At 43.6% G+C, this 121,896-nt stretch overlaps 1 long non-coding RNA gene across 2 annotated transcripts; it reads left to right on the forward strand.

The window, feature by feature from the left end:
- Positions 1-25,934: 25,934 nt before the first annotated feature.
- Positions 25,935-121,221, forward strand: LOC309367565. Of its 2 annotated transcripts, none has more exons than XR_014167219.1 (3): positions 25,935-26,601; positions 68,864-68,932; positions 119,967-121,221. It is a non-coding gene; the product is annotated as an uncharacterized lncRNA (long non-coding RNA). The 2 variants fall into 2 exon arrangements; XR_014167220.1 differs by lacking the exon at positions 25,935-26,601 and adding an exon at positions 27,998-28,068.
- The last annotated feature ends 675 nt before the right edge of the window (positions 121,222-121,896 follow it).

Genomic DNA, 121,896 nt, shown 5'->3' on the forward strand with positions numbered 1-121,896 from the left:
ACAGATAATCTCTCCACCCTTATTCCAACTCTGGCAAAGAGTGGTTTGCAGGCATTGCTTTCCTTTGCTGAAAAACCACAAAACCTTTGTTAATAGGTTGCAGGCAGCTAGATGGCTCCATTCCCCGGTAATTGCATCATTCTCCATATTGGTGGAGACCTATTCAGGAAAGAGCGTTTAACTACACTTCTGCCAGAACCAGTGCAGAACCACATTCACTAGAAGGCTGAGGAAGCCGCAGAGAGGAGCTGCAGCAAAACTGAGTTAGTGCTCTGGTTCGCAAAAAGCTGCAAGGGTTATAAATTGGTGGAGGTGGTGGGGAATTTCTTGTGTTTCTGCAGCAATATTTCTTTGCAACATGTACTTTTTAATATTACTTATTACTATGTACTTATTTATTATTATATGTACCGTTGTTTGGTCCCTGCTCCTGCCAACCTAGCATGAAGTGCAAATAGATAAATAGGTACCGTTCCATCGGGAACGTAAACAGCGTTTCCGCGCACTGCTCTGGTTCACCAGAAGCGGCTTAGTCATGCTGGCCACATGACCCGGAAAAACTGTCTGCAGACAAACACCGGCTCCCTCAGCCAGTAAAGCGAGATGAGCGCTGCAACCCCAGAGTTGTCCGCGACTGGACCTAACGGTCAGGGGTCCCTTTACCTTTATGTACTTATTAATACATATTTATGTTAAAATATCTTCCCATTAATGGTAACAGCCTCAAGCATTGTTTGATCCTGATTGTCTGATCACAGACATATTTAGGGGAGCCTTTGTTTGTGGTCCTCCGTAATTGAAATGCAAGGCTCATATCCACAGGAGCCCTGTGTTTTAAAATTGGGCCCTCAGTTTTATTTCTTTATTATATTCATATCCCACCTTTTCCCCCAAGGAGCTCATGGCTCTCCCCATCCTCATTTAATCCCCACAACAACCCTGTGAAGTAGGTTAGGCTGAGAGTTAGTGACTGTCCCAAGGTCACCCAGTGAGCTTCATGGCCGAGTGGGGATTTGAACCCTGGTCTGTCTGGGTTCCAATACAACACTCTAACCACTACACCACACTGGATCTCTTTGGAGAATACCCTTCCAGTTGAGGTCAGAGAGACACTTGCTCTCCCCCCCTTGAACTTCTGATGGCTACTGATTTTTCATTTTTATTCCAGCAGGCGTTTTAGCTGAATTCTGACTGTATACTTTCTTTTTTAAAATATTTTTTTTATTAGCTTTTCAAAATTTACATTTTTTTAAACAACCATCAGAACATATACCTCATATCCATTGACATCTACCCTTCCATGGCGTTCTTTTCTTACCTTATAAAGCTGCTGTACTACTTATATTTTACCCACTGTGTACGTTAATTATAAATTATTAAACCACCTCTTCTCATCTGCTGCTATATTTCAAATTCTGCATACGTTTTAACATAACATCAAGGTATTAAGACTTTCCAAAAGCATCTGTCCATTTCAGTGATGGGAACATAGCAATTAAGGCTGAGAGATGAGATATGGAAGAGAGATTCTTTTCTTTTTTAAGGGTGACGGCAATAGCAGCAAACACTGCTGTGGTGGGTGCACTTTCCTCACACCTGTGATTCACCTGGGTGGTCTAGAGTTGTAAAAATATAACAGCCTGCTGGATCAGGCCAGTGGCCCATCTAGTCCAACATCCTGTTCTCACAGTAGCCAATAGATGCCTTAAACGGCTCAGGACTGCAATACCTCAAGGGCTGCCCCTATCCATATGAACCTACCTGGACCCTGACATCATCCTCTGAGGCCCTCCTTTGTGTACCTCTTCCACGAGAGGTCCAGAGGGTGGCAACACGAGAACGGGTCTTCTCTGCAGTGGCTCCCCACTTGTGGTATTCTCTCCCCAAGGAAGTTCGGCTGGTGCCTTCATTATACATCTTTAGGCACCAGGCAAAAACATTCCTTTTCAACCAGGCCTTTGGTTGATCTGATTGACATCCTGTGCTCTTTTAAACGAGGGAATTATTGGTTTGCTGTTGTTCTTATTTTTTTAAAGTATCTGTCCTGTAATTTTACATCTAACCTATGAGGAGTCTATTAGCTTATGATCGAAACTATGGTCTGTAAAGCCTCCTCGACTGGTCTTTCACCATCCTTTTTACATTATCTGAACTATGATAAATCCCTGAGGCAGATGTTATGGGATATTTCACGCAGTGATCTTTGCTCTAGATCCTATGTAACCTGTGGACCGTTTGCATCTGGAATCCACCATGGCCATGATTTCCAGTTACCATCATATTTCATGAATCTGTCTGTACAATAGTTAGCTATTGTCGATTATTCACCAGAGCTAGACTAAATGCATTTCCAGCAGAAGTACTAAACGGCAGACTGTCTGGTATTCCCTATCAGAACAGGCTCTGCTCATGCTCTCAGGGTGTCGACTCTGTGAAGCATATCCTACTACACTGTGAGCAGTTCAAACAAGCCAGGGATCAATTAATTAAACCCCCTTAACTGGAAAATACGAAACCTTCCACCTTAAGTACCTCCTTGGAGGTACGTCAAATGATACTACTCTGGCTGTGGCTAAGTTCTTCTTAGAAGTATTAAAAAACAGAAACTTACATGCTCTGGATAAAACATAGCAACCACCTTGGAACCCTTTCCCTGCATTTCTGCTCTATTTTGCTTTTGAAAATGTTTTTTGTGGGTCTTTGGACTCAAATAAAGAATGTGAGTGTGTTCTTCCTTTTCCTATGTATTTCGTGGTTTTTCTATTGTCATTTTATGTTATAGACCGCCCTGAGATCTGCAGATGAAGGGTAGTATAAAATAAATAAAATAAAAATCAGAGCGAGCCAGGCAAACACACTCCAGAAGGAAGCAAAGCAGAGCTGGTGAGGATGTGTCCTTGGGAGTATTGAGGACCAGAGGCCTAGAGGGCCAAATTTGGTTTCCAGGTATGAAACTCCCTACTCCATTGCCCCTACTCATTCTGACCCAAGGCAGCCTCTACCTGCCTGTCTGGCTGGCAATTTCCTCCTCAGTCTCAGTTTTGTCCTTGTAGAATTCAGCAAAAAAGAAGAGGATGGGGGCGGACGGGACTAAATAGTTGGCTTTGGCCATCATCGACTCTAGCTCCACCTGCTGTTGGCCTCCGCACCTTCCACCCACCCAGCACCACCTACTACTGCCTGAGACAGTTTAGCATGCACTCCTAAAATTCACTTTGTTTTGTGTGGGTGTGCACAGAGGAATATTTTCCCCTTGTCTTGTCACTGTAGGAGTTTACATTATTGAAAAAATAATAATCAGGATTCTCCAATATAACATCTCTGCAACTTTGGAAATGTGAATATTTGCAGAGTTGGTTCTCTTTATTTTACACAAACATAACACCAAAACTCTCAACAGCTTTTAAGAATTCCCCTAGTTAACCAACTTGGCATATAGTGAGGTTATCTGGGGTCCTCTCTGTCTGGGTGTCTTTTCTAACTAACAGCACATTTGTAGTTAAACAAGTGCAGCCCTTGGACTGCAGTCATTTTGATTTATAGCAGCAGGGATAAAACGAGAAGAGTACAGACGTCAGCGGCGCTTCTGCTGATCTGGCAACAGAGACTTCCTAATGTACAAATGATGTCTTTCACCACACAGCTCCCTCTCTTTTACTAACTCAGGGCAGGGAACGTGCTGTTATTGAGTGCAAAGTGCAGGATGTGCAGTGCGAACACTGGATTTTCTTCAGGCTGCAGAATCCCAATGATGCATAACTGATCAGGCGCTCACACGCCCCTTTAAAATCTCATTTTTAATTTCTGCATGGTAACCTGAAAGGAGAGGTGAGCAAGAAACAGCTAATGGGATGTTTGAAGAAGTGCCTGAGGAATGGTTTACCTGTGAGACACACACACCCTGTGGGCACCAGCAGAAGAAAAATCCTTACTGAGAACTGGTAATGTGCTCCAGTCTCAAAGCCGAGAAATCACCACTAGGTCTGTGTTGTTAGGTGCTTGTTAAAAGATCTATTGCTCTTATTGAAAGAGGATCAGACTAGCTGTGATGGCTCCACTCCTGGAGGAAGTATGCTTCTGTATACTAGCTTCTGGGAATCACAAGGGGTGGGGTTGGGAAGGAGTGCTGCTGCAATCGGGTCCTGCTTGTGGGCTTCTCATAGGCATCTGGTTGTCCGTTGTCTTCTTATGATCTTGCAACATAACCATATATAACCATATATGGCTTAGTCAGTGTGGTGCAGTGGTTAAGAGTGGTAGACTTGTAATCTGGGGAACCAGGTTCGCTTCCTCGCTCCTCCACATGCAGCTGCTGGGTGATCTTGGGCTAGTCACACTTCTCTGAAGTCTCTCAGCCTCACTCACCTCACAGAGTGTTTGTTGTGGGGGAGGAAGAGAAAGGAGAATGTTAGCCACTTTGAGATTCCTTTGGGTAGTGATAATGTGGGATATCAAATCCAAACTCTTCTTAGTCCTAGGCTATCTGAAGGACCATCTTCTCCCATATGAACCTGTCAAGCTCTGAGATTTTGGGGAGATACCCTTCTCTCAGTCCGTATCGTCCTCAAAGGCATGTTTGGTGGGGACACAGGAAAAGGGCTTTGTGGTGGCCACTCCCACACCATGGAACTCCCTCCCCCAAAAGGCTAGACTGGCTCCAGCTTAATGTCCTTCCACTGGCAAGTGAAGACTGTTTTATTTCGGCAGCCTTTCAGGAATGGAGTGTTTTCAAAGGAAGAGCTGTTAATAGAGCAGTGCTGGTTTTTCTAAAACTAGATTTGTTGTCTAGATTTTCAATCATTTTCAATTTAATATTTATTCAATAAATTAATATTTATTCAATGATTCAGGATGAAGCTGTAAGAGAAATCAGAAACCGCAGAGAAAGAAAACAACGGAAAGTTTCTAGCCGACCTTTCTTTGGATACAATGTCTAAGTAATGCACATAAAACAGCAGCATCCCTTACATCCAGAGTTGCATGAGATGCTTTTGTAGCCTCAAGAAAGCTAGTAGCGATCTTCAGGAGATGCATGCAATGAATGAATAAACAGATAAACTCATGCCAAAGTGTCTTTTTCCATGGTTGAGGTAACACAGAGAGAGAGGCTGCTGTTTTTTTTCTGAAAGAGGCTAACCTTGGCCTCTCAGAGAAGTGGTTTGACAGGACCAGCAATGAGGCTACCTGCTGCTGTCGGCCAGGTCTCAATCTCAAGCACTAACATCAGCCTCCTTTAACTGGAGACTTGTAGCTTTGCACTCCAACAGCACCAAACAGCCTGCTCATACGCCATCTATGGCCTCTGATCTGACCTCCCTGGGAAAGTATGGGAGTTGGATTGTTATTGAATTCTCCAGGCTGAAGATTTGAGCTCTCCATTTGTGTTATTTGGTGGCCTTGGCTACAGAGCCGGATGTCTGGGCTCCACCTTCAGGGGGAATTCTGAGTTTCTTCCCCTCCACCTCTCTTGGAGCCAATCTCTGAGACCCATGTCAGCCTCAATGTGGCCCACATCAGTAGAGATTCCTACCATATATGAGTCTCTGCCTAGCACTAGTAATAGCCAATAGGGTTGGTTTTGTGGTAGTCCAGAAATTACACTGAAATCAAGTGTTTCAATAGAGATGAACAGCACTATTGTATGCATGTCTACTCAGGAGCAAGTGCCACAGTTCACAGGGCTTATTTCTAGGTAAGTGCACATAGGGTTGCATTCTAAATGAATTGTCTGATCTGAATGTGAGCTTGCGTCTTACAGGTAACTTTGATTTTCATTGCTCCTCCCATTAATGTTTCTGGCCGTGCCAGTCAAGGGCTTATGGCCCTCAGAAGGCTGACCAGGAGGGAATGTGGCCCTTGTGCAGAAAAAGGTTCCCCAACTCTGGTTTAAGGGATCAGATGATTTTCAGCACAGTCTTTGCAGCCAGTATATGGGCATCATATTCAAGATTGCTCTTCACACTGCTCACAGAGGCAGCATTGTGGAACATTTGTAGGTTCACCACAACCAGCTACCATTACTGAACCTGGAGGAATCCAAGCTACTTGTTCTCTGCAAAGCTCCAAGCCAGAATAAGGCAGTAGTTGTCAAATTTTGGCCAAAAGAGATCCACTGCCGTGCTGCCTTTTTTAGGTTAGTGGTAGCTCCAGTCCCCAAGTTGATCAGGACATATACAGATTGCAAGATCTTTTGAGACTTGGTGATGTTTTGTACATGTGAATTTCAAAGTGGCTCTTCCTTCAACCATTTTGCGATGCAGATGGGAAATTCATTGTCCACTATGCTATTTTGCATGACAAAGGCCCTCATTCTTCCCTACAGACCCTCTTGGGTATTAAAATTGGAAGAGGGGGCATCTTGGTCATTCTGTTACCCTCGGAGGTTTGGCCTTTGTGGCAGACTGGGAGATAGACAGCATTATTGATGGCAGCATCTAAGCTATGGAATTCACTTTCCACAGGGATGTACCTTGTATAGCCTTCATCATGTGCTGAACACGTATCTCTTTATCCTGCCTTTTAGGTCATACACACCCCCATACCCTATTCTTCTGATTGTGAATTGTTTAGCTGATTTAAACATTGCATCTTTATATTGTAACACACCCTGGGATCATATGGTGAAGAGCAGGTAAGAAATCCAATCGAGCAATAATGATAAGGCCTCTCCTCCACTTGTTGTTGTGCTGCAATAACAATGGTTCATGCAGTGAGATGGGGCAATATGAAAAACTCTTTAGAGCTAAGAAAAGTCTAAAGCAACACACAGCCCTCACTTCATGTTCCCATTTGCAAACCACCACCTGGGTAGCAGGTCCATGATGCAGAAGGAGATATTCTACAACTCCATCTTTATGTCCACTGTTTGTCTCGCACTGATCATCTCCTAAATGGCTACATTCATTTGGAAACAGGAAGTCCCAGTTGGGACTCCTTGCCAAACTCTTCATAAAATCCTAGCTGCAGTGTGGAGATACACTTCCATTTGAATTACATGGGTGATCCACCACCCATGTCACAAGAAGTGCATGTGTGTTGGAACTATCTTTATGGGGGTGAAACAGGGGAAAAACAGCAGGGGGCAGAGATCGGAACCATGTGGGCATCAGACCATTGCTAAGAATAAGCCTCCCTGGCAACAGACGCCCTGCCCTGTAAGCTATCATTGCCACATGACATGGCCGTGCCACTCCCTTGTCTAAGCAGCACCATGACGGGGTTTCTTGTTTACTCTGCTGGGTACAGTGGACTCATACTGGCAGAAGCAGCTCTCCTGGAGGGGTGGAGCCACTATGCTAACTTCCCAACAGGTTGGTTACTGCTAATTGCTTGGAAGGAGAGGGGCGAGGCAGTGGGGAGGGAGGCGTGATGCAAACACAATGGCAGAGCCAATCTGGCACTCCTGCTGGTGCATTTGCACCATGCTGCCCTCCCCACCTTCTTACCCCTCCCAGTAAGCAACAGCAACCCAACCTGGCAGAAAGCTATGGTAGCTGGGCTGCCCCATCCAATGAGCTGCTTCTGCCTACTGGGCTTTAGAATCTATTCTCATTAGCTAGTCACCCACGTGAGCAATATGAACATTCATTTTTCTGCATTTGCTGTAATGGAATTGGGGTACAGGCAACTCCCCATTTATGCACATTCAAGGCACATGCAACCTTACATGTGTGCATTGCTGCAAACCTGGAATTGGCACGAAAATGGCAAAAATGGTGTGAAAACAGCATCTAGCAACCCCACAAGCCTTTGCACCAACCTTTGAGGCCTGTGGAGAGTTGAAGTTTGGGCAAGGAAGTTGGAGGGAGCCATTGGGGTATTTGCAGGCTTTTTTATGGTGTTCCCAATATACATGCTTTCATTTCCAAGGCCTTGGAGCATAACCCCTGCATAAATGGGGAGTTGCCTGTATTTCTGCACTGGCCCAAGGAAGGCTCTCCAAATTACGGTAACTTAACTGTGGCAGTCATGCTAGCACTATAATGTCCACTCCTCCCCACCCTGTGCCTGCAAGTAAACCTGGATTCATCACAAAAGGTAATGTTATTTCTGGAGGCCTTTGCACCACAAAGATTGTTCTAATGTTTCTGATTTCTGATGTTTCAATCTATGTTGTAAATTCTGTATGTGGTTTTGTTCTTGCAAGCTGCTTTGAGACATACAGTGAAAAGTGGGTTATAAATCCAATAAATTAATTACACAAACAAACAAACAAATAAACAAATAATTAAATAAATTAGTATGTGTCACATCAGTGCAATTCTGATGTGGATCCAAAATCCCAGTTTTCAGAAGCTGCTGGTGTGGTGGAATGGAGTCACCCTTGTGACAGAGGCATAGAGGCAGCTGACCTGTATGAGGCAGGATGGCAATGAAATTATGGCTGGGCAGATTCAGCAGCTGCTGTGCCAGATTTGCTGCACTGGTGTACCTGCATCGCCCTGGCCTCATCGCATTGCCACCAGAGGTGGATTTAGGGGAGTGTGCCACTGGGCACGGAGCCTTGGGGGTGCTGCAGGTGCTGCCACAACTATGATTTAGAATGGAGCATGAGAGATGGGTTGGGGCATCGAGTTGCAGCGACCTGGGTGTTGGGAGCTCAGCTTCACCCTGCCCAAAATGGCTCCTCCTGAAAATCTGCCCCCAATGCAGACACATCCTTAGCCCCGGGTTCCAGTAAACTCAAACAGAACTGGGGACTCTTAAACCCTTCCATTGGCCTTGAAGGCTGCTGCAGGAACAGTGCAAATATACAACAGGCAGCCATGCTCAAACTTGCCTATAGCTTTCCTTTTGTTGTTGTTGATGATGATTATCTAAATCTACTTAGTTGCTTGAAGAATGTGACAATGGGGAGCATGGGAGACAATTCCTAGGGGCCGAGGGGTATTTGCCCCCAATAAAATATTGAGGGAGTTGTCCCCCTGTTGATGGGAACTGCCATTCAAATAGTCTGCGTGCACCGCATCATGTGATCGATTATGCGGGACGAGGCTTACTTGCGTCCCCCCCCCCCCGATTTTATTCAAGTTGGTACCCCTGATGGGGAGTTTGATGGTGGGGCAAAGGGATTCTGGCACCAGCCTTCTTGAAGCCGAGATTGTGCTTATTCCTATTAGCTTGCCCCGTGGGGCTTTGTTCCTGAGCGAGCAGGAGGAGAAATCGAGCCAGAAGCCTTTACAAAAAAGCGAGGAGGGGGGTAAATCAAGAGAGTTTCGCCGCAGTCCTCTCTGCCCGTGTATTTTTATCCTGCATAAATATAGACATACAGAGTCGCCGTGTGGTATGGCAGGCACCAAGAGAACACAAGAAACGTTCTCTCACTCTCTCTCTCTTTCCAGAATCTACCCAGAAATACAGAGTTAAAGAGAGCGGGGGCGGTGGTGCGGGGGGTGAAAAGAAAGGAGAAAGGGGATCATCGTTGATTCTCAACGTGCCAGCAGCAACAGCAGCAGCAAGTTGCCCTAATGGTTTGATTTATAAGCAGGATAATAAAAATCCCATTAGGCTTCTCATTGAGAAAAAACACAGAAGAAAGCAGCAGGGGGAGGAGGGAGAAAGCCCGCACGTGTGTCACTGAGGCAAGCATTGACGCAGGCAGCGCTGACGTCAGCAGCCTCAGCAGCAGGGACAGGACTGGGTGAATGGAACACGAGCGCGCGAGGGGAGGCGGGGGCAGGCGCCTCTCCATTCACTCCCGCAGCCAGAGCCGCTGCGCCTCCCCTCCCCCAGCCCCGACCAGGCGCGCAGCCTACGAGCCCCGCAGCCTGCATCAAGGGGCCAGGCACGGAGAGCAGGGCCGGGCCGGCTGCTCCCAATCTGTCCCTGGGGTGCGTGGGTGGGGGAGAGGCTTGGGCAGGGAGGGGAGGGGTGTCCTGGGTCCTGGAGACAGCAGAGTCCCGGGAAGAGGGATCCAAAGGAAGGGTGGGGTGCAGATAGCAGGCTACAGGGGAGGCCAGGCTGGGCTTGGATGAGCGAAGGCAGCAGGCTTGGTTCACTTGGTGAGGCGGGAGGCATCTCAGCCAGTAGAGCATGAGACTCTTAATCTCAGGGTTGTGGGTTCGAGCCCTGCATTAGACAAAAGATTCCTGCATACTTCTTCTTCTTCTTTGGCAATTACTCGTAGCGAGTAAGATTGTCTTCCATAAACACAGTTTTAACAGTGAGTCTGTAAGTGACTGTGGAAGCCAATTCTGGATGCACACATCCTTCCACGGTGGGGGCATTGGTTTCCGGGCGGGAGTTGATCATGCTGTGGATTTGCCAAGTGTGCCTTCCTCTTAGCACGTTTCCCCCTTGTGTCCTGCGTTCAAGTGTCTTCAAAGCCCATGACACCTTTGGTAAAGGCTGTTCTCCAACTAGAGCACTTGCAGGCCAGTGTTTCCCAGTTGTCAGTGTTTATATTACATTTTTTTAGATCTGCCTTGAAACAGTCTTTAAACCTCTTTTGTTGACCACCAGCATTACGCTTTCCATTTTTAAGTTGGGAATAGAGTGGTTGCTTTGGAAGACGATCATCAGGCATCCGCACAACATGACCAGTCCAACGAACTTGATGTTGAAGAACCATTGCTTCAACACTGGTAATTTTTGCTTCTTCCAGTACACTGATATTAGTTCGCCTGTCTTCTCAAGTGATGTGTAAAAATTTTCGGAGACACCGTTGATGGAATCTTTCGAGGAGTTGGAGATGGTGTTTATAAGTGGTCCATGTTTCACAAGCATATAGTAAGGTTGGTAGTACAATAGCTTTGTAAATAAGCATTTTGGTTTCCCTGCGAATGTCCCTGCGAATGGACATGGGACATTCTTGCATAGCAGGGGGTTGGACTAGATGACCCTTGGGTTCCCTTCCAGCTCTACAATTCTATGAACTGCCGTTGGGCATCCAACCACCAAGGGCCTAAAACTAAAGCAGGACCACCCCAGTCCTGAAAGCCAGTGTGGTGTAATGGTTGGGCTAGGAGCTGGGAGACTATGATTTAAATTGCCACTTGGCCTCAGAGCTCAGTTGATGACTTTGGAATGGTCACCCCCTCTCAGCTTTATTTACCTCACATGGCTGTTGTAGGGATTAAGTGAAGGGGAAGAACCATGCTCCTTGGAGAAAATGGGGGGATATAAATGCAGTAGACCAGTGGTTTCCAGCTGGTGGTCTGCAGACCTCAGGAGGTCTGCGTAACCCACCAAGGGGTCTCTGGCACCATTCACATAACAAAAACTACCATAGATCATATATCAGAATTTTCAAAAGTAGGAGGTCCATGGTTTGGCTTTTGAAAAACAGAGTCTGCAGTACTTAGCTAACTGGGAACCACTGCAATAGATAAAAGGCATAGCCACATCTACTCTCCTCATAAGTTCAGATGGGAACATGCCGGTGTTTTCAGATAAGGCAGCAGCTCTTCTTTTGGCATTTTCAGATTCTGCAGTCTCAATGTTAAAAGCTACACTGGCCAGAATGAACAACTGATTTATGAATTCTTTCCCCTCCCCCACTGCCTATCCTGCAGTGACACCATTCCGATTGTTTCCCCAAAGGGGCCTTGGAGTATTTCATGCACAATTTGATTTGCGTGTGGTACATGTGCATTGGAATGGAACAGAATGAGGATGAGAAGGGAAGTGGAATCTAGGTTCACCCTGGTGTAGGTTAGCATTCTCACCACAGATAATTTACAAATCTGGGTGCCCAGGAACATCCCTATGCACACCACAACAAATTGCCAGAGAGAGGTTCAAAGGAACTTTTAATAAAAGGTAAAGGTAAAGGGATCCCTGACCATTAGGTCCAGTCGTAGCTGATTCTGGGGTTTCGGTGCTCATCTCGCTTTACTGGCCGAGGGAGCTGGCATACAGCTTCCGGGTCATGTGGCCAGCATGACTAAGCCGCTTCTGGCGAACCAGAGCAGTGCATGGAAATGCCGTTTACCTTCCCGCCGGAGCGGTACCTATTTATCTACTTGCACTTTGACGTGCTTTTGAACTGCTAGGTTGGCAGGAGCAGGGACCGAGCAATGGGAGCTCACCCTGTCATGGGGATTTGAACCGCCAACCTTTTGATCAGCAAGTCCTAGGCTCTGTGGTTTAACTATGCAACTTTTAATAGTCGCATAGAAATAAGTCTCTAATATGTTCTATCAATTGGGCTCTAATATGAATGGAAAACCCACCTTGGTGAGAAGGCCCATTCATTTTCTCTTCGGCACACTTTTCCACATGAATAGCATGCATACAGTAGTGTGCTGCAGATGAAGAACAAAAACAAGCAAGGGAAGCCTATGATGACAGAGTATTATGCAACTCTGGCCATGGGAGTACCTGGGGGGACAGGGGGACAGCTGCCCCTCCCCAGATCAAGTAAATAAATAAAAATACTTATCTAACTGAGGTTCTGCCCCCCCAAAGCCTGCCCACCTCCACCAATCCTGGCTATGCCCCCAGGAAAAAGATGGGACGCTATGAGTGCAGAGTGTGAATTCCTATGGTGTCAGTTTCACTTCAGAAACAAGCCAGGTAACAGAACAGAACAGAATGTGGTATGTTGATGGTTGTTAAGTAACACTTATTTGGTTGCACATTGTTATTGTTTACTGTTCTTTCATGTTTTTGTGAATGAAGATATATTGATTCAACTACAGTAATGTGTCGTGTCAGTAAAAGTCCTGCGCAAGAACTTCCACTTGTGCAACAGAGTTTCCTCCCTTCTCCTTCCCCCATGGCCCTGAAACTGTCATGGGGGGGGGAGGGGTTGAGGGTTGCAAGAACACCCAGAACAGCAAATTCCATCTGGTGAGCCAAATTCCGTGTGCTGGTGGAACAATCACAACACTGAATTCCACACACACACCTTATGAATAGCAAAGAACAAACAAAAAAGAAGTGAAAAGAACAACAAGAAGCCAGGTAACTCCCAAACTCTGGGAAGATATCCATATAAGAAGAATTTCGGAAGCATCTGGGGCGCACGGGGTGGTGGTGGTGGTGAGATCCTATCGCAAGGATCTAAGAAAAGCCCTGCTGGGTTAGGCCAAAGGCTCATATAGTCCAGCATCCTGTTCTCACAGTGACCTACCAGATGCCTATGGGAAACTTCTGAGTGCTCTGTATTATCTGATTTCCTCAACGTAACTCTTGGCATAAGAGACAAACAATTCCCTAGCTTAAACATATGAAGTCAATGGGAACTTGGGCCGTGGAGCTGCCTTTTAAATAATCCACTAATGCCTCACTTCCTACTCAGGACTTTTAAATACCCAAATGATTTTTGTCATGTGTGCTGTGCTCACTAAGGGATGTTGTTCTCCATGAGGATTAACTTTCTGAATATAAAATTCTCCTCTCACTTCTCAGGACATGAATGGAAATTTACTGGGGCTGGGGTGGCCAAGTGAAACCTTGCCCTTGAATAGTTGTGTAGAAGAGGGAATTTCTGCTCTTCTGCAGAACTATTAAACGTCCAGCAAACCTGGCCTCTATCTCACCTGGCCTCCCTAGGGAAGGTGTGCTTATACATGCTTATAAACATGGGATCCAGTGATGCTGAATTTAATCCTGTATCATGCCTCACGCTGATTGATCTCTGGATTGTTCATGTTCCTTTTTCTGCTGTGTTCATATCCTGCTTGCAGGCTTCCCATAGGTATCTGACAGGCCAGTGTGAGAACAGCTTGCTGGACTAGATGGGCTCTTATGTTCTAATGTATTTGAGATGCTCTATGTGGTGAGCATAGGAAGCTGCCTTATACCAAAACAGACAATTGATACCTTTAGCTCAGTATGTGCTGCCTATAGAAACTGGCAGCGACTCTCCAGGGTTTCAGACAGGTAACCTTCCCAGCATACCTGGGGATTCTGGGGATCTGGGACCTCTTACAGGAAACACACATACTGTGGTACCTTGGTTCTCAAATGCCTTGGTACTCAAACAACTTGGAACCCAAACACAGCAAGCCGGGAAGTTAGTGTTCCGGTTTGTGAACTTTTACCAGAAGCCGAATGCACTCCGTTTTGATTTTTTAGCTTCTGATTTGAGTGCCACACTTCCATTTTGAGTGTTATGTTGAGGTCCATTGAAGTGAAGGCACAAGACTGGGGGTTGATCATCAGGTGAGCTGCGCACAGGTGAGCTGCATGCAAGCTGCTGGCTAGCCCTGTGGAGCCTCCTTTTATTGAGACAAATATGCAAACCAGGCAAATACATTTTGGGCTGTGACCTTTACACATCTTTGGTTCTGAGATCGTGGGGTGGTACAAAGTTATTTTGGCACCTGTTTCCACTGTGTCATTTCCCCCTTGCACAGTGTATGACGAAGGAGACAAAAGGTCTCAGGGACAAAGGTTACAGACAGGACACCGCAGACTGCTGAGACCGCAAAAGGTCAGACAGAGGGAACAATGTTCAGACAGCTGTGACTTGTCGGGGGGGGGGGATGTGCCCTGCACCCCAGGGTCACGCGTGCAGGCAGACTCCGGACCCCACTGCCCACTCCATGATATCCCTACAGTCCATCTGTTTTGCTATTTATTTTGCATTTTTGTTTTTGCAGCTTTTTTGTTTTGTTTTTGTGACTGTGTGGAACCCAGCTCAGCTACTGATGGATTGGTTGTGTGACTGCAGTACATTGTTTATTGCTTTCATTTTATGGATCAATGGTCTCGTTAGATAGTAAAATTCATGTTAAACTGCTGTTTTAGGGGTTGTTTTTAAAAGTCTGGAACAGATTAATCCATTTTGCATTACTTTCTTTGGGAAAGCGCACCTTGGTTTTGGAATGCTTTGGTTTTGGAACGGACTTCTGGAATGAATTAAGTTTGAGAACCAAGGTACAACTGTACTCTACCTGTAAGCAATAGCCATTTTCTAAAAAGAAAAAAAGGGGGGGGAGAACTCAGTGTGGTCTCAGCCCAAGGAAGTCTCTCCCACCACCTAGTACCTAAAATGCTTTTAATTATGGGTTTTCAATCCAGGACTTTCCACATGGAAAGCTTGTGCTCTACCTTGAGCTGTGGCGTCTCCTCTGGCGTTTGATCTGTGATGGTGCATTCACCTGAGGAAGTGGGTCCCTGGTGCTGCGGCCACCCAATGAAAGGATGTGTGAATCAGCCCTAGAGAATGTCCAACCATCGTATATCAGGCTGATTCTGATGTCATACCATTGCTCCAGTTAATGAAAAGGAATAATGGAAATGAACTACTTTTGATCACAACTAACTTTCAATGGCAATGTATTGTTCCCTTTGTGCATCAGTCAAAATCATTGTGCTTGAGAAATCTGGTCTATAGATTCACAGCGCAGCATCTAAAATTGGCACCTCTTTTGCATTTGAGTTGCAGTCGCGCACAAAACAAACTGACATTTAAAAAATAATAGTAATGAAGGTAACCATTGTTGCATAATTATGGCTAGCTGTTTTGACAAGACACATGGCAGATTGTGGTGACAATAAATGTTGGCTACATCCGAACAATTTCTCCATCCTGCCCTCTCCAAATACCTTGCATTCTTTTGTGGATGAGGAAACACGTTTGTCAAAGAAACTGATATTGTAAGCCAAAAGAAACTTCAAATGACACATCTCTAGATTATTGGCACGAATTCTTCCTCTATTCCATTTTTTGTGAGGAATTTTAATTTAATTACAGGACTTGTTCCAGGCTGGTATGTCATTACCTTTCCTTTACTAGAAACCCAGGAACACAGTTTGGTTTCCAAAATAGGCCCTGAAAGAGTTCCCTGGAATTGTTAAGCTGCATGCTTCTCTAGAATGTGCAGGGAGGCCTGTGCAGACAACCTTTTTCTAGAATAATGAATGTGTATTCTGGCCCAGAGGTGCTGTCAGGGCAAGACTTCAGGGCAGACGTCTTGAGCAACACTCAAGAGAATAAGCAAAAGGGCGCCGAAAACAAAACAAAGCTGGCTTCCTACATTTTGAAGTAAGTGAAGTCTTTTATTTAAATATCTTATTTTGATATTTATAAACTGCACTTTCATGCTACAGTACAACAAGGCGGTGTACACCATACAAAATTACAATAACAAATTTTTTTTAAAAAAAGCATCATTAAAAGCAACAGGAAAACATCAGTAAATGAAATAAGTTCATATTCCAAAGACCTGTTTGAATAGTGCCATGTTTAGCAGGCATTTAATAGCAGAGGCAGGCCCCAAGTCACCCAGTGGGCTTCATGGCTGAGTGGAGCTTTTAGTCCAAAGCTCTAACCACTACACCACATTGCTTTTCATTCCTTGCAGGACAAGGAGCTTCCACAGTCCTTGTGTTGCTTTGCAAGCTGGGTCAGGGCAAAATGGGTACATAAACTAATTGTGGAAATGCAGCAAACAAATATGTAGAGGTGGTTTTATGGTAGCACGGCCAATTCGGCCTCACCGGGTGCTGCGCTGAGGGGGTGCCACAACAATGCTGTAGAACAGAGCATGAGAGATGCCCTTTCCCAAATTTAGTGTCACACAGGGCACTACTGAAATTGGAGAGCCCAAATCAAATCAAAACTTTATTAGCAAAGCCAACAGGCCACAGCTATACAAGAGTTAAAAGTGAAAATAGGGATAAAAGGAAGAAAAGAACAAGCAAAAGGAGGTCCGTCAGATGAACAAGTCTGTCACTCAGATGGTGGCCCTCAATTTCGCAGCTCTCTCGATGTACCTCGCGACCTTCTCTGTTATCTGACTATCCGTATCAGATAATAGAAAATATAGTGTAATGTCTGGTGAACGGCCGGGGTTGGAGAGAATGAGTGGAGTAATAATCTCATTCCTTAGGTCTTTGTAAAGGGGGCAAGATAGAAGGACGTGGGACACTGTTTCCGTGTTACCATCTCCACATGGGCAAAGTCGTTTTTCAAATGGAGTCTTTTGGTAACGACCTTCGAGTACAGCAGAGGGAAGAACATCCCATCTAGCCAATGTAAAGGCACGTCTGTATTTTGGGATGGTTAGTTTAAACAAATATGAAGCTGGAGAGTCAAAATGAGAAGGGGGAAAGTAGGTATACCATGGGCACCGTTTCTTTAAGATAGTCAGGTTGTTTTGTCGTTCAATGTCTTTCAGGCGCTGGCCTATTAGACTCTTTGCTTTAATGAGGCCCATTGATAGTAGGGACTGTGAATGCAGACCGCAAGTAAGGAGTTTTTGATGCACAGTTTTGAACCATTTGCTTTTGTGAGGGTCTTGCATTACTAGAGGCAGTAGACCAGGTGGATTCAGATTAAGATGAAGCCAATAGTTGAATGTTCTCTGCCAGGTCCGAGTTTCCACAGATGGAAGGCAGGCCTCGAGTCGTAATGCTGCGTTTGGAACGCAGGAGGGGACGCCGAATATCTGCCTTAGAAATTTAGACTGAGCAGTTTCAAGACTGGAGCAGTGGTTCCCCGTCCAGATTTGTGCCCCGTACAGTAACTGCGCCAGAGGTTTTGCTTGAAAAACTTCAAGGGCTGCTGGGATGTATCTGCCCCCCTTCGTGTAAAAGAAGCGGGACAGCATCTTGATACTTTGAGCTGCTTTTTCTTTGGCACATTTTTGATGGACATCCCAGGACCCGGTCGACTGGAAAACGATACCCAGATATTTGAAGGCTTTAACCTGTTCAATTGTCTGGTTATCCATCCTCCAGCTGTACTGTCTGTGTTTCCTTGCAAAAACCATAATTTTGGTTTTCTGATAGTTTATTGCAAGTTGCTCTCTCCTACAGTATGCTGAAAATTCACCTATGAGCCTATTTAAGCCTATTCTTGTTCGAGATAGGAGCCCAAAGTCAGCCACTGCAAATATGTGGCCACAGTCACAAGAAACATAAGGTATGGGCTATGTATTAAGGTTAGCACCACAATAATGATAAATGAGGTGAAATGTAATGAAAATGTATGGAAACAAACTGAACTGAACTTCCTTTGGCTACAAAGTCCCAGTGGCTTTCACCAGCAGATGCAGGAAGTGGAGGAAAATGCCTTCTGGACATCATTTCCCAAGGTTATACTCCTAATTTAAAATTTAGAGCACACATTTTCATGCTGTGAAGACTTAGCTTTAGAGAAGGGGTAAGGGACCTCTGGGCCTCCAGCAGATGCTGGGCCCCCATCATCCATGCTGGCCAGGCCTCATGAGAATGGTAATTAGCAATATCTGGACGTTCTCCCTCCTCCTTTTGTAGAGAGTGTGAGAGAGTAAGAACAACCTGCCCTTAGAGAAGCCCACCAGCATGGTTGAATTTCTGCATGATTCATTCTTCTGGGCATGGTTCCCTTGAGGGCAGGCAATTGTGCTCGCCTCCTGCATGAGGAGTGATTGACTGGCCTAATCACACCCAATACAGAGACATAGAAGAATCACCCACCTCCAATGAAAGCAGACTGGAAAGAGGCCAGATGTGGTGGGTGGCCTCCTCTGGAAGTGGGGGGGGGGAGAAGAGAATTAGAGACTCATGGGAATCTTTAATTATTGGATTACTTTCTCACAGCACACAATTGGGGAATCCCTGTTCTAGGAAGAGGCATCAAGTAGCAAGGATGATTTAATGCTGCCGTTGTAGACTGAAGCTGTACCATGCATGGCAGTTTGCTTGGCTGCCACCAGCCGAAGAATCAGCAGGTGGAATGCAGGTGCACTGGTGGCACCCGAGAAGGGAAAGAAGAGGCAGGCAGGCAGGCAGGCAACCACCACACACACACACACACACAAACAAACACACACACAAACACAGATGGGCCCCTCTTATTAATTGAGGGAAACTACATGCAAGTGGCTAACAGAATCATAGCTTGGAAATTAAAATCAAGCTGCAACCCTAAGGGTGCTTACACACCCTTCAAAATCAACGGAGCTTCATTCAGAGAGAGACTTTAAAAAATGTGATCATTAATGTGAAATCAGCCACTATTTCTCTTTCAGAAATCTGACTTGTGGACCAAAGCTGCCTCCTGCAAGCACTTTGCCCCTTCCGTGCCTCTTACCGTATTTTTTGCTCTATAAGACTCACTTTTTCCCTCCTAAAAAGTAAGGGGAAATGTGCGTGCGTCTTATGGAGCGAATGCAGGCTGCACAGCTATCCCAGAAGCCACAACAGCAAGAGGGATCGCTGCTTTCGCTGCACAGCGATCCCTCTTGTTGTTCTGGCTTCTGAGATTCAGAATATTTTTTTTCTTGTTTTCCTCCTCCAAAAACTAGGTGCGTCTTATGGTCTGGTGCATCTTATAGAGCAAAAAAACCGGCATATTTTTTTTTCTTGGTGCTGCTGCTTCCTAGGGGTCAGACATATTGATTCAGCTTGCCCGAAATGAGCAAAAAACAATTTCATTAGAAAGCATCCTTAGTTGTTTAGATCTGGGATCTTAATATTTGGGTGAAGGAGACTACAGTGGCACCTCAGGTTATGTACCGTCCTCCTTACGAATGCTTCAGGTAATGAGCTCCGCTAACCCTGAAGTAAGTGCTCCTGGTAGCTGCACATCTTTGCCCTGGGATGTGAGCAGAGGTCGTGTGCTGGTGGTGCAGCAGCAGCAGGAGGCCCCATTAGCGAAAGCGCTTCTCAGGTTAAGAACAGTTTTGGGTTAAGAACGTACCTCTGGAACGAATTAAGTTCGTCACTGGAGGTACCACTGTATAACATCACATGGTAGTATATCATCTTTCAGTCTTAAGCTCTTGTGTCTGAACGTTTGCCTCATCTGCCCCTGGGCAGAATGTTTTCTTATGTGTCTCTGCACTGTCTTAAATTGAGAACAGGGATTGCCAGGCACTGCTGTTTGTCTCTCTTGTCTGGTTTTTAAATCTTATGCCCTTTAAAGCATGGTGCAGTCAGTCCTGCCGAGCCAGTAAATAACGTCATGAAGTGCTCTTTGTAAGTCAGACTGACACCAGCTCCTTTGATTTAAAATAAAGTGTTCGCAAATTGAGGTGCGTTTATAGAAGGGCCTTGTGATGAGACAAGAACTAGAAGTCAAAAAACTAAGGAATACCCTGGTTGATTCATGATATTAATAGCAATCACAGCCTTGGTATGAATTTTGCAAAGCCTTCAACTTCATGCCACAGGGTCTGGAGTAACAATTTGGGGCCTGATTCTGAATCCATTAAGAGGCTCTCTTTATACCTGGCTTGTGGAACATCCCCCAACCACACCACCATCCCTGGGGACAGATCTGGCCTGTGATCTACCGTATTTTTCTGTCTATAAGATGCCCCATGTATAAGACGCCCCCTATATTTTGGGAGGAGGTGTATCCGTGTATAAGATGCCCCCTAATTTTTGACATTATTTTTTAGGGGGGAAACCTACACGGAAAAATACGGTAATTTTATCTTGCTCTTAGTATCTGGAGTAGATATGTGCATGATAATAGATGGTATTCTAGTAACAAGTTGTGTCAATGCATTGATTTCCACTTGCCCAGCAGAAGACTTTCCTTCTCCTTTCCTCACTCATACTTCATACCCCCTTCCCAAATCTGCTCCAGAGGGTTGGGGGAACCCCTAGAACAGATTCAAGGGGTGCACACGGGAAGCAGAGGGAGAGACATCCCATTACACAACAAAAGACAAGCTAGTTAAAGCATCAATGCCACACTGGTTAATAGATATAGGACACAATATAGACCTAAGCCTCTGGGAGAAACTCTGGAGAAGAGATTTGAAACTTACCGTGTGTTATTCTCTGAAAGAGAACTATTTGAAAACGATTCATAGATGGCATTTAACTCTTTGTAGGTTGTCTAAGATGTGTAAAGCTGAATCAGATATGTGTTGGAAATGTAAAGAAATGGGAGGAACTTTTTTCATATGTGGTGGGCATGTAGAAAGGTAAAATAATAGCGGGAAATGATTTATGATGAGTTGAAAAAAATATGTTTTAATCTACCCTCCAAAAAAACCCAGAGTCCTTTTTGTTGGGAATAACCCAGACAGAAATTCACAGGTGCCAGAAAAGTTTACTTATGTAGGCAACAACAGTGACCCATGTTCTATTAGCCCCCAAATGGAAAGTGAGCGAGATCCCATGTAAAGAGATGTTAGAATATGCAGAACTTGAAGTTTTAACACACAGAATAAGAGAGTAAGAAGAACATATATTTAAAGGAGAGTGTAAAATATTTAGCGAATATATGGAAAATAATTGTACACAGCTGAAAACGCTGGCAGCATTAAGATAAATTCAACAGAGCAAACAATATTTGAATGATATAAAAGTGGGAAATTGATTTGAATGGTTATACAGTAGTAAAATATGCAGGAATGTCTGGTATGTACCGGTAATTTGAACCATGGAAGGAGAAGAAGGATATTTAGGATAGGATACGATATTTTAAAGTTTGTAAAATGTTTATTTTGAAATGTAAAAAACTGAAAATTCAATAATTTTTTTTTTATAAAAAAAAGAAAAGAAATTGCAATGGTTTTTTTTAAAAAAACAACAACCCCAGAAGGGGAACACTTTAACCTTCCCAGACACATTGTAACTAACCTTAAGGTGACCACACTGTAACAAAGAGAAGGGAAAGAGAGACTGGAATGTGATATGGTTGAATTACAATATATCAAGAGCCTCAGTGCTCTCAGTTGTGCAATGAATCAGCACAATGGATTTTTATCACACTACATGTATTACTTGGCCTCCTGTACCAGGATGTCTTGGTTACTGACAAAATTGTTTAGTGTGTGTGTGTGTGAATGACCACCATTAAATATGTAATTATCATCCTCTGTACTTTTCTGCATTTCGTTTCTTTCTGATTTCACTGTTTACAATCCCCAGGCCCAAAACTTAGGGTGACACTTCATGCACTTGTTGAAATGGTCTGTAGCCCTAGAAAGTTTGTGCCATAATAAATGTGTTAAGATTTCAAGGTGTTACAAGACTCTTTGTTGTTTGTGTTTCAATAGACTAACACACCTTCCTGTCTGGAGACTATCTCAGTTGAGCATAAGCTATACATGAGCCAGCAGTACAATGCAGCTGCTAAGAAAGTAATATTGAGCTCAGCCTGACAGGATGGAATCCTGACACTATGAATCTATCAAGGCTCTAGATCAATGTCTACATCTTTTGATTCCTGCTATGCTTGTTTGGGTGGCCTTTGTATAAAGAAACTGCAAGTTTAATTACAAGGCTTGCTTGGAGTACAGTACTCTTAAGGGAACTCAACATGTACGAAGCCCAAGACAAGGGCCCAAAGCCCTTGAGAAAAAAGTTAAGCTCTGTACTACACAGGGCACACTGCTCCACTTCTTTCTATTGAGTGGGCTTAGAATACATTGGGTGTATGCTTTATTAATTTGTTTTCTTGGGTTCCTGTACTTATGTTGTTATACAGTGGTAGCTTGGTTCTTGAACTTAATCCATTCTGGGAGTCCGTTCGACTCCCGAAACCAACTGAAAACCAAGAAGCGTCTTCTGATTTGCTGCAGGAGCTTCCTGCACTCAGTCGGAAGCCACGGAAGCCATGTCGGGCAATCGGCTTCCAAAAAATGTTTGCCAACTGGAACACTTAATTCTGGGTTTGTGGCATTCTGGAGCCGATTTGTTTGACAACTAAGCCATTTGTGACCCAGGGTACCACTGTACTATACTTTAGGAAGGCATTGTATAAATCACTTGGGACCAATTTCCTCCTGGTTTCTCCCATCTCTGCATTACACAAACTCCTGTCCTTATTTAAACCTCCACTTCCCCCCTCTCAGTGTCCCTCCGTTCTCACTCACTTGCACTGGCCATTGCTGTTGTACAACCTGCCTTCACTGCCCACTGGGGGCTGCATGATAATATGAGAGAGAGAGAGAGAGAGAGAGAGAGAGAGAGAGAGAGAGAGAGAGAGGGGAAGGATAACAATGCTATCACTTTATGGCACAGAAAGAGGGTGAGGGTATATGTCTTGGGTGCAGGTGGCAGGTAAATGGATCTACAGTTCTGGAATGTAGTTACACATTTGATCCAGGATTCTGCAGTCTGCTGGAGGGCTTTCTTTCTTCCATGACCCAGACGCTGTGGAGGGAAGATGGTTTTGCCTGGGATCCATGAAGAAGCTATCCATGAAGAAGCTACCCTAATACAGAGTCAAGATCAGATCAAACCTATCCATTCTGAAGGAAATCAGCCCTGAGTGCTCACTGGAAGGACAGATCGTGAAGCTGAGGCTCCAATACTTTGGCCACCTCATGAGAAGAGAAGACTCCCTGGAAAAGACCCTGATGTTGGGAAAGATGGAGGGCACAAGGAGAAGGGGACGACAGAAGACGAGATGGTTGGACAGTGTTCTCGAAGCTACCAGCATGAGTTTGACCAAACTGCGGGAGGCAGTGGAAGACAGAAGTGCCTGGTGTGCTCTGGTCCATGGGGTCACGAAGAGTTGGACACAACTTAATGACTAAACAACAACAACAATACAGAGTCAAACCATCTAGCTTAGTATTGCTGACATTGATTGTCTGCTGCTCTCATGGGTTTAAGACAGGGGACAAAGCTCTACCTGGGGATTCCAGGGATTGAAACTGGGGCCTTCAGATATCTAAAGGACTGACACTGGATGATGGAACAAGCTGGTTTTCTCTTGCTTTGGAGGGGTAGGACTCAAACCAATGGCTTCAAGTAACAAGAAATGAGATTCTGACTAAACATCAGGAAGAACTTTCTGACAGTAAGATCTGTTCCACGGCGGAACGGACTTCCTCAGGAGGTGGTGGACTCTCCTTCCTTGGAGTTTTTTAAGCAGAGGTTGGATGGCCATCTGTCAGGGATGCTTTAGTTGAGATTATTGTATTGCACGTGGTTGGACTAGATCAGTGTTTCCCAACCGGTGTTCCGCGGCACACTACTGTGCCGTCAGACATTGGCTGGTGTGCCGTGGGAGGGAGGCGGGCGAGTCGGGCGGTGAGAGGCGGCGGCGGCGAGGATCCGCGTCGAGCCGGGGGCGGCTCCGCGGTGGTGGTGCCGAGCGGCGGGGCAGCGCGTGCAAAAGGGAGGAGCGCGAGACAGCGGAGGAGGAGGAGGCCGGCATGTCCGGGCAGCAGCAGCAACAACAGCAGCAGCAACTCCCGGCGACGGCTCCTCAAGCCCCGCCGCCGCCCCCTCCTCCGCCCGCTATCGCCGCCACCACCACAACAGCCGCCGCCGCCTCAGTTGCCGCCGTCCCTCAGTCCCTCGCTCTGTTGCCTCCTCCCACCCCCAAAGCTTGGAGGTTCCCCGGCAAGGGGGAGGGAAAAAACTTTCACTTTCGTGCGTCCCTCCCGGCGTGACGCTGCGCGCTGACGTCACGGGGCGGGGCTTTAATGGTGGTGTGCCGTGAGATTTTTTTTCAGTAAACAGGTGTGCCGTTGCCCAAAAAAGTTTGGGAAACACTGGACTAGATGACTCTCGGGGTCCCTTCCAACTCTACAATTATGTGATATAGAGGCAAGTGCAGGTAGCTTTATCTTTCTGGTCTCCAACCCGACACTTGACTTTGGCTGAAATCCTTCCTATGCCTACTTCCCTGGACATAAGTCCCATCGAACTTAATGGAGCTTCCTCCTGGGTAGACATGTCCAGGGTCGCACTCTTAAAGCGTGAACACGGCTGATACGTGTGTGTTCCTCCCAAGCTCCTAGACTTTATGGACCCTCGCCTGCCACGGACGCATTCCGCAACAGAATGCCATGCTTTTTCCGGATTTTAAGGAGCGGGGGCGGAGGAGCGATTCCCGAGAGTGGCCCCGCTTGGGGGGCGGGGGAGGGAGTGCTCTGCAGTGGAGAACGCGTGTCTGCTTGCGTGCGTGTTTTGATTCCGCGACGTGCAATGGGAGCGCTGGGCAGCGCTGATGCGGCCGGGCTTGCTCCTATCCTGGAGCAGCGTGCTGTTGGCAGGCAGTTTCTTTGGGTTATTGAACATCTTTCCAAGCTGTGGTGGGTTTTTTTTTAGAGCAGGAGAGCAGCGGCGGCGGCGCGTGAGAGAGCGCGAGTTTGTACTTTAGCTGGGAATGACGAAGGACCTGGTGAGGGGGTGGGGCGGCCGGGGGTGGAGGTTACCTTTCTGGTTCCCCTCTTCTTGGCTGAGATGGCATTTGGTGGGGGCACGTTTGTATTCTTTATTTCTGCAGTGCGTCCAGGGATGTGGATTTAGAATTGCGATGCCTTTTAAAGTGCACATACACGTACGCTAACACAGAGTAACGGAAGCGTCTCCACCTGCGTCACACACCTGTGAAGCTTCGCCACGTTCCTTCTCACCATGCTGCAGCAGCAGATCCATAGCCAGAAACGGGGCCATTGGTAGCCAGGAATGGCTCTTTATAACAAAGAAAGCTGCCATATACTTAGTCAGATCCTTGGCCCATCTAGCCTACTATTGCCCACACTGCCTGGCAAGTGACTCACCGGGATTTCAGGCAGGGGACCTTCTAAACCAAACCCGAGGATCGAACCCAAGACCTTCTGAGCTACTTACACCCCTTCCCCTCATTTAGCTGATCACAATATGGGGCGCGGGGGGGGGGAGTTGGGGATCGCTGCTGCGCCGTTCCTCCTGGCAAACTACGTGGCGTAGATTCAGTAGGGACCAGCTTCCTTGATGGGCAAAAGCTTCACCTGTTGGATTTCTAGTCTCTTGAGCTCTTGGGAACAGAAGGGCTAAATTTTAATATTGGGGGAAATCTCCCTCTCTCTCAGCTCGGAAAGAGAAAGAAAGGGCGCTCTGGGCGTCGGATCACTTTCAGCCTCTCTTCATTTCGGCCTCATCAGGTTCAAGTTCTCAGCCGGCTGTGGGTCTCTCGTAAGGAATCGTGTGTTTTTGTGGCTCCACAGAAGCGTCGGCGACTGCAGAGATCCCTCCCTCCTTCTCTCTCTCTCTCTCTCCCCCCCCCCCCGCTCCCCCAACTCCAAGCCTTTTCCAAACTGTTTTACGTTTGTTTTAGGAAGGGTGTGAGCTCTGCTGCAAATCATCTCGGCTTCCAAGTCTCTTGCTGAAAGGGTGCAGGTTGCTTACGCCCGAGCGCCCCTTATCATTTCAATAAATGCCAATTGCAGCCTTGGCGCTGTTATAGCAATGGAGCTACAGACGTCATTGCCTCCTCTTGGACGTGAGATGCGGCCAACCCCTCAGCCCCCTTCTCGCGCTCAAGAAAAACTCTGCAACTTCCAGCCAGGCGCGCAGTCTTTTGCCTAGAGCTCCTGGGCACCAGCAGCCCGCTAACAGAGGGACCGAAGAGGGATCAGCCAGCCCAGTTCTTTCGCTCTCTCTCTCTTCGAGGAGAAAAAGAATAATCATGAACTCTGTCGATTTGGGGGTGGCTGCCTTGCAAAAGGGCTTTGCAGAAGCTTCGGGGCTACAGATGGAGAGGGAACCAAGCAGCCAACATGTCTTAAAGCAAGACTTGTCGAGCGCGGGGTTCCCTTCTTGGGGCGTCCAGGTTCCCTTGGGGCACCTGCTGCTCTTACTGTCTGCACCAGCAAAAGCTGGGAATTGGGGTGGGGTGGGGGACCTTAACTTCCAGCCACTTCTGTGGCGAGTCCTCCCCGATTTCGTCTCTCTTTTGCCTTCCGGACTGAACCCCTTTCTTTCCAACTTGCCCCAGAGGGCGAAACAACCGAGATCAAGCTCGCTGCGTAGTTTTGGAGGGTAAGTGTCCGTGAAGAGCGGGGGCGGGGGGGGGGGGAGGCGGCGTGGAGAACGCAGCAACCTCGGAGGGCAGAGCAGGTGGTAGAAAAGCCGCAAAGGCTGGCGGGGTGGGGAGAAAGAGACAGAGAGAAAGAAAAAGTGTGGCAGGTTCTGCCAAAGCAGCGCGTGCGTTTTTTGCATCGAGGCAGCCTGGAGTGGAAAGGGTTACAGAGGCATTTGGGGCAGGTGCGGGTGGGGGGGGGGAGAGAGCGGGACAGGACGCAGATCCTGTCCGACTGCTGGGATTCCACCTTCCGTAATCGGGGAGCGCGCGTGCTTAAGAGTCGAGTTGCGCGTGAACTCCTGGTGGCCAGCTGCGAAGCGCCGGCTGCCCGCAACGATTCCTTAAGAGTCCGGCGCAACTTCCTTCGAGGGGACTGGCTCTCTCCTAGGCAGCGTGCTTCGGCGCTAGCAAGCCGAAGGGATCCGGGATCGGAGCTGGGTGGAGCGAGCAGGCTCCTTCCACGCGCCCTGCGCCCGATCCGGCTTTCCTGCTCAATTCCCCCCCTTCCTCCGGCTGGAAGGATCATCTGGTCCCTCTTCGCCCCCTGTCGTGAATTTCATCCGCTAGGACTCGCGCTCCGCGCACCCCACGCCGCTTCCCAAAGCAAAGCGCCCCCCCTGCAGGCGACTCGGGCCCCTTGCAGCCCTGTGAGGCTCAGGCTAATAACTCCTCCTCTTCCTCGCTCTCTGCAAGTCCTCCTCACCTTCATTGAGGTTCATTTAGAAACATTTCGCGCTGCACCCCGTCTCTAATATATATATATATATATATATATATATATATATATATATATATATATATATATATGGAAGTCCTTCTAAATATATAAATGTACATTTATATATTTAGAAGGACTTCCCTATTACTGTTACGCAGCGTCCCTTAATTTCCAACACCCCCCCTTCCATGATCAGTTGGCCACTTTCTGAATTCCGCACCTCTACTTACTAGTTTCCCGAAAAAGGCTATAATAATAATAATAATAATAATAATAATAATAATAATAATAATAATAATAATAATGGTGGTCCGGAGGGGGGTGGGGAGCAGATCCCATAACCAAGCAACCCTCTTTCGACGTGGGGCTGCGCGGATGGGCTTGTGATTTGTAGAATTGCTCTACTTAGACCCTGCCTCCTCCTTGCTCTCCAGCCACTCTAAAGTCTCTCCCCCTTTTTAAGCAGCGATTCCTTTCCATCCGCGGCGGTGTGTGTTACGCGCGCGTGTGTCTCGCTTTCTCCCTCCCGATCTCCCTGGAGAGAGAGAGAGAGAGAGAGAGAGCGAGAGAGAGAGCGAGGGGGTGAAGGAAACTCTACTCCCAAGCCCCGTCCAGATGTCGAAGAAACGCAAAACCCCCGAGGGTGGAGGATCCGGCCTCCCCGAGGAGGAACCCAAAACCCAGTTGGGGGACAGCGAAGAGCAAGGTAGGAGGGGGGCGGAAAGCAGCTTCGCCTGCTAGGGGAAAATATTAAGAGTGGGATCCCAGCATAGGAATGCATCTTTGAGCCGATCAGATCCCCCACCAGCTGCTTGAGTTGGGCTGGCGACTGTCAAATTTAGGCCAGATTCCCTCTAGTCCAGGCTCTGTGATTGTATATATACTTCTATTGTGTGTCTCGGGGTACTGTTGAACTTTTGGGAGTGAAGGGTGAAAAGGCAGGAGAGGAAACAAAAGGGACGATTGATTGATTGATTGGCTGATCAAGTGATGGGAGGAGGGGCTGCAGGGTGGCTGATCAATCGTTCTTCCCTCCCCAGCCCTTTAATTTCAGTTGCATATGGTGTGCTCCTTTCAGTCTGTCTCTGGAGCATTGGGCAAATATTATATGGAGATCAGTATGTTTGGCGGTGTTGTGGGAGTGGGGGTAGCTGGTGAGTGAGAGTGCATTTCTCTGTGGGAAAGACTGGTGGAGGGTCTCCTTACTTCCTCCTTTGGCAAATCCTCCATCTCTGCCAAGGTGCTAGTTGCAAGATGCCGATTGCTGCAAATATTGTACTTGCCTCGCACTTGAGAGAAAGTTGTGGGTTTTTTCTTTGCTGCATTCCCCCCCCCCCTTGTGTGTGGGGAGCTGCCATGCACTTTAGCAGCTGGTGTGGGAAAGCAGATCAGCCCTGCCCTCCTTTGATCTCTTATGCACTTTGGCAGTTGTTTGTTCTTTCAGTTCACCTGCTCGTTCTCTTTCTCTTTTGGTGCTTATTCTGCTTTTCTGGGGCCTAGGTTCCACTCCAAGCCAAGGCACAGTCTTGAAGGGCTCGTCATTACAATGCAGAGGAGGGATTGGGGTGTGTTGGGGGGTCAGTGGTCCAAGCGATGATTGTGAAGAGCAAGCTGGAGATTGTGTGTCCCCCGTGGACTGTAAATGTGTTTCTGCCCATGGCAGAATTGAGACGGTGCATTTGCCTTGTTGGCAGGTGAAAAACCTGAGACTGGAGCCGAAAGAGAGGGAATGCATGTCATCCAATATGGAGTCAGTTGTCCTTGTTCTCAAAATGTTGAGGATCAAAATGCCGTCAAAGCCGATCAAGACTTGGGAGATTCAGTCTCCGCCATGGATGTGTTTCTGGGGGGTGATATGATGTGGGTTTTCATCTGTCTTCATTGCATCAAGCCCAGTTCTTGGTGTGCTCTGCAAACATTTTCACAATGACGCAGTCATGGCGTTCCACCATTTGCTTTGAAGGGGCTTCTGGAAGGTTTTCGTTCTTCCTCTGTATTAGAGTCCTTCAGCATCAAAATAAATGAAAGCCACCCTTTCCAATCCTAAACTATTTGTCTGTGAAAACAAGTCCAGTCACTTGCAGGCAAACCCAAACCTTCTGTGCATATTTCTATGCAGTTTATTTTCTTTTCAGTTACTTGGAAGTGAATAATTTTTTCAGAAAACCTTCCTTCCTTCATTGAACAGAGACCTGAAAGCTAGATTGCAAGTGAAGTGCTATTTACACTACTGGGTTGCTTGCAGTGAACATGGAAGCTCACGGAGAACACTGGCGCGGTGCAAATGTGATGGTTTCAAAACCGCTGCTTGTCAAGAAACCTCATGTAATGGCGGACAAAAGTACATTATGTTAGCAACGAGACCTTTATTTGGAAACAAAGTAGAACTGATGAGCATACTTCCTCAGATTTGCAAATGTTTAATTAGCGAGTGATCGCCTAGCCTCTGCTCTGCTCACCTAATTTCCGACTCACTTCCATTGCAGCCAAGGTATTGAGCATGGTCCAGATGATCTTTTTCAAAGCCTCGATGGCTGTTGGTCCTTTGTAGGCTGGAGGATTCAAGCTCCAAATGCGTCAGCTCAGCTCTAATGCTGGGCAGTGGTGAAACAAGTGTCTGCATGGCACTCAGTGCCAGTGAACGCTACAAGTACTCATTTCAGAGAGCAGATAAAGCTTGTGCACCTATATTATGTGTATCCACTGCAGATTCATGTACGTTCATTGATACTGTAAAATCATGGAACTAAACTTAGAATGCTTGACTTGCCACACTTATTTTTACATAAGCATATTTAAAAGTCTTTCTTCCCAGTTGACAGGAAAAATAATTCTGTTTGCTAATTTTGTGAAAATGTAATTGTGGAAACCATTTGAAGTATATAGGATGCCACAATATCTGTGTGTGTGTGTGTGTGTGTGTGTGTGTGTGTGTGTTCTCTTTTATAGTACCACTATGGATTATCCTAAAATGATTTGCTGTATACAGTGGTACCTCGGGTTAAGAACTTAATTCGTTCCGGAGGTCCATTCTTAACCTGGAACTGTTCTTAACCTGAGGCACCACTTTAGATAATGGGGCTTCCCGCTGCTGCTGTGCCGCCGCACAATTTCTGTTCTCATCCTGGAGCAAGGTTCTTAACCCAAGGTACTATTTCTGGGTTAGCAGAGTCTGTAACCTGAAGCGTCTGTAACTTGAAGCGTCTGTAACCCGAGGTACCACTGTACATACAAAACACTTGTGTTTTACGGAGACAAAATACTTACTAGGCTCCAACATGCTTTACATTGGGATTATTCAACCCAATGAAAGTCTGCCAACATAAATTTCCAATCTACCTGGGGCACGTATATCCCTAGTTTTGTTTAATTTAGACAGGTGATATTATTTATTAACCCTGCTAGGATTTCTAGAAATTGCAAAAATGCAGGGGGACTGCAAAAACCTTCCTGCTTTGCATGTAACAACAGGAAAAGAATAGATGAAGGCTGGAGATTGGAGCAACCGATCAAAGCTTTGCTGTTGTAATTCTTTACAGTATTTGGTAAATAGAGGGTATAATCTGCTAGTAAGCAAATTGATTTTTTCTAAGGACATGTGTGGTTCTTAAGTATCTCTGGCCAACAGCACTTAATTCATACATAACATCACAATGAGTTCTCCTCTCCTTGCCTTTTATTGTATTAACAAGCCCATGCCGTATTATTTTGACATCCTGAATCCTGCTTTTCTGCACATGCAACAAAGGAGACGACTGAACGATGGTCTGCTGAATGCTGATGGTACACACACAGAATCTCTCTTAGCGTTCTGAGCTGGAGAAGAACAGGATTTGATTCATAATAAAGCCAAACATGATGGACTGGACAAATTCATATACTGAACTAGGCGCTGTTTATGATGAACTTCAATGACATAACTAGTTTATATACATAGAACTTATTACTAGTTAGATTTGTGTGCTCCAAATAATCCAAGGAGACTCGGCTGAATATCTGATGTTCAGATATTACTGCTTTTTTATTACTGGATATTTGCAAGTATGAATGATTCTTTCAGCTTAAATATGAGATTAAAAGTAGTGTCTGAAATCAGCCATCTATGTGAACAGGAAGGCATTAGCTAAATGAAGCAAATGTTTAAAATGAATGTAGTCTCTATTGCAGCAGGACAACATTAACTTCTTCAAAAAATGTGCAATATTTATTTTGTGTATCCTATCCTTCCACTGTCAAAACAGTGTTTGCACTATTATAAAAAAGCAAAATAATAATAATAATATAATAATAATAATTTCAATAAAATCAGCTTTTTATTTGTCATTAAGATTAGACAACTCCAGTGGCAAGATCAGCTGCTAAAATTTCAACCAGGCAGGCAAAATATAAGATGGTCAAAATATAAGCAATGTGGACTAGGTGGTAGAATAGAGACAAAAGGAGCCAAACAGTTTTCCTGAAGATTTCCACAGTTTTGGTGCAATCACACAGAATATGTTATACATCTCAAACAGTCTTGCGTCTGTTTAGTTGGGATGCAGAAATTGGCCTTTCTATGGTCCTTCAGTTAAACTTGGCCCAAGGCATTTGGGAATTTAAAGGTATTTACCAGCACCCAAAATTATTCCCAATTGGTAACCAGTGCATTGTTGCAAAATGGTGCAACCGAGCACCCACAAACAGCTGAAACATCTGGAGACTTTTGAGAGACAGGTAGCCTCCTGTAAAGTGTCACATCTAGAATGCAAAAAATAAAATAAAAATAAAAAATCAGTGTAGCCATCTGATGTTCATCTTATGTCTCTCGCGGTGCAGACAAACCCTTACAGTGGTCTTAAGGAGATCAGCATAAATTTTAAAAAAATGTTAGCGTAATATTTTTAGGGCAGCTTTTGGTTAAAGCATCTCATTTCCATGTAGAATTTACTAGAGGAGTACAAACAGCATTCCCAGGACAGCTTAGTTTGATGGCAGCTCTTGCTTCCTTAACACCCAAATTTCTGGAAGCATTCACATAGGTCCGGATGTCCAAGGGCTGAGCAGTTCCTGGGCTGATCATGTTGTATATGGGATTCACTTAGGCACCTCATCTGGCTCTGTTCCATGCAGGGCACCCTGCCTATGGTGTTAAGGGATGCAGCGAAGTCTGAGGTCTCTGGCTGCAGGCATAAACCAAGCTCTAACACATAATGGTGGGCTTCAGAGGGCTGAAGTGCATGTGGCGCTATGTGTGCACAGTTTTTTTTTAAAATGCAAATAGAAGCTGCTGAGGGAGTCTGATTATTACTGGGATCTGGAACAGCTTTCTTGGCTAGTCTGGAGCCACTAGTGGACTCTAGTTTCCTGGAAGCTGTGTTGCTGTTACCAGGAGGGCTAGTTGTTGCTGTGCAGATGCACTGGCAATGTTGCCTGACTTTGCTGGTGTGGTTGCACCAAACCACCCTTCCCTGGAATCAGCATAGTGGCGCCATCTCCTCAAGTGAGCTCCTTCAGCTGGAATCACAGCAGGGGAAGGGGAGATTAACGCTTTCCTTGCCTCCTGTTGTCTATAGAAAAACCACTTCTTTGAAGTGGCAATTTGCACTGTAAGGAAACCGCCCCCCAATTTTTAGTTACGGTAGTTTTTTAAAAAAATCTCCCCTCATTTGATGCCACTGGGGGATTCCCACTCCAGAGTAAATACTAGCTTCAGAAAATGGGTTTTCTTCCTGTTAGCAATAGAGAAAGAAAGCGTTGTACTCTCCCCAATGTCCAGTCAGCTCTGATTGCATTATTCACCAGCCTCTGCCAGAAGCTCTGTCTACATTTTTCAAAATACAGTGGTACCTCAGGTTACATACGCTTCAGGTTATATACGCTTCAGGTTACACACTCCGCTAACCCAGAAATAGTGCTTCAGGTTAAGAACTTTGCTTCAGGATAAGAACAGAAATCGGGCTCTGGTGGCACGGCGGCAGCAGGAGGCTCCATTAGCTAAAGTGGTGCTTCAGGTTAAGAACAGTTTCAGGTTAAGAATGGACCTCTGGAACAAATTAAGTACTTAACCCGAGGTACCACTGTATGTTAAATGCAGAAATGCATTTAATGCCACATCTAGTTTGACCCTGACTTTTTTCTCCCTTTTCTCGTAGTACAGGAAATATTATGAGTACCTGAAACTTGTATGGCTTTAAAAAGGGATTAGACAAATTCATGGAGGGTAAGGCTATCAGTGGGCACTAATCATGTTCTCTTCATACTGGTGTGGTGTTGAGAGCCAGTGTGTAATGGTTAGAGTGCTGGAATGTGACCTGGGAGATCAGGTTTCAAATCCCCACTCAGCCATGAAGCTCACTGTGTGACCTGCTCAGAAGCAAGTCCTATTAAATTCAGTGGAGCTTACTCCCAAGTAAGTGTGGTTAGGGTTGCAGCCTTTATCTGGATCCAACCCATGGTGTGACTGCAGCTGTGCCTTTTGGCTTGTGGTGAGAGGTTGCAGTTGTTTGTTCTAACCTGTTGACAAAAGGGCAGAATAACTAAAATATTCCAAGTCTAACTGAGCATAACCAGTGCTTTTTCCTGGTGGGACGCAGGGGGACGCACACCCCTAAACATTTTGTGAATCTAAGTTTGGCCTCATTGAGGGGCAGTATTTCAATATGAGTAGGAAAATGAGAGTACCTCTAAACATTTTTTAAAGGAAAAAAAGCACTGTACATAACTATTGGTTTTGTAGCATGTTTATTTATAACGAGGCTTATCCTGACGTTGATTCTTTCTCCTTTATTTTCAAAATAGTTTGCCTTATATGTATAACAGTAGCTGGTTGAGTTCTGTGATATCCTGCAAGTTATCAAAATAGTGCCAATTGTTCTTGGTAAAGTAAAACTATGAAGAACACAGACAATATTTGAATGTTGTGGTAGTGGTGAATGCAGCTATGAATATTTTGTTTATCACTAGCCTTTTAGACGAACAAGAGCAATTTACATTCCACCGGCTAGGGTTGTAGTTTTTAGTCCGGACTCAGGCACATGAGTTTTCTTAGAAACCTCATTTTTAAAGCAATCTTTGTCATCAGATCCCAGGAATAGATTGAGAGGAAGAGTGCAGTAGCCAGATTTGCAAGTCTGCTTTGGAACTGGGCAAGACATTCAGCAGTAAGGGATCAGCTGCCTTGGACTTGGCAGGCTAGAAATTTTGCACTGGATTGCCAATAAACCAAAAGACTAAAATCTGTGTTTGGAAGAAATCATACAGCTTTGAACGAACATTTTATGCAGCATCCTGCTTCTCTCTCTCTTTTTTTTGAGGGACGAGCTTATGTTATACAAGATAGGAAAAAGACGTGTAGCAGATAAAGCATTGGTCTTGATTCCCACCCCCTCTGCACCTTCCTATACGGTATCTAAAATGTTGCCAAGCAGTTTTAGTGTTCTTATTTGCTTCCTCCCTGCCTTTCTTTTCATCAGTAGCATTTTAAATTCACCTTTCACCAATATAACTATTACTACTGTTATCGTCATTATTTTGCTATTCTTATTTAAAGCAGCGACAACAGTCCAGCAAGTTAAGAGCAGGTAAAATACCGGTAAAACACAAAATAAACATTTCTGACATAAAAGTACAACCAATTAACAGCAGCAAAAGAGTATCCCATAAATGCTTGGGAAAATAGAGGTTTTAAGCTGGCGTCGGAATGTCAGCAACGTTGTTTCCAGTCATACTTCTGTGTGGAGGGAATACTCCAAGTAGGGCACCCTCACCAGGAAGGTTTCTGGTGGTGGGACAATGAAAATATTATCCCCGAGGTGCTAGATGCAAGAATTGAGGCAGGCATCCTGTTTATTGCACCCCAACTCCTGGGCTAAACCTCTTCACATCTTTAGGCCAAGGTCTTTATTCTCTAAAAAAACTTTAGGTCACTGAAGAAAGAGAATGGGTTGCTCTCCTTGACTTTGCAATTCTGCAATGGATTTGGATTGTTGCTTTTAACATAGTGTTGATTTTGTTGTTTTATGTAGTCTCCAAGCCATTTCAGGGCTTAGTACATGGGGCACATCTTTCTTTTTAACTGTATTAATAAACAGGCTGTGAGGGCTCTTCATTGAATAATAATAATAATAAAAAATATAATTTATATCCCGCCCTCCCCAGCCGAAGCCGGGCTCAGGGCGGCTAACAACACTAAAACAGTGCAACACTAAGGTGAATTCAAGCAGAGTGAGCCTATAATCTGAATAAACTACAGAATGAGTCTTTGGAACACTTCTGTGTTTTGTTTCTCTTAAATCTCTGTCTACAGTGCCCACTACCTTTCCCACAAATTGCTTTTAAGTTCTTCATAACATGAATTATATCACATTTTGTCCGAGACTTACCTTATTTGACTTCTTCCTCGTTCCAATTCATTCTGAGGAAAGGAGCTGAGTCACTGAGAGGCAAACCTAGCAACTGTTGAATAAGACACAAGCACAGATAATACTAACGTGTAAACAGGAGTAGCGCTTACAGTTTTGCCACTTCACTTTTTTGGAAAATAATGAAATGTGCCTAAACTGAGGTTGTTATAACTTTGAATATAAAATGTGCTTAAGGTCCAACATTGAGCTACTCATCCCCTACTGTCTGTTGCTTCTGAAAGTATATTGAGATCATCATTTTTGTGTGCTCTGTTTTCATAAACTGTAAACTGTTTTCTGACACACAGTCAAATTGTTTGGTAACTTCTTGCTGGCATTGCTTTTGACACATTTACAAATTCAGGGTTACCAGACCTCCAAGTGTCCCTATTTTCCAGGGACAGTCCCGGATTTACAGAAGCTGCCCTGGTTCCTGATTTGATTCCAGAATGTCCCACTTTTCCTTAGGATGTCCCTAGTTTCATTAGAGAAATGTTGGAGTGTATGGAGTTATGTGTCCCCTGAGCCAAGGAGAGAAGTAACTATACAACCTTTAGCAGACATCTGAAGGCAGTCCTGCGTAGGGAAGGTTTTAAAAAATGTTTAATGTTTTATTATGTTTGGAAGTTGCCCAGAGATGGGTGGGGTATAAAAAATAAAATAATCATTGTTGTTGTTGTTGTTGAATAGGACATCCCTATTTTCATCAGAGAAATGTTGGAGGGTATGTATTACCTTGTAGGCTTGGGAAATGGGATTTGATTTATGAAATGGAATTTGCTCTTCAACCAGTTGGCCTCGCCCACTACCAGGCCACAACCTGATCTAAAGTGGCTCACAACAGGAGCACTACCGCCATAAATGTACATGGCTAAGGATGGATCTTGGTTCTGAAAAGGTTGAAGATTATAGGTTTAGGTGAACAAAATAATTCAGGTAAAATTTAACTCTAATTGTATTGAGCTGTGATTGCAAATATTGCTATCTCATGAGTATTTATTAGAATGTTAGTCTTAATTTTTCTTTTAAAATGCCTGTAATTAGGTTCTGAGCCTTCCCTTTAACTGTTTTTGTTTGCCCCTGGACTTTGTATAAGGTTTTGTCAAACTACAAGGCATAGTGAGTGTCGTGTAGTGGTTAGAGTAGTGGGAGATGAGAGTTCAAATCGCTGGTCAGCCAGGAAGTTTACAGGTTGACCTTGGGCCAGTCTCTATCGCTCAGCCTAATTTGCCTCATAGAATTGCTGAGGAGAGAAAATGGAGGGGGGAGGGGGTAAACAACGTATGCCACCTGGAGCTCCTTGGAGGAAAGGTGAGGTGTAAATGTCAGAACATTTTTTCTTATGCTCAGAACTATTTTTTTCTAGACTGCTCTAGAAAAACTATATTGAGAAAACTAGGATAACGAAGAACTCAGAGAATCATAGAATTGTAGAGCTGGAAGGACCATGAGGGTCTTCAGTCCAACCCCTTGAAATACAGGAATCTTTTTGGCCAACGTGGGGCTCAGAATTAAGACCCTCATAAATACCCAGAAAAGAAAAGCAAAGCATGATGACTGCTGGCTGGGATTAGGGACAAGGACATTATTGATGTACTGTATTGCTGTACCTTGGCTTTCGGTTTATTTATTTTGTCTGCAAAAATGTCTACACCACCAATATTAAGAAAAAATGTCATGGTGACAAACAGCATAAAATCAAGAATTAAATTGCATCCGTAAAACAAATGAATACAGGACAAATCTGTAGATCAAATTAAGACATCAACATGCCTGGATCAGCTCTCAGGGCAAGGCTAGATGAGCAGCTGTGGACCAGGTTCCCTGAAAGGCTGACTTCTCCTCCAATGCCTGGTAAGGGTGTTAAAATCAACCAACGAAATCTGGTTAGTCTTGTCAATTGCCACAGCCTAATGGTTATGGAGGTGGGATTTTTCACTGGTGGCCCTGGTGTTAAATGCATTCCTTACTGAAATACAAGAGGTCTCATCTGTATTGTCATTCTGTTGGCTTTGAAGATGCATCGGTTTTCACAGGCATTCCTTTGATCTCGCTACCTCGGTCCTTCAAAATTGCTGTGCTTTTTTCATAGGATTGTTTTATTCCGTATTTTAATTATGGGCATTTTTGTTGAATGCTTGCCTTTTATACTTGTAAAACCACCTAGAAGCCTGTTTTGGCATTTCTATAAATTGTTTATTCTTAGTAATACTGTAATGATAACAGGTGAGTTTTAGGTGGGTGCCGCTTCTAAATGGCAATACTGTAGGTGCCTGACGGATGTTCATCAGATACACGTTCTAAAAGGCACGTGCTGCCACATTAATGGCCCTGGTCTCAGAGGATTTAAGACAAACCTCAGGAGCATACAGCACTGCTAGGAGTGTCTCTCTTGAAGTTCAAAGTGACAGGGATACATAAGGTAAGGCATTCCAGCAGTAGAGGAAGTTTTCTGAAAACATTGTAGTTGTACTTATGTATTAATTGACAAGAGGAGCTGAATGTGGAACTGTTCTTTCTGAAACTTTGTAATCAGATATTAGTGTCACTTTTCTTATCTTAGCTGTCAGTCATCCTATCTTGAATTGTGGTCCCATCATCTGACATGCTAAGGGTCCAACCATGTGTAACACTAAATCTGTTTTTGCATTTAACATGCATGTTCATGTTTCAAAAAAATAAAAATAAAATAATGCAAATGGCAGCTGCTGGACGTGCTGGCAAATTTTGGGATCCCAGGTACATAGTACCCAATACTAGTCAGCTTGGGTCAGCATCTGAGACAATATATCCAGAAGTTCCTCTAACCCTCACTGAGAGTAAAAAATATATACAATAATAATACATCAAACCAAAGAATTAGTAGTTTGCTGCTCTTTTGTGACATCCAAAATCAGCTGCCTGTGGCAGCTACTTCACTTTGCATAGAGGTAGGACTGGCCATGTATAAAGCCAGCTCTGAAGGGGTGTGAGGTGGGGAACATCTAAGTATGTGAAATGTTTAGACTTCAGGATATAAACAGAGGGTACATATTAGATTTTCACTTGAAAAGTAAGCATTTTCCTCCCCCTTGGTATACCTGCTTCCTTTTTATTCTGCTCCCTGTATGGAAGTTGTATGGCACCCCACAATATGAGTATCATGAAGTGTGAGCCTGTTAGGATATTTCTTCCCAAGAAATCAAGCTAGAGAACCATGTATGGCAATTTGAGCTCCTTGAATAAAAAGGTAGAATGCAATAAGAAAATGAATGAGTTAAGGAGGGGAAAGTAAATTTGTCACCTCCTGTGGCATGACTAGAAGAACTTGTGGCCTCCCAACTGTTTGACTCTAGTTCTTTTGATTGCAAACGTTCAATTTAGTACAGGCAGGAACTGGTGGTAGCCATGTGTCCTAATTTATTGGTGACAGTCCTCTGTTTGAAGGGCTGGCCAGGCCCAAGCCTGGTTACAAGATAAAGGATCCTAAGTAGGGAAAGAAGGAGGTGCCTTGAAGTTTCCCATCAGCTGTTAGCAGCTGGACAGCGAACTAAGCAGGCTGTCCAGTTTCCCCTTGATGGTAAGTCATGTAAAAGGTAAAGGTAAAGGTACCCCTGCCCGTACGGGCCAGTCGTGTGCGCCCATCTCACTTAAGAGGCCGGGGGCCAGTGCTGTCCGAAGACACTTCCGGGTCACATGGCCAGCATGAGAAGCTGCATCTGGCGAGTGAGCGCAGCACACGGAAACGCTGTTTACCTTCTCGCTAGTAAGCGGTCCCTATTTATCTACTTACACCCGGGGGTGCTTTCGAACTGCTAGGTTGGCAGGCGCTGGGACCGAGCAACGGGAGCGCACCCCGCCGCGGGGATTCGAACTGCCGATCATGCGATCGGCAAGTCCTAGGCGCTGAGGTTTTACCCACAGCACCACCCGTGTCCCGCGTCATGTAATGTGCTTAAATTATAGCAATTATTTCTAAATTTGCATCTATCTCCGTAAATTAGCTTATCCAAGTTTTCAGCAAATCTGTATTCCCCTTAGTGGAGACTCCTAGTGGAGTTTCAGATTTTGTCAAAATGAAGCAGACAAACCAAATTTACCAAAAATAAATGGCTTATCCCTGTCTCACCTCCTGGGCAGGAAATAGATAAGTGGAACATGAAAGTACCAGACCCAAGTGACCTGAAATCTTTTTACGGTAGAGTGCAACACAAGATTTTTTAGGCTAGATCAGAATGCCTCTGTAGACCAGGTAGGTAGCCGTGTTGATCTGACAATCGAAATAAATTTATAAATTTAAAAAATGTCCAGTAGCACCTTAGAGACCAAGTAATTTGTTTTGGGTATAAGCTTTCGTGTGCATGCACACTTCTTCAGATACAGTGAAACAGAAGTCACCAGACCCTTATATATAGTGGGAGGGTGGGATGGGGTTTTTTTTCTGAAGGGTAGTAGGAGATGGGTGATTGACTCAATGGATATGGTAAACCTGTTGTCTCATTGTCTCATTACATATGCTAAAGCTATTTTTGGTCACCTGCAGACCATCCCTTGCTTTTTCCTGTAGGACTAATTGCAGTCGTTAACAGTTGTCAACAGGTTTACTATACCAACATTTGCTCTTGCTTTTCAACAGTTACCGTATTTTTTGCTCTATAAGACTCACCTTTTCCCTCCTAAAAAGTAAGGGGAAATGTGTGTGTGTCTTATGGAGCGAATGCAGGCTGCACAGCTATCCCAGAAGCCAGAACAGCAAGAGCGATTGCTGCTTTCACTGCGCAGCGATCCCTCTTGCTGTTCTGGCTTCTGAGATTCAGAATATTTTTTTTCTTGTTTTCCTCCTGCAAAAACTAGGTGCGTCTTGTGGTCTGGTGCGTCTTATAGAGTGAAAAATATGGTACATTCTGTTCAATCAACTCTTTGAAATAAAGAGCAGTGTGCTATACTATGTGGTTCTGCATCCCCATTCATATTGCTTCCATAGAACATCGCAGCACACGCTTCTCTTTCTTCAGTGTTTTGGAGCACATGTGAAAAACCTCCTATGTCTGATAATTTGACCTTCTTGTTTTAACCACCCAAGCAAGAAGGAAATATTAATTAGGGAATTGTTTTTTCTCAACTACAGAACAAGTTGGCTTGCTTAACTAAATAATGACTGGATTCATAGCATGTCATATGTAGGAGACTGCAGTGCTGGCAACTGTAGCTGCCCACTGATTCATTCCCATCTGTTCTTGCCTTGCAAAACAGTAGGTGAAACAGAGAAGGAAACAGAATGCAATACCTCTGCATAATATGGGATTGGCAGGTTCCTAGTGGTATAGAGGAATTTAGGAGGGAGTACAGGAAAACACTGGACACGGGTGGCGCTGTGGGTTAAACCACAGAGCCTAGGGCTTGCCAATCAGAAGGTCGGCAGTTCAAATCCCCCAACAGGGTGAGCTCCTGTTGTTTGATCCCTGCTCCTGCCAACCTAGCAGTTTGAAAGCATGTCAAGTGCAAGTAGATAAGTAGGTACTGCTCCAGCGGGAAGGTAAACGGCGTTTCCGTGTGCTGCTCTGGTTTCGCCATAAGCGGCTTAGTCATGCTGGCCACATGATCTGAGCTCCCTCAGCCAGTAAAGCAAGATGAGTGCTGCAACCCCAGAGTCGTTCGCAGCTGGACTTAACTGTCAGGGGTCCTTTACCTTTTTACAGGAAAACATAGGCTTAAACTAGCTTTTAATAGAGTCCAGACCTGAAATAGCTGTTAGAGATACAATATTTTCTCAAATACCAGTAGTGCTATAGCAGTAAACTTTGAAGAGTACCATGACAGCCCTTAGGAATACATGAAGCTGTCTTATACAATGTCAAGCCACTCACCCATCTAGCTAGACTGGCAGTGGCTTACTGGGGTTTCAGGCAGAAGAAATGGAAAAGAGAGAAGCTTGAATACATTAAAGGGAAAAGCACTGAAAGGAGAAAAAAGGTGGCTTTTTTAAATGGTGGGGAAAATTTGTGTAAACTGGTTGGAGAGTCACTGAGAGGGGGAAAATTATTTTAAACAATGGTAGACATTTGAGTAGAGCAAGTGGAGGTGACACAGGGGAAGTGGCAGTTTTTAAAAAGTTTGAGTATGGCAAGAAGGGAGTTTAGAAAAGTATTGTGTTAGCTTTTTGGTGCTGGCTTTGTGTTGCATCCATTTCTGTTATTGGTCCTTGGACTCAGCTGCACTTGCAAATTATATTGTTATAACTGTGTTATAAACATCCGTCACCAGATGGCGCTGTAGAGCTGTCATCTGTCACCATTGAGATTTTCCATTAAGAGCTTTATAATGCATTTTTCAGTAACTTTTTTTTTTAATGTGTATAGATCCAGCCCTTGTTTGTTTTCATATAAAACAACCCATCAGTATTCCTCCATCCTTGCTTTTCTCAAATGTTCTTTCCTCAAGCAATGGGCTAAGGAAGGAGAACTGGAAGTGAGAGCAGTGGCCGAGTCCATCACTTCCTTCAACAATATTAAATTACTAAACAATAATTAAAACTGATCCATAGCTGTGCCGCTTTATTCCCAGGCAAATACGTTTTCTCTCTCTGTGTGTGTTGATGAATATAATTCAGGAGGACCTGGAATTCTCCAGCAGTTTGGAGGGACACTACTGACATTTCTGACATTTTTATCTGGAAAATATTTTCTTAGACTTTTTTGAGCAAGCCAGCCCTAAGGAAAGTGTTGCATGTGGGAACCCCATGCAAAAGGTAGAAACCTGTCCCTGGATGGCTTTGCCTCCACTGTTGGAGATCCCCTGAAAAAATGCAGCCCATCACTGGTCCCTGGATTAGAACTCCTTCTGCTATACTTCCCATGAGAATGATGTGGATTTCTCTGTTTTTTAACACAAAGCTGAAATAGCAAGTTTGTCTGTGCTGCCAGGGCCGGCCCACTCACCCATGAGGCAAGATGAGGTGACCGCCTCAGGCAGCAAGGTGCACCAGAGCAGCAGATCCTGATATTTTATCTTTCTTCCATTCCTTGTTCCTGATGTAGATCTTCCCTGACCCCTTCTTCACTGACGGGGGAGGGGGGGAAATGCCATTTTGAAGTCTGCCTCAGGTGCCAAAATGTATTGGGCCGATCCTGTGTGCTGCTATTCTTAGACATACAACATGCAAGTTAATTTGTGGCTAACACACTCTACTAGCCCTTATTTCAAATGACTAAATCTTCAAAGTCTTGGTTTTAAGTACATGAGAAGTTTTGGCTAAACTGTGGAGAATGGAGATGTGCTTCTAATAGTCTGTAGCTGCAGCAAACTGAAAAACAAAACATATATTGTTGTGCTAAGCAATTTTAAAATGAACAGAGCCAAAAGAGGGAGCATATTTTAAAACAAAATATCAAAGCCTAAAGATATAAGCTGAAAACCTGGTGGTTGTTCTTCTAAAAAAAAATCTTAAGCAACTTTTGAATATGTGTACTATTGCCCTCTGCTGGACAACTTGGGACTGTGAGCAATATTGTGCTTGATAAGGTGCTTTTTCTGTTCAGAAAACACTTTTATGATTTATGAAATAATAAGGCAGAGAAGTCTAAATGGCAAGGACAGATGGAGCAATGGGCTTAGGATCACTCAATAATTGTCCCCAACTGACAGGTTTGCATTTACAATAAACTAAAACCTTATCCAGGATAATGCAGCTCCCATGTAATTTGTCAATTAAAACAAACAAATAATGTAGCAGGCAGGAAGGCATGGTGGGTTCTACATTCTTCATTTGGTCCATACAAATCTTTAGAAGAGGATCCGCAGGAAACATTTCTTGTGGTTCATGTGGAAAGATGCAAAGGGTCATCAGGACAAAATGAAACTTAGTGGTGATGCCCTTTAAACATCCTGAAGCTTTCTCTGTTCATCCAGGCATAAAGGCAGCTTGAGGTCCTGAAGATTTGGCGCTCGGATGAATTGCAACCTACTGTGAAATTGCAGAGAAGCATGACAGATGCTGTGGCCATTTCCAACCGCACCTAGATTGCTTTCCCGATTGCATCAGACTATGCAAAGCTGGTCTAGAGGCTGTGGCATGTACTACTAATGCCATTTGGTGTGCACTAGAACCTAGAACAGAGATGGCCAGTGTTTGGGGGCCTGTAAGCAGCTTTGCAAACTGAATAACTTGTCACAGGTACCACACACACTGCAACTTGCAGCCTTTTCTGTCCAGGAATGCTACACTGAAGCCTCATTTTGGCAGGGCATGGGACCCTGTGGGTGCCAGAGAAGACATCTGTGGGCACATGGGTGCTCCTGAGTGCTGCACTGATGAGCCCTGGCCTAGAGGCTACCTCTTTCAGATTTCACAGCATGGATCAGATCATTTTGGCCATCTCTCTCCCAGGTTCCATGAAGCATAGCTTCAACACTTAGGTTGCAGAGGGGCAAAGGAGGTCTTGATACTCACATGATCGATGAACAGCTCGTCTCTGTATGTTGCATTATGCTTGTATGGCAGTCTGCATTGTGCATCATCACTGGCATATGCCAGGGTCCAGAGGCCTCTCTCATTATCAGACTCTGGGATAACAAATCAGATGGCCAGCAGGTGTCTGGAAAATGAATGTGAACTGACAAGGCTCACCTTTCCCTTTTGTCTACTGAGGTTATACTGTCAAGAGTCCCTTTGCAGCTGCCTCTGGACTCTGGATGATCAGAGGTGTATGGAAGGTGTGTTTGGTCAAGCTGTTCATCCTATCCAAGCACATTATGTGTATCTAATGGACCTACTATGAACAGAGAACAATATTTCACAGCCTAAAAGGGCCATAAACATGACACTAACAATGAAGCTATACATCACTGATTGGCAGTACCAGGAGGTTCGCTGTCACTGGTGGTGGAGGAGAAATTCATGGTTGCAAAGGCAAGGGTGCAAATATGAAGAGCTGCTTATTGAAAGCCGGCAGTAATCTCCTAATATGTTTCAATAAGTGGATTAGAATTTGGAAATTTTAGATAAAGCTGTCAGGTTGCAGACTTGCGCTGTAATAAATCCTGAGCTCCATTCCATCGTCTTAATAGGGAGAAAAGCTAGCTAGCCTTTCTGTTTCTTAATAATACCTCATGTTCTTACCATATGAATATGAAGCGGATGTGGAACTCAGTTTGTGGGTGCTACTTTTAAAGGCTGTGATACACAGCAAACATTGCAAACGCTATGTTTTAATAATGTAGGGCAACTGTTATATAAGGCTGACATCTTAGGCATGGCTACAGTCCCACTGTATTTTTCCAAGTAACTAGAATTTGGCTATAAGCCTAAGAACCGCACAGAACATTCTTCTGAGACATACAAGGCCCCCGTTCTACTTTTTTTCTAGGCTTCTGATCAGGTTATTGCCCCACTCTTCACAAACCTTGCGGAGCAAACTCACTTGGTCCCTTGGACATCGTCTTGCTTCAAGCACTGCCACTTCCAACTCTGAGGCATGTCAGCTTTTCCTTCTCTCTGTTCTACTCTGACATGGACGAGAGGAGTGATTACGGAGCAGTTGGTTCATTTGTCTGTAGTTCCTTAGTAGAGCTCATGCTTTGCATGTAAAAGGTCCCAAGTTAGGGTGGTCGCATGTCCTACTTTACAAAATACAGTCCTTAATTTGAAGGGCTGTCGAGATCAAGCCCAGTTTTAAATAAGGGACCATAAGAAAGGAAAGCAGCACAAGGTTTGAAGGTGCTCCAGAATAATTAGTGGTTAGACAGCAAACTGAGTTGATGCTCGGGTCATCTGGCCTTGCCTGCTATGGTGAGATGTATTGCATTTCTATGTAGATTATGCCAACCTGTGCAACTGTTCTGCAAATATGTCACCTTTTGTCCTCTTTTTCTGGTGATGCATGTGTGGCTGTTCTATTTCTTGTTCAACCCCTGCCACTTCCATTTTAGAATGAGTCCTATCATTGAAAGCCCAGTGCAAGAACTTCTGTTTGCACGAAGGGATTTGCCCCTCTTCCTCTGTGTCCTCCCAAAATTGACTTTTTTTTGCAGGGTGTGTGTGTGTCTGGAGAATCTGCAAATTGGTGTACGGACAAGAAGAGGGAGTATCATTTCATCTGGCAAGCCAAAATGCTTGTCCTGACAGAACAATCACCTTAGGGCAATGCTGAATTCTTCTCAGTGAGTGGACAACCTAATACACAGGCTCAATTGTAAGAATGTCAAAAGCACACATCACTTTGTCTCTTTGTTATATACAGGCAGCTACCTATCTGTGTGTGATTGCACACATGCACATGATGCTGAACCCAGAAGTGACCCTACAATGTTACTAAAATTGCAGAACGGTAGCGGAATGGAATGCTTTATGAGGTCACTGCTGACATGTACAGGGTCCAGAATGTAACCCCCATGCAAACTGAGGATTTCCTGTAAAAACAATGACTCTTGACAACATGGTTGCAGTGGATTATAACAAGTATGTCCTAAAATGGTTTTCTTTGACACTTGCTCCAAACCATGTCTTCATACTGTGCAACTTCCCTCTGGCCTCTTTAGTTTTATTATAAGGCTGAGGAAATGAACACACTAGTCTTTACTGTATCCTAACTGGATATGCATGTTCAAGACTTGCACTTTCTTCATTTTCTTGAACTTTTAAGGAGCACCTTCCGTGCAGCTCAAAACTTACAGTTTTAACCATCTCATCATAGGAGGAAAGGAAGAAACACACACCTTAATTTTAAATTGTAGTTAGGATACCATCAACCACATGTCTCCAGTGTAAACATCTTGCTGCATATTCCAAATTTATACAATTGATGCCAAGAAGACAATGCCCCAAATAATGCCATTTTGAAGCATAAAGCTTAATGGCTGCAGGGCAGCAGAGGGAGGGGACTCATCCAAACTTCCTTTTGTGCTGCATTTCTAGGCACAGACCCATGTTTTAAAACTTCATGTCCAAGTGATATATATTTATATATATATATAAATCTATCTCCCCAGCACTTTCTCCATGGAAATCTCCTCTTTTCCACTAAATTGGAGCAAATGGCGATCCACAGAAAACTCGGAATTGCTGTTTGTTCCAATTCATCATTAAAGAGCCACTTTTCCTCTGGAAAGCAAAGTGGCAAAAACAGCACACTCAGACATACAGGTTTGAAGCACAGAACTGTGCCTCGAAAGCGCAAGACAAAAGGTAAGTGTGGATGAGCCAGAGAGAGAGGAAATGGTTGGCCTAGTGCAGTACAGCAGGCCAGTGGCCAGGACAGGAAAAAGATGGGTGGCCAGTTCTGCACAAAACCATTGGCACAAGCTGGCTAAAGCCCACATGAAACAGCTGCTGCATGCACTGGATGTACTAAGCTTGTTTCATGCAGGTGTTGCCATTTGGCAGCATTACATTTTTTGTCCTGCCTCTAAAAGCAATCCTCTGTGGTTTAACAGTGGTGATCTTAAACATGCTGGACATAAGGAGGGAGCTAACAGATAAAGCTATTCCAGAAGGCCACCACATGGCCGGATGATTGTGAGAAGTAACCTCCAGATTCCTATAGGTTTTCATAGCATTTAGACTCAGTTAAAAACCATGCCTCCATTATCACTTCAAGCAATTGCAAAAGGTCATGCAGTCTCGCCTGGCACTGTTTTGCCTAAGATAGTGATGGGGAACCTGTTGTTCTCCAGTCCTAGCCTGCATAACCAAATGCTCAGGGCTTATGGGAACTGTAGTGCAGCTACATCTATAGGGGCACAGGTTCTCCTCCCATTTCTGCCATCATGAAATACGCAGAAACAAAGCTTTGTTGTTCTGCATACGTAAGGCTGAAACCGACTGAAATTCAATACAGAAATGAAAAATCCAGATCCTGGGTCATTGTTTCTAACCACTCATAATATGTCTTGATTACTATGTTGTGTGTATATAAGACACCATAGAATAACAGTTTGATTTTTAGAATCAAGTTGTACTGGAAAGGTTGATGCCAGTACCTAATGTTCTGTCTGCAGAACAAAAATAATGTAATGCATCAGAATATGTAAAAACACACGCAGGCTAGTCTGCCCCCACCACTCTCCCTTCTTGAGAAAGTTTTGCTGTAATGGTAATTTATGATTGCATGAGATACTTGGTTTTAAATGCCACTCTTAAATGCAAATAGTGCACTAGATCACATATGGCCATTGCCAGGATCTCCAGGTCTCATGGTTGAAGCGTTTTAAGGTTCCAGATTTTTGCCTGGTTCCAGATTTTTGCCAGGATTTTTTTTTTTTGGGGGGGGAGATCTCACACTTCTGAATCCAACAGATTGCAGACCAAGAATTGGCTGTGGTCTTCTCTGCCACAATCTGCAATGATTATTTTTTCTTGTGATTTAATTATTTATTCCCACGTTAATGTTCCCATAGCAATGTTAGCTCTGCCACAATGCACATATGTAGCATTATCAAGAACTGCTAATTTATGCTTGTCTACATGCTGGGACTCTGATAGGCACTAGTTTTTTAAAAAAATAAAAAAGCCCACTCACTTTTTAATGTGGGATACTTTTTGAGCATCAAATATGCTTACCACTGAGCTATTTCAAGGCCTGCTCTGAAGGGAATGGTGAGCAGCAGGAGGCCCAAGGTGGTGCATGAGGAGCAGAAGCTTCTTGTTCTGTCCCCTGGACTTGAAACAGCAGGCACCTCTGGGCTGTCACTATTTTTTGGAAGAATTTGGCAGAGGAGGATTTAAGGCAGCAAGACCGGCTCCCCTGCACAGGGCGCTGAGCCAAGGGGGTGCCTTCCTGCCTCCTTCTCAAAGCCTAGTTAGTGCCTTTGTAGCTTTGGGAAGGAGATGGAAGGGCTCTAGGACCCTGCCAGAGCCCTCACACCCCTTTCCCAAAGCCTGGTGCCTCTCTTACCCGGCTTTAGAAGGTGGTGTGAGAGCTGAGATGTGTATCAAATTTTGGTCTCACATATGGTGCCATATTACCAAGGTCCACCCCTAGAATGGTCATGTGCTCAAAATTTCAGGTTGCATGGTTATAGCTTATTGGGTGGTCTTGCAAAACAAACCCCTTTCCTTAAATGAGCAGGCAAGGAAAGTGATGGGGAAATGCACAGGAAAGTGTGTGATACTACTTACTGAGACACATTATCTAACCTCCCTGCAAACAAACCAGAAGGAATGCTCCATAAATGGGCAACATGGTCTAACCTCCTTTGCAAACAAATGGGGATGAATGCTCAAGAAACAGGTCATCTGGAAGTGCTCAGTATTGCTTCAAAACACCCAAAGTCCTGCCAGTCCTGAATCTCTGCAATCTGGTCTACAGTGGCCCTGTGTTTGCATGCAAAGGTTTATTATTATTATATTTATGTTCCCTATTTCCTCCAAGAAGTTCAAAGTGGCACACATGTTTACCCCGCCTCCCTATTTTGTCCTTAAAACATGTCTGGGATTTCTGCATAATGTTTTGCTGTAGAAAGACATGATCAAGAGGCAGAAATGGCGCTTCTGTGGCATGATGGGAAGATTGTGTGCTCTTGATCTCTACAGTATGCATTTTGCCTTTAAAGAATATCTACAGTACAAACTCATTCTTTAACATACTGCTTTTTCCTACTTCCCTTGACTATTGGAGAGATGTGATGAAATAGTAAAGGGAAAGGTACTGCTGACCGTTAGGTCTAGTCACGGATGACTCTGGGGTTGCACGCTCATCTCGCTCTGTGGACCAAGGGAGCCGGCGTTTGTCCGCAGACAGCTTCCAGGTTCCGTGTCATGTGGCCAGCATGACTAAGCTGCTTCTGGTGAACCAGAGCAGCACACAGAAATGCACGGACATGGGTGGCACTGTGGTCTAAACCACAGAGCCTAGGGCTTGCTGATCAGAAGGTTGGCAGTTTGAATCCCCACAACGGGGTGAGCTCCTGTTGTTCGTTCCGTGCTTCTGTCAACCTAGCAGTTTGAAAGCACGTCAAGTGCAAGTAGATAAATAGGTATCGCTCCGGTGGGAAGGTAAATGTGATGAAATAGAGAGCCTAAATAACTTGTCCTCAAAGCTTTACAGAGTTCACCAGTGTTGTCACTAGTAATTAGGTGAGGACAGCTGTTTCTGGACAGCTACATTGGAAGGAAACTCAACGTGTTTCTAGTGATAGTTTAGTTCACTAGTGATGACGTACTATCACTGTCACCTAGGAAATGAAATATGTTGCTATGGGAACCTCAAGGCTGCATTATTACACATTCTCAAAATGTTGACACTTAGAAAAAATGACCTGTGTGTGTAATATAAACATTCCCAATATTTGTCTTTATCAGTGTTGCAAAATAAGATTTCTTTTATTTGTTTATGTTTTACACAGTATGGCCGGAGAAGCTGGAATTTGCAGGTGAAAATGCCTAAAGGCCTCCCATATGTGTCCAAATGCTGCAAACACTTTGGAAGGTTGTGTTGGTGAAATGTATGGCATTGCAAATAAGTTTCTTGGGGTGTGTATCTTATTGGGTGATTATTTGCCTTTCCTTATTGCTGGAAAGGATGCAATGTTAAGGGTCATATTTCCACCTCTGGTGGGAAAGCCTGCAAATGCAAGACCTTTGGGCTTTAGTTCACCAAATATTATTCAAAAATTACAGGGGATAATATAATTTATGCACCTGAGTTGTTTTTTGCTATCACTGTTTTGCAGGCCAAACAAAGACGTTACATCGAAGGATTTACTGGTATTTCTTTTAATTGTTGTCCGTCAAGCTGTAGTCCAACAGTTGGGGACTTTGGACAATTTGTCCTTACAGGCTTGGTCTGAGAACATTTGTTTTATTGTGATCTCAGGAAAAACAACACACAAGATACATTTGATACAAGACAAGAAAATAACACAATCGCTTAGTGCCATATGGTGGGCCTTCATCTTGTATACCTCTAAACCGGATGTACAGTGCTACCTGCCAACAGCAGCTGAAGACATGTGGACAACATAACAATCCTTTGTACAATCAAGCAGACGTTGTAACATGATCCATACATAATCTCTTTGTCCCCTGTCTGATCTCATCCCCCATGTTGGGGGATGTTCTTTAGTTGTTATTGCACTGTGTGTGTGTGTTTTGTTCTTTTTAGACACAAACTCTTTAATATTCAAAAAAATGATGAATGAATAAATAATATGGCATAGTTTACTTGACTTGAAGCATTTATGAATTTCCACGATGCCTTTGTTAGGGTTGTATTCAACTTGGCGCTAAGTAATTCCTTGGGAAAATGGAACAGCCTTCACTTGTGCAACGGGAATTATCCATATCCTCCCCTACATCCCTCCGAAGTTTGTTGTGGGGTTTCCTCTCAACCCTAGGGAACAGGCATGGCTTTGGGTTGTTGAGTTGTTGTTTTAGGGGGAATTTAGGGGGATAGATTTTGGCAGATGTGGGACATATTCTGGCCAGACAGTGCCTCAGTGGCTCTGAGAAACTACCATATTCCTGCTTCTAAACTAGCCTTCCCCAACCTGGAGTCTTCTTCTGTTTTTGGACTTCTCCTTCCTGAATGAAAGCACTCTTGCCTCAGTATCTTTCAAAAATACATTACTTCCTGGAATGTAGAGATTTGGTTGTTTTCTGTGCTCATGTACAACTGAAGAAGACCAGCTAAACAATCCTTATATTATTTCAAAGGTCTATCATCATACAAAAGTTAACCATCTGAACTGGGAAGCTTTACATTCCAAAATAGTGAATAAATCAAGAAGCTTATTTCCTTTAAAAATTATGTACAGTGGTACCTCGGGTTAAGTATTTAATTCCTTCCGGAGGTCTGTTCTTAACCTGAAACTGTTCTTAACCTGAAGCACCACTTTAGCTAATGGGGCCTCCTGCTGCTGCTGCACTGCCGGAGAACAATTTCTGTTCTCATCTTGAAGCAAAGTTCTTAACCTGAAGCACTATTTCTGGGTTAGCGGAGTCTGTAACCTGAAGTGTATGTAACCTGAAGCATATGTAACCCGAGGTACCACTGTATTGTCTAAACAGTCACTTACTCAGTTTTCATATATGGTTAACTTTCACCAATGGCCGAGTCCAAAATGCATTTACTTGAAGTGAACCTCACTGATTTTTAATGGAAACTACTGTTGCCAAGTATGTTTGCATGAGACTGCAGCCTAAAGTATTGCAAATGTCCGGGTTGATTGTCTTGTCTTAACATGAGTCAAAATAACAGATTTGAGGACCATCTGGGAAACTAAACAACTGTGCTTCAGGCAGCATTTCACCTTGTTTTCAGCAAATGCTGAAGTTTGCCTCTAGCATTATTTTTTTGGACAGCTTGGAAGAGACAACTGCTTTGTGGGTGTGGGAAGCTCAGTGAAACAGTTCTTCACACCACTGTTCTAGGCTGTTCACTCATTTAGAACAAGCTGCCAAGCTTCTGCAAAACGTTAGGGATGGTATAGGCCCTGTTAAGGACATAAGAAGATAAAAGAAGTCCTGCTGGATCAGGCCAGTGCCCATCTGGTCCATCATCCTGTTCTCACAGTGGTCAACCAGATACCTATGGGAAGCCTGCAAGGAGAACCCAAGGGGCACAAGCTGTCCCAACTATTTGTGATTCCCAGAAACTATTATACAGAGACATACTGTATTTGCATAGCTGTCAACTTTTCCCTTTTCTTGTGAGGAATCCTATTTGGAATAAGGGAATTTCCCTTAAAAAAGGGAAACGTTGACAGCTATGTGTATTTGGTGGTGGAAATTCACATGCGTTGACAAATCTGTGACTGGAATATGCAACTTCAGGTGAAGATGTGGAGGGGTCAAAGAATTTGAATGCCCCCTTCATACTGAAAATATATATTATTGCATAGAATATTAGTATATATGGGAGAAAGGCTGTTTTCTATATGCACATCTTGTTTTTTGTTTATTTGGAAGAGCATTCAAGAATATGAGCCCCACCTCCAGTGTGAAGTGATATACAAGTTTTCCACTTTATGTACCATTTCGTTAGAACTCTGCAGAAGATTCCATCAGAATGCACTATGTCTTACTCTGTTCAGCTCTCTACTCAGCTTTGCTTGGCCCATGGAGGGACCTTTTCAGGTGTGTGTGCGTGTGGGGAGAGATTTGGTGCCTACAGATGGGCTTTCTGAAAATGGGGTGTGGGGAGGAAAGAGAAGAAGCACCAGAGTTTATGTGCCTCCTGCCCACTTTGCTGGCCTAGTGAAATAGGCAACAGGCTGTTGACCTGGCCATAGAGGAGCATTTGGAAAGTGTGTGTGTGTGTGTGTGGTGGAAGAAGACGTGTGAGCATAATTTGCTGCTGTATTTCTTTTGCTGACTGCAACTATTTAAGCAGCTTTTGTGTGCATGCGTGTGGGTTTGGGGGGAAGCGCAGCTGTTTGCTATGCTGCCTTCCAGGCACATGGAGCAGTTGGCAGGCAGCTACTTGAGGTACTTTGTGAATATGTATGCACATTGGCCGGCTTTTTAGAAATGTGGGAATTGGAGGAAGAAGCAGATACTCTAGTTGGGCCTCATATTGGGGCAGGGACAATATGAGGCCCAACTGCTACTCCACAGCAGGAATTTCTCCAAAGTTGTTGTTTTGTTTTATTTATGTGGGGCAGTCCAGTTCAGAGGCATCATTATAATCATTATCTTTTTCCTGTTGCCTTCCCACATCAGGCTTGAGGGATTGTTCCCTAGTTGTTGGGGTGTTGGGGAGCAGAGTGCAGAGTGCAGAAGCATAATCCTCATCATTACTATCATCATTACTATTACCAATGATAATATGGAGGGGAAATCATCATTATTTTTACAGTTTTGTATTCCCGTCTCTTTTCATTTTCTGTTCTTTTCGAGGTGGTGGCCATTTTGTGTTAGGCCACTACAGTATTTCTTTAAATAGTATGAAAAGTGGTGTATTAAGAAGGGTGTGAGCTGAAGCCTGCAGGCCTGTTGTACTGCCTGAGTGTTTCTGTGGCTTCTTATTTTCTTCTTCTTTAAAATATCCATCACAAATATGGTTGGCCCCTTTCAATACGGCTCTTGTATAAAGCTTGACTATAACTAATCTTCTGTATTAGCACTGTCTGAATCCCAGTTCTGAGAATTTTCTCCCTCTCTGTGTAGGATTCTAAATATCATGGAATGTGACTCTAAGCAAGAAAGCATGCGTGCACACACAAGGAAAATGCACAGGTGTGTGGACACAAATGATAATTCCATACCATTGGGCAGTTCTAAGTCTTCTTTTGAAAGAGCCCTGCCCCACAAACCATATTCTAAACATGCTTTTTGCACAGCAATTTACAGCACAATCCTAACCTACTCAGAAGTGAATTCTCTTACATTCAATGAGGCTTACTTCCAAATCAGTGAGATTAGGATTACAGCCTAGAGATCTGAGAATCAGAGGAGTTTCCACTGTGAAGATTTCTCCAGTTCAGTCTGTGTGTTTTGTTCACAGACTTGATCTCATGCGAATCATTTTTATTTTTTGCTCTGAGTCTGAAGCAGGCCAGTAAGCAGCTTTTAGTTGTTGAATGGGTTTGCGAGTGTGCCTTATTTTGCTTTCGTGTGTTGACTCATTGTTTTTAATTTTGATTATGGGTTGGGGCTTCCAAAGCTTGAAGTGGCTGTGGCTTCTCTGGATCTCTGAGAGGCCCTGGAGAGCAATATGAGAGCATGTGCAGAAACTAGCCTGCTGTACAATGAAAACATTTGCATGTCATAGAATCACAGAATTGTAGAGTTGGATGGGAACCAGTGGGTCATCTAGTCCAACCCCCTGCAATGCAGGAATGACAGCAAAATATTCCTTTGTGGCATTGCACACTTTGGTTTCTGGCCCCACCTGCTAAAACCATGTGGCTCCCAGAAGCTTGCCTAGATGGGAATGGAGAACTCAGTCTGACAGTGGTTCCACACCCCTGTCATAGGGTGTATGTAAGGAGACCACAAAGGCCCCAAAAGCTTTTGAGACTCTTGAACTAACTTGTGAGAGGAATTCCATTTTCAGGGGCAAAGGAATTCCCCTTGAAATAGCTTCCGTAGGTAAACTAGCATTGCAAGCCTAGTCTGATCAAATTCCCCTCATTTCTGTAGGAACTCATGAACTTTGAGGAGTTAAACATTTGCTGTAAGAGGGTGCTGCACAACCTTTTTCAACAAATCCTTTTTTATAGCAATTTCCCCTTAGTTCGATTCTTCCTACAGTTGCAGTGATCTCTCTTTCAAATAGTCACCTGCAAATGGATTCTACTGCAACGTTAGTGGGCTGTGCTGTTTCTACAGACTGACTGCTGTGAAGACCAATGAGAAATGAGAGAACAGGGACACTAAGGAAGAAAGAAAAGCCCAACAAACAACAACCAGCACAGGTTGCTGAGCAACAGTATGACATCAGCATGCTTGGTCTATTTTTGTAGCACAAAGGTTGAAGAAGACTGCAAAAATCATTTCTTTCTTAGATTGCTGAGCGAAACCAAGAGAATGACCATCTTCTGAAGGAGAGACACTTACAAGGATGACATCCCAGAATAAATCCTGACTTGCCCAGTGCTGCACATTTTCTTAAAAGTTTTGTTCTTAATCTTGAAAGAAAAATGCAAGACTGAGTTTCTCTCAAGTGTGTGTGTGTGTTTCTCTCGTGTGTCTCTCTGTGTGACAAAAGTAATTGCCTGTTTTATCTGGTGGAGGTAATTCCAGACAGATTGAAATCTCAAGTTGCTGGTCAAATGCCCCTGAAAATTTAGCCCCTCTTTTCTTGTGTTCTTCCATTGCTCTTGGCTTCTCACTCCATATAGGATCACATGATTGAGTTTAGAAAAGAGAGCCAATAGGTTTCCTAAAAGAACTCTCCCTGCTCATTTCTCCCCTGTCTTTACCTCTAGTCTACTGGAAAAGTCATGCAATTTCTGGCTGGTTCTGCTACTCCTTACAAGTCAGTCGGGCATCATTTGAAGCAGGGATGGGGAACTAGTGGCCCTCTCTGGACATTGTTGGACTCCATCTCCCATCAGTCCTAATTGGGCCAAGTGCAAACCCAAGGTTTATAAACAACAATAAGAGAATGTTCCTCAGCTCCCTGTGTGATGACATATGTATTTGTCACATTGTGTATTGGATACCTACTCTTAAAAGCATTTTGGGGGCTGGGGAAAGCCAGGCATTCCCGAGCCTTGCTTCAGAAATGGCACTTTTTATCAAAAAGAGTACAGCAAAGGTGCCTGACTGATGTCAATAGGCAGAGAGTAACTTTGCCATGCTTTCTAATTGGTGCCAGAATACCTTTCATTTCTGCACTATGCAAGGAACTGTTGCAATATGTGATCAACGGTCTACTTCCTATGTTCTTAAATCTATACCCTTCTCATATTTGATGTCCTTTGTTTATATCTGGGTAAATATCTTAAATTGCCTTTCCTGTCAGGCATTGCCTCACTCCTCCTACTTAGAGGATGCAAGCTTAAATAAGCTGCTTTTGCAGTGGATCCACTCATCCAGCTTTATGGAAGTTGCTCCTTTTGATTTAAATCTGAATTTATAAAGGTGTTCATCTTGTCCACCTCATTAATCTCTTCTGCTTTTTTTTTTTTGGGGGGGGGGAGGTTAGAATATGAGGAAGGTACCTGCACTGTGCCAGCTATTTCACATATAAACACTCCCCTTTCCCCTCTTTTATACATAGCATCAACATGTTTGGGCTGGTTTGTGGGTATGAAGTGTGTTTGTGCTTATTCAGTACTGTAAAAAAATTAAAATCCCTGAAGCCACAATTTTGAGAAAGGAAGCATGTATAAGTGAGGATTTTGCACAGATTAGTTCCAGGATCACAAGACGCAAGTTGAAATGAAACAAATGCCACAAGAGGCTGACTGGTCTAGAATACTCGAAAAAGAGGTTGCTTGTATGTTTGGGTGCTCAAGCATCTTTAATCTACCTGTAAGCATTTACTGCCACCTTGCGGTAGACAGAGCAACAGATGCTCAGTTTTGCTAATCTGAATGTTTTATCCATAGCAAAAATGGAGCAAATAGTCTGCTGTTCATGTGCTAACTATTGATGGGCAACTTCAAGGCCGGTACTCTCTCCACTTATGGTTATTTAAATTGGACTTGGACCAAGCAGCCCTTCAAACAGAAGGTGTTAGCATTTGAGTTGAATGCCAGTAGAAGCGGAACTGAAACAGAAGAGCTGCTAGAGGAGCACACATTCCCTGGGTACCATCACCCTGAGACTCTGTGTTTAAGAAAACAAGAAAGTGAATATTTATCATTGGAAATGCATGTTGATTTTGATTTACTCTACCTTTTTTTTTTGAGACGGAGCCTAGCATCAGTCAGTTACATGGGTGACCATGCAGAGGTCCTTGCATGCAGTTAAATGCATATACTACTGCAATTATGTGCAGTGATCTATGGACTAGAGGGCTAATCCTCACTCTGGTTTGAGAGAAGGAATGGAAAATAATTCCCTGACCACCACCTACATAGCCTTATAAAAAGGGAATATAATGAGAACAAAATCAGGGCTGTAATCAGCATTTCTCACCAGGTGGGGGCTGACACATTTCCATGTGGGACTAAATATATGTGGGAAACCAGCGAATCATCCCCCCACCTCCACAACATGAATTACCATTAAAAGAAATAATACATATTGCCACATAAAGAGTCGGCCATTTAGGCCAGAGTCTAACATTTCATAAGCCTGCTGGAGTGAAATGCTGTCACTTTAATGTAGGGCACAGAGCCAAGGAGAGAGTCAGATTTCTTAATAATAGTGTTGAGAAATGTGGTGTCTGATTGATGGTTATGAAAATTCATTCTGTGTCAGTAAAGCAAATCATTGCCACCTTCTTCTTGAACTTGGCAACTGCAGTGTCATGTCAGGCATTTAATAAACCTGAGGCTTCCAGGAAAATTGGAAAGGTGTGTGTGTGGGTGAATTGTGCAGTAAGTGTAGGGTTGCCATATTTTGAAGAGCAAAAAAGAGGATGCTATGATGACTCTTATTTCAAATACCCCTACTCTATGTAGGCTATAGAACTTGTGATATATTGTTTGGGGGGGTGGAGTGAGGAGGAGAAAAGAAGAGGAAGGGAAGTCTTCATCCACTAGTTATGTCTGTGTCTCATTCAGAAAGTACAGCCAGAGACATTTTGGCAAATTTAAAAAAATCTTGGACAGAAATTTTACCCCTGAAAAAGAGGATGTGCCTAGGAAAAATAGGACACATGGCAACCCTAAGTGCATTGCAAAGGCTGGTTTCAAAATGAGCCTCAGTCTTGTTCTCTGTGAGTGTGGTATACTGGTGTTCTGGCTGCTGATCTGCTCATGCTGTTGATTGACAGGTGAGTTCCTTCCACACCCCACCTGGGTCACACAGCTGGGCCTGAAGAGCAGCCACTAGAAATTGACAAGTGAAACACATCTGGAAGTTAGCAGCCTGCTTATGGGTCCATCTACTCAATATGCTACAAGTGTGCAGAGGAGGGTGACCGAGATGATCAAAGGTCTGGAAACCAAGCCTTATATGAGGAACAGTTGAAGGAGTTGTGTATGTTTAGCCTGGAAAAGAGGAAAGCAGATATGATAGCCATTTTCAAATATCTAAAGGGCTGACACACAGAAGATGGAATAAGCTTGTTTTCTCCTGCTCCTGTGGGTAGGACCCGAGCCAATGGCTTTAAGCTGCAAGGAAGGAGATTCTGCCTAAACATACAGAAAAGCTTTCTGACAGTGGAATGGACTCCCTTGGAACATGGTGGGCTCTCAGTTGAGATTCCTGCATTGAAGCGGGTTGGACTAGATGACCCTCGGGGAACCTTCCAACTTTACAGTTCTGAGATTATAAGTGGATAACATGACCCAAGAACCATAAGAAAGGAGAGCAGTTGGGGGCTCCTGAAGACAATGACCAGGTCACCTATGTATCTGTTCAGTCTGTTGTCCAGCTATTACCTGGAGAAAGGGTCAGGTTAGCTTCAAGCCTCTCTCTCCACTCTCTTCTTATGGTTATTTTTAGATGTACTTGGGCCAGACAACTCTTCAGATAGAGGACCCTCGCGCAGTCCTTCAAACAGAAGGGCGCCTTCTGTAAAGATGGTCAGCCTACATTTAATGTCTTGTTCTTCGTTTGGTCCTGGGTTTGTCTAGAGTAGCAGTGACATACTGGGACTGGAAGAGACATGATGGGGAGGCCTATATGGTAACTTCCAGAATTGTTCAACCATCAGCTATCCTCACATGCAGGTTTCAGGTCTGTGACTGGTGTTTACGCTTGCTTGCCTTTTTTTTTTTTACAATGGCCTTTTCTTTTTCTTTTGTTGCTTATATGGCAACTCTTCAAGCTGTCCTTTTCGGTTCTAGCCTGAATCATTCTCCGGATGTTGTTCTGCATAGTGCTTGCAGATTTGAAATATTAATAATATTTGAATGCCTGGCCAAGCCCATCTTTAAAAAAATAAAAACGGATGTGTTTATAAAATATTTAGTCACAGTGTTATGTTTAGGAGAACACACAGGCAAAGGCTCTGTTGAAATGTAAGCATAGCCTGAGTTATGACCAACTTCAATAGCTACCACACTGCAGTCTCTAATGAGATGAGCAACAATGCCATGACTGCTTAAGCTGTTTGGGGAGCATTGTACACTCTTCGCCTTTTGTTTCCTTTTGTTGCCTTCTCTTAATTTTAGTTTGTACATAAAAACAGGGAATGTGTTTCTTTATTTACAAGACAAAGACTCCCTTGTTCTTGACCCCCCCCTCCAAATCCACAGAGCAATCCAGGACTTTATGAACAACAACAAAAATTACCAGTCCTGCAGAATCAGTGAAGCAGTGTGTAAATTCTCTAAACAGGAGAGTAGAGCCAGTGTGATGTAGTGGTTAAAGTGTTGGACTAGGACCTAGGAGACCAGGGTTCAAATCCCCACTCAGCCATGAAGCTCACTAGGTGACCCTGCGCCAGTCACCCTCTCTCAGCCTAACCTGCCTCACAGGGTTGTGGCTGGGATAAAATGGGAAGGAGAACTAAGTACGCCATCTTGAGCTCCTTGAAGGAAAGATAGGATATAATTAAGTATATTAAAACAATCTCCAATCAGTTTCTTCATGAAATGTGGAGTTCAGAATAGAACAACTGGTGATTTTAATGCTGCGTTTTTACACTTTGCCATTGAAAATGGTTGAATGAAGAAGATGGGAGGTATAGTCTACCAGTTATAGTCCTGTAATTCCAAAAAGAGAAATCTGCTACAGGTAGAATCATGGTATTTCCATGATCACCCAAAACAAAAGTGAGGATTTTGTTGTACTGAACATTTGCTTCATCTTAGACCTAGAACATGCTAATAATATAGATTCACTATAATATAATGGCAAGCTTCCAGCAAATAGAAACATACTAGTTATGTATTTTTGAAGGAATAAAATTTGGATGCCAAAACATGCTTTGTCTTTGATCTCCATTGGGAGGAATAGCTGGCTTAGGAACAGCAAAGGCCTCTATGCTATACTTTATAATCTTTGTTGATGCTAACAAATCCAACAGCAAAGATTCAGAATGTTAATACACAGCTCAGCACCTTGTTGTGAGAGCTGCCAAAAGAAGAAGAAAGAGTCCACCCAGCAAGCAGGCCTTAAAACTAACGCATCACCTCTCAGCAATCCTGGGGCAACACCTTTCATCAGATGTCAGTTCTGAAGGCGGAAAGAGTTTGTGCACCTTGCAGAGGCAAAAGGCTTTAAAAAAAAAAGAACAGCAGGGTCCCTGTAGAATAACCAGCAATGTGTCATTAACAAGCAGTGCCTGTACGCTTGCGACACCTCTGGCAACTTGCTTCCTTACTCATAAACAGAGAGGTTTTCGCTTATGAAGAAGGCATGCTGTGTATGCTATACTGCAAAACAATGAAAGTGAAGTAGGAACTTCTGGAACATTATCTTAGAAGGATCATGTTACTTTACAGGCTGCCGTTCTGCATATATAACAAGGATTCATCTTGAAGACTAGCACCTATATTTTTAGATAAGTTTAATCAATGGCAGTCCATTTCATCAGATGTATAAACATTACCTGATGGGGATAACTCTTCATGCATCTGATGGATTGGGCTGTAGCCCACAAACGTTTATGCTGAAATAAATTTGCTAGTATTTAAGGTGTCATAACACAGAGATCTCTCTGTGGAATTCTGCATATAGATTCCTCCAGACAACCTGTTACAATCTTTAAGAGCATAATATGAGCCTGTTGGATCGGACCAGTGGCCCATTTCGTCCAGCGTCCTGTTGTCCCAGTGGCCAACCAGCTGCCTGTGGGAAGCTAGAAAACAGGACCCAAGTACAACATACCGTAACTCCCTGCATTTGGGATGCCCGACAACTGGTATTTGGAAGCATCTCTGACTGTGGAGGCAGAGCATAGCCACCACACTTAGCAGCCACTGGCAACCTTATACTCCATGAATTTATCTAATCCATTTTTGAATCCACCCAAGTTGATGGCCATCACTGCCTCCTGTGAGTTCCATCATTGAATTATGTGCTGCATGCAGAAGTATTTTCTTTTAACCATCTGTTAGCACTTAGCTTCGTTGGAGTTCTAGTCCATGAGTTCTAGTGTTACAAGAGAAGCATAAAAAATTTCCTCCATGCCATGCAGGGTGTCAGGGAACTGCCATCGGAAAGAGAGATGGTGCAGAGGCTCCAGCAGACTCGGAGAGATTCTGCAGCGGAGGAGGGAACCAGCAGGGGGAGAGCAGAAGCTCCGGCAGAAGGGGAGTCGGAGGAGGGAGGGCTCTGGGATACTTCTAGTGAGAATAGTGCAGAGGTAACAAGACCCCCGTTGGCAACTCCCACCCTTCGCCGGAAGCTGTCACGCAGAGAGTCACGAAGGCGCATGTCCGTGAAACAACTTTTATGTTGGCGTAAATTTCGTAGACGCCCACTGTCAGATTCTACCAGCGACTAACGGAGTCACGCCTTGGGAGGCTCCGTTAGTGCCTCGGTTTGGTTGACCAGCCAAACACCAGAGGGATCAAGCTTTTACGCACAAGCAGCTCATTATCCCATCATAGCAATCTGACAGTCTTTGAAAGCAGCTTGTGCAAGCAGAGGGCATCATGAGCGAACCAGCCGGAACCGCAGGAGCTGGAGCTGGAGCAGGTCCAAGCCTGGAGGAAAGGTACAGGGCGATGGAGGTCCAGCTCGCGCTGCAAACGGCGAGGCTTGAGGAGAGGAGGGCTCAAGATGCGGATAAGGGGAAAACCGCCCCACTTGCCAGAAAGGTGCCTGGATTGGTGCAGAGATTTGGGGGGGATCCCAGGAACTATCAAGCCTTTAGAACGGAGATGCAATATGCTCTCAATCTACTGTTTGATGACTTCACCGATGAGAACTCTAGAGTGGCGTACGTAATTAGCCATCTAGAGGGAGGGGCGAGGGACTGGGTTCGACCCCTGATGGCAGCCAATAATGATATCTTAAAGGACACAAGGAAGTTTTTTCGCGCCATGGACTTGATGTTTTCCAGCGAGATTGAGCAGGGGGTGGTGCGGAGGCAGTTGATGGGGTGCAAACAGGGGAGCCGATCTGTACGTGAGTACTGGACTGAGTTCACTATGCTTATTCATAGACTGGGGTGGGATCTAGCAAGTGAACCTATTCAAATGTTATTTGAAGAAGGGCTCTCTCCGACCGTGAAAGATGAACTTTCCCGGGCGCCCAGGGTGGAGTCTATGCATCAGCTGACTAAATCTGCACTGTCCATAGGAGCGCGCCAAGAAGCAAGAGCTTTGGAAAAGCGGGAAGGAAAGGGGGAACGTTGGAAGGACTTCCGCATTCCAGAGATTCCGGAGCAGTCTTTCCCGCCCGCAGAGCCGATGGAACTGGGAACAGCGCGCGCGCGCGCAGTTTCAAACACCAGTGAAGGGCGGAAGAAGGAGGGAAAGAGTGCCAAGAGATGTTATCTCTGCCAACAGCCAGGGCACTTTGCCAGAGTTTGTCCGCAAAGGAAGGAATGGCAGGGCATGGCGGGAACTGTTGGGGGAAAGGGGGAAGGAGAAATAGAGGAGCAAGTAAAAGCCGACGCCTGGTTGCCAACATCAGGGCACAGCAGCCAGGCCAGGGAGTAGTGAATGTGCCCACGCCGGAACCTCCAAGACCAGCGCTTGTGATAGAGGTGTTGCTGGAACTGTCAAACGGACACCCACTAAAGATAAAAGCGCTATTGGATTCAGGCAGCTCCTGTAATTTCATGAGTAAGGAGTTTGCTGCTGAACACCAGATACAAACTCTCCCATTAAGTAAGCCTTTGCAAGTAACCACGATTGATGGGAGGGAACTGTTGGGGGGAGAAGTGAGCCAACAGACTGTACCAATGATTATGAGGATGGCAAGAGACACAGAACTGATAGCGTTTAATGTAGCCACCTTGGGAGGAGCTCCCATCATTCTGGGAATGAGCTGGCTGGCACTACACGATCCGCTAGTAGGCTGGCATCAGAGGGTGGTTTCCTTTGGTTCAGCACATTGCCTAGAACACTGCAAGGAGGGAGAGGGTCAGGCAGGGGCCAGAGCCACTCTAGCAGGGATGGAAGTGACTGACAAGGTGAAGGTGCCACCACAATACGCTGATTTGATTGACGTCTTCAGTGAAAAGGAAGCAGATAAACTGCCCCCGCACAGACCCTTTGACTGTCAAATCACCTTACTCCCAGGAGCACAATTGCCAGTGGGCAAGCTGTATGCCATGTCAGACCGTGAGATGCAGGAGTTAAGGGAGTTCATTGACAAGAACCTCAAGCGAGGTTTCATCAGAGAGTCACGAGCGGTAGGGGGCAGCCCAGTGTTCTTTGTGGACAAAAAAAACACGGGCAAACCCAGGCTTGTGTGTGATTTCAGGGCCCTAAATGCTGTGTCAGAACCAGTGACTTTCCCTATGCCCAGAATTGATGACATTCTGACACGGGTGAGAAAAGGGAAGATTTTTACCAAGCTGGACCTTAGGGGGGCATATAACTTGATACGTGTGAGGAAGGGGGATGAGTGGAAGACCACTATGTTCACCCCCCTTGGGGGCGTTTGAGTACCTAGTTATGCCTTTTGGATTACAAGGGGGCTCCGCCTGCTTTCAATCATTCATGAATCACGTCCTGGGGCCATTGCTTTACAAGAACTGCGTGGCGTTCTTAGATGACGTCCTGGTGTACTCAGAGAATGAGGAGCAGCATGTGCGAGATGTTAGAGAAGTACTGAGCAAACTGCGAGAAAATCGGCTGTGGGTGAAACTGGAGAAATGCCAGTTTCATAGCAGGGAGGTGGAATTCCTGGGGTACCGGTTGTCTGACAAGGGGTTGGCTATGGATCCCAGCAAGGTTCAAGCGGTACTGGAATGGAAAACACCAAAGACCAAGAAGGACGTGCAAAGGTTCCTGGGCTTCGGAAACTTCTATAGGAAGTTCATCAAGAACTTTGCCCATTTAACAGCGCCCATCACGGATTGTCTTAGCAGCAAGAAAAAATTTGCTTGGACGGAAGAAGCGCAAGGGGCATTCGAACGCTTAAAGGCAGCGTTTGCGTCGGAGGAGCAACTTTTGCACGTGGATCTACGGCAACCAATGCGAGTGGAGACGGACGCGTCAGACCGAGCGGTAGGGGCCGTGCTTCTCCAGCCGGGGAAAGATGCGTCTGAATGGAGACCGTGTGCATTCTTCTCGCGGAAGTTGAACAAATCCGAGAGGAACTACACAGTATACGACCGAGAACTGCTCGCCATTCATGAAGCATTCCGGAGATGGCGGCACTTGCTGATTGGGGCGCAGCACAAGGTTCAAGTCCGGACTGACCACAAAAATCTGGAGTACTGGAGAACAGCCCGAGTGCTGAACCAGAGACAAGTGAGATGGGCCCAGGAGTTCTCCAAATTCAATTTTGAGATTCGTTACGTGCCAGGGTCCGAGAACGTAAGGGCGGACGCTCTTTCCAGAAAGCCTGAGTACTTAGAGGGGGAGGGCGCGCCGGAAGCAAGGCACGTAATCCCTGAAGACCGCTGGGTGTGTGGGGCGGCTTTGGTGGGGCAGAAAGAACTGTTAGAGGGTACGGAGAACGACGAATACGCCCAAGAGAAACTCAGAGAACTCAGGAGGACAGAGGAGAACACAGGGGGGTTTGAAGAAAAGAGTGGGGCGTTGTATTACAAAGGGGCACTGTACATACCCGATGGGGAACTGAGGGGCAGAGTACTCAAGCAGTTGCATGATAGCCCCACAGCGGGGCATTTTGGACAGCACAAAACCATGTGGTTGGTTACCAGGGAGTTTTGGTGGCCCAAGGTGAGGGAGGATGTACGGGAATATGTCAGGGGTTGCGACAGGTGCCAGCGAGCGAAAGGGGAGAGGGTGGCGCCAGCGGGGCTCTTACAACCCTTACCCACACCAGAAAGGCCATGGGAGGCAGTCTCCATAGATTTTATGACGGACCTGCCAAAATCCAAGGGCAAAACGGCGGTCATGGTAGTGGTAGATCTATTAACTAAGATGTGTCATTTTATAGCCTGTTCACATGCGGTCACAGCGGAGGAAACCGCCAAGTTGTTCGTAGAGCATATTTTCCGGTTGCATGGCGCCCCCTTGAGGGTGGTCAGCGACAGAGGGAAACAGTTTACTTCCAGGTTCTGGAGGAAACTTATGAGCTTACTGCACGTGGAAATCAATTTCTCCACTGCCCGGCACCCGGAAACAAATGGGCAAGCGGAAAGGGCAAACGGGATTTTACAACAATACCTGAGGTGTTATGTAAAGGACCGAGAAAATGATTGGGTAGATAAGTTACCTCTGGCAGAATTTGCCTACAACAACGCTGAGAACGTGTCCACAGGGCTGAGTCCCTTTCTGGCAAATTATGGGTGTCATCCCAGGGCATTTCCAGGAGAAGGAGGGGAGAGGTGGAGTGTGCCGGCGGCGGAACATTTTGTTGAAGAGATGGAAGCCATCCACCGTCAGCTACAACTTAACTTAGAGAGAGCCAAGGAAGAATATAAAAAGCAAGCAGACAAAAATAGGAGGGAAGGTGAAACTATAAGGGTGGGAGACCGGGTGTGGCTATCCACCCAGGGACTACCTTTCAAGGGGGGTTGTAAGAAACTGAAACCCAAAAGATTGGGACCCTTTGAGGTCATACAGCAGGTGAACCCAGTAGCATTCAAACTCAGACTGCCCAGTCACATGAAATTGCACCCAGTATTTCACAGGTCATTACTGTCGCCGTACCGAGAGGGACGTGAATGGGGGGGGGGGAGCGTGAGAGAGAGGTCTCCCGAACGCCCGTGATAGAAGAGAGAGAACGCGACATGAACGTGGCAGGAATCATTGATTCCAGGTGGAAGGGGGATCAGGTGGAATATCTGGTAGAATGGGAGGGGGAAGTAGAGTCGGAAAACACTTGGGTACCCGCTGAGGTAGTCAATGACGAGGTTTTAATAGAAACATTTCATCGGCGTTTCCCAAAAAAACCGCAACCCGTGGCACGATTTAGAAGGGAACACTTTGGGACCACCGATGAGGAAGGAGAGTTTGGAGGGTTCCCAGAGTCAGGGGTGGGTGAGGAAGCCGACTCCGACGAAGAAGAGGAAGACGGGGAGAGAGACGGTACGCCATGGTTAGAAGTGTTTGAATCCTCGGACGACGAGGAGAGTTCCTTTAGGGGCTTTCCGCCCTCACCGCCAGTGGGAGAGGAAGCGGGGGGTGAAGGGGGCCCTGAGGGGGAGGTGGATGTCAGGGAACTGCCATCGGAAAGAGAGATGGTGCAGAGGCTCCAGCAGACTCGGAGAGATTCTGCAGCGGAGGAGGGAACCAGCAGGGGGAGAGCAGAAGCTCCGGCAGAAGGGGAGTCGGAGGAGGGAGGGCTCTGGGATACTTCTAGTGAGAATAGTGCAGAGGTAACAAGACCCCCGTTGGCAACTCCCACCCTTCGCCGGAAGCTGTCACGCAGAGAGTCACGAAGGCGCATGTCCGTGAAACAACTTTTATGTTGGCGTAAATTTCGTAGACGCCCACTGTCAGATTCTACCAGCGACTAACGGAGTCACGCCTTGGGAGGCTCCGTTAGTGCCTCGGTTTGGTTGACCAGCCAAACACCAGAGGGATCAAGCTTTTACGCACAAGCAGCTCATTATCCCATCATACAGGGTTTTATAAATTTTATCTTACTCACATTTCTAAAAAGTCTTCAACATTGCAACCTTTCCTCATGGGGAGATTCTCTAACCTGTGATCATTTTTTTATCATCCTGTTTCATCTGCACAAAGCTTATGCAGAGTTTAGGTTATGTCTCATCTTTAAGGAGCATTCATTCTGAATTTTTTGCAGTGGGGTTCTCTCGCTTGAGCACTCATCCTGAATTCTTTCTGATTTGCTTGCATGGTAGTTACATGTCTTCTTGTCAATCATCTGTCACTTTTCAGTGCATTCCCCATCATTTTCCTAGCTGCAAAAGTCTGTGTTTTTTTTAATTAAAAAAGTGGATCTGCTGCGCTAGAACAACAGAGTGCTTTGAACTGCCTACATTTCCAGTATTTGCTTGAATTGAATTGTTGCAAAATACTGGCAGTTTGGAGGCAACTTGCTTCAATCCCACTGAATAATAATAATAATAATAATAATAATAATAATAATAATTTATTTATACCCCACCCATCTGGCTGAGTTTCCCCAGCCACTCTGGGCAGCTTCCAATCTAGTGTTAAAAGCAATACAGCATTAAATATTAAAAACTTCCCTAAACAGGGCTGCCTTCAGATGTCTTTTAAAGATAAGATAGCTGCTTATTTCCTTCACATCTGAAGGGAGGGTGTTCCACAGGGCAGGCGCCACTACCGAGAAGGCCCTCTGTCTGGTTCCCTGTAACCTCACTTCTCGCAATGAGGGAGCCACCAGAAGGCCCTTGGCGCTGGATCTCAGTGTTTGGGCTGAATGATGGGGCTGGAGATGCTCCTTCAGCTATACAGGACCAAGAAGTCAACCAAGAGTGAAGGATTATGCTGGATGACAGTTCAACTGCTCAACCTCATGCTTTCTAGGCATGGGACAACTAGGAAGTGTGGATGAGCCCACAGCCTTTCATTTTCTTCATAAGCAGATGCCCATGGGAAGCCTACAAGCAGGACATGACCATATAAGAGGAGACTGTAGTCCAAGACTGCAATCCCAAGCACACATACTAGGGAGGATGTCCCATTGAATAGAGTGGGCCTTACTTCCAAGTAAACCTATGTTTAATTGCACTGCAACTGTGTACTTAATGCCCACTTTTATCGCTAAAATCTGGACACCACCGCTTCATTTCTAACTATTCTTCATAGACTTTTGCATCTTGTCCTAAATTGCCCACCAAGAAGAGGCAGTCTGTTGCAACACATGGTCGATTGGAAGACACACATGTTTGTGTAGCCTAGTAGCGAAATAAGCTTTGAAGGAAAAGCAGCCTGGATTAGAGGAGTAGGGGACAGATTTGCTGTTATGCTGGCAATTTAATATTTGGCATAATTTATTGGAGGATGGATTAGAATCTTTTTAATATTTTCATAAATACCTTGCTAAGCCCAAGATTTGTTTGCTCCCAAGTCAACAGTCTAACCCAAAGTCTGGAATTTTAAGTCCATTGTATAATAATTCTGTAGCTTGTTGACTGAAGGTTTTTGATTTAGTTCTTTTTATCCAAGTAGGAACTTCAAAACAGAATTGGCTGGGAATGCCTTATTTATGATGTGGTGCTGCAGTGGGCAAGCTTTATATCCTTTCGTTTTGTTTCCCAAGTTTATGCAGTTATCTTTATGCTAGCATAGCATGATGTAATTTTATAGTGGACCATGAGGTCATCTAGTTCAACCCTCAACTTGGCACTTGAGACTATATCCCATTCATTAGACATTTTGTATTTTTTTTTTTTTACTGCTGTAAGCTGCCTTGGACAGGCATTGCCTAGAAAGGTGATGTAGAAGTATTTTTTTAAAAAATAAAATACAAACAGTGAAGGAGAAAACCGTTTGCACCAATGGCTGACAGAAAAGGGGAAGAATAAACAGTAGAATTTAAATCTAGAATTCCCTGACCCTTTGCCTAAGGATATTGTGACCCTTCTCTTTTGTTTGCTATCTTTATAGGAACAAACTCAGAAAGTACTTTTGTGGCACAGAAATGCCTGATGCAGCGCACTCTGCAGCAGTTAACTGGTATAGTATATAATCATTTGCTATTTGGAAATTTAATAAAATAACAGTAATTAGAAAGGCTGAGCCGAATTTATTAGGATCATTTTCTGCAGTGTTAAAAAAGCACTCATGTTTTTCAACAACTTCATTGGCATTGCTTCCAAAAATGTTTGTTTAATTCTTATTGCCCTTTCTTGCTATCAGTGACATAACCACATGGCCATATCTGACTATTTTGCATTGTGACGCTATCCTATTTACTATATTGCGATTGGCTGGTGTCCTGCATGTGACCAGTTTGGGAAGCAGAAGGAAGGGATAATCAGAGTTGAGAAACAATGTGTCAAAACAGTGGTGGGAAACAATGGTGCCAAACAGGATACAAAAGATGACCCAAACAAATTATTTTAAAAATATCCCCAAGCATTTCCCCTATGATCTACTGCTTTTGGCCTGGAGAATATGGATAATATTCGGCACAGCCCAACTAATTATCTATATCTTATAGAATAAAATATATCAATAGAAACATGCCAAAATAATTTTGAATTACACTCCTAGCTATTATAAAGGGCCCTTGCCTCATCAAGTTATCTTCTCCATATAGTGTTAATATGATGTGATTTAAGTTTCATAACTTGACATTCTTCTCAACCTGGAATTCTTCAGAGATGCTTTCACTAAACTGCTCATTTCCTCCACAGTGATTTTGTCTTTTTCATCTTTCAGTGATATATGTCATTTTAGGTTTATTTGAATTTTGCTGCAATGTATCACTGATGTTCTGTGGGTTGCTGGAGAAGTAAATTGGGGTAGGTTACTGTTGCATCTATTGGCAATCACAGTTGCGACAGATTTAAAGAGATATAAAGCAACGCTACTTCCTCTGTTACCTGTATCTTTTACTCAACAGCAGCAAAGAGTTGAGCTGCTAACAGCCTTTGGAAACAGCAGTTGAAAACCCACACTGCCACACTTGCATGCGACACTTAGATAACGCAGGAATGGGGGCACGGCAGATCTTACATACATTCAATATTCAGGTTAGAAACAGGATGTGTGATGAGGTGGAGCTGTGACAATCAAGAGCCAGAAAAGGAGCTAAACCCATCAGATCAAAACTTGGGGCAATGCCGATGAAAGAAGCATTGCCCTCACTCTCAGGTCTGACTGGTTGCCTAGCCCTGTGATATCCTTATGTGTACTGTGTGGTTCTCTATCGATTGGAATCACTGGTCCCAAGAAGAAGACCCGGCTTAATGAAAATGGCACTGAAGCAGAAGTCTATCAGGAAATGTGGTGTGCGCATGTGTGAGCGCTCAGTGAATACTGTGGCCCCGAAGCATTGTATTCGCTCCCATATTGGAACAAGTGAACATTGGTGCACCCTAACATGAATTGCAATCCCAAGAAAGACGGAGGATCTGAAAACTGTTCTGATCAGTATTTTTGATATCCAGATAGTCCATTTAAAGAAGGGTGATACTGCAGCTCAGATCCTTGAGAATTTGGATTTGTTTTATGGATTTGCTAGTAAATGCTCTCACCATGCCTGGGTAAGAGATTTATTTAAATTGAAGCTTGTATCCAGTGGCAGGCTGGGGTAGTGGAGCAGGGCAGAGCCACCCCACATTGATTCCTACAACACCCTCCTCAGTGTCTTTAATGCTTCTTCTGGTCACAAACGGGACGCGGGTGGCACTGTGGGTTAAACCACAGAGCCTAGGACTTGCCGATCCGAAGGTCGGTGGTTCAAATCCCCGTGAAGGGGTGAGCTCCTGTTGCTCGGTCCCTGCTTCTGCCAACCTAGCAGTTCGAAAGCATGTCAAAGTGCAAGTAGATAAATAGGTACTGCTCCGGCGGGAAGGTAAACGGCGTTTCCGTGTGCTGCTCTGGTTCACCAGAAGCAGCTTAGTCATGCTGGCCACATGACCTGGAAGCTGTATGCCAGCTCCCTCAGCCAGCAAAGTGAGATGAGCACCGCAACCCCAGAGTTGGCCACGTGGTCAGGGGTCCCTTTACCTTTACCTGGTCATACACACTTGGGTGGCAAGAGCTGTATCTGAAGGTTTTTCTGACTGTTTACATTTGACATTTCTCTCTCTTCTAGCTAGGAAGGTACAGCTGTCCTTGCTACTCCTCTGTGCCTCAGTGCCTGAATTTTGACAGTTTGGTTGGGAATGTTGTGCTTTCTGTGAAGGATTTTAAGAGTCATTTTTGACATGCTCTTTCTGTTGCTTATTTTGGTTTCGACAGCTTTGCTATTGCTCTGCGATGGAAGGGAATGCAAATGTAATATTGCACACACACACACACGCTTGAAGCAACTGATAAATGGTCCGATGTAAATGCATAGAAATGTAAAACTGCTATTAATAGTTTCAGGTAGGTAGCCATGTTGGTCTGACGCAGTCAAAATAAATAAATAAATAATTGTCCAGTAGCACCTTAGAGACCAACTAATTTTGTTCTGGGTATAAGCTTTTGTGTGCATGTACACTTCTTCAGAGTATCTGAAGAAGTGTGCCTTCTATTAATAGTGTGCAGGAAAGATAGTCCTAACAAAAAGGCGCCTGTTTGTGGTTTAGTGGGTTGGATGTTGAATTTTGGCTTGGAAAGTTTTGAATTAAACCTTTGCACAACCGCATACACACTGGGTGGCCCATTTCTGTGTCTTGGTTGCTCTCGTGTAAAAAGGAATAGTCATAAACAGGATGACTGGGGTGAACAGGGAGAGATTTTAAAGGATTCGCCACATTTAAAGTGCTACAGGAATGGGTATTAATAATAACAGGCCGCATACACTCCACAGAATGTTGTACAATGAGGAGATGCCTTTTATGGATGGCAGAGCACCGCTCTCCTCACTGCTATGGCTCAGGCTACATGCCATGATTTATCAGGACCACCTCTATCTCAGCCGACTCACTGCTTCTGCACACAGAGTGACTATTATTATAAACAAATGGATCTGCGTGGTAGGTGCACAAGCCAAAGACACAAATCCCTTCAATGAATAAAAAAGGAATGATCTCACTGTGTTTATGACATGGTTGTATAATTATTATGAAGGATTTAAAAAAGTAAATAGGCTCTTTGTGATATTGTCCATTGCAATCCAGTTGCCCTCCCCATTGCTGTGGGGCACACCATCCTGATCTTCTCTTTCCTCTGCATTTGTATTTATTTTCACAGCCAGTTAGGGGTCACAGTATGAGTATGAGGTCAAAAGATTCAATCGACCCGTCTCCCCTTTCGTTTCACAATCTTACTTCTGAATCTCACAGTGCAATCTTAATATTGTGTCCTCAGAAGAATGTCTCATGGAGTTTAATGGGGCTTACTCTCTGGTAAGTATGCTTAGGATTCCAGCCCAAACAAATGGCAAAGGGGGCATTTGTTTTTGCTTGCATGTGTTTCCTCCATGAGGATATTTTGTGAAGGGTTGAAAGACATACAGGGTTGCAAGAACCAGACCTGTTCACGAAATTTTCTCACACTGAATGAAATACTTTCACCCAAGTGATCTTGTATGGAGCCATTTTACTTGATTCAAAATGTACATTGCTGTTTTGCTCATTGTGTTTACATTGAGAACAAAGAGGGATCTTATAGATTAATTGTAGCAAGGATATGCCTTCATTTGTGCTTTATTATATCTCCTCACAAATACAGTACCTTTTCTGTGCTTTCTATAGAAAATATCGTGCTCCAAATGCTATTGCTATTTTGTACACTAGAGGGCAGCACGACTTCTGTGTCTCTGCCTTTGCACTGTTCTCTCTTCTGGACTGAACACCCTTTTGCCTGCGCATCCATTCAGTGGAGTCATGGAAGAATAATATTTGGGAGGCTGGAAAAAAAAAAAAGAAAATGCTGTTTTGTTATGAGCGTACCCTGCACACACAGACAGAAAGGAAAACAATGTGCTACAAATGTGAGGGAATGTGTAATTAGCTTTTCAGGAGCAGTCAGTCAGTAGGCTTTCAGCTAATCGGGGTGGGGTGGAGGAGCCAGGGTTGGCTGGCATGTTTCTGGGCCAGTTGTCAGAAAAACACAATAGGCTTTCCCCCCTTAGCATGTTGTTTTGTTTGGGCCGCACAGCACTGGTGAATATAACCAACTAAATAAGCCCACAGAAGTTAGTAGCCTGCAAAAAAGTATTGTATGTTGTTACATACAATTCTCAGTTAACAGAAATGTGTTGAATCCAGACCCCAACCTGCAAAAAAAGCCACAGAGCCACAAATGATGCACTGGGGGGCTCTACCTCTAACCCTCCCCCAGGTACCAGAATTATTTCACTCATTCAAGAATAATTATTTCAAGAATTGCCAACTCTGGCTTCCTCCGACTCCTTTCTGGTTATGTCCCGATGTAGTTTTGGGTTGTAAAACTAAAAGCAAAGATTTTGGTGCGTAAGAAACCAACCTCCAATCTACAGTTAGACAAAACCTTTATCGTGTCAAGTGTTGCTCTTCATAGAGCAAGATGTGACACAAAAGTGGGGGTGAAGGGACTACACACACACACACAGTGGCACCTCGGGTGAAGAACTTAATTCGTTCTGGAGGTCCATTCTTAACTTGAAACTGTTCTTAACCTGAAGCACCACTTTAGCTGATGGGGCCTCCTGCTGCTGCACAATTTCTGTTCTTATCCTGAAGCAAAGTTCTTAACCTGAGGTACTATTTCTGTGTTAGCGGAGTCTGTAACCTGAAGCGTTCAGGTTCAGGATGGCCCCAGTTGGGTCGAGCCAAACCAAGGCAGGCCAGCCAGTGGGTGGTCTGAAGACTTTTATTCTTCTCTCGCCATGAAAAGCACCCTCCTTTTTCAGTGACTCAGTGATTGCCCAGAGATAATGAAGAGAGAAGGCACCCCCTCATCACTGTGCCCTCCACACACCTAGCATTCAGGAAACAGCATCCATTGTGAATCTCTTTGCAGCTGTGACTGGCTGAAGCTCCAAACACGACTTTTTCTTTCCTCTTTATTCATAGCAGCAACATAGTCACCTCCCTGACAACGCCTTTGAGAACAAATGAAGCTCATTCAGAGTGAGAGCATTTCCCTCATTCTGAATGATCTTACTTTCCCCAAGTTAGGTCAGATTGCTAAAGCTAATCAGCTGTCTGATTATGCTGCTGTTACTATCAGGACGCTGTGGTTTCAAAACAAAACAAGAATGGTGTTAGAGCAGCAGATTATCTGGAAGGAGAGCAGCACTAAAAAGATAAACTTGGGAAGCTCCCAACCTGCAAAGAGCTTCTTTTGGCAAAATTAACTTCAATTATAAGATATCAATCAAATCAAAAGTTAAGAATGGAGTGGAAGTATTTCGAAGATTATATGTCAAAATATTGTTCTAAAAATGACATGCTAATAGGCTTAGAATAAAAAATGTAAGCAATAACAAAACCAATAAAGAAAGAAGGAAAAATCAGAATGTAACAAAAATAATTGATTATAGAATGCAAGGGAAAAAGGTAGAAAGAAATATAAAGAAAGTCGAATTGCTGTGGAAGGAAGTAGAGGGTGGGTGGTGGGTTTTATAATTAAGTGTATAATTAAGTAGCTGTTGTAATTTAGATATTATATTTTATGTGAGGGAATCATTGGGAATTTTGGTTATTATGTATATATGTTAAGTTTCAATAAATATCTTTTATGGGGGGGGAATGGAAAATAATAAAAATAAAAATAATAAAAAGATAAGCTTGGGAAGCTCCTAACCTCCAAAGCGCTTCTTTGTGCCAAAAAATGAACAGTATTTGACTCAGGGTAATTTCACAATATAGTCATTAGTACATAGTAGCTAGGAGAAGAAATGCACTTTTCCCAGTGACTGTATCTTGCTGATTGGGTACTGGAAAGATGTGCTGTCCTCACACAACAGAAGCACAATTTGACAGGGAAGATGACTGAACCACCCACTAAAAATTGCAATTGTGTAACAATTGTGGTTCAGCAAGATGATTATTCTCAGGACATAAAAGACAGTTACTTCCTCCAGCTGATTTACATTTACCGTCTTGTTTCTGTCCTCTCCGTTTTGAACATAATAATTTTCTTGCAGAGATTATTGCATCCACACAGGAAATTCCAAGTCCGCCATGTACATACCACTATGTGCAAAGAACACGTTCGTGTCTCTTTGGCCATGTAAACAAATGCTGAAAAAGGCAGACACCTGCTTTAAATAAAATCCTACACAGGTTTGTATAGGAAATTCTTCAGATACGTGGTGCTAGCAAAATCTGCATTTGAATAGCTAAGACATTTCAAAAGTAACTTCTATTGCGTGAGTTCAAGCCATCACAGATCTCTCCCCCACACTGGCAGAGCTGTCAAGCAGGAAAATGTTTGGAGTGCAGAGAAACTGAAATCATCTTCTCCCCCCTCCCCCATAAAACTAATTCAGAATTAGTCAGAAAGCTGTTAAGTGCTAAGAGAAAGACTTGCATGGAAACATAAGCAGCACAGGCAATTTCCCCTGAATAATTCCGGAAAGGATGTGAAACAAGGAAGATGACTTTTTATGTGTCTGTATCTTTAATCCCTGTAGATCAGAGTTATGAAACTGTGCCCTCCATATGTTCTTGGTCTACAGCTCCCATCGTTCCTGACCATGCTATTTGGGGCTGATGGGAATTAAGCCATTATCATATGGAGAGCCACAGGTCCCCAATCCTTGATGTAGAAATCAATTAGGAAAGGAATGCTGTAGGGCCATTTTTTTAAGCTGTAGAATTTAAGAAAAAACCCAATTGATCAGACCAAAGTCCAGTCCAGTCCAGTGTTCTGTTCACATAGTGACTGTGACATTAACATATGAGAGTGCTGGAGGTGAAATAGTTAAACAAGTTACCCAATCAGAACCCAGGGGGTGGAGTCAGAGGGACTATAAAACCAGCTCTGGGAGGGGTAAAGGGGGAGTTGGTTGGGAGTTGGGTGGTTGGTTGGAGTGGGAGTGAATTGGGATAGAGTCTGTCGGGAGGTTGAGTTAGTGCAGCGAAATAAGCTGAGACAGGAACAGTTAGGAGCTAGGAAGACAAGTAAATATCTGAGAGGTGGTTTAGTGAGTGAGAGCAGGTAGTGGAAGTTATAGGACTGGATAGGCACCCCATGTTTGTATTTGACCGAGACCATTTATGAAACCACACGCTTGTTAAACTGCAATAAATAAACAAAAGTTTATGTTCCAGTTTAACCCTGATGGTGCTCAGTATTGTACCAGGTAGGGCCTGGGTGGTGGCAGCGAGAAATAAAGTGGTGGCACAGGAATCAATAGACGGTGAAACATCCGGGGACCCTGTGTGATTGCCACAGTGACCAGCCAAATTAGAAGCGGGCCAGCACAAAAAGCCGCAGCTAAGTGGTACAGTGCTGGCTCAAGCCATTTTGGCATCTGAGGCAGACCCTGAAATAGAGACTTGCTCCCTGCCAGGAAGCAGGGAGGGAACAAGGGGAAAAGAAAGGCCAACATAGGGAGTTGCTGTCCTGGTGGACCTGCCATCTGTGGCAGTCGCTTCACCTTGCCTTATGGGTGGGCTGGCCCTGCTTTTAAATGGTACCAAGTTCAGCCTCTGGTACCTCCAGGTCAGGCTTGGAAAGGTTCTTACCTCAAACCCTGAGGAACTGCTGTCAGTGTCAACAGTACTGAGCTAGGTGGACCCATGGTCTGACTTGGTATAAGGCAGCTTCTTCCTCTCTTCCAATGGCACGACCCTGACCTCACTCTTCTGTTTGCCTGCTCCCAAATGATTGATATTCAGAAGTGCATTGCATCTGATACAGGAGGAAATATATAGCCATCGTGACTAGTAGTGTTTGATAGCCTTATCCTCCATGAATTTGGTCTTATCACCCTTCAAAGCTGTCTGTGTTAGGGACCATCACAACATCTTGTGGCGGAACATGCCAGAGTTTAGTTACGCACTGTGGGACGAAGTATTTGCTTCTTTTCTCTATCCTGACTCCCCCATCCTTTAGCTTAATTGGGTGAACCTGGGTCTTAGTAATACGGAAGATGATAAAATTGTATCCACTTTTTCCACACTACATGAATAATGTTATACTCATCGGCAGAAATCACCTCAGCCTTCTTTTAGATGTCTTCTGAAAATGAAATTGTTCAGATGGGCCTTTGCAATAGGAATTCCTGCTTTTTAACAACCCACTATTTACAGTGTTGTACAATCACCTTGTTATACTTTTATGAAAGTGCAGATTATAAATACTTCAAATGATTGAATGAATGAATGAATGCTGGCGGAAGGTGACTTTGAAGTAATTGGCTGCAAGCTATTACTTTAAGCAAGCTTGTATCTCTTGGCCTTCGTTTGGGCTCCAAGGGTCAAACCACACTTTAAGGCCCTTGACAGAGAAAGTCAAAAGAGCAGACCCTTTTTCTGAAAATGTATGGCACTAAAAATAGAGACAAGGCCATATTAATGTGGCAAGTAGTTTGCAGACAGAAATGTCAATCATCCTCAGATGGGGAATAATGCTTTCACTAAGGCCTCTTTTGCTGACTGGGCAATTGCTGAGGTCACACATGAGATCCCAATGAAAATGAGCTGGAAAAGACAGAAGTGCATCCAAAGTTTCATCAGGTCCACGCTCCATACCCTGACACAGTGAGCCAGGAAAGCCAGAATTCATTCCAGCTACTGAAATGTCAGAGGGAAAATGTCCTGCATGAGTGGTTGGCAGCTGATAAGGCAATCATTCGTTTTATTGCAGGTCACACTCTCAAGGGCATTGCCTGCAGACCAGCAGTACCCCAGAACAAATCCTCTCACACATGCATAGGAAAAACCCACTGAGAATTGTTTCCTAATGAGAGCAGCTTTACGTGGGGCTGAACCTGCCATTAGGTAGAATGAGGCAGCTGCCTCAGGTAAATGATAATAAACTATCAGTAATTTATTATTATTGCTTGTTAAAAAAAATTACTGTTAGAGAATGAGAGAAGTGATTGTGGTGCTTTCTGACTCAGGTACCATGATAACTTGGTTGGCCTTAAGCACTGTGGGCTTTGACTTAGGGGAGGAATCACTCTTTGCTGCTTGCAAAATGTCTTAGGTAGGCGTTGGTTAGGAGTATCCAATGGCTGCTGGTTCAGTGAAATGGAACAGGAGACATTGGAACGGCTCCCATGTACTCTGGGAGTGAAGGGTGTTCCTCAGCATTCTCACAAGTATTCAGACCTTATGAATAAGCACAGAAGAAGAGCCTGCTGGTCCTGAATCAGGCCAATGGTCCATCTAGTCAAGCATCCTGTTCCAACAGAAGCTACGCAGATGCCTGTGGGAAGCCTGCAAGCAAGACCTGAGTGTAACAGGACTCTCCCACTTCTGATTCTCAGCCATTTGTCCCCACAGGTTTATTGCCTCTGGGAGATTTACCTCTTTGGCCTCTTCTGCCACCCAGAGGTGGAGCTAGCTGCTCCGGCACCTGGAGTAGCCACCCGTGGGGGGGGGGCGCCAGCAGTGGGGAGCATCCCAGGGGGTGCGGGGAGCATGCAGTGTCAACATAAATGAGTGTATATCAATGGATCACTCCACACGTTGAGTTGTAGATCATCAAATGTGTAATAGCTAAAAACCATGTGTGATTCAGTCCACAGTCTTGAATACTCTACCTTTCCTTCACCTGGGATGTATTTGATATTAAACTTCGCTTCTTGGCCTTTTGGCTAAGATCAAGTGTAGATATAAAACTTCAGAATCTTGAACTGTTGTTGCTACTGCATTTGAGTATAATTTTATTTACAGCCAAAATAAAGAATACACAAGAGACATGTAATGAGTATCCCAATTTTAGTTTACTGCTGAAATGCTGCTTTGGTGACCTACAAATTTGATTGCTGTAGCAGCTGTATTAGCTTAACTCTCCCCCCACCCCCAAAGGCCAGGTCTGTGATAATAATCGTGGACGAATACATTGCTTTCCTACAAACCAGGGACATTTTGGGGGGGAGGGGGTTGTCTGTTTTTCCCCACTGCAAGTTGGGGAAGAACCGTGCAATATGTGATTCTGCTCACAAAAACACCCATGGGGAAAGGGTTAAGCACCCCATGCCAGCACAGTTGCTGCACTTAAAGCCCTCCAAGCCTGTGTTCCAGTTTAAAAACAAAAAAACAAACAAACTGGGAATCTCATCACTGGTCTCCCATGTCACGTGCAATTTCTCCCTTTGTGGTGATCTCCCATCTTAGCATAAATCTGCATGCGTATCTAAAGCTTTGTGGTGGAATCTTTGGAGTTGAAGCACCAATAGTTTGGGGCCAGTGTGCTTTGATGTCAGGACAAGCATGACGCTGAACGTGCCCTTCTGCTCAGTCCAAATGCTGGGCATCGTTTCCACAGCATGTAAACGTTCCTTCAAATGATGCTGCCTCATTCCAAATATCCCATCTCACGTTACAGCTGGAATATGCATTGTAACTCTTACCCTTGCACATATCCTGCTATCCTCACCACCGCTGTAGCTAATCCACAATGACTTGGCAGGAAAACTGTTTATCCATTCAGGGCAAATCTCTAGGATTGTAGCCAATGAAGGTTGTCCAGATCATGAGGAGACAGCAGTACATAATAGTTCAGTTAATATGGGGCAGTTGCCGACTTGAATTTATTTGTGACGGGCCGTATTTTTACAAGTACAGTACATAAACTTTCCCATAGTATCAGGTATGCTGCTACAGTTGTTAAGGACTGCCACTATTTGGTGTATCTTCCAAGCAACAGTGGGAAAAGTTATCCCTTCTCTCCCTGCCCACATTAATTCTATGGCTCCCAAATTCAAAGGCCATTGCAGAGCACACACATACACATAAAAGTCTCTGAATTTTGTGTGTGTGTGTGGAGATATGCTGGAACAGGGAAAAATGACAATTGAAGTATTTTTCCACTTAGGCTGTTTGCACCACACATTCAAAGTGCAGTGGGGAAACATAGAGACCCCCCCAACTGTCCCTGGTTTGTAGAAAAGCATTGTACAAGGAAAATCAAACGTTACCCTATAAAGCCCTTCGTGGATATGCTTGTGTGGCATCTTCACTTTCCTGAGCTGACTAGAGCTTACGCTTAAGCCTCCTCATTCCTCCTCAGTGCAAGGCTGCACTGAGCTATGCATGTTTGACCCCATTAAGACAATAGGGTTAAGCATGCAGAGATGAATGTCTGAGTGCCGCAAAAGGGAACAGCTTGCTGCTGGCAGCTTCCTCTGCTCCAGGCTTCTGTCAATTTAAGAAAGCCGGGAAAACCATTTTGAGCAGCTGCTTTAACTTTCACTGCCTTATCGATAACTTGAAAACCTGGAAAGTGTCGGGAATTTCGTCAATGAGGTCAGATTGAGGGCCTTATTTGATTCCACCGGACGGAGTGGGTGCTTTTGAGGACAGCGTGTTTATGGCCGCCTTATCTCACTTTCCCTTAATTCTCGCTGCCCTCGTGTTTATTTTGGCTGACCCGGGCCTCAGACAGCAGCATACTTTGCTGCCACATAAGTTGCATAGCTACGCAATTAAGGAGGATGTGAAGCAAGTCAGACAAAAGGAATGTGCCACGGTGACAATGGTCTTCCTTTCCTTCCAGCTTTGCCTTGTAGAACAAACAGGCCATTCCAAATAATCAAATATAATCAAAATAAGGAGGAAAAAACCCTGGATCAACGGGGGTGGAGTTTGATTGTCACCTGCTCGCACCCAAAGACAAGTATGGGAAATTGGAAAGTAATGCTTGTCCCCTTATGAAGCATCATCACCTAGTTCCTAAGTACATTCATGTTCAGAAGCTCTACTTGGTTGTAGATAAATTCTTCCGAAAGTCAAACTCACTCCAAGTTTTTCTAAAATTTATTGCCCCACTTAAACTAAAAAGAGAGCACCGTTTGGTAGAAAAGCAGGATCAAAATGTAACAAGCAAACCAATCGATCCAATAATCCTAGAACATATATAGGTGCTTTATATTTGAAGTGCTTCACATTACTTCAGCAGTGCTCACAGCAACCCTGAAAGGTAGGTCAGCAGTATTATTAGCGCAATGCAAGTGGAAGCTGAAGCTGAGAAAATAGCAGCTTGCCTAAAACTTATTCTTGCTCAAAGAGATTTTTGTGTGGGTTGGTTGGTTTTTTTGTTTGTTGTTTTTTTACATTTTCAGACAAAAGGTAAAATTAAATACTTGAATTTTCACACAGTTATTCTTATCTTTTAAAGAGACCACACTCTTTTTTGTGCAGTTAAGAGATGCTAGCATGTGATCTTCACAACTATCCTGTGAGGCTGAAAGATGGCAACTGGCTCATGAGTGCCCAGTGTGCAGAAAGACTGATTAAGGATTTAAAGCCAAACTTCCCTAGACAAAGTCCAATACCAGAGTTAGCCAGCATGGTGCCCTCTAAAGGTGTTTGAAGTACAACTCCCAGCATTCCTGATTGTTGCCCACACTGACTGGGGCTGCTGGGAGTCCAAAAAATCCTGGAGGGCAGTGTTGGTTACCCTGCCCTATACAACATGACTGTTTGGCACCTGTCTTGGGAGACAATGGAGGAGTGTGCCTTTGAGGGTGAGGTCAAGCTCACATGACTGTCTACCATAAAGCTGTAGTAGACGTCTGTAGTGTCGATATACCCTGAGCTTTCAGCATTTGTGTTTATGTCTAGAAAAGCACATCTCATTAATTTCCCTTCAAATACTGATATTTACATAACCCTATCTTTTACCACACATGAAACTGCTTGCGCTTGTGTGCGTTTTTATAGCCCAACTGCACACTGTGCGAATCTTATTGTTATCCTTCATATTTTTTAGCTATTTGTGTCTCATTATTCTGTTATGCGCTTCAAAAATCATCTTTACTTTCCTTCTGATGTTCCTTTTAAAGCTAACAATACTGTAGTTTTCACGTTCTCTTCAGTTTTAAAGAACTTCATTTTTACTTGCAATTAAGTTAAGCAGCTTGTCACTCAAACACTTTGGTTGCGAAGAGTCTAAGCTTAATTTCACATGAAGCCTCCCCCGAGTCAACTTTCTGAGCTTTACCAGCTGGTTTTCATCTATGTCTTTTGCTCAAAATATTCCTTCCTTTTATTCCTCAACTTGTTGCTGGCCCTATCTGCATGAACATATGAAAATCCCAGTATGTGAAAATCTATAACCTGTAATCTGTATGCAAAAACCTGGGGGCAGCTGTTTCTAAAACTGCTCTGATATTCCATTAAGACCCCCATGACACCACCCTTTGCACCTTTGGGAGGAAAGGCAGGGTATAAATCTAATAAATTAATAAATATAAATTAAAAGAGGGCATGGTTAATTATAATAAACTCTGATTATGAATTGATTCCTAATTTGCATCCCACTTTTTCTCTGAGGAGATCGAGGTTGTGTTTTAGGCTGAAACCATGACTTCATGGAGGAGACAGCTATCAATGCCTATGTTGTTATTTCTCTCTAATCTAGAGGTCTCCAGTCTTTTGGGGCTTATAGATATATCTGAAAATCTAAGAAACTGTTGTAGATACCACAAAATACCTATTTCAAAGAAAAACTGATGGTGTTCAGACACCCCTCCCCCAAATTTTCAAAACACTGAAATTTGTTTTACAGTAATGTATTTCTCAGTTTGATTCTTAACTGGTTTTGATCCAGACCGAGTCCATTATCTGAAAGTCATTTATCTATGATTCAGTCCCATTGAACTCAGTAGGGCTTACTTTTAAATAGTCAAGTATAGGACTGACCTGCAAGGTACTGAATTAAGCAAAGTCATCATGACTAAACTTGTCCTAAGTAACTTCTGTGTGTCCTGAGTTCAACCAACTTAATTTGAAGGCAGCCCACTGTTTTTCAAAATGTTGTTGTTAATAGATTTGTGTTATCTGTCGAGAAAGTGCAGCATATTATTTTTTAAAAAATAAATACACATATTTTTTAGAGGCATTTAATTTTAAAAAGTTCAGCTTGGCTCTAGCTCATCACAGAAAGTACCCCTTGCTTCCTTGTGATGGTGGAAAAAAAATGCCCCCAAAGTAGAGTTATGGCCACTTGACTTACTGCACAATGACAGCCTCTTGTTCTCTATTACATATTCATGCAATGGGGAGACATGATGAGCCCCAGGTCTCTGCCACATGCACCTGTGCCATGAACATGATGTTCAATGCACAGTCATCACATGCGCATACATTTTAAACTGTTAAAATTTTCCATTTCCCCTTCCCCATGAATGCCCTTTAGACTTGATATTGACAGGTCAGTGTTCAAATCATTGTCTAGTCTTGAGCAGCTTTGACCATGGCACTCTCTCTTTGCTGCAGTTTCTCCACTTTGTAAACTAGGAATAATCGTGAATATAGGAAGCTTCCTTATACCAAATCAGACCATTTGTACATCTAGCTGAGTATTGTCTACACAGACTGGCAGCAGCTCACCAGGGTTTCAGATTAGGGATATTCCCAGCCCTAGCTGGAGATGCTGGGGCTTGAACCCAGGACCTTCTGAAATCAAAATAGATGCTCTACCACTAGGAACACCTTCCTAGGGTTGTTGGTGATGGTGGTGAGTTATGAGGTGTTGTTGCCAGCCTTGAACTTCAGGATATAAATAGCAGCAGCAGCAACAACAATCACAGAAAACCATTTCATTCTGGTAACCCTTAATGCCTTCTTCCATTCTTCCTAGTGATCCATCAACACTCTGTCACCTGCTTATTCAAAAGCGCTTTTACGATGCTATTTATTGTTGTGCCTAATAAAAGTTTTTATTAGGTTCTAAGTAATTGGATACTTCAGTATAAACCACAGTCATTTTGTGTGTTGTTTTTGGCAGTTTAGGTTTAGCAACAGGTATTCCAATATCTAGAAGAGCTTGCCTGTAAAATTCATTTTCCATAATGTTTGGATGATGGACCATTCGCCTTTTGCCTTTTGAATGTTCCTAAAATAAAATAACTTCTCCAAGTTATGCAATGATCCTGTTGAGTTAAATTCCATATTTGGTCTTCCAATCCATGCTAATGGAAGCAGTATTTTTCCAGTAGCGTTGAAAGTTCAGAGCCACCAAAGTTTTCGCAGCAGTTCTAGAAAGAAAAATGACAATGTAGCTGCATTAATTTTCAAAGCATTATTAACTGGATAGCTTTTTAGCAGGGCTGACTTAATAAGATTAGGATTTGTGTACCAAGCTGAGGGCTTCATTCCTCGCATCTTCCCCAATGTATGTATTTATTGCCTGATGCATATGCTCATAACAGCAAAAGCACATATACTCTGCAAGTCAGGTGTTATGCTGTGTACATTTCCTATATGGAAATTATCTCTGCATTGTGGGGGAAATGTAATCTCAAAAGCAACCCAGAGCCAAGGACCTGAACAAGCCATCCTTCCCCCATCTCAGTTCTTCACTTGCTAAATGAGAATGCTGATACCTCCCCTTGGATGGTTGTTGTGAGGGCAAGCGAGGGGAAGAAACATTGTCACCCACTCTGAACAATACTTGGTTCATATTGATATATGAGGACACACATGTGATACAGCAATTATATGAAGGTCAATTAGAGGAAAAAAATGTGTGTAGAGTGTGCATTTATTAATTTGCATTGGTTTGACTCCAGGGCTAGTCATGCCCAGAGTAGACCCACTGAAGTTAAAAGACATGACTTACTTAGGCCTATTCATTTTAATGGGTCTACTCTGAGGAGAATTTAGTTGGGTACAATCTATTGTTTGCGAATACATGTTTAAAACAAAGCCTCCAAAGGCATCGTCCAACATATGTGTAATATAAACCTGGTACAAGTTTAAAACCATACCATATCAAAAAAATAGAACTGATTAAAAAAACAACAAGAACTGACAATAATGCAAATTTCAAAGGCTCTGAAATTACACCTGCAAGCTCCTTTAGTACACTTAGAAGCATCTGATCAGGCCCTGGAGATTTGAATTCTTTTAAAGTAGCTAGGTCACTGGCAGAGGAAGGGGAGTGTGTGGGGTGGCGCACCATCCCCGGCAGTGCAATCCCGGTGGGGTGCCATCCCGGCTGCCCCCCCGCCTGCATTGGGTGCCACGCTTCCAGTATGCACGCCAGCCATGTCCCCACCTGCTCTCCGCCCCCTGGTGCTGGAGCATGAAGCTCCGCCACTGAGCTAGGTGTTCCCTTACTACCTCTTTTCCTATCTTGGGCTGCAGCTCCCTCCTTACATCATGTATTCTGTTATTACCAGGTTGGGCATCTCTTTCCATTTGGGTGAAGACAGGCATAGTAGGTGTTGAGTAGTTCCACCTTTTCTCTGATCATCCCTAATCATCTGTCATGGATGCTTCAGCTGAGATTTGCAGGAGGTTGGACTAGATGACCCTTGAGGTCCCTTCCAACTCTAAGATTCTGTGGTTTCCCTTGCTGTACACCAGCGTTTCCCAAGCTTGGGTCTCCAGCTGTTATTGGACTTCAACTCTCATCTCCCTAGCTAGCAGGACCAGTGGTCAGAGAAGATGGGAGTTGTAGTCCAAAAACAGCTGGAGACCCAAACTTGGGAAACACTGCTCTACATTAACTTGCTCTAACCTGGTGCCCTCCAGATCGCAACTCCCATTAGCATGAGCTGGCATGGTTGATGGCATTTGTAGTCCAAAACTTCTGAAGGACACCAGGTTCAGGATGGCTGTTCTGTGTGTATACCTCTGTTCATGCAGAAGGCTCTTTTCAGACCTTATGACAAACCTGTGAAGATCAGGCACATGCAATCTTGCCTCTTCAGCCTCCATATCTTCATATAGTATCTGAAGGGGGCTATTGTTTTAGGCAGTGTGTGAATCATGCAGCATTAGAAGAGTTGTTCTCATTGAAAGATGTCTTAAATAGTTTGGAGACTAAGCTGCTTGACCAGATTTGTGGGGACAGAATTCATAGTTCTGATTGTACGCTGGGCTTGAGAAAGGACAGCTCTGCATTCTCTTGAAGTTAGATGCAACATTTCATAGTATCCAGTAATAGAAGGTGACGATGCAAATGTGTTGCCATGGTTTGTAAAGTAAATCTGATCAGGTAGGGTTTGTCAGGTCTCCAGAGGTTGGTCTGTGTGGGTGTTGCAAATGTCACACTGAAGACATGTCTAAAATCTTCAAGGGGAAAAAATGCTTCTTTGAATATGCAACCCACCCACCCAGCCTTACATTAATTTGGAAGCTTTAATATTATTATGAAAATGAATAATTCCCAGCTGCAAGCTGTTAAATGTTCAAGCCCTATTTCTGTTTGCTCTTTGATTATTCCCTTCTCATTTTTAGGTCAGCTTTCCCTAACCCTATGGCATTGCCTAATACATTGTTTTCAAAAAGAAATTTATTTTAAACATAAAAAAAGATTCCTTTGAAACACCAAATCCAATCCCCTTATTAAACAATCACACTTATTGGTTTTCCTATGCTACTTTTGTGCTTGCTACAGTGAAGATGTGGTGCCATTGAAGGTACCCTGCCATGAGTTAGACCAATGGTCTATTTAGAGTCCAGGCTGAGTAGCAGTGACTCTCCAGCGACTTAGCACAGATCTTTCACATTGATTGCCACGCAATCCTTTGAACTGGACATGCCAAAGACCAAATCTTCAACATACAAATCATACCACTTAGCTATTACCCCTCCAGCAATGTTTTCTGGACATTTTTTCCTATTTCCCCAGTGTTTTACACTAGTGGTGCAACAGTAAAACTGCTAGCACATTTGCAGAGCTAAGCAGAGTCCAGTATGGGTTCAAACTGAATAGGGGACCTTGTGCTGAGATTCCTGCATGGCAGGGGGTTGGACTACATGACCACTGGGGACCCTTCCAACCCTACAATTCTATGATTCTCTGTTTTCTTAAACATGCAGTAGACATGTCCCAGGGAGCTGTATTCAGCCAGTGCATGCTGACAAGTTGAGAGGGGAATGTGTGTTCCAGTTGTCCATTTTGGCAATATAGTGACTGGCAGTAATGAAGCAAACAGATTTGGTCTCCTGGTATGGAAGGAGGTTTTTCTACCTGCTGCCCCCAGACAATAAATGGTCACTGTATGGTGTTTGGGGTCAGAGACAAGGCTGCTCCCATGACCCTTCTCCAAATGCTCAGTTTCAAAGCTATGGACTGACTAACAAACTAGATTCTTGAGGTGTGTGGGGGGGGTCTACTTTAAATTTATGGTGTGTACACAGCCCAATACACTGACTGTGGCACAACAAATGAGCCCCCAGCCCTGGCAAATGAGGGATACATCACCTAAGGCCAGGCATATTATTTTATTTTTGGCAGAAAACCTTGTAAGTTCCACTCATCCTCCCAGGCAGGGAAAATGCAACAATAATAACATAGCTAACTATTTGCTGGCCTTTCATGACACTCGAAATCAGCTGCCAGAGGCAGCTGCCTCAGTGTGTCTAATGATGGCTCCAGCCATGCTTATGTCCCTGAGACACTCCCCAACCCCATCCGTCTCAAATCTCTTGCCCATCTGTCACAGGTCAGTCATTTTTATATCATGTTGCACATAAATGCTGTGTTATATAAGAGCTGCTGCAGTAAATGTAAGCATGACTGATGCAATTCACAGAGGACCCTGCACGATATATATTTTTAAAATTACTTAACAGAAGATAAAGAGCTACTTGTAAAATGAAACTAGATGGCATGTCACTTCATTTAACATGACGCCTACAGTTAGCATTTTAGATCAGTTTGGAACAGAAAGTAGAGAGCAAACTAATTCAGCTTGTACTGCAGCCACATTATCTCGATAAATATTATTAGGAGTTTGTGGGTGCCAGACCTCTCCAATCCCTGGATCCAGTAAGTGTTAGAATTTAATCAAGGCTTGGGGGTGTTACCCTGGGTGTCAGACTTCTAATCCCTGGACTCAGCAAGTGTTAAAAGCTAATCAAGTCAGGTTAGCCTCTTGGTGAGGTGTAAGGAAACCAAAGGAAGGGTCTCTCTGGGAAACGTCCCTCAACTCACAGATAGTGAGAAGGAATAAAGCCAGAGTTCAGAGTTTGGAGTTATGTGAGCTAGAAACAGAAGGTGAAAAGCTGCAGGCAAAGAGAGTCATGGCTTATTTCTGCTTGAATCTAAGGCTGTGGCTATGGGAGAAGCAAGACCCATTTAGGGTGTTGATGCTGTGAACCTCTCCATCGTAGGCTCAGGTTGTATAAACAAAACATATATCCTAAAGACACCACACCACTGTCTCCACTGTTCCTCCTTCCAAAAGGAAACATGGATCCTGAGTAAGTGCCTGGAATCTCATACTGCTCAGAGATTTGAGTGGCGTGCAACAACATACAAAGGTAGAATAAGAATGAGTAGAGGAACCTCTGGTCAGACAGGTTTCCCTATGGATTCCAGCACAAGTCTAGCTGGCCATATATTAATCTTCCTTCCACCCACCTGCACTTGTTCTTCTTGTTCCTTCATAAAATTCAGCTGCTTGAACTACACATTGCTATTCAGTAAATGAAACAAAATTGTTCATTTTAAAGTTCTGTATCCCCGTCGCAGAAGCTCATCATTCTGTCAGTAGAACAGCTTTATTTCCCTCTAATACACAAGATTATTAAATCCCTGAAAGCCTGAATTAGAATTAAGTCACGATGATATTCCAGAAGCTCCTTTGATGCCGATTCTGTCTTCTGCTCAGATGCTTCTTTTGTGCTCTCATTGTCCAGGGAACAGCTCAAGGCGAAAAGGGGCTAAATTTACACATACAAGAACAAACTGTCACCAACAGATTGTCTTTGTCTGAAGTGTTGTGCCCAGTTACTCATATGTAAGTGTTATTGATTTAAAAAATGGACTTTCTCGTGTAAAACTTGTATGCTAGACCTTTATTGTGGAAAGTTGTTGACAGATACAAGGAGAGAGAGTATATTTACAGCAGAGCAGAGGAAGAGGCAATAAAGGCATAACTGCCCTCTTTCCCAGAGAGTTCTGAGCTTCACCAAGAAGGATGTGCTCTTTTACCTTTCCTTCTCTATTCTCCCCACTTCCACTTGTCAAAGCTTAAACTGTAAACTTATCGGGGCAAGGATCCTTTTATTTTTGCTTGTGTTATTCTGCGAAGCACTGCGGCACTATATAACTGAACAATCCAGTCTACACATTCACATTAACAGCTCTGCAATAAAACATGCAGAGAAGCCTAATTTTTAAAGGAAGATTGGCAATAGTTTAAAATATACCCTATTGTCTGTCAAAATAGCAATCTCCACCCACCCACCCATAGCACAGCCATGAGATCATTCAGACATCCAGTAGCTTTACTTTGGGGCAAGAATCATTCTCTACCTGAGGTTCCTCTGACCACCGCAGCTGACATCAAAAGCAATCTACAAGAGCAAAACTGCAAAACAGTCAATGTGCAATCAACTGGCCCCAAATATCTCTTGCATAGGGCTCCATATTACCAAAATGGAGGACACTGTACTCCTCTCCTTGCAGATAGGGGAGGATTTTATGCCTTTAAATGTATAGTAACTGTGGATCCTGAATCAAGGAAAGGCATAGGATCCACATTCAGGCCCCATCTGAACTACATGTTTAAATGCAGCTGGAAGAATCTGCACATGGACACAGGCTTCTTGTACTTGCATTATCTTTCTAGTTTGGGTCCTTGTTAAAAAAAAGGTGGGGTGGGGGGCTATCTAACATTCTGGGAATGCCAGGTGATTCCATTGCATCATCTGTATGATTGGTACTGTCTTCTGTCCACCAGCATTGGTAATTCCATCTCCTTCCCTTCCAAATACCAGCTAATCATGACCAGCAGAGTCTTCTTCACCAGGTTGCAGAATGTAAGAGAAAATGGGAGGTTCTCTTTCAGGGAGAGGGGTGCTTTAGAGATCAATTGAAAATGATCTGATAGAATCTGGCTGGGTAATGAATGGCAAAAAAATTAACTGAAGGGTGATCAGATGGGAAGACTAACTGGTTGGCTTTCTGTATAATGGGTGTTGTGATGCAATTGTGGGATCAAAGTAGTACTTTAAGTTTCAGAATCAGTGCCTTATATTCTGCTTGTGGCTTGTCCTTCATCTCCAGCACTCTCTTTGCTACAGTGGTCACCTATATTGCCTCTTGAGATGCTTACGTGAACATCACGAGTGCAACAGTGTTCATTGTTGTTTGCTATCTCTCTCAGAGAAGAGTGTATAAGCCATGCCTGTGTCAATGAGATACATAGGATAACATGAAACTGCCGAATACCAAGTCAGACCACTGGTGTATCTAGCTCAGTCTTGGCAACATAGCAGCCCTCCAGACATCTTCCCCAGCCCCACCTGGATAGGCTGCAGACTGAACCTGGAACTATTTACATGAGCTGTTCTTCTTCTTTGGCGATCACTCGTAGCCGAGTAGGATTGTCTTCCATAAACTTGGTTTTAACAATGAGTCCATAAGTGACTATGGAGGCCAATTCTGGATCCACATGTCCTTCCACAGTGGGGACATTGGTTTCTGGCCAGGAGTTGATCACAGTGTAGATTTGCCAAGCGTGCCTTTCTCCTAGCACTTTTCTCCCTTTCATTCTGAGCTCGAGTGTCTTCAAAGCCCATGATACCTTTGCTAAAGGCTGTTCTCCAACTGGAGCGCTCGCAGGCCAGTTTCCCAGTTTAGATTTGCCTTGAGACAGTCTTTAAGCCTCTTTTGTTGACCTTCCCCAACCACTGAGCTATGACTTCACAGACCTCCTCCACGTCTTTGTACTTATAGGTCAGGGGTCGGCAAGGTTTACCTCGCCTGGGCCAGTTCAGTCCAGCGATGATCCTTCCATGGGCCAGTTCGCGTGAGTGAGTGAGTGGGCAGAGCTGCGATTTCCTGTGTCTGTGCAGATGCGATTTTTGACGTCTGAGCATGCACAGATGTGATTTCTGGCACTGCGGAAGATAGTTCCCATGCTGCGCTGTGCCGGTTTAGCGCAGCATGCAGGGACTCCTCGAGTGGGCAGCTCGGTTCAGGGCCAGTTAAATGACCCCCATGGGCTGCTTGTGGCCCATGGGCCTTAGGTTGCCTACCCCTGTTATAGGTAATGCTCCCCATCTTTATGGGTAATGTTATTTAGACATTCCTTGACACACTTCATTCTGTGATCATTAAATATATAGCTTGGTTTCCTTCTTTGATGTCTGTTCTACATGTGTTCTTGTGACACAGTGGTAATTTGAATTCTTAGGTTCATCTGTAGTGGCCTGATTTCATGAGCGGCTAGTATTGCTTGGGGAACAGGGGGCTTGTGAGCCCCTGCAATTGCTGAATGTGCTACCAGGCTCTGGCTGGCCTCGGTTCTTAATCTGCCAGGCTTTGCTGGTGGGGGCGGCTTAGAGGAGTAGGTGGATTTCTAGCAGTGGGTGTGTCTATCAGTACATGGCTTTCTTTGAGAAGTGCAATGATTTTTGTGAGGCTTCAAAGCTGCTACTGAGGATGACAAACTCCTGGAAGTTGATTATCTTGTCAGCAATTCCCATGATAACTTAATCCCTTCATTGTGTTGTTTCATGCTTAAACTTCAGTTGAAGTTGAAAATGAGAGTTAAAATGTCTGTTCCAAAGGAACATGTAGCCTTTTTCGTTCTTTTTTTGCTTGAAGGAAAAAATATTTAAAGCATTTCACTCAAGGAACACAGGGAAACACATTATTCTAGTTTGTACCTTTCTGATGCTTCTGAGATAAACATTTCTTATTGCTGTTTTTGGCTAGGAAATTAAAATTAAACTTGTAGTTCTAAAAAGACATTTATTAGGGAATAAACCCCAAGGACATGATCTACACAGAGCTGGCTTCAGGTACCAGGCCCATTGTCAGACAAACTCTACATAACAAAGATGTCTGCAATTGTGACATGAAGGCTAGCCATGTTAACTTCACTGTGTGGGAATCCCTTGCAGACAGCTGCAGTTCCTGGAGAAAGACAGTTAGATTGTGTATCCAGAGCAGTGACCAGAGGAGGAATATCCTCTGGGAGAAGCATAGAAAAAAGAAATGCCATAGTACACCTGCATCAGCACAAGTGGATGCCTTCATTTGCCCCAGCTGCAACAAAATGTGTCTCTCCTGTATTGCTTTCTACAGCCACAGCTGGCTGGCGCTGTAACTCTCCAACAGTTTGACTTCAGCCCTGGAGTTGCACATAGATGGATGCCAACCGCAAACCCCATTGAGCACACTGGTATTTACTAATGAGTAAACGTGCATAGGCTTCTGCATAAGAGATACATAATTTTAGGGGAAAGGTTAAGATTATCGTATATGACCTTACACAAAAAAAATAGATGGCTAAAATGGGCTTACAGTGGTACCTCGTGTTATGTACCTTCCTCCTTATGAACGCTCCGGGTTACGTGCTCTGCTAACTTGGAAGTAGATGCCCCTTGTTGTGAACTTTGCCCCGTGATGCGAGCAGAAGTTGCGCTCCGGCGGCATGGCAGCAGCGGAAGATGCCATTAGCGAAAGCATGCCTCGTGTTATGAGCGGTTTCCGGTTATGAATGGACCTCCGGAATGAATTAATTTCATAACCAGAGGTACCACTGTAGTAAGAATTTTTGTAGTACAGTGGTACCTTGGTTTACGAACTTTATCCATTCTGGAAGTCCGTTCTTAAACCAAAGCATTCTTAAACCAAGGTGTGCTTTCCCATAGCAGCAGGGGACACAATTTACAACAGGAAGTGGAACATGTTCTGCTTCCAAGGCAAAGTTCACAAAACAAAACACCTACTTCTGGGTTTGTAGCATTCTTAATCCAAGTTGTTCCATAAACGAAGCTGTTTTAAACTAAGGTACCACTGTATATGGCTGTGTAGATGGTAGCCATTGTGTATTGGTTTATGAATCCATCAGATATCAGTTGACAGAACAGAAATATAGCACAGAAATATATAGAGAAATCCCATTATGGGCCTTTTATTGTCAGAGATGGAACTTTGGGAACTACATGCAGAGGTAGTTAAGTGTTAAAAATGTCCTTGTGTGTTTGGAATAATAGAAAGTTGACTCTCATCTGAAATCTATTCAGTATTACTGTGATAATAGACTCTTCTGAAAGGAACTCTATATAATATTGTACATCAAATAATCAAATAATGCATACAAGCATGCATATATTAGGAGAAAGTGTGTCCAAACATGTACATTCATGGAAATAACATGCCAAAATGCATCACATTGGGGAATATTGCTTGCCCCCAAAGTGTATATTCATTATGGTTAAATACATTAAAAAACTGCTTCTCAAATATTATAATACAGCGTTTATATATAACATTTTAAAAGCTTTTAAAATTTATGTAATAAAAAGACTTCAAAAATGTGTGTATTAGGCAGAACTGTAAACAGAAATTAGGAGAAAAGCATGAAAGTGCATGCAATTCTTTGTGCAGACTTAAAAAAAATAAAAATTCACACACTGGTGTGGAATTTGGTGAACTGAACTGAAGATTGGGAAAATGCAGAACTAAGAGAAACTGAAATGAACTGATTTGTCCATCACAACCTCAAAGGGACTCTTGTACTTCAAAGATGCCTGTGTCCAAGAATTCCAAAATGGAACAGAATGTTGTAGAGAGGATGTGTTGGGTCCAGCAATAGTAGGGGGAAATGTGCATAACAGATGCGAAACACTGAATAGGCATGAAGGGGTTTTTGGAGTTGTTTAAACAAGGGACCAAAACAACTGTGCTGTAGCCCAAAAGTGCAATCCTGGCTTGACCACATTTAACCACATACTCCCCTCCGCAACCTCCCTTTACTGCCACTCCTTGTCTTTTTTGGCTGTTTCTGTTGTTAATGGGACATTGACTTATGGGAGGGGAGGGGAGGGGAAGAGAATATTTGGGAGGGAGAGGATAGACCTGATCTCTGTGCTTCAGATATGTAATGGCTGATTTCATTGTATTGCTATATTGGGAATTAGGAACATTTGGAAATAGAAAACAAAAGCATTCCAAGGGTAGCTGGAAGAAGAAGCATGAGGCACTTCCAGCATACCACCCCACTTTCTCTGTCAAAACATTTTTTTTACCCTCCAGGAATGTTTGCAGCAGTAAAGGGGGGGGGAGAGCTTCCCAACAAGACGGAACTGAAGGATAAGTCAGAATGGATGAGTTAGCTGGATGACAATCTAGATTCAGTCAGCAATTGACTTGGCAGCTATCTTGAGAGTTAGAAATTCTCAGCAACTCCTTGTTTGATGCTTGTACTTCCAGACATTTTTCCAATCCATATTTGGGTATATTTTGGTTCATTCATACAAAGTTAAGATTTCCAGTTATCCTCTGGGTAAGACCTGTGAACAAATGAACTTTAACATTTTTGATTCAGATGGCCTCCTTTTTCCTTTTAAAAATGAGAGCTTAACATCTTGGAATTGAAAATATATTTTCCTAGGGCATTTCCAGGCTGTCACTATTTTGGGGTGGGATTCAATCACATACCAACAAATTTGGGTCACATGGTTATAGTTGATTGGGAGCTCTTGTGCAACAAACCCACTTTCCCCAAAGAAAGCCAATTGATTCAATGTTGTGAATGTAGATTTAGTAGCTGTAGCTTTATCTCATTTATGGTGCAGCAAGGTTCCCTTCACACACTCAAAACCACACGTGAAATGCTTCTTTGTGATTCCATGCATTTAGGCTGTGATGAATGTGTGTGTGTGGATACTTCAGTCTCCTAGATGGGCTAATTACATGGACTTAATGGCTCTGTAAATCAGGTTCTGCTGGGTGAAATCCCTGATCTTGTCAAAATCATGCTTTCATGGAATCAGGGCAGAAAGGTTGGCCAGGATGCTGCAGGAGGCAAGGAAGTAACGGGCAGACAGACTTTGGAAAACTGGGAGAGGAGCAAATGGAGACCTGTAGAAAATCCGGGGCTCTTTGCTGTGTAAATAAGCTCAGCTGGGAGCGTGGGATGTAGCATTAATTCAACATGAAACCATTTCCCCAGGTTAGTAGTTACTAAAGTTATTATAAATTTAATAAATAAAATATAAGTAAATAGCTCAAAATGATATGAGACATTCACACCATTACCTGACACTTAAACTAAATAGAATAAGATGTAAGATTATTTATTCTGCATTCCTTCCCCCCCCCTTTTTAAAAAAAGTAAATTAAATTGTTGTTGCTTGTGGATTTTTAGCATGTCTGAAGTCCTTGTCTCTTTTAGAAATCAGGAAACTGATTATCATAGGCAGGTCCCCCACCACCATGTATGATGACTTCATTTCCTGGGTTATATAAGCTGCAAACCTCCGAACAAGTTGACTGCAGGAACTGTTTACTGCATTACTATAGAATAATTGTATTGATGGGGAAGACTTGACCTGGTTGGAAAAGTACTCACATTACAGTGAAGTAGTGACGTTAATTGGCAGAGCCTTTTAAAATATTATAGTAAGGTAGCTTAGACAACCTTCATCCTAATGTTCCTACCTAGAGCCTTAATTTATTGGGTAGGAACTGAAGTATCATAAAAAACATTTTGTATTAAAGTTTCCAGTCTGATCAATTATTACTGAAGTGTTATTAATTTTCTTGAAGAAAAGGAGGCCACAGACAACTTTGATCCACCTTCACAACCCAGCAGCTATTTAGACGGTGTAAATGAGATGTTGTTTTTCTGTAATACACCCCCATTGGCTGGCTGTAAAGGGCAGTAAAACAAGCAAAGAAGACCTGGGAGGCTGTGGGGTTTAGAGAGAGCTTGCCATTGCCTGCTCCTCAGCATCTTCTTTTAGCAGCTGCTGCTGCCACTGCCACCACCACCAAACTTATTTGGAGGAGAGGCAAGAGAGCCAGCTGTGAACCACATAGCCTGGTGATAGGACCTGACTCCCAAAATAATCTGAACTGTATTTAAGCCAGCTGCTTTGGTCTCTTGGATGCTAGAAAGACTACCGCTGGAGAGTGTGTGTGTGTGTGTGTTATAGCCTGTTGCATAGGCCCCAGTTCCTAGTGTTTCGCTCCACCCACAGCTCCTAGTGGCATTGCATGTGTGACATCAGGATATTGTGTTGGGACCCTTCAATCCTCTTGAGAAGATGGTGCCTCTGGCCTGTTGGTTTTGATCTGGGCACACTCCACAAAACCAAACCATAATGGAGCATATCTGGGAGTGGCTGGGAGTGACTGGGAGTGGCCGCCGGGACCACACCGGTTCTGAGAGATCTGCACTGGCTCCCAGTATGTTTCCGAGCACGATTCAAAGTGTTGGTGCTGACCTTTAAAGCCCTAAACGGCCTCGGTCCTGTATACCTGAAGGAGCGTCTCCACCCCCATCGTTCAGGACCGAACACTGAGATCCAGCGCCGAGGGGCTTCTGGCTGTTCCCTCATTGCGAGAAGTGAGGCTACAGGGAACCAGACAGAGGGCCTTCTTGGTAGTGGCGCCCGCCCTGTGGAACGCCCTCCCATCAGATGTCAAAGAGATAAAGAATTACCTGACATTCAGAAGACATCTTAAGGCAGCCCTGTTCAGGGAAGTTTTTAATATTTAAAGCTGTACTATTTTTAACACTGATTGGGAGCCGCCCAGAGTGGCTGGGGAAACTCAGCCAGATGGGCGGGGTATAAATAATAAATTATTATTATTATTATTATTATTATTATTATTATTATTATTATCTACCATGAAACTACTGGGTAAGATCATCTGCATGTTTGGAGCGCAGTGTTATCAACATTCTGGTGACACCTAGCTCTATTTCCATTCTGCTTGGATTCAGGAATAATGTTTCCCTCAATAGAACTTTGAAGGCTGTTATGGGCTAGATGGAGGCAAATAGTCTGAAGCTGAATCAAAATGCTGAAGATTGTGGTCAGTGTGATTCAGAAATGCTTGTGGCATACAGTGGTGGTGGTGGTGTCATGGCAAGACTTTGGGACAGAGTTCCAGGTGAGCCCCCAAATGTAGCAAGACTGGCCTACAACATTTTGAAGTAAGTGAAATAATACACATTGCCATCCAAAGAGGTGGGAAGACTGTTAAGACCAGTGACTAAAATTACCTAACTGCACCACTGAAGATATATTCTAGATGCAATTTCATCCTCTCCTTGTCAAAATAATAATAATAATAATCAGACTTTCAGTATAGAAGGTAATTTTGGATCTGGTTTTACACCTGGATGTGAAGGTTGTTCACATGGGGTTGTGTCAGCTACATCCCCTCTTGGAAGGTGAGGGTTTCACTTACCATCAAAGATCCCCTGGTAAGTTTGGCAGGAGCAGGAGAGTGCCTCTGTAGGAAGCAATCAATTGTCCCACCTGCTTCCAGTTTAAATGAAGTAGCATGGAACTGGACCAGGCATCCCTCAAACTTGGCCCTCCAGGTGTTTTGTGACTACAATTCCCATCATCCCTGACAACTGGTCCTGTTAGCTAGGGATGATGGGAGTTGTAGTCCCAAAAAGAGCTGGAGGACTCCGTTTGGGGATGCCTGAACTAGACAGCACAGAGGTGGCTTCCAGCCTTTAAAGCAATATTTTCACTGGCTGCATCCTAATTGGCTTACTATTCAAATTGTCAGTTTAGAAAGTGCTATGCAGCTTGAGGGTATTCTTAAATAAGGCGCACCTGCAATGCTTTATGCTAACATAAGGGGATTCCCCTCCAAAATGAACACTTTGCTGATGAGAACATTGCTGGCAACCCTCTGTCTTAAGAGACAATGGAAGAGTACACCTTTTGGGGTAAAATCAAATTGTTGAAGAGATACAGCACCTGCTGTGGTTGTAGAGACCAATATGGGAGACAGGTGGGCAGGTGGGCAGATGAAGGTGTCCAGTTTTGGTGCACCATGGCAATTCTTCTGTCTGCATTCCTCCTGTAGTTCTAAAACAGAGTATGTAGTTTGGGACATGCACAATTTAAAATATGAATCTTAAACCAAAGAGCCTGTAATGAATTGTACCCTTTAAATCTACAGTGGTACCTTGGGTTACATACGCTTCAGGTTACATACGCTTCAGGTTACAGACTCTGCTAACCCAGAAATAGTGCTTCAGGTTAAGAATTTGGCTTCAGGATGAGAACAGAAATTGTGCTCCGGCGGCGCGGCAGCAGGAGGCCCCATTAGCTAAAGTGATGCTTCAGGTTAAGAACAATTTCAGATTAAGAACGGACATCCAGAACGAATTAAGTACTTAACCCGAGGTACCACTGTACTTCATTTTCACAAGTACTACTCTTGCACATTGTTTCAAACATGGGAAGAAATAATTGAGACAAAATTAAAATGATTATAGAGATGCCTTCAAAACTAGAATGTTTCACTGCACAGAAATAAGCTAGAAAGATGTTTCACTGTACAGAATTACACTACATTATGTGAGTTGAATAGCTGGTTAGATGTACACAGGCAATAACTGCCCTTCCCTGCATAACCATCTATTTTAGAGATAGTGTTTGAGCTGCTCATATGTACGGATCAATGTACTGAGATTCTCCTGTGTGTGACTTTGCCGTAATTATCCATGATGAGTTCACAAAAAAGGACTGCACTATTTTATGGCAATAACATTTATATTTAAACCTGCTAGGAAATGGGCATTAATTTTCAAATACAGGAACTGGGAAAGGACAATTAATTCTCTTAACTACATTAAGTGGACACAAAGTATAGTACCTTGAGTAGTCACACACACACATTTTAAGGCTTCCTTGTGCTGGGTAAACAGGCTTTCTCTGATGTTGTAAGTTCAGTTGTTGGAGAAGCTCCTTCACATATTTAAGGCTTCCTGCGAGTTACAGTGGTACCTCAGGTTAAGTACTTAATTCGTGCCGGAGGTCCGTTCTTAACCTGAAACTGTTCTTAACCTGAAGCACCACTTTAGCTAATGGGGCCTCCTGCTGCTGCGCTGCCGGAGAACAATTTCTGTTCTCATCCTGAAGCCAAATTCTTAACCTGAAGCACTATTTCTGGGTTAGCAGAGTCTGTAACCTGAAGCGTATGTAACCTGAAGTGTATGTAAGCTGAGGTACCACTGTATTAAAGTCATTACTGCCTAGCATCAAAGCTCTCCCCGCCCCCAAATAACTCTGCTTCTTTCCCAGTCTTGTGAAGAGTTAGAGAGCTGTTTTGCCGAAGACAGCAAGCATACTTTCGGGGTCTGTTCTGGCAAAAAAAGAGTTCTCTGTCATGCACTTGACATGAAAACAGTGTGAACAATGGGAACTAGCTGGAGCCAGCTTGACTCTGGCATGCGCTGCCCAGAACAAGTTTGGAGAGGGTGGGAGGGAAAGCTGCACGGAGTCAGAGGAGGATGTTCAGCAGACTATTTGCATCAGTGATGCAGGGCCAGCACAATAAAAGTGATAGCATAGACAGTGCCGTAGTCCAACAGTCTGTGATAAACCTACATTGCTGGAATAGGAAATAAATTTAGTTTCAACACTATCCAGGCAGTGAGGTCATAGATCCTTCCTCTCTTCCGGGTGTGCTGACATGCCAAATGGTTATTCTCTGCTGTGTGACAGATACAGCATATACAGCTTCTGTGTGTGTGGATATGGGGCAAAGTATGTCTTGGTGGCATACCTCTTTGCTTTTTATCCTCTGTTTATCTCCTTTGGCTGTACCTACTCTAGGTTCCTCTCCAATATCGTCCTCTACAGGAAGGAGAGGGGCATAGACCAGACCGCTATTGTTGAAATACCACTGTTTGTGCTCTGCTTCCTATTGCTGACGTGAAACATAATGCCTGTTAAAGTGGTGCACATTTGGTACAATTGGTGAAGACTAAATCTCACATAGGGACACGGGTGGCGCAGTGGGTTAAATCACAGAGCCTAGGACTTGCTGATCAGAAGGTCGGCGGTTCGAATCCCTGCGACGGGGTGAGCTCCCGTTGCTCGGTCCCTGCTCCTGCCAACCTAGCAGTTCGAAAGCACATCAAAGTGCAAGTAGATAAATAGGTACCACTCCGGCAGGAAGGTAAACAGCGTTTCCGTGTGCTGCTCTGGTTCGCCAGAAGCGGCTTAGTCATGCTGGCCACATGACCCGGAAGCTGTACACCGGCTCCCTTGGCCAGTAAAGTGAGATGAGCACCCCAACCCCAAAGTCAGCCACGACTGGACCTAATGGTCAGGGGTCCCTTTACCTTTACCTTAAATCTCACATAATGCCTTCCCGGCTATTGTCCTTCCCTTCCAGAGACTAGAACCTTTGCCTTTCAACCCTGACTTTGCCTTTCAACTCTAACATTGCTTTACTTCTTCTATGTGTCTTAACGAACAAAATGTATGTAGCCAAAAGCTTGGCAGCCCTAATGTATAGTTTTGGACTGTTTCCTTTATTTGTACAGTGGCTAAGAGAGCCATTTAAACTCTAGTACCACTCTACTCTGCCTTTGTCAGACCACACCTGGAGTACTGTGTCCATTTCTGTTTACCACAATTTAAGAAGGATGTGGACAAGCTGGAATGTGTGCAGAGGAGGGCAACCAAGATGATCAAGGGTTTGGAAACCAAGCCTTATGAGGAACAGTTAAGGGAATTGAGTATGTTTAGCCTGGAAAAGAAGAGACAGAGAGGAGATACGTTTGCCATTTTCAAATTTCTAAAGGGCTGTCCTATGGAAGATGGAGCAAGCTTATTTTCTCCTGCTAGGATCCAAACCAATTGATTCAAGTCACAAGAAAGGAGATTCTGACTAAAAATCAGGAAGGATTTTTTGGCAATAAGAGCTGTCCAGGCAGTGGAACAAACGCCCACGAGACTCTCCTTCCTTGGATGTTTTTTAAGCAGAGGTTGGATGGCCAGCTGTCATGAATGCTTTAGTTAGGATTACTGTATTAGTGGAGGACAGAGGTGCCTGGCGTGCTCTGGTCCATGGGGTCACGAAGAGTCGGACACGACTAAACGACTAAACAACAACAACTGTATTGCACATGGTTTGGACTAGATGACTCTCGGGGTCCCTTCCAACTCTACAATTACATGATTCTATGAATCAAATACAAAACAATATCCTTGCATACAGTGGTACCTCTACTTACGAACGCGATCCGTTTCGGGGTAAACACTTCCGGGTTTGCCGCGTTCGTAACCTGGAAAGCCGCAACGTGAAGCAAACGTAACACGAGGTATGACTGTACTGTGATACAATAGAAATAATAACAAACATTTACACATCATCATCATAACACATGAACAGAAAAAAATCTCTTTAAGTATCCCAATGTGAAACAATGTTCCAAAAACCTGTTGAATAAATATATCTTAAGTTGATGATGAAAGCTAAAGAAGAAACCTGATACGATTCCAGGGGTAGGGATCTGCACAAATGGGTGCCACAACAGAGAAGATCCTGAACTGAGTCACCACACAACAACCCATGTCATATGGAGAATGAGATTGCTGGACCAGGGTAAATGTGAGCCATCTCAGCAAATGTGAGTAAATGAATTAGGCTCCTGCTCCCCAGAGAATACAGAAAAACCTGATACTAGATCCCAGGGGCAGGAAATAAATGGGTATTTTATGAGGAATTTATATACACCCATGGCAGCCCAAAATGTAAGGAGATTAAGCAAGTGGACCTAAAGAAACTTAAGGACACAATTCAGTGCTCCAGTTTCTGAAAAGAGTTTTCCTGGGCGGGCGGGGGGGAGTGGTCCATGTTGCGTATTTGTATGGGCTCAGAGAAATAAGGCTCTGCTGGCAATATGTTTCCTCTGAATAGCCAATATGAGAAGAATTATAACGTTTCTCGAAAGCTCAGACTGCATCAATATTCTTCCCTTGTACAAAGATATAGTTCTGAATAATTTAGCACTGAATACTGCAGGCAACAGGTGGCAGTTTTATTTCGAATCCATTGTTTTTCAGAATTAAACTTTTTATGTTGCTCAGATTGGCGCTAAGAAGATTGGTGCTGGGTTTATTTTGAAGAGCAGCATTTGCTTTACATAAGTCTCTGTTTCTATGGCACTCATAAGCAAACAGTGAACTAATGTGGAGAAATGCGGGGCAATAGATTTTTTTATTTTATGTAACATCCTTTTTGATGTGCTGTGCTGCAGAATATTTCCATGTAAAAAGCAATATAAAAATATGGGAGTTGGGTCTGGTCCCTTGTTCATTAATAACAACAACAACGATGATGATGTTCTACTATACTACAGTAGAATTCCTTTTGCTACACCTAAATGCATTGGGGGAGTGCACTCATCTCATGAATCCAATACGAGTGAATTACTAGATCAAATAATCATTTTTTAATTGTCTTCATAGGGTTGTCACACTCAGAATAGCCTCATAAAAATTAATGGGCATGACTAACTTAGATTCCAATGCATCTACTTCGAATAAAACGTAGGCTGTGTATACATCATACCTTTGAGGCACATTCAAACCACATTCTTTCCCTTCAATGAATTCTGGGCACTGTAGTTCATTAAGGGTTGCTGGGAATTGTAATTCTATGAGGGGCAAACTGCAGTTCCCAGAATTCTTTGTAGGAACTAATGTGTTTCAAATGTGCTTTAAAGGTATACTGTGTATGCAGCCTATGCTGAAGACAACCCTCATTGTCACATCTATTAACATAGATTTTAACTTCCCTGGGCAATGATCTCCCCTCCTTCCTGGATTTGTAACACACGGAAGAGAGCAGAAAGTTGTTCTCAACGTTTTAAACTTCTGAGATCTGAGATATTCCATTTGCTCACCTCCTCCCCACCATAAAGAATAAAGCAGGCTATTCTGCAGAATTTTCTCTGAATGTTCTTCTTCACCACCACCCTAAGGCCTGGAATGATGCTAGGGCGTTGCAGGGAATGCAAAACGGCTGTAAGGTTGCTAGCATCAGTGCTGCTGCTACTACTACTTGCAGCCTAACAAAACAAAGCACCTTAAGCAAAATGAAAACAACTGTGCTATTGTCACTGTGAATGATAAGTAGCACACTTGAGAAACCACAGGAAATGCCCCCTTCCACATGGCCCAAAGCTCCGCTCACTGACAGGGTGGATTATTTTGAGAGGCCATTTGCACATAACACTAAACATATTTTCACACGGGTATCTTTGCTCTGATTTTTTTTTAGGTGTAACAACTTAACAAGTGTGTGGAAGGGTAGAAGCAAAGCATCCTGCTAGTTTGTTTTTCAGCAGGGATTTTATTAGTTTACCCACCACCAGGTGGAAAAGAAAACCCTCCTTGTCCTCCTGTCACATTTTAGATTTCCCCAAATTTGACAAATATTTCATTTGAAACTCTGCAGGAAGAAGCTTGAACTTTTGGGGAAAGACTGTTTGTGTCTCTCCTAATGTGACGTCTGAGTTGATTTATAGTATGCAGAAATTACGCAGCCTGTTGAACAAATTTTACTTCCACGTTAGTGATCCCAACCAGATGCACATCTCCAGTTCTGACACTGTGCAGATGTAAACATGAAAATACAAAGCTCAGCATTGCCAGAGACTTAATTTTTGGCTCCATTTGCAAACGAGTCATTTCCATCCACCACCCAACTTTGTTACTGTTTGTGTGACAAGTTATTGGGGATTACTTATGCTGGCTTGATGCTTTCTGTGACAAATTATTGGTAGTTACGTATAGCAAGCCAATTAATAACATGACTTTTAAATAAATATATAAAAAGAGACATTCCACTTCCAGCCTCCCCTCTCCCTTCAAAGAGCTCAGGCTTCGTTTACACAGGCTAAACTGAGAGACAGTGATGGATAAAGGAAAAGTCGCACAATAGACTTTATGGCTGAGTGGGACTTGGATGAAGACTAAGACACAAATACAAGATACAAGTCCAAGTCCCAACACACTCTTCTGAGGGTGGGGAACATTAGGCCTGGGGTGGGGGTGAATATGGCCATCCAGGCCCCTTTATTTGTCCTCAGGGCTTATTCTAAGCCATGCCTCCTCCCTAGGCCACACCCCTGGCAGATTCTGCTCAGCAACCTCCTCAAATGCTAGAATGTGTCCTTGAACTGTGACAATACTTCTTGCATGCCTGAATGGAGAGGGACATGTGTCTGAATGGAGAATGGTGTCTGACGTGAGTGAACTGTAGTCTGCTATACAAAGGTAGGTGTCCTATATTAAATATAATGGCTTAATTGGCACAGAAATGAAAAATGGCTGAAGGGTTGCTAACATGGGGATTTTCCATGGGACTATATTAAAACCAAGGAAAGGACTCTGAGCTCTTGCTGAGTTGATAATTAACTACGGTAACTAATTGTTGTTCTCTGGTAACTAACATGTGAGTGTTGTAACCTTAGATCATGTGATGAAGGTATTGGGTTGCAAATCTTCATTTTGACTTTGTGCCTTCATTTTGCCTTTGTGCCTTTTGTCTCAAGGCTCTGTGAAGTAAGGACGTGTAAAAGACTTTCTCTGAATGAGAGAGAGAAAATGGTTCCAGGCTAAAAATGGATGCTGTGGGAAGAGACAGACCTCTGCTTCTAGATCTGTTGGAATTATTTCACAGTTAGTAAGATGCTGAGCACAAGACATTGTACGGATATTTTGGATGTATCATTTGATGTTTCTGTTTTATTTTGAAGAGTTCTGCTAGTAAAGTTTGAATAATATTTGTATGGGTCTGGATAATGCTTCGTTTCCAAATGGAATCAGTTTTCATGCATCTAGGCATTTCAAACTGTGCGATATTAATATCTCCAACATCCCATCCATTTTCCCATTTAGATTTTGCCTCTGGTCCCACTCAGTGGCCTGCAGCCTATGAGCTCCCTCAGACTGAAAAAAAAACTTCCCCATCTCTGTGCTGTATTAACAAGTCTTAGGTTTAGATGCATTCATCAGTGACTGGCATGGAGGTGTGGTGGGGTACACATGGCCTCCTGGCAACATTGTCATTGTGGCTTACTATGAGAGGAGAGCTGATGTGGTGAGAAGGGCAGTACTGTGTGACTGCACTGGTGGAAGGATCAGGAGGCCAGGCATTCCCCAAATCCACTCTGAAGGGTTGGGAGAACCCCTAGAACAGCACGCAGGGGAAGGTAAGGGAAGGGACCATTCTTTCTGACAAGCAGAAATGCTGGCACTGATGGAACCGTCATAAGGGTGTGACATTGAATTACTCCAACTGGATCAATTCATGCAGCTGAATGAGTTGAGGTGGTAGAATGGTCTTGACTGTGCCTCTTCGGATTACAAGTGAGGAATGCCACACAAAACCAAGTGGAAATAGAAAACTAGCCCATGGGGGAGGGGGCTCCTAGTCCAGCAATTAGCCTGCTAAGCTAGTTTTTCTGCTTTAATATTGGGAAGCATTAGAAATGTAGACCTTGCAGTCTGAAGTACAACAGCCCAGCCTACCACCTAAGAATTAATCTTTCAATAACAGTATCCTGTTTTAAAGCACAATATGTTTAGAGTTGAAGGGTGTCGCTTTATGTTTGGGCTGGTTATTTGGTTGCAGTGTATCCTACAGCTGTTTGGCAATGTTTGATTGCTGATAACAATGGCAAAGAGATGAAACTGTAAAAGAAAGTGTGAATGCTGACAGCCCCACCGCCTGGCCGAAAAGGCATTTCCTATTGAGAGTATGTTTATTTCTGCATCTGATAGCCTTCCACTTGAAAGAGCTGTGTTTGGTCTAGCTGGATGCTTTTCAGTGAGGGAAGAGTTAAGCCAAGTGACGCACAGTTCATCTGCCTCGGGTTAAATCCCATGTGCTCGTTTGTTTAGTGAGGCTTGGCTAAATATCTTCTGATGTCTGCAAATGTTGGTTTATACTCGCAGCTTTCATATCTGGTTTATAGTAAGCTCAATAAATTAAACAAAGGGGGAACGTTTCGGATGAAATACAGGGGAAAACAAGTTATAAATGACTCTTGATATTATCCATATGCTTCAGTTAGCCTTGGATGCTTTCACCTTTTACAAGATTTCTGCCTACTCACCTTGGGTAAATACATGCTCAGAATTGTGGACTTTCAGACATTAAGAATGCTCCACCACATTCTAGCCACGTTTTCTCCTTGGTTCTTTTCATTTCCCAATTAAGTCCTGTAGCATCTGCTCTGCTCACACCACTGTGGTGTTGGCTCAGAATTCACTATCAGAGAGAGCTTTGTGATTCATTTTCGAAAGATCCTAGTTATAAAATATAGCTTCTTCTTTTTTTGCTGTATGCAAAATATATATTTAGGAGTTTGTTGTGATGTTGACAGATTTTTAAAAATCTTATTCTCTGATTTTTATCATTATGATAAAGCTTTATGAAATTTCCATGGGAGTTTTTCTTGGCTCTCTAGTTGAGAAAGGGTGTGGAACACCGTGCCTTTAATTCCCCCTCCCCGCATCATACAATGAACTTGACAGTTCCCACAGTTGTTTCAGAAACAGCTTACGTAACTCCTGACATGCCAGCCATAGATGACACTATGAAATAGTTGAGCATTCCTTTCTTGCTGTTTTCTCTCCATGGGGATTGCATCATTGGAGCAGGTTTTACAAAACAAACTTCAGGGAAAATGATACATCAGCACTTTTTTGTTTGTTCATTTAGCTCTTCTGCCCTCATCTTCCCCTGCCCCACAACCCACTCCTGCTTTACCAATTGCCCACAATTTATCTAGTCTTCCAAAGACAATTATTGCTGCTCTTTTCCCTTCTACACCAAGTCCAACTGTTACCATAAACTATACTGCTGTGAACATGGTTGACCAACACAAGTGCACATGAAAATGCATAGTAAAAGTTTTGATGCAATCCTGTACTTAGCAATAAATTGAGGCTACAACTCATCACCCAGAGTTGAGTAATAGGTAGCAAAAATGCAAAAGTTTCATATTAATTGACCCCAGAATTATACTTTTGATGGATGCTTACAGTTTGCTGATGCTTTTGCCCTCTCCATATCTGACCTGGCACATAGCTTGTTATGCTAGGCTTTGCATGAAAACCACAAAGGATCTATGCGGAAAATTTTGTGTGTGTGATAAAATTACATTTGTTATTGAAGGCATGCCAATATTCCAGATCTGAACCAGTTTAGCTGACATTCCTTCTTCCTGTAAGTGCTCCTGAGAATTGTAGTTTAGTTTGGAAGTAGTCAGGGATTTTATATAGAATATTCTTATTATGGCGATATGCCACAGTTGCCAAGATTCTTTGGGGCAAGCCAAGACAGTTAAAGCAGTATAAAACCTATATAAGGTCATATCTAAACAGGTATGACTGATCCAGATATTTTCTCTCCAGGAATCCCTTTTGTTGCAAGGCAATCTCATGTTCCTGGTACTCAAAATGGCATATTTTATTGCTTGGAAGACACTGTTGCCTTGCATGCTTTTTCACCAGCCCTACTAAAGTCACTGAAGATGAGTAACAAAAATCCCTCACTGTTCTGCTTGTGTCAGTAGCCATTGTCAGCCTGAAGGCTATCAGCAGAGGATCTTTTGCACTGTGACCTGCTGTAACCTAAAATACTGTTTGATACTGGAGCAGCCATTAGCGAAGATATTTTACCATGTGACAATCTGATGATTCTAAATCTGGTAGTAATTTTGAAGTTGCTGAAGGACTTGTGCACTAAAATGGCATCTGTCTACCTACCTATTTATTGAATATTTTTATAAGCACATCATCTGAATATATTCAAAAAACCAACAGTTCCTTTTGTAGAGGGAAGGGTGAGCATTTAAATGACATGTCACTCCTCCATAAACAGTGAAATGTTCAAAAATGCAGTTGGTACGTTTTAAACTATATCACGAATCGCAATGCTTCAGCTCCAGAAGAGTACAATTAATTAGTACATCAATCTTCCAGTCCAATCCACAGAGACGTGCATATATAGATGCTCAAGTTATTTTCTGAGTTTCCGTTCAGCTGCTCCCCCAACCATGCCTCTAAACTGCATTTTCAACTCCCTTGTGGGTGGTGCTTAGGACTAGAGCTGCTTGCTGAAAGGACAGCATGAGTTTACCGAGAAAGTTTCTTTAACAGTTGTTCATGTCTGCAACTCCTTAACTCGTTTTTAGCTTTGGAAACAGAGTGCTGCTAAATTCAGAATGCACAAAATAAACTAAGTTCTTGCATCTATGAATTTATGCCTACAAGTCCTACAAGTCAGTAAATTGTGCCTCACAATAAGCAAAAATAATACAAATTGCACCAGTGTAGGATTGCCAGCTTACCTGGGATTGATCATGTTGTGTCCAGTGCTTCCCCCCCCCCCTGTAAAATAAAATGTTTAGGGGTACTCTCATTTTCCTACTCATATTGAAATACTGCTAAACCTAGATTCACAAAATGTTTAGGAGTATGCTTACCCCTGCGTCCCTCCAGAAAAAAGCACTGGTTGTGTCCATAGCTGTTTAGAACAGAAGTGGCCCTTGCTAGGCCAAGATAGATGTGCCAGCATAGGTTGGTAATCCTAGAAATGGTAGAGGCCTGCTATATTATTTTCAGACAGTCAGTGAAGTCCAGCAGAATAATTCAGTATATCTGAGTTATTTCTGCACAAGAACCAAAGGAATAGTGGCATTCCTATAGTGTTGTCAGGGGCCTGTGGGTATGCGCTGGGTTCTCCTTTGGATGCGTGTGGGAACATGACTATCTTCTATCTGCACTGTGTTGCTTTCAATGGGACGTATGCTTGGCTGCACATTGAAATCTGCATCTGCATTCAGATTCTGGTGTGACTAGAGATGGACTCAGGTACTGTAGATTTTATCCCTGGCAGAAGGCAAAGTCAGAAAGCTCCAACTCCTCTTTCGGGAATATCTAAGTTTGGGTTGAAACAAAAAAAATTCCTTCCAGTAGCACCTTAAAGACCAACTAAGTCAGTTCTTGGTATGAGCTACACTTCTTCAGAATTTTTTTTGTTTTGACTATGGCAGACCAACACGGCTACCTATCTGTAAGTTTGGGCTGCTCACTGACCCTTCAGAGTGGATGAAAATGCTGCTGTGCATTTGATGGGGAGTTAGTCTGAAGGTCAGGTCAGGGATTCCTTATAGCCCTGTGACTCTTGGTTCTTAGACTAAAGTTTAGTAAAGAGAGAGTTAATGGGATCGGTGGAGGTTATCTTGAAGACTCTGACAGAGTGGTCAAGTGGTCTGCTTCCAATAAGGAGATGTCTCAATGAATGGGCCATTTGGGAATTGTGGGAAAAGATGTCATTGTATTTGGTTTTGGGAACAGCCTGAATAAAAGGTGAGAGTTGTACAATTTCTTGGGAGCTCTGAGGGACCTTGGGTTATCCCTAATGGGGGAGCAGGTTCTGTTGGAATGTTAACGCGGTGAGTCTTCCACTTACGCTCAGCCTTTACAGATGTGTAAATAGCCTTTATAGCAAAAAAAAAATTAAAAAAAAATGCCGGAAGCCTCCAGTGACCTCATTCCTAATGAATGGAGCCCTAGGTGAATGCTTCCCCCCGCCCTGAAAATTTTCACTGCTCAGAAGTAGGTTGCACACGTGTAACAATGCTTTCTGATTACTGGCAGTTAATTTAACCCAGTAGTAAATATACAGGAAGTTTTCTTACAAAAAACAAAGTCATTAAAAAAAATTAAAGTCATGCCCCAATAACTATCAATATTTCTGGCTGGCCCATCCATTCTGGTCTTGGCTGCCCTCAGAACCTGTCATTCTCTGCATGCTTTCAAAGTTGCTTAAGATTTTGTTGCTGCTACTCAGGGCTACTGCCTTTCTTATTACTGTTGTCACAGTCATGCCCCATGAAAACAGTGAAATCTATAGAAAATAATGTTAACATACAGCTAAACAACATCAGACATTTTTTTAAACCCCTCACATATTTTGAGGTTAAAGTAGGTCAGTACCTTTTCCCTATAGAAATGTAATTTTATATTTAATAGTGTCAGTTGACTCTACTGCACTAATTTAAAATGGCTCCTGGGCCTGGTTAGTTTAGATATTTCAGATGCCTCTTCTCTTAATCATTTACTGCTTAGAATGAAATTGCTTCATTCTTCTGCATGCAGCTCCCTTGCCTCAATTCATCATACTAATAGTTTTAGGCTTTACTTTCTAAGGCTTTTATTTCACAGTTCCTTAAACAATGTGGCTCAAACTCAAAATGGCTTCTCGGCTGTTCTGGAAAAGTATAAATGTATGCCCTTTGAAGAAAGAAAACCTATTTATTCACCAATTATATTTATTCCACTTTGGACATTGAATTGTAATGTCATAATTGTCTGTGTACCCACACCATCTTTATTCCTTTATTCAGTTTTTTTTAAATGTTAATAATATATGTGTTTTCTCTGCTCAAAAGTTTGCTTTTCTCTCTCCCCCCCCCCCCCGGAGCCATTGTTTCAATATTATATATGTATAGGGATGAGAGATATGACTGTGATGTGCTCTCCCAATGATGTAGACCTCTTTTGACAATTCAGCTGCAGCAGCATTCTGGGACAGGGAACTGCGTAAGCCTGTCCTGTGTAGGGTGTCACAAAAGAGATATCGTTCAAAATAAAAGGACAAAAAAGGAATGTTAATTGGCATAAAATTTCCATATGTTCATTTATATGTATTGGTGCATACACACACACACACACACACACACACACACACACACATATGTAAAGGGACCCCTGACCATTAGGTCCATCTCTCTTTATTGGCCGAGGGAGCTGGCATACATGTCATGTGGCCGGGTCATGTGGCAGCATGACTAAGCCGATTCTGGCGAACCAGAGCAGTGCATGGAACGCCGTTTACGTTCCCGCCAGAGCAGTACCTATTTATCTACTTGCACTTTGACGTGTCGCTAATTTCTGTTCTCAGTTTGCTCCTAACATCACAGAAGCAGGGGCTGTGAACAAATAAATAAAATGTGGTGGTGGTGATGGAATAATATCTTGATGGAATAAGTGTTTTACATTGATCCAAGGGAAGTGTCCAGTGTTGGGGGCCTCCCTGGGGACAGAGTTGAAGTTCTATTGGAGCCACAACAGAAAAGATCCTGTCTTACATACTTGCTGATTTAATATTATGGAATGTAAATGTAATGGTTATATGGGGTTGCTCGTGCGTAAGTTGCCGCCACTCCTGGCTAGGTGGCCTGGTTAAAACTTTCCTGGCTGGACAGCCCCTCACTTCATGGCTGTTCAGTCGCTGGCAGAATCCGACAGTGGGCATTTCTTAAACCTTTTCCAACATAAAAGTTGTTTGACGCCCAGTCTCCTCCTACTCTCCCTGCGCGGAAGTCTTCTGCGCAGGGAGGGCGTGGGTAGCGGAGGACCTGTGCTCTCCCTGCTGGTGTCCAGTGAAGAGTCTCTGAGCCTGCTCTCTGCTTCCCCCATTGGCCCCCCTCCATCCCTGGTGTTGCGCTGATTTTCTTCCCCAACAGGAGACCTGCCTCTCTCCCCACTTGTCCCCTCTCCAGCATCGTCGTGGAGCCTCGCCTCCTCCTCTCGTTCCAATGGCAGTTCCCTGACAGTAAAGTACGTCTCTTAATGGGCAGGAGAATGCATGCATCATTTTCAAATAAGTATGGTGCATTCTTGCCTGTAAAATCCATCTTTCTGGTGAAAATATTCATCTGTTTATTAACGTCACTCTTAATTGCTTGGAGGATTCACTGCTGAGTAATGCAAGGCATTTCCTTCCTGCTTATGAAAAACATATAAACAAACCTTCAGGGTGTCCCCCCCCCCATTAATGGCTGAAAACAGGCATTTAAAACTGTTTTTCTGCTACAGCTTGTTTGAGAGAAGCTGTTCAAGTCTACCATTTAATTTCTCAAAGCTGTCTGTTCTGTTGCCAAACATGTGTGCTATGCAAATGCATACAAACAGAAAGCATATTTTCCATAGCTCTGTAGTCATCACAGAACAAGCATCCCGCTTTCTCATTAAAATGGCACTATGTGGACTGTTAGTAGACGAACAGAATGGATTTGGTTCCTTGTGATACCAATTCTTTCCAAGCGAAAAATATCTATGAGGCAAAAAGTGTAACATTTGCTACTTGTAGTAAGAGTGTTGACAAAAACAGGGGACCAGACTTAGCTAAACTAAATAGTTCATGGTTCAAAGCATTTTCCCACCAGAGAGCCAGCGTGGTGTAGTGGTTAGAGTGTTGGACTAGGATCTGAGAGGCCTGGGTTCAAATCCCCATTCAGCCAAAAAGCTCAATGGGTGACTTTGGGCCATCCACTCGCTTTCAGCTAAACCTATCTCACAGGATAGTGTTGAAGATGAAATGAGAAGGAGAAGTGTGTGTGCCATCTTGCGCTCCTTGAAGAAAAGGTGGGAAATAAAGGCAGTAGAACAAATCACAGCATGATATGAATTGTCGCCATCGCTACCACCACTGAGGGTGGCTGGGGAAGCCTTCGAAACCTTCCACTACCACTAGAAGGAAGCGTGCATTTCAGGAAGTGTACTTCTGTGAACAGCAATGTGGGGCAAAGGGGGAGAAAGACTTTCTTCTCTTCATTCCTTTCTCCTTGGTGCGTGGTGGCAGAAGCAGGATCTTGGGACTGGGGCGAGTTGTGAGGGGAGAGGAGATTGGCAACGTGTCAATAGCGGGGTAGATGGTGTGAGGGTAGTGGGTAGGTTGGGGACGTGGGAGGTAAAAGAGCTGTGAGGGGATGGGGTTTTGGGGGTGATCTGTAAAGGGAGAGGGTGGGTGGTTGATGGAAGGTGGGCAGGTTAAGCGAGCAGCACAAGCAGGGAATGCAACCCCTGACAATAGTAATGTTTTTAATATAGTGCCATCTATATACATGGCACACTACACTGAAAAGATATAGAAGGTCTGTACCCACAGGATTACAGTCTATAACAGAGTGGTACCTCTGGTTATGAACTTAATTTGTTCTGGAGGTTCGTTCTTAACCTCAAACCATTCTTAACCTGAGGTACCACTTTAGCTAATGGGGCCTCCTGCTGCCACCATGCTGCCGCCGGACGATTTCTGTTCTCATCCTGAGGTAAAGTTCTTAACCCGAGGTACTACTTCCAGGTTGGCAGAGTCTGTAACCCGAGGTACCACTGTACAGTGAAATAACAGAGGAAGGAGGAAATTGAGGTATGGGTAGGCAGGGGAATAAAATTGCAGGCTTCCCTCCACTGGCACTCAATCAACATGCACATGACTGCATATATGTGCAGCACTGGGAAACAAACAAACAAACAAACAAACAAACAAACAAACAAATAGAATTCGACCAGGATATGGCGGGAGAGAGCTGGAGAGTCCTTGTGGCTTGCAAGGAGATCCTCTCTGGAGCCCAAAGGGGGCATCAGTGATGATGGATGAAGTGCCAAAGAGATCTGAGGTGCAGCGGGGCTTTGTTTAGGCTGCTCAGCATCCTCGCCTAACAGCTGATGTGCGGGCTAGCGCAATGGCAGCTGCCGCTTTCTCATGTGTTCTCTAGTCTCCAGCCAGCCTCAGAGCTTGGATATTTTGGTCTGGAGAGTGGGAGAGAGAGCTGGAGAGCAAATGCGTGCTCAGAGACTTTTTAAAGAGGGTGCTCCTCACTTTACACAATTTCACTTATGCGCGTGGGAAGGTAACCACCATGTAAGGGGGGGGGGGTGGGACGCCTGTATGTGATTGCTTCAATTCATGTGTGCTTTGGCTTAGTTACAATAGGAACTAAGGGTTTTGAGGCTGGACTTAAAAAACAAAATAAAAGGAGGCCATTTGGTGGGCAGTTCTTGACATATGAAACTGCTAAGGGGAAATGGGCAGAGTCATTTCAGGGAGTAGGAGATCTTTGGATGGATGAAGGAGCTGGATGAGCAAAAGTCACAGGAAACAGTAGGAAATAGGTGCAGGGAAATAAAGGATGGGCAAAGCCACAGAGGGTTAATGCTGTTTTGGATCAAGTCCTTTGTGGAGAACATAGATGGTCTTTTAGGACTCTGATTTCATAAGTCAGAATTTCCCACAGAGGATCTGCTTGTGTCTATTACCAAACTGAACAATGCACTGAGCAACAAACCAAGGATGGACTGTTCTTAAACCATTTATGGTGTATTATATTTAAGGGGCAGGGGAATGCAGTAACTAGGGAGGGGGGAAGACAGAAACAAGTACCAAAAGTTCCTTGCTCATATTGGCCTCACATTACATGGAGAAGCATAAAAGGGGGAAGCCTGTTTGCTTTGTACATCTTCTGGCACGTCCCATGGCTTGTTCATTTGTAACTGAACAGATCAGTAAGCTGTAAATATAGCAACAGTGCAACAGAAATCCTCCTGCTTCTTTGTTAAGCACGCCTCATCATCTGGCAAAGAGACAATGGAGATTCGTGAAAAAAGAAACTTCATTCTGACATTCAGCATTTAAAATGGTAAGTGATTTTTTGTTAGGCAGAACAATTAACATGCAAGCCCTCCTGGCAGAACACCTCCCCCCACAACCTTGGCGTAGCAACTCTCAAGCCTCTGACAAGCAGTGCATACCAGGGAGAAGATGGGCAGAAGATGAGCAGCCAGGGCCATGATCCTGGAGAAATGGAAACTTGGCCTTCCATATTCTTAGGCCATGGGGCTAGAAGAAGTTGGGAATGTATGCAGAAGGTATGGCCCAGGAGGAGGGAAGGGCAGAACTTCCATCTTCAAAGAAAACCAATAGGTCCCTTGTTTTGCTGGACAGGCAAAACAGTCAGTCGACGCAAGGAAGATATGGGGGCACAAGAGCTCAGGTCTTCTTGGAAGGCTGAAACTCCTGACAGAGGGAAGGTATGCAGGTAGAGAACCAATATCAGAAAATTGGGTGTCTTGGAGAGGAATCCAGAGCTCACAAAGGAAAGCAGAACCCTGCACCTAAGAAGAAACCAATCTGAGAATGATTGCTTTCTTGCATTTTTCACTTCTTATGTTTCATTTCTTTGTGGAGGCAATACTGGGTAGAGGGCAGGGATGGGCAAATCTGACCATTTTTCTTTCTCATTTGTAAAATTTGTCCAACAGTTTGCTACATATTGACATCACTTTGTTCATCATGAAAACCAAACAGGGCTTCAAGTAAGAATTTTGCCTAATGTAAAACAATTTTGTGTGCAAATCTGCACACTATACACATTTTTTCAAAGCACATTTCACATTTTTGTATGTTGTTTGCACTAATAGCTGCATTTCTAAGCCAGGTAAGGGTAGCCGTTGGGTTTCAAACCCTTGGTGAGTTAGGAACTTCCTCTGTGTGTGAACACTGGCACTGGCAGATTGAACAGACGAGACCAATAGTGGGTCTAGTGGTCAAGAAGGTGTTTTCTTCACATGCTGTAGAGGGAAGTGCATGGCAGATGGGAAACTCTGATCCTCAACCTCTGCTGCCTTGTGGGACATATTTGGGATAAGAAAAGGCTAAGGAGTAAACTCTATACAAATCCAGAGTGGAGCCCCAAGATGTTTGGATGGCATCTTGTACGCCTTCTTCCGGCAACTGCTGCAGCCAAGCTAGTGCCAGATGTATTGCTCTGCTTTCCTTTGGGCCATATCAGTGAGGCCAAGAGAGGGGTCTTGTTGTCTGGGCTGCCCAAGACCTCCATACACCCTGCCCTGACTTGCATCCCAGAGCAGTGCCAGATTTACGTATAAGCTAAACAAGCTATAGCTTAGGTCCCACTCTCTTGGACCCCCTGGATGTACATTTCCAAAATATAACAACTCCTTTGATAAAATACATATTTTGTTATGTGCAACTGGCTTTAGAAACCTATTAGGTCCATAAATTACCATGTAGCATCTATTCAACACAAAAAATGACAATTTGTTGACAAAGGACAGCTGGGCATATAAAGGGCCCCATTACCTTCAGTAGCTCAGGGCCTCATCAAACCTAAATCCCAGAGTGGTCACTTTGGTGCTGCTAATACAGCAATTTGACATCAACCCCAGAGGTGCATTCTATTCTCTCTCTCGAGAATAAGCTGCATTTTTGTGCACATTTAACCTAAGTATCTGCATTTTTTGTACACACTACCTGGATGGAGAACTGCATTGCAAAATTCAGATAACTGCAAATTTTGTGTAGGGTCCTGGGTGTCTTTGGGAGCCCCAATACTGCTGCACAAGAGCTATCAGATGTTTTTCTGCCTCTTATTCATTTGTCCCTTGTAATGCTTTCAGCAAAATATAGCCAAGTCTGAGCTATATATACAGTAGAAGGAGGGTGATAGCTTTACAAAAATTATCAAAAACATTTTGATGCTACATTTGTGTATGAAATCTTTCTGTAGTTGCTTAGATGACATAGCAAAATTCCACTCAATTTACTTATCTAAAAATATATGGTAGTGTGTTGAAAGCCTGTTTTTAACAAAGCAATACATAAAATTTGCCATTTGAAACAAGATACATTCCACTGGGACCATGACTAAGGATGACTTCACATGACCACTTTGTACAATAGTTGATTTCATATAAAATAGTTGATTCGTATAAAAGTAGTTTGAAACGAGCAGATTTTAATGTGCAATAAAAGCATAGGTTCAGCACCAATGTTAGTCATTCTCAGAGTAATCTCACTGAAATCATTGGGTTTACTCTGAGTATACCTTAATTGGTTATCATCTGGAATCAATATTTTGATTATTTCTTGTAGTAATATATGCAGTTTTTCATAATGTAAAAGCAGAAAAGTAGCTAATCTTACTAATACTGACTCCACTTTACATAGCTGGTAGACTGTAATGGATCCGAGCTGGCATATATTGTTTCCTTCTTAAAAGTGTTTCCAGCTTCTTGCCATGAAGCCATAGTTAGGATTAGTCTTGAATTGGCAGGCTCAGGTGGAGGAGGAAGAAATTGGAGGAGGGAGCTGAATGGTAGGAGCTTGAGTTGGAGGAGGGAGGATCTACTCTTTCTGTCCTGACTTCAGCTGCTTTGGAAGGCGGAGCCGAGAGCCTCAGTCTGCACTAGGGAGAGCTTTGATCAGCTGAAGAAGGCTGAAGAAGACACAGCAGTGACTGAACAGGAGTCTGAAGGTGAGGGTACAGCCTTGTCACCTAGAGCCACCTCTGAACCAGCATGGTGTAGTGTTAAGAGTGGTGGACTCATAATCTGGTGAACCAGGTTTGCTTCCCCGCTCCTCCACATGCAGCTGCTGGGTGACCTTGGGCCAGTCACACTTCTTTGAAGTCTCTCAGCCCCACTCACCTCACAGAGTGTTTGTTGTGGGGGAGGAAGGGAAAGGAGAATGTTAGCTGCTTTGAGACTCCTTCGGGTAGTGATAAAGCAGGATATCAAATCCAAACTCTTCTCTTCTTCTTCTAGTACCGTACGCCATCTTTGCAGATGGGAGCAGAGCCATGCATCCTGATGAAGCAGGCACTTCATCTACAAAAACTTTGCAAGATGGGTAGGGGAACTCCTTGGGACATCTTCATTGCTTCCATCTAGTTCTGAATATCTTGCCCCGCTCTTGAGCTCCTGAATCGTGACTCCCGAGAACTGTGTTTGCTGCTGAGCCTGTGCTGCTACTTGCTTGAACAAAGAGTTTTTTCTTACTTATGAGTAAAGTCCTTTGCCTGTGTGCTTTGAATGGAAACCAGGACACTTCTGTTCAGAATATGAAACTTGGGATTGAGTCCCTTCTTCTTGGGGAACAGTGTAGGTAGTGGAGTAGGGCAGATGAAATCAAATACTTTTCGTAATTAACACAAGTGTTTTGACATACTGTGATTATAAAAGGAAAAACAGTTTTATTTTGCTTGCCAAATGTCCTTGTTCAACACCAGTAATTTGAGAGGAGTACTCATGATGAACAGGATGAACTCAGGCCATGCTCATACAAACTAAAAGAAAACAGGATCAATATTAAAGGGTGATTTAGAACAAGTAACACTTCAGAGCAGCGTTTCTCAAGAGTGGGTTTTGTGCCACTTTTAGGTAGGCCTCAGTGCTGAGGGCATCCTTATTTACCTGCCTTGTCCCCTAACTGTACTGTAGCTTTTTGGCTGAACTAATGCCCGCAGCAGCAGTTTGTTGCCTGTTAAGTAAAGGTGGCCAGGAGACAGAGAAGATTTTTTTTTGCGGGGGTGGGGGTGGGCGTTTCTCTTATTGGAGGCGAAAGGACCAGGAGAGTTGTTGAAAGAAATTAGAAAGTGTAGTTAAAAATTAATATTAAAAATTAAAATATTAATAAACGGGAAATAGAAAGGATGGGGATAATAGAGGAAAACTGTTACAAGGGGAGGAAAGGAATGTAAAAGACCAAGGGAGGAGGAGCAATATAAACTGGCAGGTTTTTTGGGGGGAAGGAATAAGTTATAAGTTGAGCGTGTATGGAGAATTGGTAAAAATTACAGGAGGTGGGTAAAAAATACTTTGAATGGACACCTGGGATTTGGAAGGGGGAAATGTGAAAGGAAAGGCCTTCTCCATTTAGAGTCTCTGAATCAACAATTTATGCCTAAAATGGGGGTGGGGGCCAGAGTCATAATAGCTCTAGAGAAATGTCTGTACTTTGAGGAAAGCTGAGCTATGGAACTCCGTGTCACAAGGAAAATGTTACAGCAAAAAAACCCAACAAAAAACAAAAACACAATTTCCAAAAATGGATTAGATATCAGTAAAAAGTGCTGCCAGGAATTGCCAGTTGATTATGCTGAACTCTGCTTACACCTGCCACCCTTTTGTGACTGGTGGACCTCACTAACTTTTAGCCATGTCAGGTATATGCTGGAGGCAGAAGGTTTGAGAACCCCTGCTTTAGAACAATATGTTGAATAGGTGCTATTGATGAAACTCAGTGTCTATGTTAACTGACTAGCTAACGTCATTTGTATACCAGCCAATAAACAATGTTCTCTGGGTGATTAACAGTAAAAGATAAAAACCACAAAAACAAACAGAACCCTGAAAACCAAACATTATAAAATCCCAGCAGAAAACTACATAAATGAGACCATCAGCAGCAGCAGCAAGTAGAAGCAGATAAAAACTCTGAAAGTCTTAAATTGATATTTAAAATGCTTGGGAAAATAGGTTTTCACCTGGTAATGAAAATGCTATATACCTCGGTTTACGAACCTAATCCGTTCCGGAAGTCTGTTCTTAAACTAAAACCATTCTTTAACTGAGGCGTGCTTTCCCTAATGAGGCCTCCCACTGCCGGTGCCCCTCCACCATTCGGATTCTGTTCTTAGACTGAGGTAAAGTTTGCAAAGCGGGACGCTACTTCTGGTTTTGCAGAGTCCATAAACCGAATAGTTCGTAAACAGGGCTGTTCTTAAACTGAGGTACCACTGTAGCAGGTGCAAGGCAAACCTATCTGGAGGGGGTGTTCTATTGTTATGGTTCCATCACTGAAAAGGCCGTTTCTGTAGCAACTTCCTGCTGTATATCATTTGCTGAGGATGCCTGTGGAAGGGTCTCTGATGAAGACCTTAGGGTCCTGGTAAGGTCAGATAACTGGAAGGGCATGTTTAAGAGCATTCCCAGTTAAAGAGGTTAAGAGTGTTATATATGGGAATGGGTAAGTTAGGGAGAGACAGAAAATTTTACTTGTGTATAACCAGTGCCATTTTTCTAGACAAAGAGGTGCCAGAACTCACCATGAGACCTCCCTCGTTTTCTTAGAATGGCAATAGCGCCCATCTGAGAGGTGCCGGAATTGAGTTCTGGTGAGTTCCAGCTGAAATGAGCTCTGTGTATAACTGTCAAATGCCTTTATAACAACCACAAAATTGGTTTGGATCCAGATGTACAAGAGAAACCCCCAGCAACAGGGTTTACTGTCCCCCTTTCCCTTCATCCCCCCAGCTGAGGTTCAGGGGATCCTCCATAATGGCATTGAATAAGGTGGCTTATAGTGGGTGAAGGAAGTTCACATATAAGATGAGGAAACACCTTGGGTGAACCTTCCACTTGTCTGGATCCCAGCCATTATAAAGGTAAAAAACGATTTATGCATGGATAGGAAGTATCTAATAGAAAAGTGAAATATTAAAGGGAATGACCAGTGCTAAATGTAGGTTGTGTAGTTGGGTTCATTTATTGGTGCTTTTTCCATTGAGATGTTTCTCCTTTGTTTAGCAATACATGCTAAAGGCTTATTCATAATCACTAGCTGATTTCAATTTTTGTTTTCTTGTCAGGGCATTTAAGGGACTAGCAGGGTGACACTGCAAACATTGCTGGAGGCTCTGCCATCTATAACTGTCTGTCAGTGGTGGAGAGAACTATTCTGAGCATTGGGAAGTATCTGGAATGCAAGGGTGTGATGGGCCTTTAGAACACAGAAATGTTGCTTCAGTCATCACCCAACCTCTTCGGCAGAAGAGCTAAAAAGAATATATTGTAGTTTCTCTATACTCCCTGTATGTAACATTCAGGACTCCTCCATTTCCTTTCTACTACTTCAGTTCTTATTGAGTAGCTGCTAAGCCGCTCCCCAGGAAACTTAACGTTTCACCAGTTGGTGTCTGATGGAATCAGATTGTTCTATTCATGGAGATAGCCGGGGGGGGGGGAGAGAGGTGCCCCCTAAATCAATACAAATCAATACAAATTTGAGCTTCTACCTGCCCCCCTAACAAAAATCCTGGCTATGCCCATGGTTCTAATTACAACAAATTTTGTGTACAAACTTGAAAATGGAGATTTGCAATTCAATGGTTCCATAAATGTACAGTTGGCTCTAAAAATAAACCAAGCTCATGCTGATTCAATAATTTATTTATTTTATTCTTATTTGTCATTTTAGAGCCATTTTACTTTGCTTAGAGGAGGGGCTACTGTGTGTTTGATGTTAGGAATTACAAAATATACATATTTGGTATAGAACATGTACAAAACTAAAGATTACTTAATCTCAAAATGATTGTGTAAAGTTCATATAACTGGCACATTCTTACATAACAGATTTGTTCCTGAGCCAGCTGTCCATGGCAGAGGTACCCAACCTGTGGTCTGCAAGCTCCAGGCATATCCATATCAAATATTCCTATTGATTTTTATTTTTATTGTTTCTTTTATTTCTCATATTGTATTTTATTGCATTACAATTTGTATTCAATGGAATGCAAATTTTAATGTAATTAAATACAAAATAAGAAATTAAAGGATCGCTAACATTACAATTAAAAACACAGCACATAAGTCAATTGCATCTGCAGAAGTAAGCTGTAAAGTTAAGGCTGCCATCTGAAGCACCCTCAGAAGGGCTAGCAAAAGTAGTATCAGGCTGTAACTCATCTACAAGGCAAATGTAATGTATGCAAGATGTTGTAGTATTCAAATGAATGGTTTAGCTTATTAGGCAATGGAAATTACAATTTTAAAATGTTTTGACTGAAGGCAAATTTTAGGAATGGCAAAGTTATGTAAAATAATAATAAAACCAATGTTGGACTTTGTTGTTTCTTCTTCTTTAATTCCTAAATATATAAGTAAAACAACACCTTATGAATAATATCCATAACTCTCTTATTTTTCTCCCATCTGCTTTGACAATTTGATTTCAATAATTGAATAATTGACAAAAACATGTAATGGAAAGATTGTGCATTCTCAAGAAATGAGCAAAATTATTTAGTTGTAATGCTGGATAATAATGAATACCTTATTCTTAGTACTTAGAGGAACACTGAAGTATGCAGAAATGTTATTTCCAACTACAAATATGTTTTGCATATCTAGTGTCTGAAAATGTAACACATTTAAACAAATAAACTGAGCAAATTATACATTTAGTTGGAACTGGATACTTGATAGTTTTCCTGGAATGTGTAGCTGAAGACACTATTTTGATCAGGGTATACATAAGTCACAGCAGTTATGCTGTAAATCTGATCAATTCAATTATTCTTTGGGGGGAAAGTAGCAAAAAGAAGCAAACAATTTTGCAGCTTTCAGGTAGATATGTGTCGGGAGGAGACAATAAGATTTTAAAACAAAGAACTGCATGCCATTTTTAAAGTCATCCAATCATTTTAGTTTCTTCAAATTATTCAAATAATGTATAGAAGATACCTGTGCATGTGAATAAGTGACATGCAATCTCTCTGTTTTATAAACATTTGTAAA

Source organism: Podarcis melisellensis (genome assembly GCF_964234715.1).
Source record: "Podarcis melisellensis genome assembly, chromosome: 3".
In the NCBI taxonomy this organism is placed as follows: domain Eukaryota; kingdom Metazoa; phylum Chordata; class Lepidosauria; order Squamata; family Lacertidae; genus Podarcis; species Podarcis melisellensis.